General features: G+C 34.1%; 6 protein-coding genes across 10 annotated transcripts; 2 read left to right on the forward strand and 4 right to left on the reverse strand.

The window, feature by feature from the left end:
* Positions 1 to 3,094: 3,094 nt before the first annotated feature.
* LOC117919861 (GTP-binding protein YPTM2) lies at positions 3,095 to 7,534 on the forward strand. Its single transcript, XM_034837139.1, has 8 exons — positions 3,095 to 3,108; positions 4,863 to 4,935; positions 5,740 to 5,787; positions 5,885 to 5,932; positions 6,370 to 6,441; positions 6,539 to 6,694; positions 6,806 to 6,909; positions 7,149 to 7,534. The coding sequence occupies exons 1-8, from the start codon at positions 3,095 to 3,097 to the stop codon at positions 7,243 to 7,245; spliced, it is 612 nt and encodes a 203-aa protein (XP_034693030.1). The 3' UTR covers positions 7,246 to 7,534.
* Positions 7,535 to 9,010: 1,476 nt separating this feature from the next.
* Positions 9,011 to 11,630, reverse strand: LOC117919850 (pentatricopeptide repeat-containing protein At4g16835, mitochondrial). The gene has a single exon (XM_034837130.1). It carries the CDS (start codon positions 11,512 to 11,514, stop codon positions 9,520 to 9,522), a length of 1,995 nt encoding a protein of 664 aa, XP_034693021.1. The 5' UTR covers positions 11,515 to 11,630; the 3' UTR covers positions 9,011 to 9,519.
* A 2,584-nt stretch (positions 11,631 to 14,214) lies between these two features.
* Positions 14,215 to 20,255, reverse strand: LOC117916125 (RGG repeats nuclear RNA binding protein A-like). The gene is made up of 7 exons (XM_034831988.1): positions 19,877 to 20,255; positions 17,920 to 18,238; positions 17,715 to 17,780; positions 17,450 to 17,582; positions 15,517 to 15,672; positions 15,363 to 15,419; positions 14,215 to 14,718 (listed from the first exon to the last, which is right to left on the reverse strand). Exons 1-7 carry the CDS (start codon positions 20,061 to 20,063, stop codon positions 14,545 to 14,547), a joined length of 1,092 nt encoding a protein of 363 aa, XP_034687879.1. The 5' UTR covers positions 20,064 to 20,255; the 3' UTR covers positions 14,215 to 14,544.
* Positions 20,256 to 24,750: 4,495 nt separating this feature from the next.
* Positions 24,751 to 26,601, reverse strand: LOC117916973 (phospholipase A1-Ibeta2, chloroplastic). Its single transcript, XM_034833234.1, has one exon. It carries the CDS (start codon positions 26,492 to 26,494, stop codon positions 24,908 to 24,910), a length of 1,587 nt encoding a protein of 528 aa, XP_034689125.1. The 5' UTR covers positions 26,495 to 26,601; the 3' UTR covers positions 24,751 to 24,907.
* A 20,449-nt stretch (positions 26,602 to 47,050) lies between these two features.
* On the reverse strand, positions 47,051 to 48,350 carry LOC117915336 (gibberellin 20 oxidase 1-like). Its single transcript, XM_034830888.1, has 3 exons — positions 47,860 to 48,350; positions 47,387 to 47,714; positions 47,051 to 47,305 (listed from the first exon to the last, which is right to left on the reverse strand). The coding sequence occupies exons 1-3, from the start codon at positions 48,348 to 48,350 to the stop codon at positions 47,051 to 47,053; spliced, it is 1,074 nt and encodes a 357-aa protein (XP_034686779.1).
* Positions 48,351 to 51,287: 2,937 nt separating this feature from the next.
* Positions 51,288 to 107,935, forward strand: LOC117923700 (polycomb group protein EMBRYONIC FLOWER 2-like). 5 transcript variants are annotated; one of them, XM_034843913.1, is made up of 21 exons: positions 51,292 to 51,427; positions 55,320 to 55,471; positions 56,342 to 56,397; positions 69,237 to 69,354; positions 69,444 to 69,603; positions 69,692 to 69,718; positions 72,237 to 72,376; positions 79,470 to 79,532; positions 79,639 to 79,757; positions 87,443 to 87,507; positions 92,693 to 92,745; positions 94,654 to 94,707; positions 94,789 to 94,848; positions 95,321 to 95,367; positions 95,457 to 95,590; positions 99,286 to 99,574; positions 103,143 to 103,191; positions 104,885 to 104,968; positions 106,286 to 106,365; positions 106,563 to 106,652; positions 107,515 to 107,935. In XM_034843913.1, the coding sequence occupies exons 2-21, from the start codon at positions 55,346 to 55,348 to the stop codon at positions 107,636 to 107,638; spliced, it is 1,938 nt and encodes a 645-aa protein (XP_034699804.1). In that variant the 5' UTR covers positions 51,292 to 51,427; positions 55,320 to 55,345; the 3' UTR covers positions 107,639 to 107,935. The 5 variants fall into 5 exon arrangements, with proteins under 5 accessions (XP_034701171.1, XP_034699804.1, XP_034698375.1 ...); XM_034842484.1 differs by having other exon boundaries at positions 51,294 to 51,427; positions 69,438 to 69,603; XM_034843212.1 differs by having other exon boundaries at positions 51,294 to 51,427; positions 69,438 to 69,603; positions 95,321 to 95,364.
* Positions 107,936 to 113,837: the final 5,902 nt, after the last annotated feature.

The raw sequence follows: 113,837 nt of genomic DNA on the forward strand, positions 1-113,837 counted from the left end.
ACACAAAAGCCCCTTAGATGAAAAAGTCTGCATTTGTTTGGTTCAAACCAATTTCTATTTTTAAAAACAGATAATAATAATAATAGTTTTATATAAAATATATTTTTTTTAAAGACTCATTAAAAATATAAGAATTATTTGGTCATATGATTTAAAAACGGTTTTTTATTTTTAAAAACAAAAAATTATTTTTTAAATTTTCTAATACTATCTAGTTGTTATTCCCTCTAAACAATTTTTTAAAATAAAGTAAAATAGAGAAAAAAATTTAGAGAATAAGAGTTGTTTTTACTAGTTTTTAAAAATAAAAGGAAAATATAAGTCCATTTAATCGTGTTTTTCTAAAATTTGTTTTTAAAAATTGTTTTGAAGTTATAAAATTCAGAAAATATGACATCTAATATTTTAAAAAATTGGTCAAATTTTTTGAGATATTAGGGTTATGTTTGATTCCCGGAAAGTACAAAGGAAAGAAAAAAAATGATAAGGAAAATTATTTTTTCATGTTTGGTTGTCCTATGAAAAATATTAAAGAAAATCAAATATAATCAAAACTAATTAAAAACTTATGTATTTTTAAATTATTTAATTTTTATATTGATGAGTTAAAATAAATAAAATGAGTTTGAAGTAACAAAAAAAATAATTTATTAACTTTTAATCTATTTTTTTTATTTTCCTTCACTTTTTCTTTTTTTCTATTTTTCCTTTGTATTTTCTTTCCCTCATATTTTCCTTCAAATTTTCCGGAAACCAAACATAGCCTAGAAATCCTTTATTTTTAAAAGCAAGGACTAGTTTGAATACGTTTTCTGAATTTAAAAATAATAATAATAATTTTAAGTTAAAAAATAAAAAACAGTTTTGAAAAAAGTTTTAAAAAACATATTCAAATATATTATTGTTGTCCTTTTATTTTTAAAAATTGATGAAAATAATTTCTCCTTATTTTTTAAATATTATTTTTTATTTTATTTTATTTTTAAAAATAGTTTTCAAATAATAACTATTAAACAGTGTTAAAAAATTTTAAAATAATTTTATATTTTAAAAATAGAAAAATATTTTTAAATCATAAGACTAAACAAAATCATATTTTTAAAAACAAAAAAGTGTTAAAACGTAAATGAGATAATTTATTTTATATTTTGAAATTATCTACAACATCTGAAACTTTTAATTTGAATTTAAGAATGAAAATAACATTTAAAAATTATGCATAATGCAAAATAAAATAATTATGAAAACATGGGGATAATTGATATGTGTAAAATTGTAATTAAAAATATTAAAATAAAAAATATATAGCTTAAATTGCTTTTCCACGTAAGCACAATAAATAGTAGGTCTAATTTTTCTTCTTCATTGAAATCACGTCCATAAATGCGAATCAACATTTTTCCTTTTAATATATAAAAATAAAATAAAAGCTCCCATAATATTAAGAGAATTTTGATTTCTATAAGGGGGTGTTTGGTATGTCGGAATAGGGAATGGAAATAATATTTTGTTTCTTTTCCTATTTCTTAGTGGAATGGAATGAATTTGATGATTCCATTTCTAGCATTTGGATGAACTTAGGAATGCAAGATTGGAATGATTATTTGTTTCCATTCCAATGTTTGATATTAATAGGAATGTAAATGAAAAAGAAATAAATTTACAATAATATCCTTACATATAATTTAAAATATTTTTTTATTTTTACTTTTATTTTAAAAAAATAAAATTTGAGAGGTTTTTTGTTATTAAATAATAAGACTAAAATATATATATATACTCAATAAATAAAAAATTAACCATAAAAAATCGTATAACCCTAATGCACAAATATTCAATTATTATTTTTATTAAAATTTTGAATAATTTGTCATGCTTAAGTAGTTATAAAATTATATTTTTCAAAAAAAAATTATTTATTATAATATTTAAATTCTCAAAGCTAGCAAATGTTTTTCCTATTTTCAAAAGAGGAAATAAAAGAATTCAAATTTATTCTAATTTTCAACAAGTATCATATCCGATAAAATCCATAACCTTAAAAAATTTTAAATATTCGTTTTTTTTTTATCAAAATTTTAAATAATTTGTCATGCAAAAAAAGAAACATCAAAGATTCCAAACATAAATTAATAAAAAAAAAATTAATCAATTTATAGAGAAGAAGAAACACATATAAAGAAGTAGAAGACGAAAGAAAAAATAAAGTAAACCTGATCGAAGATGTAGAAGGGAGTTTTCAGAACCTAGTTGCAGCAAACAATGACGAATCCTAGATCCAACAATCAAAATGAACATCCAAAACCCTATAAATTAGAAATTGATTTTTTTTTTAAATATCATGGAAGGTTTAATTGATTCAATTTGGAAGAATCACTTGTTGCATAGAATTGGATGATGAGTGGGTCTCTAGCTTTGCAAAGAAGATAAGAAGTGGATGATGAATGGATCTCTACCTTTACAAAGAAGATAAACATCGGGTTTGAAGAACAAGATAAGAGGGTAAAATAGTAATTTAGGTTATTTTATATTATCAAATAGGTTTAATGAATCAGAATACCACCTACTTTTAATGAATGCAAATCCGACTCATAAGTTGAATTTGATTTCTGACGGAATAATTTTTTATTTCATTTCCGCCTTCTTAACATTTATCCAAACATAGGAATAAGGGAGAAAATGAATGAGATGTCCATTCCCACTCCCTATTCCCGTGTACCAAACACCCCCTAAGAGAAGAAAAATCTTCAAGGAAGAAAAGGCAGGGTAAATTGTAAATTCGGAAGGAGAAAGGCCAATATGGTAATTGCAGAAGAGTGGGCAACACGTGGCAAGCATGAATTCCTTGTGGCTACGTCACCTCTCTCCCCACCTCTTTTTCTATTAATGAGTCCGACATTTTCGGGTCATTTTAGAATTCGGACTTTCGCTTCAAATCTCTCTCTTTCTCTTAGCCCTCTCCTGCTCTCGTCTCTCATCCCTCTCTCACACGTCACGATCCAGATTCCGGCCACGTCCTTGCCGGAAAACCAAAAATCTCCGGCATCCCCAACCTTACCTATATCCTTATAATCGGTTTCACCGCCACTTAGCCATGAATCCCGAGTAGTAAGTCCGGTTTATCCCCAAATAGGGAGCCCTTTGAAATCGGTTGTTTTTCTTTGAATTATGTTTATTTGTCATGGAACTTGTATGGATCTGCTATGATTTTTTGCGTTGAGATCGTGAATTTGTTCGCTTCGTGCTTGTTTTTTGGTTTTTGTTGTTGGCTTTGATGATTGTTGGTGTTATGTAATTTGGTTTGGCTTGGTCGACCAGATCTAGGGGCCTTGGTTGCAGATCCATTGACCCGTTTAGGTCAATTGTGTTTGGGGAAATCGGGAAAGTGCTTTTTTATGAATTGATTCGTGTCTAAAATCGTGTTCTTTTTGGGACTTATTGTGAATCTCTTATCTGATTGCTGGCGAAGTTGGGTAGGAAGATTTTTCATCTAAATTCATGAAACTTTTTTGACTTGGTTAAGAATTTTGATCGATTAATTCAAAGGTATCGAAGGAAATAAAAAATAAAATAAAATTCAGGGGTTGATATTGATAGTGGATTGACAATTTGGGGAAAGCTGGTTTTTTATTTGTTGGGGGGACCGGTGGTGTTCATCAGTTTTGAAAATGAAAACATTGAATGTAACACAGGGTGTTTATGCATATAAATTTGAAGGTGCAGGCTAAGCCAGAGTTATTGGTGCATGCATGTAATTGCATTGAGGAGATGCACCTTGTTAAGAAAATTAAGATTTAAATATATGGTGGAATTGGGATTTGTTCTAGGTTAACTATGGATACCTTTGTCATGTAGCCATATGGGGGATATTTACGAGATCTTGGTTTTGTTTTTTCTGTTGTTTATTCACCACAAAAAGTATAATATCATACATTCTAGCTATTTGGTTGTATTTGTACTAGTTATTTATGTCTTTATGAATGAATAGGATGTAGGCTTCTGTAGCAAGTTTTCTGGTCTGTCATAGTTGGGAGTTCTTTCTGCAATGCAATTGCAGGGATTTTATTGTTGGAGTTTTTTTAGAATTGCTGAAGAGACCTGGTTGGCCTTGCTTGGTTACACATGTTTAGCTGAGTGTCTTTTGAACATGTTATAGGTGATCCATCAAATCATTTCTAGAAGGCATAGGCAGGTGGGGCACATGGCAGGGTTCTAGCCCTTAATTTGTTGTATCTCATTTAGTTTTATGGGTAGAAAATGATATGATGGTTTGAATAATTGATGATTTCAGAATTCAATTTCAATTTAATCCCTGGTTGGTCTTAAAATTCATTAAGTATATATATATGTAGTTTACAATAATAATACACTAATTTGGCATCTGTGGATGAGTTCCATTCCTTTTACCTGTTATACGGAATTGGCATATAAGTTGTTCAGACAGTTTTTCCATGGAATGCAATAAATTCAAACAAATAAGTAGGACGACTTAAAATGTGCATATCAGTTGTTACTAAAGTTTTGGAGTACAATTTTTAAAAAAGGTTTTTTAATTTTTTTAGTTTTTGAAATAAAATCTATTGAGGCTTCACCTCTTATAGATTCATATGAGGGTATGCGCATGTACACACATGCATATATAAAGTGAGAACAACATGAAAAAGGAGGAAGAAGATGAAGAATAAGATAGAAAACAGATAATATGATAGGTTTTACTTGTTTTTTTTCTTTTTGTCTTTTGATTTGATTTCATTTCTGGTTGAAATTTGACCTATTTATACAAGGAAGATTTTTTTCTTTTGGATCCTTTTTCCATTTTACTTGAGATCATAAATAAACATCCTCTTTGCGCCTTTTTGCAGTGATTACCTTTTCAAGCTTTTGCTCATTGGAGATTCTGGTGTTGGCAAATCATGTCTCCTCCTGAGGTTTGCTGTAAGTTTTTGGAATATCTTTTAGTTCTTTTCCTTTTCTTTTTCTTTTTTCTATCCATTTTTTTAATAATATGGTTTGTAATGGCTTTTGCAAATTGGGTATGAGTTTTCCTCTGGTCTGATTTTATATAATTCCTTTAATTATCGGTTTTGTTTTACTATTAAGGAAATACGATTTTATATAATTCCTTTAATTATCAGTTTTTGTTTTACTATTAAGGAAATACGATTATGTCTTCTAAAAAGCTTATTAAAAAAAAGATCATGTCTTCTGAAAAGTTGTAATGGTGTCCATTTGAGGTGGTTATGATGTAGTTTTAGCTCATATTAGCATCTTCGTTAAAATTAGCTTTCTAACATATTTTATTCAAGGGTTATTATCAGAAACTTAATTATGGAAATCTAACCCTTCATCCTTTTTTTGGCCTCATTTTAACAAAAATGCCCTTGTTGTTTTCTTGTAAAAATAACCTTTTTCTTTTAAAACATATTGTAAATACTTGAAATAGTTAAGGGCATTTATGTCAAAAATGAGTTACTCTTCAAACAAAAATATGGAAAAGGTTAATTTCACAGTTATGAGGATTATTTCATCCCTTTTAACCAATTAATTCTCTATTCAATATGACCAACTCAGTCTACATGTAGAAGTTTGCCAAATGAAAACAATTCTTTTAGGCCATTTCTGATTAAGCGTGCTTCAATTGTTTGTGTTGTATTCATGTGATTGCTTCATTGGTTTGGGGTTTCCTCAGGTGAATTCTTCTCTTTCCTAACCATTCTTTTTTTTTATTTTCTAATCCAGGATGATTCATATCTCGAGAGTTACATAAGCACCATTGGGGTTGACTTTGTAAGAAATCATTTTCCCCCCCTTTGGTTTTGATTTCAATTTTTTATTTTTTGGTAATTGTATAGAACTAATCTTATGCTTATTTTCTGTGATATAGAAAATTCGCACTGTGGAACAGGATGGAAAGACCATCAAACTGCAAATTGTAAGTTTTTGAATTGCCTATAATTTGCTTTGTCTATTGAGGTTATAGATTGCATTTCCAGTGTTAATGTTGCTTTCAATCATAAGCAAACTGAAATATCAAGATGTGTATGTATAAGCTATTTCTGGGGCATTTTGAAAGTTTTCTATGAAAAAAGGTCGAAATTGGTAGGAGTCTTTATTCTTCTTCTTTTTTTATATATACTACATGCACACATGCATAGCTATTTATTTATTTATGTAATTTTTTTGGTCAGTTGCATCTTTTAGCAATGTCACGTCTCTTTTTCTGTTTAATTTTTTTTTTCCTAGAATATCGTAATTTACACATTGTGGACGTTGAAAATGTTAGGCAGTTCTGGAATCAGTGTCAACTGCTTTAAAACATTGTTCTGTTAACAAATTTGATAAGCCTTCTGCTTTTCTCTGGACATACAGTGGGACACTGCTGGGCAAGAACGTTTTAGGACGATCACTAGCAGCTACTATCGTGGAGCACATGGAATTATTGTGGTTAATCATTTGAGTTCTTTCTTTGCATTTATTGTTCCATTTCTGAGTTTCCTTTGTGCAAGCAAGTAGTTTCATATGGTTGCTTTTCTGGTAGGTGGTTTATGATGTGACGGATCAAGAAAGCTTCAACAATGTCAAGCAATGGTTGAATGAAATTGACCGCTATGCGAGTGAGAATGTAAACAAGCTTCTGGTCGGAAACAAGTGTGACCTCACAGCAAACAAGGTTGTGTCTTATGAGACAGCCAAGGTAATAATGACAATCAAAAGTTTCTTCTTTTTCTGTTTTTCCATGGATGAAAATTCTCTACTAATTAGAGTGCTAGTCTCATCACAAAAGCCTTTGTTTTCCCATTTTCAGGCATTTGCTGATGAAATTGGAATTCCTTTCATGGAAACAAGTGCCAAAAATGCCACCAATGTAGAACAGGCTTTCATGGCCATGGCTGCTGAGATCAAGAACAGGTACTGTATTGGCACAACTTCACTATTATTACAACTATGTCATACTAGGGAATAAATTAGTCGAACACAAAACATGCTTTTGCTTAGAATTACACTTATTTATGAAATTACTCATTTTTTTTATCCATTTAATTTGATTTTTACAATATAAAATCTGCTGTAAGTTCTGGTTAAGTTTGGTTTATGCTTTCTCAATGATTATTAACTGAATTTGCATAACTTTTGCTGTGAATCTGCAGGATGGCTAGCCAACCAGCCATGAACACTGCCAGGCCTCCAACGGTGCAGATCCGAGGACAGCCCGTCAACCAGAAGTCTGGTTGCTGCTCTTCTTGAATGGAAAAAAGTATTGGTTGGGATGTGATGCCTGTGTTTGATCTCCGTGGCATGTAAAATTAGTTGTTTTTAATGCTCTGATATGAAGAAGACTCTTCCTCATGATTTCTGTTTCTTATCAGTTTCAGCACTTTGTTAAAACTTCCATTCTTTTCAATGTAATTTGATTTTAAAGAACTGTCTGTACAAATTAGGAATGCCGGTGAATAGCAGTCATTGCCTTTATTCTGTTAACGCTTTCTGCAACAGTGATCACAGTCTAAATAACCAGGCACCTATGATTCTATTATTCGATTTATGAGGTGAGAGTCTATCCATCAGTGGATTATTATCCAACTAGAAAGGATTATAATTTCTCAAATTTTCTGGTTTGAGGGTGATATCGTTTTTGATGTGGGTCAAAATGGAAATTGTAGGTTGCCACGGCCTGGGATTATTTGATTGGATGCTCTTTATGCGTCAGTGGGAATGTTGAATCTCATTCCCATGCGCATATGCCTAATTAAGTTAGGCATTTTGGTGTGGCCAAGGGCTGTACGCATTTCTTAAATAAATCAATAAATGTGCTCTGGCATAAAATACGTAGATTCTTCTACCATTTATTTGAATGGGGAATTGCTCGGCACACGATCACGGTTGAGGCAGTAGGAGTTGAAATATGCCACTACTTCCGTGTATGATCACTATCCTCCTTATAATCAGATGAAACTGGTTGGAGCTAACTGCATTACGCAAATCCTACCAGTACCAGTAATCAACCCTCCCTGGAACGATGAAACCCTTGTGGTATCTCTCACAATGAGACAATCCCCCGGAAATCCCTGGTAATAGGGGTGTTGATTTCCCGACTGGCCTACCTCATTTCTACCAGCAGTCAAATCTACAGAAGATGAGACGGTACTTTGAATGGGATTACGCGGCATTTGTTGAAATGGGAAAGTTTAAGAAGGTGGGCGCCTTCGTGACCGGTTCAGACTTGGACAGCCTCCTTGTTTTCTATATTCATTTTCGTCCTTTTCAAGCTGGCCCATCCCTGCAAAAAATCCAAGACTCAGAAAACCCCGCCAAATTCTTGTCTTCTTATTTGTCTCAACAAGGGTCCCTACAACTTAGGTCCACTGAGAAGTCCTCGAACTCCCAACTCCCTTATATATATATATATGGTTTAGAAAGTAGCACACATAAACCAATTATAATGCATATAAATCAACCATTCCAAGTTTGCCCACAGAAGGTACAACAAAACATTATCCCAATCCTTCGAGAAACACAATTCTGCCTCAGATTCAACCAAGCAAAAATATCTATGAGTTTATATGAAATCCTTGATTTAGCATGCCCCCTTGTGGCATACTCATGCTTCTGCTTATTATTGGCTTTCACAAACATGTATCTGTATGATTGATATATTCAACAAACTAACAGAGACCCCAATTTGCTAGGTTGCATCTCAAATTATATAGAATAAGAATGCTTCTCAAGACCAAACCCAGTGTAGGTTGTTAATTAACAAAAAAAAAAAAAAAGTTGAAGGCAAAGATGGTAAATAAGATTAGGTACTGCCATGCCATATGTTTATCACAACTTTCATATGAATAAACATTGGACGAACCAGTGGACTGGTGGAATTCTCAAGAAATTTTGAGTGTCTATAAGGATAAGCATAAGAACTGGACTAAAACTATAGCAGGTGAACATTTGCAGCAGTGGTATGGAAGAAGTCGAAGAGGTTAAATAGTCGTTCAATGATATTGAAAAAGGAAAATTTAAACCCAAATTTAAGTAATACTCCATTCCAGAAGATGGCTAAGGAAAAGTTTCAATGTAATATTCTATATAATGTCATTTGGACTGAATCATCCTTTATGTACCAATAACAGAGCTTCTGGACATCCAGTGAAAAAGAAACCATTCCATTGATACTGGAAGGAGATTATTTCTTTTTGCATAGCATTTGTGAGTTCATTCTAAGGATTTCATGAGATTATTGCCTGATAGCTTCATACTCAGAAATACTCCATTCTGCAGCCTGGATTAGAGCCTTCAAATGCTATGGGAACACAAATAAATGCGATTCTTTGTGTGACATCCAAATGCACCTTTATAGTTTCTCAATTGGCAGTTTGTTCAACTTGGGACTGAAAAGTGATTGCCTTCTTGTCAAGGAAAGAGTCCTCAAGAGAGATTCTTCACAGCCAGGGTATACTTCTATAGTTTTACAACCATTTGAAACTTGTTGGAGAAAACTTCTCAAGGTACTTACATTATGCAAGCCTACCAGTAATCACCACAAGAGCACTCCCCCTGCCTGAAATGATGAAACCTTGTAGTATCTCTCACTATGATTACCCTCCCTTCTATCGCTGATATGTACTTTGTTGCAGAGTGGCAATCTCCACATACTCTCAAGTTCTTGAACACCCGAATTGGAGTCCCTAATGGCATTCGGATTAGCCCATAAGCAATTGCCAGTTTCTCACTGTGCCTCAACAGTATCTGTTTTTTCTGCTCTTCACCCACATCATGCAATGCATATTCAAGATCTGGAACATACCCTGCCAATCTCATCTTCCTCTCCAATTCATTTAGTTTCTCATGTATAAAAGCCAATTCTGGGTGAATCCTATCACCTGATCTGAACTCATGAACCACACTCTTTACCTCGATCCAACTATACCCAGGTGTTTTAATCACCTTGTTGTCCTTCATTGATCGCCGAACCATAGCAACATGGTCCCATCTGTTCATTGCTGCATAAACATTAGCAAGTTGAACGTAACCAGCTGCACTCTCCGGATCAAGATTCAGCAAATTCTTGGCAGCAAACTCAGCAAGCTCCAAGTTCTTGTGGATCCTACAGGCACCCAAAAGGGTGCCAAATATGGCAGAATGTGGTTTAAAAGGCATTTTCTTTATCAAATCTACAGCTTCAACTAGCTTCCCAGCTCGACCAAGGAGGTCAACCACACAGGTATAGTGGTCTGGCTTAGCTTCAACTCCATAATCCCTCACCATTGAATTGAAATACTCAATACCAAGATCTACAAATCCTGCATGGTTGCAGGCTGATAAAACTGCAACAAAAGTGATCCAATCTGGTTTCATCCCCTCATCTCTCATCTTATCAAACAAATAAAGAGCCTTTTCACCTGCCCCATGTTGAGCATAACCAGAAATCATTGCATTCCAGGTCACGACATCTTTTTGCGGCATCACAAGAAACAATTTCCATGCATCCTCTAAATCTCCGCACTTACAATACATGCTAAGCAATGAAGTCCCTGCAGTTATGTTCGACGAGACTGGAGATTTACATATGAGCTGGTGAACCTGTTTGCCCAACTTCAATGCAGATAAATTACTACAACCCAGTAGAACACTGCTCAAGCTCGATGGATTTGGCCTAAACCCAGATTCCACCATCCGTTTGAAAAGCTTCAAGCCATTTTCCGCTTGACAATTCTCAGTGTACCCTGCAATCATAGCATTCCATGTCACCAAATTTTTCATGGGCATCTCCTCGAAATATTTTTCTGCCAATTCAATCTTTCCAAACTTCATAAACCCAGTAATCATTGCAGTCCATGCGACCACACTCCTCACCGGAGCTACCTCAAACAGTTGTTTTGCCAAATCCAGATCCCCTGACTCAACATAACCCGATATCATGGCATTCCAAGAAACACTATTTCTCACTGGCATTACCAAAAATAACTCGCGTGCTTGGTCCATCATACCATTCTGTGAAAAACCCGATATCATGGTGTTCCAGGATGCCGTGTCCTTAACTGGCATTTGATCAAAGAAAAGCCTTGCGGATTCTACATCCGCGTTGTGTAAATAACAAGCTAACATGATATTGTATGAGAAAATGTCTGGTTCTGGAATTCTATCAAACAGTTGGCGAGCTACTTTAATTTTCCCTCGCCTGTTTGAATACCCAGCCAACATTGAATTCCATGTAACGGTTGTCTTAACGGTCATGCTCTCGAAAACTCTCAGAGCAGAATTCAAATCCCCGGATCGAATGTGGTTGGTGATCACTCTATTTGAAGAAATCACGTTACTGGATTTCTGTTGACCGAACGGTGTAGAGGGAATTGAATCCGGTTTTGGCAGAGGATGGGGAAGAAATGGTTCTCTGTTTGGGTTGACATGTGGGTTTTGGATAGCGAAGAAAGAGAGAGAACGGTTTTGGTGTTTGGATTGCGAGAAAATTGCAAGGAAGAGCAAGGAACGTTGGTTTCCAGGGGTCCGAAGACAAAGCATCAGTCATGATATGGTGGAAAAGGAAGAGACCTTTGGGTTTTTATAATTGTTTGGCCGCTAATCATGAATACCCAAAAATCCTATGCATTCACTAAAAAATGATTGAGTGATGTTATAGTTTGTTATTAGAAAATGCTAAGGTAGTGTATTTGTACCTACAAAGTCATTAACAGTATAAACAAATAAGATGAAGGTATAAAATATAAATTAACATAATTAAAGTACAAATAATAAGACTTAAAAATAAAATTTTAAATTTAAGTTAGGGATACAAACAAACGAGATCAAGGAATAAAAGTACAAATAAATAAGATTCGAGTAAAAATAATGAAACTGGATAATAAATAAATGGTTTGCTCACTTGCTACCTTCTTTGGATGTGGCAGCTGTTTCTCAAGCTCCCTCTCCAAAATCGAACCCTAATTCTCTATCAACTGTCAATATCATAGTAGGCCTTTATCCTACCATCGAAAGTTGATAGGGCAAAAATTTGAATGATGCGTCATTGGCACGATGGTTGTACAATATGTCAAGTTATCATGAATCATCAAAGCAATGGTTGTACAATATGTCAAGTTATCATGAATCATCAAAGCAATTGGCACGACGGTTGTACAATATGTCAAGTTATCATAAATCATCAAAGCAACGGGCAAAGCTTGCATCAGCCTTTTATCTAATAAATGCATCCCTTCCAAAAGTCAAGGTTTGTTGCACTTGATTGATGGTGATTTTTCAATAAATACCCAAAAATGTACCATTAAATACTTTTAACCGAAGCATTTGTTATTATAATTAAAAGTGTTTAGAAAGTATCTTCTTGTGATTAGCCTGCTTAAGTTTTGAGTTACAAAATAATTTAGTCAATGATTATATCACCAACTCTAGTGAGAACCTTTTCTTTACAAATACAGTTACAGAACCATTGTTTCAAGGTTCACTTTCTTTTCATGGAGCTAACACTGGCTTTCGTCCAATTGCCCCAGTGGTGGCTATGCTTGCCAATCTAGAATCTGTCTATGATTCGAATTAATATCTTGACTCCAGGGCAACGAATCATGTGACTCCAGATATGAGTAACTTGGGGACAAAGTCTAAATTCACATGACAAGATAGACTCTTCATCGGGAACTGGAGTAGATTTCCATATTCAACACGTTGGGCACTTTTCTTTTCCATAACAATTCAATTCTAAATTTCTTCTTTGAAAAATTTGTTGCATGTTCCTTCAATAACTAAAAATCTCTTTAAATGCCTCTAAATTTGCTCAGGAAAATAATGTATTCTTTGAATTCTATACTGATTTTTGTTTTATCAAAGATCAGGTTTCCAAGGATGTTCAAGGAGAAAAAGGAGACTTAAGCATGGTTTGTATGTGTTTGATGCTTCCCAAGTCAGTATTCCTTCAAAGTAGCCATTGTCTCATCCCCCGGAAGTTCTTTCAATTGTATTGAATCCAACTTGTTTGTAAACACTGGTCAAGTAGTCAACTCGGTTTCAAATTCTTGTAGTTTTCTCACTTGTGGCTCTAGTTCTTCTGATTTTAGTCTTTGGCTTCTATAGATTATTTTTCCCTTAGAATTTTTGTTTGTTCTTGTTTTCATAATTTTCGACCCTAATACGCTCCAATTGATCATTTGAGAGTTGTGTAAAATGTTAAATTTTTGGCTTTTCAAGCTTCAAATCCATATGTGGCTTGTCCCATAAAATTCACAGGTTACTTCTCATAATTCAATTCAGAGTTGATATTAATTTCTTCCAATTTTAATCATCTTCCTTTCCCACATGAACTTTGTTGACTTATCTTTCACACGATTGCATTCTCTTCAACCATTGTCATAGCTTGTTTAGGCTCTTTCATGCCCATGCCACGTTTTGGCTTTGCCCGACTCTTATCATCCCCCACAAATCTCAAATCCATGTTAGTAGATTTTATGGGTTAAAAGTGCTTTAATAGGTTCAGGTTCGACAGGTCGGGATCATGTCAATGAATTGTCCATATCAATTTGACCTAAACCATTTATTAAGATCATCTTAATATACGATTATTAATGTGGTTCGTTGAATAAATTTAAAATATTTCTGAACGGCCAAATTTAACCGATCAGATTCATCCAAGAAATTTATATTTCCATATTTGAAATTTATCAAATATTACATCTTCATCTCTTCCATTTCCAACTTCTCCTTGGGAATCATTTGTTGTTACTGGGCATCGAAATAGTTATTAGGTAACCACTCAGTCCAGTATATCAAAAGAGTTCCTAAATTAACACTAGTAGGCCTAGACCGTTTGTAGAACTTAAAATCATCACCCTAATTAATCGATGAGAAAATATTTTCTGTAATGCAAAAATAACAATAATCTGGCAAGATAAAAAAGCTCCAATGGGTAAACAAAAAAGGACCGGAAGAACCTAAAGCTAACATCCATCCCCAACTTCCAAATGCAATAAGAAATACAGGTTCAGTGCTGCAATAACTCCACAGATTGAAACCACATACCTCCTGTAATTATGTCAAGACTCGGGGGGGAATGAGTCTTGGTCTTGATCAAAATCCCAATCATTTTTATTTCAAAACATGAGAAATTTTTTTGCCCAAATGAACGATCTTGATTTGCATCAAGGTAGGCAAAACCAAGTTCAGACATCCCACAGGCAAAAATCAGATGAAGGAAACAAAAATTTGTTCCAAATCTAACTCCAAAATCAAAACTGATGCCATTAATTCCAAGATATGAAAACAGCCCATATGCCCTAATTTTAAAGGGAAAAAGAAAAGGAAAAAAGGAAAAGATGTAAGCATGCATGTCAAAAGTCAAGGAAACCATAGGCAGTAAGCCTATGGAGAAACATCTAAAATTTACACTCAAAAGACATAACGGTTAAAATGGTTTTAAATTTTAATACAGGAAATGCCTTTATTCCTGTTGAAATCCTGCCACTCCCGATCACAAGAACGAATTCTCAAACAAGCAGAAACCTAAGAGACATCGAGCAGGAGCAGCAGGCTGCAAGAGCTGACATCTCACTTGCCACCCAATGTAGGGAACTGCCCAGGATCTTCAATGGATGGAGCAGCCACATTGTTGTAGGTGTTGCCTGCAAATCCTCCTCTTGTACCACGGCCACGACCCCTACCACGACCACCATGGTACCTCTCCCCTTCAGCTGGCTTCAGGAACTCATTTATGCTGACAGACTACAACCAAACAAGCAATCAAACATATCATCAACAAAATTGGAATGAAATATATTGCTTCAGCATCTACACCAGGTCATTTTTTTTGTTTTTTTTTTTATAGGTGACCATCTACACCAGGTCATTGCCCCACAAATCAAGGTTTCAGTTCAATGAAAGAGCATAAAGTAAAATTTTAGTGACACAAAATGACCTATTATCAAATTCCCATAAAACACAAAAATGATAATAATAAAATTCATTCATTTGAAGGGTAGGTATAGAAATCAATGCTTTAAAGCCAAACTTCAATGCAAGATTCAATTCAAGTGCAGATCACAAATTTAAATGGATTTGCGTCGCCACATGGCACACAAATGCGTATTTAAAATGAAATGAGAACAAGAAAATCCACCATGCAGGCAAACATAAAATCCCCATGGAAGAAAATGTTTCCCAGTTCCATTGTATCAGAGCAGTAATCTTGCAGGCCCAGCATATAAAATCAACACATGTAAGCTCATCAAAGTCCAGTACAAGTGCCATTACTATTGGACAAACATGCCAGCAAATAAAAAAGAACAATATGAAAGAGAGAAAGTAAATGAGAGGAAATGATTCCATCAACCAATCACATTTATTATCCTTTTTAATCAACCACAAACCTTTTTGGCTCTCTCTTCTTTGTCAGCAAGCTCTTTGCGTTTATCCTTTTCAGAACCCTGAGACGGAGCCAAGTACTTAACACAGTCAATATGCTTGCATTGAGCATCATTAACTGAAATTAGGATACATTCAACGAGAGATATAGAGTTTCACCAGCTTAATGAAGACATCATCATTATCCTTCTTGCTTGAAAGCTGTTGCATGGCTTCAAAGTCTTTGACGTCAACCTTCCTCTCCTCAGTCTTCAGTGCAAGTAGAGCCTTCCTCTTCTCCTCAAGTACTTTCTCATACTCTTCAAGAGTCATCTCCTTATCATTAGAAGGATCAAGGATAGTGCGTCCAATTAGGATCATATGGATGATGAATATGCCAGAAGGTTTTCTGATTCTTAAAAATGCAGATTAATACTGTACAAGGCATGCACCCAGATATCTAAAGTCACACCACTAACAGGCCAATTTTAACAGTTAGTGGTAGTAGGCCAACTTTCTTCCAAGCATAGCTTGGAACCCATATTGCCCAAGACAAAGGCAATATATTATATACCTGAATCATGGGCAGTATATGATCCTGCATGTTGCACACATAGCCATTCAAATATTTATTTTACTATGTTCTTCTAGATGAATAACCCAGTCCTTTTTCCCTGCTAAGGAGAAGCCCCATGTTAAGTTCATTGTAATTTGTTTTTAGTACAAGGACCAATATAATATCATCTTCATTAAATCAATTAGTACACTAATACCACTTTCAGTAAAAAGTTACATGTTATAGATGTACTCTACTTGCATCACACAGGCTAAGGTGGGCACCTCATTGAAGGTAACTTGCATTGAGCCATCAACATAAATAAGGCCCTTCTAAGACTTATGAGTCAAACTCCAGTCTCAAGAAAATAATAATAGGCCCTTTGATTTACAATACCAAAGAGAAAAAGCCCAGGCTACCAAATTGGGTAAGTTTTGTATAAAGATGCCTTCAAAGATCATCTTAGGCTGCTCTAGATTCTGTCACATCTTTATCCAGATATTCAAAAAACATAAGTTGTAGATCATCTCTTTGACTAGAGGCATGAATGTTGGTTCCCATTCTTAACTTCTTATTGAAAATAAGGTTATGTTAAATACAACACAAAATCCGCAACAGATGAATATTTTTGTCTGAAGTTCTAGCTAGAAGAAGCATCTTTCCTTCCACTACTATATTCTATAGTAACAATATGATGGCAAAGATAGTTCACACCAAACTGTTCCATGCCCAGACAAAAGTCATTGAAATTACTGAAGTCTCTGTCTTTGCAATTATAACAAGTTGGACCCAGCCTCTTGTTGTCAGAGTTTTTAAATCTAGAAGAATTCCTAGGCCTCTTGCTGTCAGAGTTTTTAAATCTAGAAGAATTCCCAAGCCTCTTGCTGCCAGAGTTTTTAAATCTAGAAGAATTCCCATTTATTCACACGCTGATGATCAAACATTTTATTTCAGTACCCAATATTTTCAACTATTCAAACATTTTTCTTTTGACATGCTTTAACATACATAATTTCTTGCTGCATAGTTTTATGCCGGCACCAAGGACTGAGGATTGAACCACCATATTAGACACTTGTAGGAAAAAAAAAAAAAAAAGAAGCATTTTATTGTTGTCGGGCATTTTTCAAAGCATTCAAGCCCTGATTATCATCACATACTTTGGCTGTATAATTGATAACCTAGATGACACTGAACTCTTGGCATCACACACGTCTCTGCCAAATTAGAAAATCAGACCAAATGGCATAAATGGTTATAGTAAGTTAAGACTACTCTGTATCCTACTTTAGTTTTCCTTTCATTTACAAACTCCACCTTTATTTTTATTTTTATTTTTGATAACCGTGGATGTCCGGGCCAACAAACTCCACCTTTATTGATTAAATAAACCGATCATCCCTGGTGGGTTTGCTAAGCAAATAAAGGCTGGAAGGAAATTTCAGATAGCTTCTACCAATCATAGGCCTAAGTAGGTCTCAGGTGATTGTAACTCAACTTTTTGTAACAAAGATTTTTTGAAGTGGAACATGCAAAATACTCAAGGAAGACATTTACCTTATCCTCAGGCTCCTTCTCCTCTGATTCATTAACAGGATTCTCCTTGTTGGCATCTGCAGCAATTTCCTCTCCCAACTGCTTCTCAGCACTTGTATTCTTCTCAGTTTCATTGATAGGTTCTTCATTCTCCCTTAATTTAGGAAAGGAGCAAATAAATTCAAGTTAATACATAAATATAGAGCTAACCTCACATGAAGGAACATGATAAAGTTCTTAATTGCTAAAACTACTTTAAGTTGCAGTTGGCAAAATAGGTACTCACGGAGCAATCTCATCAGCAGGAGTTCCCCAGTTCCCTCGACCAGCTCCATCACGCTTAATCTCATTTCTATATAAGAAGGGCACAAAATAGCAGCAAGTATATTAGAAATAAAAAATCAACTATTCAAATCATGACAATGAGTAGCAAAAGTCATCATAATATAATTATAGATATAAAAATGAGCATCATAATTAGAAAAACTAACCCACGCCCAGTTCCACTTCGGCGTTCATATGCCCTACGGGGACGTTCCCCCTCCCCAACCTCTCCATTGCTAAAACCACCACGACGACCACCACCACGGTAAGGAGAACGAGGTCCACCAGAACCACGCCTTTCAGAGGATTTGCCTGTATCGCCCTCTTCAGATGGTCTGTACCCTCCAGAGAATCCATCACTGTTGTTAAGTGTACTTTCATTATTGAATGAGTCTCTGTTCAATCCAGCTCCACCACGTCCACGTCCATAACCACGTCCACCGCCACGGCCGCCTCCACGCCCAACTTCATTCTTTGTTTCCCTCACTGTTCAAAAGAAAACAAACATACATTTTGAAACTTGAGTCAAATGCATATGCTAGTTTTAGATTCCTCTAACACCATAGATTAAAAAAGGGGGTGCCTCATTATTTAAGAAAGCATTTAAGAAAAAGCACCAATAATTAATATAACAGCATATATTCAAAGAAAACTACCAGAACCCAATGATGTCATGCCTCCACCACAAGCCAATTCATATTATAACACACAAATGAATATTTCAAGTAAAACCTAAAATACCAAAAATGAAGTTTAACTTTCTGATATATGTTGTTCACACAAAAAAAAAAAGGAAAAAAAAGTAAAGACAGATGAAAAACCCCATATGAATATGAAATATCCTCAGAGCAACAGTAGTGCAATCACCGACAAAACACAAAGCAGAAACTAAATTAACAATAGAGAGAAGGAAGTGATGAGAATAACTATTACTTCAATGCTAGAATGATATGCTGAAGCTCCATAATTTAGGATGTCAAATGGCTTTGCTTTTGGTTACAAGGAAAACAGGAAAACAAAAGAAAGTAGAACTCCGCCCCTCATTTAAGTTGAAAACAAAACACAATCAAGCTGAGCTTCCTTTTCCTTGAAAAGTAAAATAGAGGAAAACATAAGGACCCTTATCTTTTCCTCAAGAGTTTCTAAACAGTCAAATTCCAAAACTGGGTGTAGTGGAGGGCTCTTTTCAGCATGCAATAGATAAAAGACAAGCTAAACAAACAGGAAGGGAATTAAAAACTAACAAAAGGCAGCTAATTGAAGATGTCTAACAGAAATGAAAGGTTCCAATGTAAGCATTTGGGTTCACAAATTTCACTTTGTTCAAGGACTCCATTAACAAAAGAAAAGCCATATTCAAGTAACTGTATGAAATGGTCTAAATCAGCATCCAAAATTGTCTATACAAAACCAATTGCGCCGATGCCATTACTCGAAAGTAAATGGGATTAGGATAAGGAGTTTATACATCAAATACAGATGATCAAGGCTAGCATAGTTTGAGATATTAATGGGTTGATGGTTTCTTTGCTATGAAATGAAACCATAACAACACGAGTTCAAAAAATATTTTAGTACACCCTTTTTCCTGTTTGTTCGTATAGAATTAACTTTTCCATAAATAAGCCCATTTTTTACTATAGGCTTGTTCCATCAAATAGTATGCAAAACAAAACGTCCACATCAAATACCAAGCATCAACAAATCAATACACAGCCGGAACAGTTCTAAGTTCAGCCCAAATATTCAAGTTTCAAGCACAACAAATTCCAAACCCAAACACAATAGAGCACGCCGTTAAATGATCGGAAGATAAGCTCCAATGCTACAATTCTTAGTGGCAAACATATAGTGCTTAACCGACACCAAGTCTGAACAAAAACACATGCAAACAAAAGCAACCGATAGTCCAGCCACAATACAAATCCCAGAACCATAAAATACAAAGAATCCACACATCATCAGCACTTATCAACCCTTCTTTGGAAACCAAACCTACAACAACCACAAGATTCAAAATCATCCCCTTTCCTTCATTTCCCCCAATTCCGCAACAATCAAATAGATCTATTCACAAAAAGAAAACAAAAACCAGGAAAACTAAACGAATTAAGAAAAGCTCACCAGCCTGAGCCGGGGGAAGAGGCTTAGAGGGCAACTTAGCCGGCTTAGCCTGCTGCGCAGGAGCGGCCTGAGGAGGAGGCGCTGAGGATTTCTTAGCAGGCGCGAGCTTGAGCAGATGAGAAGCAAGCTGAGAGGGGTCGTCGTTGTCGTCATCGCCCAAGAGATCGAAAGGGTTTGTGGTTGCCATTACTTGTTGTTGTAGCTACAACAACTCTCAGACAAAACCCTACGTTTACGACCGTAACAGCAACCACGAAACCCTACAAATTGCTAAACTCCATGGATGGATGGATAGATCTCACAGAACACTGCAACGATGATGACTACGGGAAGAAAAATGATAGTGAAAACCCTAGCCGATGCGGCAGAGCGTCGATAGTGAGCACAACCTAATCTTAAAAACCCTAATGGGTAATGTTACGCTGCGGACAGGTACATTGTCTGTCCTGCTTTCTCATTTGTTCGGGCTTTGATTGCTGGGGTCGGATTTGCGTGGGCCGATAGCAAAGTGCAGTTGTTTGAGAATTTGGGCCTGGTATGGCCCAACAACCAGCCCAAAGCTTTTAGGCCTAAAAGTACACATATTTTGATTAACGTTCAAATTTGAACTTGAGAGGTACTTCACCCGCTTCGCAGATTGAGTTTACTAAGGGCTCATTTGGTTGGGGGGGCAAAACACGATTTGCCAACACTATACTACCAAAGTTTTTTGCTGGTTTGAGTTGAATATAAATGAGTTTTGATCAAATTCATATCGACTTGTATAACCCATTTAATACATAAGTAATTTTTAAGTTAACCCACATAACACGAATTTTACCTAAATTTACCCATTTAATAATCTCGCTATTAACCTAATTATATTTTTAAACCATTTAATTCATATATATATATATATAACTCATTTAAATTTGTTTTTAAATAAATGGATTAATTGAGTTATAAACATATTTAGTTGAGATATTAATTATAAATATATATAATGTCTAATTCAACTTTATTATTAAATACAATGATTTTATTATTAAATTGATTAAATGGGTTACACGAAGTGTAACATATTTAATAATTATATAGTATTTGTATTTGGGTTTATGTTTTTTATATGATTATAATTCATTTTGGGTTTGAATTTATCTATATAGTAGAATATCTGGACTTAGACATAATATGAACACGACTCACCAACACAAATAGTCACCCCTATCTTTTGGAATAACCTATAGTCATAAAATCAAACAAATATTTAGTTAAAAAAATTATTGACATCCAATTATTGCATTATCACTCAGTAGTGTTGTAAAAGTGGTGATGCAATTAACATTCATTTTTCTAATTATATTTTAATTTTGTTGTTTCAATAAACAATTAAATTCGCTTTTCTAATTTTCAATAATTATGCAAAATCTTTCAAATTGTATACCTTCTTTCTACATCCATCATTTTCTTTGTTATTAGAATATGGTTTTATTCTTTGCATTTAAGTCTCGAATCATTATATCTTTATATTATTTTTGTGTACTTTAATATGATTTATTTATACTTTAATATTTTTTTTTATAGTATTTGACAATCAAAATTTAATCATACACATGAAGAACTTAATTAAAAGTTCAAATATGGTTTTGAAAAGTATTATACAATTTTTCTTACATAAATTCTACATCATAAATAAAAATTTTATTGCCCATAACAATATTTAATCATCCAAATACTTAAACCATGGTTAAAATTTTTTATTGCATGTCTAGTATGACATTTACCATTGATAATTTAATTTGTGAATTAATTAATAAAAATAAATGAAATGATTTGAAATTTGTAAATCTAATATATGACACGTTTGAACTTGAAAAATAATTTATTTTTTACATAAATGCCGTAAGACAAAAGCATGAAAAGAAAATTTTAGGCTTTTGTTTTGAAAGTGTTGTTCAAAATAGTTTTAAAAAATAATTTATGAGAATAGTATTTAAAAATTGTTTTACATTGTTTTATAAAATAAAAGTTACTTGAAAATGGAAACATTTTTAAGCTGATTTCTACATTTTTAAACATGTCTTAGAAATAGCTCTTATATGTAATATTTTATTTTAAATAATTTTTCATATTTGTATAATCATTTTTTAAAATATCATTCAAAAACACAATTAAAAGATACTATTTAAAATATCCTATTTCTATTTCTAATAACAAAAAATTGTTTTTTATTTTCTAATTGTCAAACATATATTTTCTTTTATTTATAAAAACAAAAACCTATTTTAAAATATAATTACCAAACAGGCCTTACCCTTCCCCTTCTATTTGCACTTGCTTCTCCTCCAAGCCTCAAACTCTTCCATAAGCCTAAACATATTAGGAAGAAAATTGTTGTTTTAAAACAATAAACAAACAATTATAATAATAATAAAAGTGAAGAGGTAAGGAATTTCTTGTTCAACAAGGGAGAGCTAGACATAAGACAAATTTTTACCATTATCTTTTATGTTATATTTTTTTTAGGTTCCATCACTAATTTCAAATTTCATTGATTAGTAACTTTGAGACATATTTTATATATAATATTTATTTTTTAGAGAATAAATTTAAATTTATAGAGAATTGTTAAACATAAATTTTATAAATAAAAATAAATTTATAGGAATGTTAACCGATAAAATTTGAAACCAATAATAATTACATGTTTTTATACCAAAACGCACAAGATTTGAATGAAATTATTTTTTCTATTTCCAATCATTTTCTTCACAAATTTCATCCAAATGCATTATATTCGAGCTTTTAAACACACGAATATATCAAATCTTTGTTGAAAAAGAAACCCATATCATTGAGAGCAATAATAATGCATTTAACATTAAAAAATGGTTGGCAATGGTAGTTGAGGAACCCAAATGCTGTCACAATGAAAAGGATTCCCTTCTAGTTGAAATTTGAGTAAACACCACAAAAATTTCTTTTATGTTGGATCACAATAGAATATTTTTATCTCCACGAGTAGATGATTGTAATATATTTAAATGTTCAAAATTATTTATGGGCAAATAAGAGATTTAGCTCAAAATGACTCGTATATTTATGAAAAATATGGTTGAAGAAAGTAATTTCAAATCTCAATATCAATGGTTGAAGAACTTTATAAGCATTTCGTAAGCTTAAAAAAAATGTGGGTTTAGATAGTAGTTCATATGAGTGTAAGCTTAAGCATATGAATGTGAATTTGAACTTAATTTAGATCCATATGTTTATAGAGGTTAACTATAAAACCCAACAATAAAAAAATAGTGTATTCCACATATACCCTTTTTTGCAAGGGGCACATCCCATCCACCAATCATCGTTTTCCTTTTTTTTGTCTTTCTTTTTTTTAAGTCATTCATAATTCCAATAACCATTTCGTACATTTATGAAGATTAACCAAAAATAATGTTTTCCACAAACACTTACATTCAAATATCACATTCTATCCATTAATTATCATTATCGCCTTTTTTTCCAAGTCATTCCCAATTTTCATAACTTTTTCATAGGGGCACATCTCATCCACTAAGCATCATTCTCTTATTTCTTTTTAAGTCATTCCCAAGTCCAATAACCATTTCATACATTTATGAAGGTTAGCCAAAAGTAATGTTTTCTACAAACACTTGACGTTCAAATACCACATTTTATCCATTAATTATCATTATCGCCTTTTTTTCCAAGTCATTTTCAATTTCCATAACTTTTTCATAGGGGCACATCTCATCCACTAAGCATCATTCTCTTATTTATTTTTAAGTCATTTACAAGTCCAATGACCATTTCATACGTTTATGAAGGTTAACCAAAACTAATGTTTTCCACAAATACTTGACATTCAAAGACCACATTCTATCACTAATTATCATTATCGCCTTTTTTTCCAAGTCATTTTCAATTTCCATAACTTTTTCACAGGGGCACATCTCATCCAATAATCATCATTCTCTTATTTCTTTTTAAGTCATTCCCAAGTCCAATAACCATTTCGTATGTTTATGAAGGTTAACGAAAAATAACGTATTTCACAAACATCTAACGTTCAAAGACCAGATTCTATCCACCAATTATCATTATCGCCTTCTTTTTTAAGTCATTCCCAATTTCCATAATCATTTCACCAAAAAATTGATTGTTATATCTTGAAAGATAATTATTGTTAATCATAAATGCTCGAATGAAGCAAATTCTAAACCATAAACATCTAAATCATAAATACTTGAATGAGACAAACTTGTTTTAAGGACAGAATGAAACTTTAATTTCAATCAATCTTATTTATAAGTTTCAATTTCTATTTACTTTACTAATATTAAATATATTTTAAATAATTTGGATAAGTGTATTGGGAAACGAGGATACGCAGAATTGGAATACGAAACAAGGTGAGAGCTATGCACTGAACTCATTTTCCCAAAAATTAAAAGCAAATATGATTAAAACCTAGACCAAGCGACAACCCACCACAAATCTCTTAACACCTGTCTCAGATGTGGATGGGGGTGGTTGACAATTGACAGATTCTTGCAACCACCATTCACTGGGTCTTTGTGTTGTGTTTCCCGGAAGAAATGCCATAAAGAAGGCAATGGGCAAAGGTGGGAGAAAGGTCAATTAGATGTGTCCTTATCAGTACAGACCAGGTCCATAACGTTTGCTTAGGTTAGGTGGCCCATTTAATAAAGTAAATTTTGTGCTTTTTCTCCATTTAAAAATCAGTGTTAAGTGTCAACACAGATAAAGTAATGGAAAGGTAAAAGTTGCAACATGAATCCCATGGTGGCTCGATTAAATGTTTTACGTGTCTGATTGTAAACCGTAAAAAATGAGGTCACTAATTAAGGCAAAAATATCAAATAATAGTAGGCTTTATTAAAAAGATGAGGCCAAGTACTATAATCCCATCATGTTTGGATTAGAATTTTGTAAGTTGGTAATGAAATTTGAATAAATAATTGGAGAAGGGGTGGTGGGTTGTACAGGTAATTTGTGGTAAGTTTCCAAGTTTCAGGATGGGCTGGGCAAACAGGGAGACATGGGCATTCTATCCCTTTCAAGATTCAAATTCAAGGCCGGGGCCTTCCTTGTGTACAGTTTTTTCATATTAGAGCCCTGCTCGTGTACCAGCTTTAGTAAACTCCTCTTCGCATTTGGTCTAAATGGACTGTTGGAAGCCAAGAATCCATCCACTAAGTGCAGGTAGGCCTCCAAGTCATGACAACATGCTACGTCGGCATTGGGCTTCAGATAAGGCGATTGTTTGGTGTCCACTCTGAGCTCTGTCCCTACGTGCGAATATGCCCATGGCATCTTGTCCAGCACATTGAGGACTCCGCCCATTTTTGTGTTTCTCAACTTCTGGTCAAGTTCTTCACTTACAAACATTCCTGGGACTCTGGTTATCACGTCCTGAGAATTTACTATACGTAGAGCTTTGACGTTGTTTTGTTTAATGCGATTGGCGAAGCCTCTGTTGCCCACTCGAGGCCCTCCAAAGGAGAAAACCGCTAGTGGGGGCACCTCGAAGTCACAGGTACTCAACTCGTCGGCTACTAACACGGCTAGGGCCGCACCAAGGCTGTGCCCCGTCACTGTGATGCTGAGGGTCTCGCCCTTGTATACCTCCATCAGCCGCTGTATCTCTTGGACCACGGACTCTGCTAGGCTCGGAACGTGAGCTCCACGAGTCTTGTACAGGCTCAAGAACCCGCACTCCACCTTGGGTTGCCCCTGGCCCTGGACTGAGTCATCTTCACCCGGGATTTGGACCAGTAAGTCCCTCATGTTCTCCGCCCATTCTAGACACGTGGCGGTTCCACGGAGGGCGATGACTATGTCTCTACGCCCCATCCTTGCGATCTCCCTTCGGTCCTCGCAGACCGCCACGTAGCCCATCCAACTCGACCGCTGGGTCATCCACCCGAGATCGGGAGCCACGTCGTCAACCCAGTCCGGCAACCCTACTGATGAAGTGGCGTAGAGGCTCTTCGTTACTCTATAGGCCCTATCCGGAAGCGTTACATGGCGAGGAAGGGGAGGTTCCTCCGCTGACATGGCGGGGTTGGAGTGGAATGAATGGTACGCGGCTTGCACGAACTCGCCGTATCGCACCACCTCTCGCCGGAGATTCTCGTCGAGAGGGTCGAGCATGCCGGACCAGTCTTTGCTGCCATGGTACTCGCGCCACCGCCCGCCGAGAGTATTTCTTGGAGAATACTCCTGCGATTTCGATAGAAGCCGCTGGAGGCGGTTCATATGGCGCGGCGACATTTCCTCTGTCGCCTTCATCTCCGGCCAGAGTCTGGCCAAGCTCAGGCCTTCTAACAGACCTCTTCCCTTGTTCTCTGGCAACCCATCACTGGAAATTTTCTCAACTGGTTGGGACAGAGGAGGCTGTTCTTGCTTCTGAAGCAGTTTTTCAAGGTTGGAGAGGTGAAGCCGAGTCAATTCGGTGTTTGCGACCCTTTGCAGAGGCTTTGCAGAAGGAGGACGCTTGGTTAAAGGGTTCAAGGGCGATCCACTACATTTAAAGCTGGCACGCCTCGCCTGAAAGAGGTGGAGGTTCTGAGCCGGGAGCGTAGCACCAATCTGCATGGAGAGAGGGGTTTACTGGAGAAGACAGAAACGGCGTCCTTCGCCCCAGAATTGGAGAGTCAATGGGATATTGGGAGGAGATCCAGCTACCAGTTTAAACAATTTGGATTCAAATGACTCCCGAAATGGATATATAAAGGAGATTTTAGGGGAATGCCATTGAACTTGTATTAAATTACAACAAATACCACAGTGGTCCAATCCGTGGAAATCCGGAAGCTGCCTGAAGGCGGGGGGAAGGGTACGTGTGGAATTGAACTAAGAACTGACCCCTTCTCTCTATCACATGAAATTGAATTCGCTGATTCATACTTCAGAAAAGTCTGCTACATGGCACAGAACCGCTACCTAATTTCATACTTCAATTTGACTGGAGGGCCCTCTCACTTCTCCATCCTTTTCGCCCCAAAAATTACAACTCTACCCTTCCTTGCGTTGAAAGCGTTACTTGACGGCTCGACGCTCACTCTCCTACATTTCTGGGGTCCTTCTCTTTCATGCATCATGACCCCCACAATGGAATTTCATTTATTCACGACTATTCAATAATCCCCAAAATTATTTCATATACTTTTAAGAGTTTTCAAAGTAGGTTTTGGTTAGAGAAGACTAGAGAATAGTAGTTTGAAAGTTAAGTAGTCGATGTGGATTCTGAGTGGTCCAAGGAAGATAATGTGGGTAGCCACAAAACCTAACATATGTTCACAATTTGCCTTCAAACATCTCCCCTCCAGTCACCAACTGAACAGTCTGGACAATCCCTTTTGTCATGCTATTTACGTATACGCTTACCCAAACATATGTTGTCGTCTTTGGACAAAATTCAGACGGTTAATATTTCTGACAATCTCATGAACATAGAAGTAAATAAATTCATGTTTGACCAACATAAACTCAACTATCTATAATCGATATTTAATTTGGCAGGTGGCGTGTGACACTATTTGTTTATTTCGTGCATGTCCATGTCCATGTCCTCATTAAATAAACATAACAAATCATGGGCGGTGGTTAACCGCGTAAATGGCCCGAGTCACTGAAACACGGGCGCCCTTCTCTATTATAATCCCACTAGTTGCATTAATTTATGGAAGTAAGTAAGTATGATTAGGTAATTCCGAGTAAGGTTTTGGATGGTTTTCCAAAAAGTATTCGATATTTAGAAAGATATTGATAACTTAAGATCGTCAAATATATCGACAATGAAAGCTCCCGATTTTTAATTGAGTTGAAGTCATTGGAAAATGAATACAATATTAAGAAATATCCGTCAAAAGATTCAATCAATCATACCGCGTTTCGTGTATATTTAGTTTGTAGTATCTTGTATTCGTTGTTTTGTATCTTAGTTTTATTCATTTGTGTTTCATTTCATTTTTTTGTTCTTTGATGATTTACATTTCTTTTATACTTTCAACGATGAATGAAGATTAAGAGTCCAATAAATATCGATTCAGTATCTTAGTTTTTTTCCCCCTTAAAATTTTATGTTAACATAATTAGAAAAATGGTTTTAAGAAAATGATTTAAAATCATTTTATAGGTGAAATTGAGTTCAAATTTCATTCACATTCCTTAGAGGTTTTGATTAAATACATCTAAGCTTCATAAGTTTTTGTCATGCACCTTTCTTATTTTGAGTAAGTGAAAATAAAAAATGAGGTATTTACTAAAATTTTAAACATATAGGGATTATTTGTATTTAACCAAAATTTAAGGGAAGATGAATGAAATTAACCTTTTAAAAAAGCATGTTCTTTCTAAAAAAAACGTCTCATATCATACATGATCTTTTTAATAAATATATTCAACGTCTTAGAAACACAAGGATTTCAATAACCACCACCTATAAATATGAACATGAGATCTCTCTACAGCTTTTCACTCGTTCCAATAATCATATGTTTCTTCTTTTTCATCAAATTATTCATAAGTGTGAAATTTTATTTTAAGGCAAGTGTGAGATGCAAGTATAATTTTGTAGCATAAGCTTGTAAAGAATACAAAACATTATTCAATTTGTCATTACTTATAATTTGAAGTATTTTCTAAAAATTTCCAGGAAAAATATGAGAGAAAGAAAATAAAGAAGAAAAATGAAATAAAATAAAAATAGATTTAAAATCAATAAATTATTTTTACATGTTTCTTTAAACTCATTTATTTTATTTTCCTCTATTATATAAAAGTTAAATAATTTTATAATATATAAATTTCTAATTAATTTAAATTATATTTGATTTTCTTTCATATTTTTCATAGTAAAACTAAATATGAAAAAAAAATTCTTTAATATTTTTTTCCTTTTTTAAATAATTTTTGAGAAGCAAACATAATCTAAAGTGATCATTTTATTTTAGGAAATAATTGTTACTAAATTACAAACACCCGAGAAAAGTAAATTCATCTTAAGGACATGAATCAAAATTTAACCTCAATAAACCTTATTTATGAATTTAATTTATATTTACTTTATTAATTACACATGTATTAATGCTTATCGTCAATCATTAATTTGCACAACAAACACATTCAAAATATTTTATTATTTTTTAAAAAGTATGCATATTGCACTACTAATATAATAAGGTTATGAACTATTTATTTTCTTCATTAGATATATAAGCACCACTCATAATTTTACTAACACGTGAAAAGTACATCAACTTAAGAATTAATTAATTATTATTTTTATTAATTTGGTGTATCTCCATTCATCTTTTTGTTGATCTCCCTTTATAATGTGCCTAATCACAAGCCGAGATGGCTTATTCTTTAATTGTAAACTAATCGGCATGATCTTTGTGTGATAATCACTGCTTAATGAGAGCTTTGGCACTATGTAGGTGGGGTTTTTTGCTTTGTTTTAGATAGTTGGGAGTATAAAATCACGTTAGAAATGGGAGAACCGTGGAGTGTGGGTTGCAACTTGAAAAGAGGAATAGTTAGAATTTAGAGAAGGGGTAGTGGAGAAGAACCAGACCCATTAATTTTGTACCCACTGGTATGCTATCACTAGTTTAATTTATATTCACTACCTCGAGAACAAAATTATAGTGAACAATTTATGTTACATTTATATCTTGGTCACATTTTTTTCTATGCTTTGATTTTATACATTTGTATCATTGTTCAATCACATAAATTTTATCATATATTTTAATGGGTTGGGATTGCAAGTTTAATTATTAAATTAATTTACAATATTAAATATTATCCATTGTTAAATATACTAAGGGATGGATAGACAAAATAGAAGGTTACGTTATTTCTAATGGGTGTAAATAAAGTCCGATTAAGATAGGATTGATAACTAAATAAGTAAAATTTAAATTCTTTTTTAAAAATTAAATGAGTAAGATAAATTTAAATACACTTAACTTTTATATAAAAAATAAATATTTTTATATAAATAATATAAATTTATCATATATTATTAAAATATGTTATTAAGAATTATGCTTTTTAATGTTTACTTTTTAAAATAATCTTTTGAAACCTTTATCTTGTATTAGGCTTTTTTTTTTATTTGTTTATTTTTGTTTTTTGGTGGAAAAAAGAAAGGAAAGCGTAGCCAAATACCATCTCACTTTCAAATTGATTGCATTTTATTATTTTCATTTTTTTTATAAAGGAAAAATAAACATTAAGAAAAATATTTTCTCTCATTTAGTTTATTATAAAAAAAATAAAAGAAAATTCAATATAATTAAAATTAATTAGAAATTTATATTTTTATATTAAAGAGAGAAATAAGTATAATAAGTTTAGAGAAATAAATAAAAATAATTTATCAACATCATTTTTTTTTTTTAATTTCCTTCGCTTGTCTTTTTTTTTTTTCATTTTTTTTTTCTTTCCTCCTTATTATAGATGATATTGATATCGGTATCTTCATATCAATTAATAATTTTTCTTGACGATGTACTTGAGGTTAAAGCTTCCTTATTTTTGTTTTTGGTTATTAGACCTATTAGAAACCTTATGATGCATGAATATTGTGTTGTGGAAACTCGATTTTGCCTCTTTGTCATATAAATAGACAAAGTAATGGTCGAGGTCGAGTTCTATTTTTGGTCTTCCTCATATTTTCTTTCATTTTTTTTTAAAACCGAACACAATATCAATTTTTTTAATAGTGAAGTACAAGACAATCGGTCACGAATATTTGTTCATATAATATAAATTATCAAGGAAGAAATTGAAAACATTTGTCTTGTAGCACTTGAGAAAACAAGAAATAAAATATATTGAGATAGAATTAACACACTGAGGTCTGTCCAAGTTAATTAAAAAGCATGGGACAAGCATTGGCTTGGATTAAGGAAGTTGAAAGGGTAGCAAATGTCATGGGAGCCGAGTGAATGGGAAAGCGAGGAGCACAGTTGTTTATGCGACCAAGTACTAACAACTAAAAGAGAGGGCAGACACGCAGTAAGACATGTGATTGGCGAAAGAAGGGCGTAGGTGGGCGGAATACTGGAGACAGGAGAGTGGTGTGGTGCTTGACCTGCAGCATGTGCCACATTTGCATCACAACCTAAGCTTGTTGGTTGGTTTGGTTCCCACCCAACAACCAAGACTCCCCCAGTAATCTCCTTCCAAGTTCTAACTCTTCACTTCTGCGAAAATCTCCTTCTTGACTGTTTCTTCATTCCTAGTTTTTATTAAAGTGCTTTTGTATTTTACTTTTATATAAAATTTCATTTCACAATGTTTTTATAAAACATTTTTTAAAGAAAAATTAGGCATCAACTAAATTTCAAAAACACTTTTAAGAATTTAAAAATCACTTATCGTATTTCATGGATAAATACTTTATAGATGGTTCAATCAAAAATAATTTTGAAAAAATTAACAATGTATTTGAGAGTAATTTTAAAAAACGTTTTTAATATTTAAATGATAAAAAATTTTAAGTATTAAAAAGATTAAAAATACTTCATAAAATCACTATCAAATAGATTTTAACTCTATAAAACAACTCTTCAAATAAAAACACTATACAATGCATTCTTATGTTCATATCATTAAATTTGACAATATGTTTTTTTTTTCTTCAATTTTGATTTTATTTAATTTTTCATTTTAAATTTTAAGTAAAATCAGGAATTTCTATATAAAAATAAAATATTTATAAAAAAATTATAAATTTACCTCGCACCTTTTAAAATCAATTTTTTTTAAAATTTAATAACTTATAGGATATTGCAATTTTTTTAAACAATTTTAAAAATAATTACTTTTTCAATATAAACTTATGTGATTTAATGGGGTTTTAGAATTTGACTAAATTATTATTTTTAATTTTAATATTTGCTTCTTGAAAGTGCTTCTTGGCATATACACTCTCATCTCTAAGAAGACAGATCCAAAAAACTAAGATGGTGACAGAAGAAGTGATTTGATTCACATGTTAGCAATTAGGCAATTACTATGAATGCCCGCTTGCTTCTTGTTGGTCCAACATCAGCATTGAAGATGCCACCACCTTTCCCATCCTCCCGTTGAAATATTTTCACGTTTTAAGTTTATCACCACTTCCACATTGTAATCTGCGCTTCCCCTCGACATCACATCCTAATCATAACATTCATGAATACTACCAACACTTTTCCTCAATTTTTTCATGCCTTAAATTATTTGACTTTTGATCATTTTGGTTTACTTTTCACTTTTTTTGTTGCCAGTTCCACATCGATATATCACTACACCCCAGTTTGGGTGGTCGAACACCGTCCACCTCCACCACACCTCCACTACTACCACTTTCCATCTTCCCAAACACCACCTCACGAAGAACACAATCATAGGACCCGACCACATGGAAACTTTCTTGTTGGATAATTTCTAGGAAGGGTGCGTAGGTCTAAGTCACGAGGCATGTAATGGCCAAAAAGAAGGATCTCCACTGCCAAATATAGGTTAAAGTGGATGCAAAGGTCAAGTTTGTGGATCATGTGATGAAAAAGTGATTTTTTGTTTACTTTTAGGGGAGAATCATGGATTAAAATAATCCCTTAAATACGCATTACAAATGTCAACTAAATAATGTATTGTTGCCCAGCTTAATCGGAAGATATCGAATTGATTATGGAGATCTTGGGTCATTAGGGTTTGTGTAGAAAGAAAAGATAGAAATGGGTTAATGGGTTGAGGATTCTTTCATTTTGATTTCTCTTTTAATAAACTTGATAAGTTAAAGATGGTTGAGTTTCAAATTGAAAATCAATGAAGTCTATATAAAAAAAAAATAATAAATAAAAATTCATAATTCAACATTCAATGAGTTATAACTTTTATTTTTCTTGATTCAACTCTTTTTTGAAATTAAATTGAAAATCAATGAAGTTTATAAAAAAATAGTAAATAGAAATTCATAATTTAATATTTAGTAACTTTTTATAACTTTTATTTTTCTTAATTCAACTCTTTCTCCGAAACTATCATATATTTGAAACCCTTTTATTTTCTAATATATTAAGTTTAGACCCTACATCTCTTCTTTTTAGTAGTTTTTCTATTTTCTTCAATTAATAATTTTCATTTTTTAGAATATCTTACGGTCCATTTGGCAGTGTTTTTAAAATAGAGAACAAAATATATATATATTTTTTTTAAATAAGGGTGTTTAGAAAGATGTTTTAAAAAATGGTTTTTTAAAACAAAAAACAAAAAACTTGTTTTTATTAGAAAGAATTGTATTGTTTTTAAAACAATATCTTACTTTTATTTTATAAAAATTTTATAAGCTTAATTTATAATAATATGAAATCAAATTCAAGTTAAGTTTTTTAAAAAATAGAAATTAAATATACGATTATTTATGATTTATATATATATATATATATATATATATATATATATATATATATATATATATATATATATATATTTTAAATTATGAAACAATTTTTTTATTCTAGTGAAACAAAAATCATTGTAAAATAAAAATAATTTTAATATTCATTTTTAATACAAGTCAAATAAATAAATTAATTAATTTTTTTTAATTTTTGGTTTAACCATGATTTCTTATGCTTGCTTTTAAAAATTGAAGTCTTATTGAAATAAAAATAATTTTTTAATCACAAATAAATTAAAAAATATATAGTAAAACATAAATAGTAATATTATAATAAAATCATTAATTATATTTTTAGTAGAAAATATACTATTTTATTCTATATTAGAAACATAAGGATATTAACATCTTTTCATTTTTTTTTTTGTTAAAAATGAATAATACTAATTGTCAATTATATATTTATATTAAAATGAATAATAATTAAAATTTTACTTTTTTAACATATAAATGAGTCAAGATTTTTTTATTACAAATGCATACATTTAGTACTCAATTTTAAACATAATATTATAGAATTTTTTGATTTAATTTATAATTAATTGGATCGATTTTTTATTACTAATTATTCATAAAAATTAAAAAATTTAAAGTATTAATTATGTTTAACTTAATTTATAATCTATTTACTTAGTGATTTTTTTTAAATAGTTATTTGTATAGGATAAATAGTAAAGTCGTGACTCATGATATAGTGGTTTTCCTTTCTTATTTTTTTTTTCAATGATTAGATTTATTTTTGAGTTCCAAGTTATTTAAAAAAAATATTAAACTCATTAATAAATTCAATAAAAAGTGTCATTTGATTTGAAGTTTATTTTTCTAGTGAAAAAAATTTATAAAAGTTTAATTATATGCAAAAAAGAAATAATAGAGTCATCATAAACCAATTTTTATATATAAATTTATGGTATTAATAAATTTATTATTTAAGTTTTAAATTATTCTTAAAAATTATTAGACTTGTTAATAAATCCAACACATTAACTCTTATTTATTTTGGAGTTCATTTGTCTAGTGAAAAAAAAAAATTTAGATAGAAAAGAAATAATAGAATTGTTTTAAACCAATTTTTGTTCATAATTTTTCTTTTGTGATAATGAGATTATTATTTAAGTTTTCAATTATTTTTAAAAATTAATAGATTTGTTAACAAATCCAACACATTAAGTCTTATTTAATTTTGAGCTAATTTGCATAATGAAAAAAAAATAAATTAATTATTATATGTAGAAGAGAAATAATAAAGTATGTGTATGTTTATATTGTTTTTAAAAATTGAAGAAAACATTTTTTACTTGTTCTCTACTTCATTTTGTTTTTAAAAATTGAAAACAAAGAGCAATAATCAATCAATATTATGAGTTTTTAAAAATGAGAAACAATTTTTTAAAAACTCCGCCAAATAGGCTTTTCGTATATTAATTTTTTATCACATTTATTGTTTTTGGATTTATAGGTTACGTATACAAAAATACTGTATAATAGAAATATAACATGTTCTTTAAATTAATAAATATCAATTAATTGGTAAATTAATAAATTATTCAATTATCAATAAATCAATAATTTTGTTAAGATAATATATATATATATATATATATATATTTTTATCCCAAAATATTATTTTATTGGGATTCTACTCTAATTTCTTTTGGTTAAAAATATCAAACAATAATATTTTAATCAATTTCTTATATCAAGCACTTTTTGGAAAAAAGGAATTCAACCATAAATATGAAACGAATAATCATGTGGACAATTTTCAATTCATGCAGGTTGTTTTTTCAATCATGGATACTAAGTCATCCCTTTTAATAAAATATTTTCTCTTTTTTCACTTGAGATTTTTTTCTTCCTTTTTGAAATTTCAGTCTGTCTGTAGATTGGGTGGCATGCTTACATGGCATGATGACATGGCATTGGCTTACTTGGTAATCATCTGTTGGCTCCCGTGCCTTTGCTTACCTAGTTGAAAGATTTTTAAAAATAGGAAATTTTAGAATTTTCATTTGGTTAATATTTAAGTACATGTTTTGGAAATTTTATTTTATTTATTTTATTTTTGTCTAAGATAAGAATGAGTTAAAGTTTTTACTTCTTTTATATATTTTTTTTAAATGGGTGTAGATAATAAGGTTATATTTGGTTTCTTGGGAAAGAAAAAAAATATTAATGTTACGTTCGACTTCTGAAAATTTTGAGAAAAAATATAAGAGAAAGAAAATATAAAAGTAGAAGGAAAGAAGAAAAAAAAATTAAAACTCAATAAATTATTTTTATTTACTACTTTAAACTTATTTTATTTATTTTAATTGATCGATATAATTATTAAATAATTTTAAAATATATATGTTTCTAACAAGTTTTAATTATATTTTATTTTCTTTAATACTTTTGATAGGACAATCATATATGAGAAAATTATTTTTCTTAATTTTTTTTTCCTTGATATTTTTCAGAAATCAAACATAACATAAGAAAAATAGTTTTCTTATATTTGGTTTCATGGAAAGTACAATATTTAATCTTTATATATCGAAAGAAAATAAATAAAATGAATTTAAAGATTCTATTATTTATTTTTCTTTTCTTAGAGTTTTTTTCTCTATTTTTTTTTCTTACATTTTTCGTCAAATTTTCTAAAACTCCCAAGTGGACTAAATCTCACTAAATAACAACCGACTACTTTGATTTAAACGAAGAAAATTACTTATTCACCTAACTGACCAAATCTTTTTCTTCTCCTTGTACTCTTTCCATCTTCCTTTTTCTATTCCATGTACTAGTATTAGGTAGGGGGAGCTTTCACCTTTACCATAACCCCCGACAAAAACAAAGATTTGGTATTTTTCAAATTTCATGTTTGGAATTATGTCCCAAAAGACTTAGACAAACTGCTTGTCATCATGTTTCTTTTCCATGGACTGAGCCCATTTCATCCCTCAAAATTTCCAAACCAAATCTTAAGGTAAATAGTAAATACAGACAAATTTAGTCAAAACACATGAAGAAGAAAAATATTCAACATTGCAGAAACTACTATCAAACAAACCTTTAAAATATAGCCTTTTTGATTCTTTATTCTCCATGGGAAAGGGAACCCTTACTTTCATGCCTCACCTAACTTGAAAGGGAATTCTGGTTTAGTTTATTTTTGATGGGTTAAGACTCCTACAATCTCCCTCACTCATGACTCACCTACCAAATTTGGTCTATTCACTTCCTTTACCCAAACAACATCATGATTCATGACACATCTATATTAATTCACTACTACCCTCTGTTAATTTTGGGACTTTTGACTTCCAAATGTAAAACTAGACAGGTCAATGTTGTACTAAGCTTAAAAATTTAAATCATATTTGACTTGATTTGAGTTCAACTATGACAAACTCTACGTTCACATTCCTTTGGATTTTTTCTCCTTCTAAAAAAATATTATTCAAAGGTAAGGGAATGGTTGATTTTTTTGTGAGTACGTAGAAGGATAAGGCATGTTAGGAATGCATTTTTTTAATATCATTTTGATCTATAACAATAGGTTTAAAAATAAGCTCGTAATTTTTTTTCATTTTTGATACGTGGGTGTCAAGATTTGTAGTAGTTTGACTATGATCAAATGTTTTCTTATAATTTATTTTATATCAACCCTACAATTACTTCGGTTTGAATTTTTTCTCTTTCACTAAAAAAATGTTATTCAAAGGTACAAAGGTGGAAATTTAGTTGATTTTGGAATGCTAACATAATATTTCAATATAAGAATGTTACTATATATAAAAAAAAATTGAAATACATGGTATCGGATAAGGATAAGTTGTGTTATGAATATATTTTTGTAATATCATTTTGGTGATAACAAAAGGTTTAAAAATAAGCTTGTAATTTTTATTTTCATTTCTAATATGTGGGATCGGATAAGGATAACCCGTGTTAGGAATATATTTTTTTAATATCATTTTGATCTATAACAATAGGTTTAAAAATAAGCTCGTAATTTTTTTTTAATTTTTGATACGTGGGCGTCAAGATTTGTAGTAGTTTGACTATGATCAAATGTTTTCTTATAATTTATTTTATATCAACCCTACAATTACTTCGGTTTGAATTTTTTCTCTTTCACTAAAAAATGTTATTCAAAGGAACAAAGGTGGAAAATTAGTTGATTTTGGAATGCTAATGTAATATTTCAATATAAGAATGTTACTATATATATAAAAAATTGAAATACACGGTATTGGATAAGGATAAATTGTGTTATGAATATATTTTTTTAATATCATTTTGGTCTATAACCAAAGATTTAAAAATAAGCTTGTAACTTTTTTTTTCATTTATGATACGTGGGATTGGATAAGAATAATCCGTGTTAGGAATATATTTTTTTAATATCATTTTGGTCTATAACCAAAGATTTAAAAATAAGCTTGTAACTTTTTTTTTCATTTATGATACGCGGGATTGGATAAGAATAACCCTGTTAGAAATATATTTTTTTAATATCATTTTGGTCTATAACAAAAAGTTTAAAAATAAACTCATAATTTTTTTTCATTATTGTTACGCGGGAGTCGAGATTTGACAGTTTAGCGGTTTAATTATAATCTAACGAATTTAGTACTTTGACCATGATTGAATGTTTGCTTATAATTTATTTTATGTTAATGTCAAATGGTCTAAACTTTTTTAAGAGAATTATTCAAACATTGAAGGAAAGGCAAAAGTCAAGGGAGAGTTGTGTTGTGATGGGAAGACAAATGTTGAACGCGGCATAATTTATTTTCCAATGTCCACATCTGTGGAGATTTCTTGTCTGACCATCTCGTTATGGTCTTCTAACACATCCTAGACGACGCTCTCCGGAGGAAATGGAATTCCAAAGACAAAATGACTAAGGAATATAAAAGCATACCAGGGCAACTTGTATATTACTATGTAAATTATATTTTTAGAATTAATTGCTTTGAAAATTAAAACATATGAAATAAATTTTTGAAAAATGCGGTGGACTTTGAAAATTAGAAAGGCCATTTAATTGAAAAAGTCATTGATTTATAATCCAATGGACCGATGTCATAAATATATAATTTATATTATAAAAATTAAAAATAATTATAAAAATAAAAATAATAAATCCCATCAAAATTTTGACATCTCTTTTATTTGTTGAGTTTTTTCACAACATTTTTTTTTTTGTGTAAAAATGATCATATATAATATTTTATAGCACAATAGATGATGTTATGGCTTCGTCGATATAAATCAACATTATATTTATGAAAATAAGTATATAATATGTCCACATAGAAGTAATAATGACCAAATTTGTATGCAATTCTTAATTGGTTTGTTTTAAAATCTTAAATATTTAGATTCTATTTGAGAATTGTTTTTTTTTTTAAATAGTTTTCTATTTTCCACAACAAAAAACATAGAAAACATGTTTGATAATTAAAAACTATTTTTTATTTTATGTTCTTAATTTTAGTTGTTTTATGAAATAATTATACAAATATATAGAATGATTAAAAATAAAACATTATATATATAAATTATTTTTAAAACATATTTAAAAATATTAAAAATAGGTTAAAAACATTTTAGGTTTCTAAACAGACTTTTGTTTTACAAAAATTAAATAACAATTTTTAAAAATTATTTTTCAGAATTATTTTTGAAAACAATTTCCAAATAGCCTCTTACTCACTAAAGGTATTTTCATTTTCCAATATAGAATAAATTAAATATCTCAAACTTACCTTTATTGGGTATTTAAAAAGGGGATCTAATGTTGAACTGTTTGATTTCATTAAGAACCATCCAATTTAGATGGATTATCGATTTAACCATTGGATTAGATAATTCGAAGCCGATTGAGCCTTAAAACTATTTAAATGATCCAACTGAACCAAAGAGCCAATTGGTTAATGGTTGGACCGACCATTCTGATCCAAAATTTTAAAACATTAGAGAAAACTAGAATATATTCGATAAGAGCACAATATACTCAAAAACTAAATTATATTTAAATTAAATACTTTATTACATGATTTGTTCCATAATCCCACAATTATATATTTGCCTCCTCTTTCATGGGAAACCTTTACCGTCATCAAGCCGTAACCAATACCTAAGCACATTAATTTAATTAATAGTTAATTTCTTTAAGTTTAAAGCAGGGAATCTTGCTCGTCTTCCTTGACGGGCCATATGATTATTCAATTCCCTCAACCCACAGCATGATTTGGACACATCTAGACGAATTCACTAAAAGCATTTAAATTAACATAACATGTTTGTTAGCTGTACAGAAAATAGGCTTACAAAGTGCTTCCAAATGCTCTAGCTAATTAATATAATTGCATTGCTTTAATATTGTAATTTGAGTTGACGAGGGGTGGGACTTTTGGCCTCGGCTTTGTCGACAAAAGTTGTGCCCATTTCTCCAAATTGTGCTTTGAATTTGATTCAGAGAGGGAAATATTATAGTACAATTATGTCATTGTATGACCAATAAAATACCAGGGTATCAAGTACATTACAAGGATAAAGTTTTAAATAATATAATGTGGATCGAAAGTCAGAAGAGATTGTGTAAATACAATGTACTTTTGTAATAAGATAGTATCTTATTAGTCCATCCGATGTGGATATCTAAATTTGAAAATAAATATATTTTTAAGTAATATTTAGTTCTTGAAAATACTAAGGAAAAGAAAAAACATTAAGAAAAATTATTTCCTCGTATTTGATTTTCCTATAGAAAATATAAAATAAAATAAAATATGATTAAAAATAATTAAAAATTTATATATATTTAAAATATTAAATATTAAATATTAAATCTTTATGTATGTATATGTTGAAAATGCATAAAGTAGATGAGGGAATCAAAGAAGGAAACAAAGAGGATTTTTCTTACTCAAGATATCACTTATACAAGGTATGAGGATATATTTGACACATATTTTATGAAGATCACCTAGACAGATCATATAGATTTATTTATATTAAGAAAATATTAATTTATGCAATAAGTGAGTCTTGTATAACACTACACAAATTTTTGTATAATGTAGTACTTGTAGTATCTTATAAATTTATTGAATTATTAGTTTAGCACGTTAGCCATAAGTTGAATGCGGTGAAAAACATTACTTAATTAAGGTTATATTGTATCTCATATCAATAAGTTTATCCAATCGATATGAATATATAGTACGGAAAAGAAGTGATTTAAAGAATTTAAAAAGGAAGAGTTGGATAGAGAGCTTGGTTTATTAATAAAAGGAGAATTAAGGAAAAGTTTAAGGTACTAAAAAAGTACCCATTGAACTTTTTATCTTGATTGTTAAAAATTTATGATAAAATCTTGATTATTGGATGACAATACAAATGATCGGACCAAGGTATAGAAGAACAGAATCATGTGCAAACTATGAAACTAAGATAGAAAAGAATGAGATTCAGACACAAAGTAAGGGGAATGGATTTGATACAAAGTAACAGAAACAAATTTGGTCCAAAATAATGAGACTTAAATGTATATATGACGTGACTGATTAATCGTGCACTTCAACGCCACATGAGAAGCAACCAAAAAATTGGTCATCATTTTTAAATTGTGAGATATGATTATTGAGAATAATCGCCTCCTTAGTTTTCATCGAACTTTTCATGGAAAGAATTTAACGTTTTTTTAATAATTTTGAAACTCTGAGTTTTCTAAAATTTAAAAAACAAAATTCAAAGTTTTGCTTAGAAGAACTATGACTTTTTTCAATAATTTTGAAGCATAGAGTCCTTTAAATTTTAAAAAACTAAATCTAATTTTTAAAAAAATTTAAAAGATACAATTTTATTATACACATATAATAATGGTAAGCCAAAATGTATCTATTTTTCTACATTTATAAAAAAATAATTAAATACTTCAATTGGCTGGTTTATTTCATAATACAAAGAGAGTTATTATTCACTCAATAATTCACTCAACCGGTGTCTTTCAAGCCAATTAAGGATTGATTTTTTATTATGAATACTGATTTGTTAGCGTAATCCCATGATTATATGTTGCCTCCTCTTTTGTACCATGGAACCCTTTTTCATCATCAAGCCCTAACTAACACTAAACACTCAATAATTCTCTTATAAGATTTGAGAAAATTTTAGTGTATCAATTTCATATCTTATCATTTGTCAATTAAGTAAAACGTGAGATTTCAACCATGTCTTTTGAGCCAATTAATGATCGATCTTTTATGATTAATATTGATTTATTACCGTAATCCCATGATTATATGTTGCCTCCTCTTTCGTACCAAGGAAACCTTTTTCATCATCAAGCCCTAACTAATACTAAACACTAAATAATTCCCTTATAAGATTTGAGGAAATTTTAGTGTATCAATTTCATATCTTATTATTTGTCAATTAAGTAAAACGTGAGATTTCAACCATGTCTTTTGAGCCAATTAATGATCGATATTTTATGATTAATATTGATTTATTACTGTAATCCCATGATTATATGTTGCCTCCTCTTTCGTACCAAGGAAACCTTTTTCATCATCAAGCCCTAACTAACACTAAACACTAAATAATTCTCTTATAAGATTTGAAGAAATTTTAGTGTATCAATTTCATATCTTATCATTTGTCAATTAAGTAAAACGCGAGATTTCAACCATGTCTTTTGAGCCAATTAATGATCGATCTTATATGATTTTATTGATTTATTACCGTAATCCGATGATTATATGTTGCCTCCTCTTTCGTACCAAGGAAACCTTTTTTATCATCAAGCCTAACACCCACCTAAACACATTAATTTAATTGATTGTTAAATTTTGTTTATGTTTAAAGCAAGGAATCTTGCTCATCATCCTTGACTGACCATATGATTATTCAATTCCCTCAACCCACAGCATGATTTGGACACATCTAGATGAATTCACTAACAGCATTTAAATTAACATAACATATTTGTTAGCTGTAAGGAAAATGGACTTACAAAAATAATTCCAAAAGGTCCTAGCTCATTAATATAGTTGCATTGGTTTAATATTGTAATTTGAGTTGACGAGGGGTGGGACGTTTGGCCTCAGCTTTGTTGACAACAATTGTGCCTATTTCTCCAAATTGTGCTTTGAATTTGATTCAGCTTATGTACAAGATTCAAGAGGGGAATGAATTGGTGATCATATATTTCCAAGATGAAATGTCTTGGTGCAGAGAAGGAAATATTATAGTACAACTATGTCATTGTATGACTAATAAAATACTAGGATACCTACGAACATTACAAGGATAAAGTTTTAAATAACATAGTGTGGATTGGAAGTTAGAAAGGATGGGGTAAATACAATGTACTCTTGTATCACGATATTATTTTATGAGTCCATCTGTGTGGACACCAGGATTTGGAAATAGATATATCTTTAGGTAATACTTAGTTCTTGGAAATACTAAGGAAAGGAAAAAACATTAAGAAAAATGATTTCCTTGTATTTGATTTCCCTGTAACAAATATAAAAGAAAATAAAATATGATTAAAATTAATTAAAAATTTATATATTTTTAAAATATTAAATCTTTATATATATATATATATATATTATAAATGTATAATGAAGATGAGGGAATCTGAGAATGGAGTAAAGAGAATTTTTCTTACTAAGTATATCACTTATACAAGGTATGCAAATATATTTTACACATATTTTTTAAGGTCACCTAGACAGATCATATAGATTTAATTATATATCAGGAAATTATTAATTTATGTAATAAGTAAGTTTTATATAAAACTACACAATTTTTTGTACAATGTAGTATCTTATAAATTTATTAAATTATTAATTTAGCGCGTTGGCCACAAGTAGGAGGTGGCAAAAAACATTGTTTAATCAAGGTTATACTGTATCTCATATCAACAAGTTTCTCCGGTCGGTATGAATATATCGTACGAAAAAGAAGTGATTTAAAGAATTTAAAAATAAGAGTCGAATAAAGAGCTTACTTATTAATAAAAGGAGAATTAAGGAAAAGTTTAAGATAATAAAAAAGTACCCATTGTACTTTTTATCTCAATTGTTAATAATACATGATAAAATTTTGATCATTGAATGAAAGTACAATTGATGGAGGAAGGTATGGAAGAATAAAATCAAATACAAACTATGAAACTAAAATAAAAAATAATGAGATTAATAGGAATGGGTTTGGTACAAAGTAATAGGAACAAGTTTGGTACAAAGCAATGGGAGTGGATTTGGTATAAAGTAATGAGAGTTAAATGCACATATGATGTGACATACGAGAAGCAACTAAAAAATTGGTCATCATTTTCTAAGGTGAGATATGACTATTGAAAATAATCACCTCTTTGGCCTTCAACAAATTGTTTATTAGAAGAATCTTAACTTTTTTTAATAATTTTAACACTCCGGTCTTTTAAAATTTAGAAGTCAAAATTCAAACTCTTTCTTAGAAGAATTATAGTTTTTCTTTTAATAATTTTGAAGCTTAGAGTCTCTTAATTATTTAAAAAACAAAATCTAAATTTTTAAAAAATTTAAAAGATAGAAATTTGTCGTCCACATATTATAATTCTAAGCCAAATGCATCTGTTATGCTACATTTAGAAACTAATAATTAAATACTTAAATTAACTAATTTATTTTATAATACAAAAAGAGTTAATATTCACTCGATAATTCTCCTCTAAGATTTGAGGAAATTCTAGTGTATCAATTTTATATCTTATCATTTGTCAATTAAAGTAAGATAAAATGCGAGATATCAAAGGATGTCTTTCGAATCAATAAATGGTCGATCTTTTATGATTAATACTAATTTGTTACCATAATCCTAAGATTATATATTACCTCTCCTTTCATACCAAGGAAACTTTTTTCATCATCGAGCCTTAACTAACACCTAAGCACATTAATTTAATTTAATTGATTGTTAATTTTATTTATGTTTAAAGCAAGGAATCTTGCTCATCACCCTCCTTGACTGACCATATGATTATTCAATTCCTTCAACCCGCGACATGATTTGGACACATCTAGATGAATTCAGCAAACAACATTTAAATTAACATAACATATTTGTTAGTCTAAGGAAAAACGACATACAAAGTGCTTCCAACTGCTCCAAGCTAATTAATGTAACTGCATTGGTTGACGACGGGTGAGACTTTTGGGCTCAGCTTTGTTGACAAGAAATGTGCCCATTTCTCCAACTTGTGCTTTGAATTTGTTTCAGCTTATGTGGATTGGATGTTGGACAAGATAGTGTTAATACAATGTACCCTTGTATTATGGTGGTATTTTATTAGTCCATCCGTGTGGACATCTAGATTTGGAATTGGATATTCGTTCAGAATTTTGACTTTGTATATATTATAGCACTTAAGCGATGGTTTATTTACGCTGTTATTTGGTATATGAAAACGATATGACCACAAAAGTCATCTTCAAGAAGAGTGGGATTTGAGCTATGTGCATCTGAAAGATGTACACATTGGTAGCATTATTTGACTCTTACATAGTTACTTTTGTGTTTAAATCTTGCTATTTTTTAATTGGGTCTAGTTATAATATAGAGATGTATTTTTTTTGATATTTATAAAAAAAATACCGTCAATCAAATGATGTCATATATATATTTTTAGGTCTTATTGTTTATATCTTAATCTTATTTATTTTATATTCTTGTTTGACGGTCTAAATCTCACTATACGTATTTATCGGATCTTTTATTTGATAGGTATTGTCATGGTATCTTAACATTTTCTTTATTAGTTATATAGTTTAAAGATTTGCAAAAATGTGTTACATTTGATTTGTGCAAAAACCAATAGGAGAATTTTTTACCTGTGGAGTTACAATAAACATGTCCAAGCGTTGGGAAGTAGCAATGGAATGGCAAATTTCTTGGAGGATGAAATTTGAAGCTGGGGGATTGCATTACGAAAATAGAATTAGCTTATATTTTTTATTGAAGGCATGAGTATAACCCATCTGCACTATCATTCGACAGGGAACATTAACTCCATTCTTGGATCTTGACACTCCCTGGTAGCCCTAGTTTTGTAGGATGGTATCGTAATGGTATAAATAAGTTAAGTAATTCATGGATGATTCTACAAAATACTCTTTACAATACCCTAGGACAAAATGTGATTAGACACGTCTTCATCATAATTTTAATTAAAACGAGTTCATATATATATATATATATATATATATAATAACAAAAACTTTTTCTCTAAAAGGCTTTCACAATATTAAAATGCATCATCATGATTAAAAAAAATTTATATATATATATATATAAATAAAAAACTTTTTCTTATCTGACATGGGTAGTAAAGTCATTGTAACTTTGTAGATAGTTTTAATACTTTGAGTGTCATTTGAACCCACAACGTACAATATCTACATATTTGAAAGTAGATAATTACAAATGATATCATAATTGATCCACAACCCTAATATTGGTGTGAGAATTTATTTAGTCCTGAAAAAGACTTTTGTCTATTTTGCCCTCTAATCTTATGAGACACGATATAAATATTGTATCTGTAATGAAAGTGATTGTGATATTCCATATTTGATAGAGGAAAAAAGCTTTTGATATTATAAATCGCTCTTAACCTTGTAAGTACATTTTCAAGTCGTGAGGATCCTTTGAACTTAGAGTGGACGATATCTATGTGAGAGAAAGTAGATCATTATAATTTTCGTTGTTTTTATTTTATTATGTTCTTGTTATTTTGTACCTAAATCTCATTTCTTTATATTTTGTTTTCATATCTTTTACCTTAAGTCCCATGTGTCATCAGTACTTGAACAACCCCACGGCATGTTGGATATGGTATTGAATTGGTGTGGCGTTCTTTTCCACAACTTCTGTATGTATCAACAAAACTTTGGAAAGGGCATTGCTTTCCAATGAGCAGTGCAACATTCTGGCACACGATGAAGCTATGGGTCATTCATCAGAGAAATGATTATGTATTTCAAAGAGATGGATATTTGTTGAAGACATTTTACCTATAAGCCTCTTTTTGACAGTATTGTGCCACAAGCTTCACCTAATGGAAATTGCCTAGCCCTACCTCACCTAGTCTAAGATGGGGAATGAGAGTATACTCACCAACGGGACCTTCCCCAACCATGCTCCACACGGTTTACATCCCTTTAACATCCCTCCAATCCATGCCTTCAAAAGCACATAACAAATAGCTTTAACTGTATGTGTATCTAAAGATTCTAAACACAAACAATTGAGTTGGAAGTGCCCTTGCATAGATGTATGGCCTGGACATTCTTTCTATCCGTCGTCTGCCTTCTTTCATTCATAAACCAAAGGTCAAAACTCAACCAAGAAAAGCAATGGAGTTAATAGAGACAATAATGCTCTGAATTTTTCCTAGTCTGGATGATCATTTAATCTTTGTTTTTTCTTTCTTCTTTTCCTGCAATTAGGAACTATTGAAACTGTGTATCTCCTTAATGATCTCATTTTTCTAAACACAGCACTTGGAAGACATAAATTCATGTTTTAAAATCACCAAACCAAATTAACAAGCATAAAAAGCAAGTTGTAAGCAATAATAATTGTCACATATGTTGAAGGTTTTGACCATTTTCAATTCAAATGCTGTCTGAGCTTCAAGGAGATATGAGATATCTGTTGAGGGCAGTTTTACCCACAACCCTCTTTTGTGTCAAAAGCTCCTTTCTGAATTCTCCCCAAGTGAAACTCACATACTTTCTGAGGTTGGTGCTTGACTCTATCAGCTGAGGAGGGCAATCTATGATGGCAGAGGTTGCGGGGCTGAGGAAATATGCCACTGATAGCCTGTGCTTCTCCTTATTCACCACTGCTCTATGCACTACACTCCTTAGTCTCCCATTAGTCCATGCCTGCAAAGTAGATAGCTGATTTACACTCCAATACTCAAAAGTATATATAAGTTGTTTTGGTATGAAAAAAAGAGGGGTTACTTCGAGGGTGTCGCCAATGTTGATGACAAATGAATTTGGGACAGGACGAATTCCGATCCATTGGTTGTCACTTTTCAAAACCTGAAGACCGCCCACGTCGTCTTGTAGCAATATTGTTAGGGTATGGGGGTCTGAATGACTCCCAACCCCTAGACATTTCTCAGGCAGGGGACAAGGAGGGTATCTGTTCACCCTGATCATGGTGGCCTCTTTCTCTTCAAAATTCTTTGTAAAGAAGTCATCAGGAAGCCCCATTCCATGTGCCAACATTTCAAAAATCTTCATTCCTAATTTGTCCAATGCTTGCATGTACTTCACCATTGCATTGCTGCAACGTAAGAAACCATAAATATTAGTCGAACAGGCACAAATACCTGTTAACTCCCTTCCTAGCTCTGGATTCAATCATTCAAATGAGTGGCTTGGAATATTAAGAAAAGAAAAAGAACAGAATCAGAATTCATTTTCATTACCTAAATGGCTGATGTTGATCACCAAACACCTTTCTTGCAAAGGCAACAACCTGTTGTGGTGATTGAAGCAATTGTAAGATCTCTGCCCAAGGTAGATTTTGTCCATACTCAGGATTTGAGGCACAATACCCCAATGGCAAGCTTGTGGATCGAGCCCCTTTCAGCTTCTGATCCATTGGAAGATCAAAAAGCTCATTCAACTGAACTTTCACATTTTCCACAGTTTCTATAGCAACCCCATGATCCACCAACTTGAAGAACCCCCACTTCTCACAAGCAGTCACCATGACTTGGCACACTTTGTCATAGTCTTGGCATGGCTTCCCACTCAAATTCCCCTCCAAACTTATTGTTGGAATATCGTCTCCATCAGCAAAGTCATCGTGATTTATCAATGGCCATTCGTCTTCTGACCAAACAAAATTTTTAACACATAGCTTGGGGCCCGAGGAGAGTGACTCAACAGGATGTTCTTCAATCTCAAGTGCCATGAGAGAGCTTGTTTGAGAAGTACAAGGCCAACCTCACTGCAATGAGGCCCCTCCAAAGCTAGAGACACCCTTTATATGCATAACCATTTGCCTTGTTAATCACAATTGTACTATTATAATCGGAATTCCCAAGAAAATGTAAATTTTTATGGTGGGATTTTCATGGATTTTAGAATCATGGTTTCAAGTAATGACAATTGGGAAGGGAAGATACCTAAGATTCTTAATTTGGATGGTAGTAATCGGATATAATATTGATTAGTGGGAGAAGGATGGATGGATTAGAGGAGTATTTTTCATCAATCATTCGGACAACCATGTCAATTAGTGGGTTGCATCTATACCAATGTTTCTAAAAATTTTTAAATTAATATTAGTAATAATTTATTAAGAGGGAAATAGTGGTATCATCTATACTCTTTATTTTTAAAATTAATGGTCAAGTAAATATTGATTGTATTAAGAAGTATTATATGCATATTGAGTTTAAATTCTATAAGCTTAAACTTTTAAGAAAATTAGTAATCCAACATGCTATCCGAACTTGGTTAGATGAAAGGATGTGGGTTTGAGTCATGTATCTGTAATTTGCATATTTGTTTCCTCAAGTATGAGACCGCATGTGAGGTAGGAAAATTGGTAGTTCAACAGATACGATAAAATATATAATCATGTCCAAATGACATCTAATATTATATTTTCTAAAATATTTTATGTTTTTACCTTATAATTTATCTAATTCTTAAATCAATAAAATTCATAAATTTCCAAAGGTTCATCCTTCAAAAATAAAAATAAGAAGACTAAATTCATAAAATTTAGATTAAAAACTAATTTAATACAATTTTTCATAAATTTCTATGGGCTGATCATTCAAAAATGAAAATAAGGACACTAAAATCATAAAATTTAGATTAAAACTAATTAGAACTCTAAAACATAATTCATTCCCGACAATTCCAACAAATTTGAAAAATAAACAAGTAAGAATCCGATCATTCTATTCAAATTGAAAATTCAAAAACTAATGTACTAATCTCAACTATGGAACACATGTTTCCATTACAAATCTATAATCCAAATACATATTAGATAAAAATCAATAAGTGATTGGTAAAACTTAATTGGAAACTTTTCTAATGTTTGGAAAATTTTCTAATGTTTCCCTAATAACCAAATATAATTAGAAACTCTAATTATTGTCCAATTACCAATTTTCTAACTAATTATATAATTAATTTTATATAATTTTTATTATAATAAATTATGGCTTTTTAGGATATTTAGAAATATGTTAAATTACTTTTTTTAGAAAAAATTATTAATTTGAATTATTGTTATCTTAATTATATGAAATAAAAATAAAAATAGTAATTATTTGTATAAATTTTTTTTACATATAAAAATAAATAGATTTAGTATTTAAACATTAATAAAACAAACAACATGACACCTAACTACATCTAAATTTCAATGAAAAACAAATAACCTAATTACTTACTTCATGTTTGACTTTTGAAATATTTGAGGAAAAATATGAAGGAGAAAAAATAAAAAATAAAATAGAAGATAAAAATGGAAAAAGAAAATAAATTTTAATTTAATAAATAATTTTAAATGCATATTTAAACTCATTTTACTTCTAGTGAAAAAAATAAAAAAGAATAGATTTAAATTTAATAAATAATTTTAAATGTATAAGGAATTATGATTTTTTTTCTTATTAGCATGAGAATACAAATTTAAATTTAACAAATAAATTTCAATATATTTTCAAACTCATTTTACTTATCTTTTTGTGTAAATATCAAATAATTTAAATATTCATAATTTTTTTTAATTATATAGATTTTTTTTTCAGAGTTTACATGATAAATCAATGATGAGAAAATCATTTTTCTTAATGTTTTTTTTCTTTTACTTTTTTAAAACCAAATATAATATTAATGATATTTAACTCTATCCAATTCCACCTTTTGGTACATATGTATTTTAAAAAAATTATTTATAGCAAGGAAATTTTGATATTTTTGAACTTTTTTATTAAATAAAAAATATTATCCCATCATATTTGAGTAAAACATGGGTCTCAATTCCATTTTTTTTTAAATCGTAATAAATTAAATTAAGAAATGTGAGACCTATAGTTAATAGGACCATTTAAATACTATTAAAATTTGTTTTTCAGCTACAAAAGCTATTTATAGCATTGAACAAGCCGTCACAAACTAAAATGCATTTCTTTTGGTTTGATTCAATGTCTTATTTATTTATTAATTTTGAATTAATAAACTTTCTTAAATTCGACATTTCTTAAACCCTTTTTGTTTTATGAATAAAATCGCGATAAAAATACCTTTTATGCCATGCATTTTTTATTAACTAAAATAACTTTATTTTGATTAATATAATGTGTTGGATACTTTTTAATCCTTATATTATAATTTCTAAAAATTACCCATTCACCCTTTTAGGTATTATTTTATTGAACAAATGAGATTTTATAATAGACACGGAAAGATCTCAAAGGCATTTAATTGGTTTCTATTAAGCTCGGAATGTCTAGATAAGATGAAATTAAAATACAAATAAATAAGACTAAATACAAACATGGGTTCAAAACTTTGACTTGATATAAATCAAATTTAAAACATTTAAGAAAATTAATGTTCTTTAATTTGATATGGAATTGCTTTTCCCGGGCAAGGATATTTTCAAACACCAACCCTCCAACAAATGGAAGGAAGCTTCCACCCCACATCTTCTACAACATCAATTTAACTTTCAAAGATAAAAATATAATAAGTCATCATTTATGAATCATGCATAGGGTTTGAGAGCATTTTCCCTCTCATCATTCCAGCGATCCGATTTTGATATGAAAACATTTGAAAAGTTCGAGCCTTAGGTGGGGCCCACCCATGTACAAAAAAGGAAAACAAAAAATTGAAAAATAATGGAAAGGACCAAAGGGCAATTCGACTGTCTTTAGGTTTGTTCTTCTTGCAGCGGACAAAACGTCTCTCGCCTGCGATTCCGACCTCTTCCGTCAGCTTTCCGTCGAATTCCCCGATCTGGTACGCCTGAAGCTCTTCGTCAGCCTCCGTTTCTTCTTATCGCTCGTTTTTTCTTCTGATGCAGTGTGATTATTATCATATACTAGTCTTCTCAAAATTTTAAATTCATTATCAAGATTGGAATGATACTGTTTGATGCTAAATAGTTGCATTTTTGGATTTATGGTAAAATTGCGTATCCAGAAGGCATCATTTACTGGTATTTGTATATACCTGAAAAAATTTTGGTCTTCAGGGTTGCGTAAAGTTTAGAAAGGAGTTTTATTTTTTAGATGTTCGTAGCGAGTGTTGAGAATTTCATGAAGAGAAAAGAAGTTTGTTTTACGCAATTCAGTACAGATTCCACAGAAAGTTGAAATTTTTGGCATTAGCTGGTATTTGACAGCATGTTCCAGTAATGACTGCAATTTTTGTTGTCACTGAAATGAATGAGTCTATAAAACTGAGCTGTAGCATTCTAATTTATTGCTGAATGCGGAATATTGAACTATTGCATTGGAGATATGAGTTTATCCTCATTTTATTAACCTAATCAGGGGTTTAGGGTTGATGTCCTTTGGAGCAACAAATTCAGTATTACTGGTTTTCTTAATTTTAATATGGAACGGTACCTATGTGGTCCAAGTCATAGAGTGGTGAAACTGTTGAAGAAGTCAAGGCTTTGTTTGGAAAGTGTTTTAAGAAGCAATTCTAAAAAAAGAAATTGTTTTTGAGAACATCTGATATATTTTTTTTTTTTTTGAGAATTGTTTTATGATGTTTTGTAAAATAAAACTTCGTTTGGGAACTTGAAATGTTCTCAACCTGTTTTATATATTTTTAGATATTCTTTAAAAGTAACTTTTATCTGTAGTGTTTTATTTTTAATCATTCTTCATATTCGTATAATTATTTTTTAAGAATAGAAAATTGTTTTTTGTTTTTTGGTTGTGAAACATATTTTCGTATTTTTTGGTTTTTAAACATATCCCAAGGAATTACGTACCTTGAATTCAAGAAATACATTCCTTTGAAGTTAGGGAAATACATCCCCTAAAATTGCTAGAACCTCTAAGCCAACAAAGTAATTATCTTGAATTAGGAAAATTTTGAGAGAAAGAATGACAGAGAAAATGAGGGGGAAAAATGAAAGGAAAGGAACATTAAATGCAATTAAAAATGATTAAGTTTAAGCTCAATAATTTTTTCCTACAACGTTTCTCCAATTTTTTTTTCCTTTTTTATATAGAGGATGAAAAATTTAAAAGTGTATGCATTTTAAATAATTTTTATTATATTATATATATTTTTCATGCATGTAGTCAAGTAAAGAGAGATAGGCCTCCACTCTTTTCTCGTGTTTCTCTTAATAGATTTACCATGTTGGCTTTTAGCTCTTTCATAGTCCATGGCAGCTGTCATTTAATATAAAAGAATAAGAAGATAATAGTCCATAAATTCTCACATGACTCGGTATCATTGACTCCTCATTCCTCGTGCACAAATAGCACTACTTGACCTAGCTTTAAGATCTCAACATTAGGTTGTCCATAGCCAATGTTTTCTCCCAAACTTTTGCCCATTCAAAGGAAGGCATTGTAGAAGTAGATTTCTGTATTTCTTGTGCTTGGAATTTAGATCCTTCACTTGGCAATGACAGAAGAAAGAAAAAAACTTCAACTAAAACTCCTTCTAAGGTCCAACTGTTAGCACCTTAGCCATTAGAGGGCACGACATAGGCATGCATGGCGGCACCTTGTGTGCATATACCTAAGGCATGTTAATGGTGGTGTGCCTAAACTTAAGCAAACTTGTGGTAGAGGTTGCATCTTCTAAAGATGCACATAGTTAGGAACTTGGCTGAGGTAGGCTCAAGGGGATTAGAGTAGAGTCTGAGTGGCATGAGCAGAGCCTGTGTGTAATGGGTAGCATTTAGTTAGATAAGTGTACACAACATTGCCAACACACGTTGCACAACTTGGGGGCTTGGTGTGCGACAATGGCAAAATGTGGTGGCACACTCATGTGGGCTTGACACAACAAGTGTTCGATGTTGGTGCTTTGATAGGTTCCTTATGTTGCTGGAAGCCTAAGAAGAATTTTCTAAGTGATCGGATATTTTTTTGGATTTTCTATAATTAATGAAAATCCATTATTCTTGTGAATGCATCCTTGATACCTCCTCCTTCAAGGGTAGGGGTGGTATTCTCTCTTGGGGTAACCCAAGGGTGTTGGCTATGATATGGCATGGCCACATCCTAGGCACACTAAGTCTCTCCTAGGAATGAGTGTAAGGCACCATTAAGGCTTGCACACACTCAAGTGCACAAAATGAATTGGTCAAAGCATGGGAGTGTGGATACAGAGCCATGAGCGGAGCATAACACATACTAGATGTGGGCTATGTGGTTGAGACGAGGTGGGATGTGGGCAACTTGGTGCATGAGTTGCACATGAGGAAGGCTATGTGCATGATCACGAGACATTGTAGCACGCTGTGAGAGGCTCCAATGCTAAGCAAGTGTTAACTTGGAAAGACACACATGAGCATGTGACTGCATGCATGTAAGACATGTGGGCTGGTTTGCTGAAGCATGCAGACTCAAGGAAATGAAGCATGTAAACATATGGGGCTATTAGATTGAGGTATAAGACATGGACTTGTAATTGACATGTGTGGGCAACTAAGGTGATTGGTGCATGGTGATATAGCCTTTACTCATCAGCAGACATGGAGTTGTGCAGCAAAGATGCATGGACCACTTGGCACCATTTGAAGCAAGACCAAAGTGTGTGGGACACTTGACAACATTTGAGGAGAAGTTGCAGGCTTGGAGAAACTGCCAAGATGGGTGGCAGAGCATGGGTTGGGTCTCCAAAATGTGGGCAGTTATTTGGCTGCTTATAAGTACCCTATTACACATTGCAAAAGGCAGAGAGTTTCTGCATAGGCTTAAGTGTTTGTATATATATGTATACATATATGTATTTTTCAATCGCATGTTCTATAGTCTATGACTTATGTGATCGGTAGTTAACTTTGTTTAGATGGTCTTATGAAGTAAATTTCTTGCTCAGATTTCTATGGGGATGGACTTTTTATGTTTCTCAAATAATCCCAATCTAATTGCTTGTTTAAAAAATGGATATCCTACCCCATTCTTGATCAGATTTTTGTGCAGATGGATTTCATTATTATTCATAAACCAGATGGGTTTTAAAGGGGGCTTTTTGCAGAAACATTAGTTTATGAGAATGTTCCCTTTTTTCTTTTTTTAATATTTAATTTTAGTAGACCTCTAGAACATCCTTACTGCAATAATATGTGACCACTTAAAAATAATGGTAATGCTATAAGTTGTTTTTGGAATGAGTTAGATGACCCATTTAATTTTAGTAGACCTCTAGAACATCCTTACCACAATAATACGTGACTACTTAAAAATAATGGTAATGCTATAACTTGTTTTTGGAATGAGTTAGATGACCCATTGACATTCCCTTTGGAGTACATTCATTGCCTTTTTTTTCTTCTTTCACCTAACCTGGTTGATTTTTCAATCATCACAATGTCATCCAAGTGACCGATTCTCACTGTATCACCTAATGTCTTATGTATGGGAAACAAAAAGTTTTTTTGGTTCTTTTAAATTTATTATTGAATCTCAATATATCTCAGTAGAAATTTTTGGAGTTTAGCAGGACTTTCAAATTTATAATCAAATCATGGTTGATTACCATTTTTGACACTATATGAGGAGATTACTCATTGAGGAATATGTTTACTCTGTTACATTATTTTCTTGGATCTTGGTCAAATCTTGATTCTGTTACCAGAGAGACAAAGATCACATACAATGTGATGATTCTGTTTAGATACAAGTACTGATATCTTATTCCATTAATGACACAGGAATCATAATTGCACTCACATATCAGATGTGCCATCAAAATTCGTGTGTGCATTTCTCTGCTGAAGAGGCAGTTGCAGCTGAGGAGAGTCTGTTAATATATTGCAAGCCAGTTGAACTATATAATATTCTTCAGTGTCGTGCTCTGCAAAATGTAATATTTTGTATTGCTTGAAATTTTGTTGTCTGTCATTTTGCTCTTTATATTCTATAGGAGTAATCTGATTCTTGAATTTGAATATTTTTGCATACACGATTTTCTTTATTAAGCAAAACTTTTCTTTGGGGAGGGAGAAAACGGTAGACCAAGTGGTTGAGCTCATTTGATCATATTTAGTTAGCAATTGTCTTTGGTGATTTGAAATTAAGTGTTGGTCATTTAGCTATACAAAAACTCAAAAATTCTTTTGCATGTAGTTTGTGGAGTTGGGCTAGGGTGTATATGGGAGAGGAGTCCTCTTCACTTTTAGGCTTTTGGGAGTGGTTAGCGGCTCCTTAAGGGCTGGTGAGGTTGATTGTTCATGTGTTTTTTGTTTTTAGGCTGCGATGTATACTACTTGTATGCTTTGTGGCTTTTCGCCCTTTAATATATTTTGTGCTCATTTATCAAAAAAAAAAAAATTAAGTGTTGGTCATATGGATGTCAATGTTGATCAAGGCTAATTATCCATTAAGGAGCCGTGATACCTCCAGAACCAAATTGATTAGTATTGATTTCCCTGAGCATGAGAGTTAATCTGGTTGGTAAACCTAAGTGACTAGTACAAAAGTTTGGCATATCCTAAAATAAAGTGTTTCACTGCCTTTTAGGAACCAATGCAAAGTTAAATTCTTTTTTACCAGTTAGCCTGAGGCTTACCAACCTGACCTTCCACACTTCATGAAATTCCCAGAACTCCCCGTGTTGAACCCTAATCCCCTAGATACGCGACAAGTTATTCTTGTGAACTGTGTGTCCTGAATGGTATTGGAAAGCATTCAGTCTATGTTTGCTTTTTCTAATTGAGAACTTCTGTTGTCGCAGCCTTCGTTTCTCCAAAGATGTTTGCGTTACAAAATACAAGCAAGGCGCAAGCAAAGGTATGAGTTTTCCTACTTACTAGTTTGTGTCCAGAGAAAAGGAAGTAGGATTCTTACAATACTGGCATTATTTGCTTTTATGCTTAAACTGCTCATCTTTTGAGTTCTCATCCTTATATTGGAGTTTTTCACTGTGAAGCTCTTGATGTTAAAATTAAGTATATCAACTGGTTGGTTGAAATGCATTTTTCTTCATTGTCGGCTTTCAATAACCAAACTGCTTCTGCTTCCATAAAAGAAAAAAAAGGAAGAGTGAAAGAAGAAAACATTGAAATTGGAAGGAGAGAGCTTACGTTCCTTTATTAAAATCATCCGAAAAGGTACATAGTTTAAGTAGTGTATTGAAAGGTTAAAGGCAGTCTTCAGTCATTTTACTCAAATAAAGTGAGATGTAGGCCTTAAGATGGAATGAAGTGTAATCCTTAAAAAAATTAAAAATAAAAACCTCAAGATTTTAAAAAAATTTAATAGGATCGCATAACAATAGAGTAATAAGAAGGGCAACTCTAGATGCTATGTTTATGGTTCTTATTTTGAAGAAAAGTGGGGGATGACAATATTAGAAGTTTAGACTAATCGGTCTAGTAGGCAACCTTTACTAACTTCTAGCGCAAGTTTTGGCACATAAAGGTAATAGGAAATGTGGTGTTCGAATATCAAAATGCTTTTGTGGGAGGGGGACAAATCCTAGACATTGCTTTCATAGCCAATAAGGCCATTGGGTTAAGGAAAAGAAGCTTAAGATTAGGACTAGTTTGCAAGTTGGATATAGAAAAAACATATGATCATGTAAATTGGAAATTCCTCTTCTTTGTTATGAAAAAGAAGAGTTTTGTTCATCAATGGAGAAGATGAATTCATTTATGCATTTCTACTATGAGATTGTCAATCGTTGTTAATGATACCCTTATAGATTTTTTTCAAAGCTTTGGAGGGTTGATATAGGGGTGATCCTCTTTCCTCTTATCTATTTGTGCTAATCATGGTAGCCCTTAGTTGCCTCTTTGCCAAAGTAGAGCAAGGTGGGTTCATAAGAGCTTTTAAGGTAGAGGGCAAAGGGGGAGAAAGTGGGGGCATATAACACTCTTCTATTTGAACTTAAAGAGTGGAGACCTAGAGTTAATGCTATGAATTTTAAAATTCTAAGGGTTCAAGAAGTAGAAAAGTTGAAGGAGCTGTTTTCAAAGGAGGTTTCAGTGCTTTGTCGGAGTTAAATGGGGATAAGGCTTTAGGACCGGACGGGCTTTCCTTGGCAATTTAGTTGGGATTTTGTGAAGGATGTGGTGATAGGGTTTTTCAAAGAGTTTTATAACCATGGGAGGTTTGAGAAAAGTCTTAATGCCACTTTTCTAGTGTTAATCTCAAAGAAAGGGGGTGCATAGGATCTAAAGAACTTTAAGTCTATTAGCTTGGTAGGCAGTTTGTATAAAGTTCTAGCTCAAGTCTTGGCTTAGAGACTCAAGATGTTAGCAAGGTGATTTCCAAGTCACAAAATGCTTTTGTTGAGGGTAGACAGATTCTTGATGTAGTACTAATCGCAAATGAGGCTATAGACTCTATGTTGAAGAGAATGATTGTAGAGTTTTGTGTAATTTAGACATTGAAAAGGTGTATGATCATGTAAATTAGAATTTCTCGTGAGCATTGGTGAAAATATTAGTAATTATAGATATATCGATATTTCGATTTTATGGATTATTGGTGAATATTTTGGGAAAAAATTTCAGTAGGCCTAAAACTGTTCAAAACTTATGAAAATATTGAGAAAAACTCTAAAAATGATATAATAAACAATAATAGACATTTTAAAGTTGTTTTATAAAAAAATGATATATGTATCTGATATGATTAATCATATTTGATAATAATATCATATGCATCGATAAAAAAAATATGAATTTTATAAATATATATTTATTATTTTTTTTTGATAAGTAAGGATATGCATTAAAAAGGCAAAACGCCGCAAAGCATACAGGAAGTATACAAGGCAACTTATGCCTCAAAAAAACAAAAACAAAAAATGACCTCCCTCTAAGTGGAAGCTATCCACTCTAAGAAGCCTATAAGGGAGAACGCCTCCTCTCCTACATACAATTTGGCCCAACTCCACAAATTACAAACAAAAAAATTCTTTAACTTTTGAACATTCAATATCCCCCCCCTAAAAGCTAATCTATTCCTCTCATTCCACACCGTTCAAAAAATACACAGCGGAATGGCATCCCATATCTTTTTCCTTTTCTTTCCCGCAAATGATCCCCTCCAACTAGCTAAAACCTCCTTTACAGTTTCTGGAAAAACCCATTTCACATCAACTAAACCAAAAACAATATCCCATAAGGCTCTAACCACTGTACAATGTATAAGGATATGATTTACACTTTCTTCCTCACAGCCACACAAGAAGCAACGGTTTGGCAGTTGAAATCCTCTTCTTTGAAGACTATCCAAAGTTAACACCTTCCCCCAAGTCGCCTCCCAGGCAAAAAAAGCAACCTTAGTTGGCACCCTTGTCACCCAAATACTTCTTGAAGGAAAACCTATATCATCAGACTTTGCCAGCAAACTATAAGCTTCCTTGACCCTGAATTGATCACTCTTTCCTTTCCTCCACAGAACTGAGTCTTCCTCCAAGGAGGGTTTGAAACCCCTCAAAATGTGGAGAAAGTCCCCAACCACCTCCAGCTCCCAATCATTGAAATCCCTCACAAAGTGGAGGTTCCAATTCCCTTGGCCCAAATTCTGGTCCCACATTTCCTCAACCGTTGAATTCCTTTGCGCAGCCATACCAAAGAGGTGAGGGAAACACTGAGACAATGAAGCTTCTGAACACCACACATCTGTCCAAAATCTGATCCTGTTGCCTTTCCCTACTCGGAATGTCATGTTATCCCAACACCACTCTGATTCTTTCCAGATCTCCTTCCAAACCCCTACTCCAACCGCCCCATTTGCCTTTTTGGGCCTCCAATCAAGACCCTCCTGCCCATACTTCACCTTGATCACTTGTCTCCACAGATTATCTTTGTCACAGGCATACCTCCATATCCACTTGCCAAGCAAAGCTTTGTTCAACAAAGCTAGCTTCCTAAGTCCTAGCCCACCTTTATCCTTGTCTGTACAAACCACCTCCCACTTAACCAGATGAACTTTTCCCTCCATATGTCCCCCTCCCCACAAAAAATCCCTTTGTAGTTTCTCAATCCTTCTAACCACTATCTTAGGCATTCTGAAAAGGGACATTTGATAGATTGGCATGCTAGCCAAAGTACTTTTTATTAAGGTGACTCTTCCTCCTTTAGAAATATATTGCCGTTTCCAAAGAGCTAGTCTCCTCCTTACTCTCTCCTCCACCCCATCCCATATATAAGGCACTCTGTTTGGAGCCCCTAAAGGGAGACCCAAGTACTGAGAAGGTAAAGCCCCCACCCTGCATCCTAGCTCAACCGCCAACTCCTCCATCTCCATCACCTCTGCAACTGGAATGATTTCACTCTTGGCTAAATTAATCCTTAGCCCTGAAGCCGCCTCAAACCAGAATAAAATCCAACTCAAGTGAGTTAGATGATCCTTTCTAGCCTCACAAAATATAATTGTGTCGTCAGCAAAAAACAAGTGAGAAATGTTCATTGGAGGACCACTTCCACCCCTGATGTTGCAACCTGATAAAAACCCCCCCTCCACAGCTCTCCTGATAAGAACATCTAGCACTTCCATCCCCATAATGAAAAGGTAAGGAGACAAAGGATCCCCTTGTCTAAGTCCTTTAGTGCTAGGGAAGAAACCTGCAGGCACTCCATTGACCAACACTGAGAATTTAGCTGAGGATATATAACTCCACATCCACCCCACCCACTTAGACCCAAAGCCCATCTTTTGTAACACCTTCAACAAGAACTTCCAGTTGATGCTGTCATAGGCTTTCTCTATATCCAATTTGCATATAATACCCCTTCCTTTTTGTTTCTGCCACGTGTCTATCACTTCATTTGCAATTAAAGAGGCATAAAGTATTTGTCTTTCCCTCACAAAGGCATTCTGAGAAATGGAAACCACCTTGCCTACTACTTTCTTCAGTCTATTAGCTAGCACTTTAGCCAACAACTTGTAAAGCCCCCCCAAGAGACTGATAGGTCTGAAATCTCTAAGATCCTCAGCCCCACATTTCTTGGGAATCAATACCAAGAAAGTATTGTTGAGACTCTTAAGGAAAGAGCTGTGATCATAGAAGTCTTTGAACATTTCTAAAAGCTCCTCTTTAATGAACTCCCAACAACTTTGCCAAAATGCCATAGTAAAGCCATTCGGGCCGGGGGCTTTATCCCCATTCATCTCCATCAAAGCCACATGGATTTCATCTTCTGTAAAGGGCCTCTCCAGGTTCTCAGCCTCTTGTAGGCTGATCTGGTTAAACTGAAGATTCCCTATGTCCGCCTTCCACCCCGTATCTTCTGAAAGCAAACTTTGAAACTCATTAGCAATTCCTTCCCTGATTTCCTTCTCCTCCATCAGCCACACTCCATTGATCTTTATTCTCTCCAAAGAGTTATATCTACGGTGAGCGCTTGCCATGCGATGAAAGAACCCCGTGTTTCTATCCCCCTCCTTCAGCCATATTTCCCTAGAGAGCTGTCTCCAATGCGTTTCCTCCATTATCACCCATTTTCTATAATTATCCTTTGCCTCTTTCTTGAGCTCAGTTTCCTCCACAGTCAGAATTCTTTCACTTTCCTCCCTATCCCAGAATTCCACCTGCTGCAAGGCTAAGGATTTGTTGCTCTCCAGCTGTCCAAAGACTTCTCTATTCCAGACTTTCAATTTCTGTTTGATTTCCTTCATCTTAGTAGCCAATCTGTAGCTAGCACTGCCCCTAACCTCAATTCCTTGCCACCGGCTGTGAACTAGATCATTGAAGCCTTCTAACTTCAGCCACATATTTTCAAATCTGAAAGGAATCGGGCCCCGTCTTATCCTCCCCCCCCACTAACGTAATTGGAAAATGATCGGATACCGGACGGGGCAGCCTACACTGATTAATCCCATTGAATTGGTCTATCCAACTAGGGGATACTAGGAACCTGTCCAATCTTGCCCATGCCTGATTGTTTTGTCCCCCATTCCAAGTGAATTCACCCCCCTGAAGGGGGAGGTCCACCAACCCCAGCTCATCAACAATTTCAGCAAATTTCCTCATTGCTGAATTTATTCCCCTCTAACTACTCCTTTCCCGTGGAAACAGAGTAATATTAAAATCCCCCCCTATACACTAGGGGTCTTCCCACAGCCCTCTGATCGCCCCAAGCTCATCCCATAATGCATCCCTTTCCACTTTGGAGAACAATCCATACACTCCCGTAAAAATCCATATAGCCCCATTCTCTACATTCCGAAATCTGCAAGATAGCGTGAACTGACCCTCTTCCCAATCTAGAATATCCAAAGTCCTTGTATCCCAGCATATCAGAATTCCTCCCGAAGCCCCTTCCGCATTCACAGCTTTCCAGGCTAGGAATCTCCCGGATCCTAAACTTCTCGCAATGCTGTCCGACATAGCTTGAATTTTTGTCTCCTGAATACAGATTACGTCCACCCTCTGGTTCCTTATGAACGTCTTAATAACTTTTCTTTTAGAGCTATCATTTGCTCTCCTCACATTCCAGCTCAGAATTTTTATCTTCATTGGGCAATCACAATCTGTCGCCCTTTGCCCTGTACCGAGCCTTTCTGTTTAATTCCTCCCTCATAATTAATGGAGCATTCCAATCTTTTTAACTCCCTTTCAAACTTAGATTTTTCCAGTAGCTCTTTACTATGGATTTTCTCTCTTCTTTTCTTGATTTTGGTCAGGAAATTCAGAATCTCCTTCTCCAAACCCTCCGTGGAGAAGCCCAGGAATTGGCTGAATTTCGCCAAACCACTCTCCTCCCATTTGCCCTCCTGCTCACCTCTCTCTGTTTGGGCATCACAAATATCTCCTATCCCAAAAATCCCCTTGCCCTTATCACTGTGACTTATCTTTGCTCCCAGATCCTTACCTCCATTTCTTCCTTCATTACAGCCTTCATACACCGTTAACCACATTGTATTATCATCCCGATCCTCCTCATTCCAGTCCCCAGAATGATCGAAAAACTCCCCCCCTGGAGTCCGATCAAAAGTAAAAGAATTGAGAAGAGAAGTCCCCAGAACCCTTTTCCCCCAAGAACACAATCCCATTCCATACCTCATTGCCTCCTCTTTAAGCGCCTTATCCGTCTCTGATATCCCAGCCACTCCATATAATTTCCTCAAATCCTCAGTCTCCCGTGCAACAAAAGGCTCTGGCACATGAGGATTACCTGGAGCTGTTCCCGTCGGCAGAGAATCCTTCTTCTGGGGGTTATTTTGGTCTTGGGCTGCTGAGGAGGTTGGGCCTTCCCTTTGCTTTATAACTAACTCAGAGCCTTTGATTGGTAACTGGGCTTTTGGCGACACTGGGCCTACAGAAGAGCAGCCCACTTCATCACGCCTGTGGGACGGGCCTGCTTCTGGGCTAACAGCCACACCTTTCAGCTTAAGGCCCATAATTCCTCTCTTTAGACCAGGCCCACCATCCCCTCTTGATTGCTTTGGGTTGACAGATGGGCTTAAGGGTTGCGATGCACTAGTTAGAGCCCAAGATCTGGACGTCGGGCTTTGAGAAACCCGACCCGAACCAATCCTCTGCTCACCCGTCCCATCATCTGACGGGTGCAGGGTCTCGAGACCCACCCTCACCCACCCCTTCCTCACTCGCTTCTCCGCGCGTGAGATCTCCTTACCCCTGTCCTCACTGCTGTGACGACCTTCGCTTTGTCTGCAACTCCTCCTTATCACCGGACGACATTCCCACCATAACGATACAGCATAGACCTCCTCCTCCACTTCAACTTCCAGGACACTCGGTCTAGCTTCACCTCTCCCTTTCACCAATATTCTAGCCCATTGGAGCTCGCCCATCGTTCTCGTTTGGTCGTCGACTGTGATAAAGCCTCCACATTCGTCCCCCACCTTCTTCAAGATCTCTGGGCTCCAAAGCGAGACAGGAAGTCCAAATAATCTCACCCAAATTTCCTCTGTCTCTTCCTCCTCTGTCCAACATCCACTCCTTGGACTCCAAAAATCCAGCCCTAACTAAATCCCATCCATCCTGCGATCTCCTGAGGATACCACACGACGGGCCTCTTCCAAGTCTTCAAAGTCCAGCAAAACCCTTCCCTTATCCAACCTAGCCAACCCTAAGCTACCCTTAAGCTCCCACGATTTTGCCCAACGCTGTCCTACCTTCTCAAGGTCATCATCTTCCCCTGAGTTGTCTATTCTGCTCGCCACCACACAATGTTCCAATTTCTTTAGCAGTTCTATTGATTCCTCCCTTTTCACCTTCACTGCGATTGCGTTTGGATTATTCGACCGTGCTCGTTTCACTATTGATGCATACGATCTCCCCCCAACAATCTTACCCATGTCCTTTTCTTCCTAGGTTTCTGGTCTGCTACCAAAAGAGCCTACCATCTGGTTAAGCTTCTCCGCCATGATCATCCATCCCCTTTTGTCCCTTCTTCCTCTCGGGATGAAGACGCAGAACCATTTCTTTTCTAAATCAGAAACCCCTAGCTGAATAAATCCCCCCGCTTCGTTTTTTCCTCGCGACATGGAGTACATTCGGCCCTGCTCCTTCCATTCCCTTCCCCATCTTGCTTCTTTCTCATCCTTTATGCAGAGATTCAGGCCTTCCAGGAAAAACCCTAGGCTGTACGCTCCCAAACGCACCCATGACGAAACCCCTCCCTTCTTCTCCACAATGATAACCTGGATTTTTCCTTTTCTATCTTCCCCGATAATCTCAAACGCCTTGGATTCCACTATGAAGCTGCACTCCTTCCGTCTGCTTCGCGGCGCCGGCCCCTCCTCCCCCTCCTCACCATCGCACTCTCCTACGCACTCTCTCACGCCTTCTCTCGTTCTCTCTCTCTCACCCATTTTTTATTATCATACACTATTTGTTATTTAGGGTTACACAAATTTGACACCTCCTGCCTGACATCTGTACCTTAAATATATATTTATTATTAAATTACATCAAATGTTATTCACAATAATATTGTGATATTTGATTATAATATATCTCACCTTAATATTAGAATCTATTTAATTTCAATTGTATTAAATGATATAAAATAAATGATGATATATATAGTTTTTAAAAATATTTATATGTTTTATATTTAATTAATATATAAATGATATGAAAAACTGTTAAGAAAATTATAATGATAGGTTTTATATTTTTAGTGATCAATTAAATGAAATTTAAAAATAAAATAATTAGAATTAATTTGTTTATCAAAATATTCTTTTAATATTTTGTTTTATGATGGTTTTACTATATATTTATCTGGTGCCTTTTATTTAACAAATGAGCAAGTTAGCCCAGTGGTCGACTAGGGTCCAGGGCTGTGTTTGTTTTGGGTTCGAGTTCCAGTGCCCACGCCACAATTTCACATTTTTTAGGGTTGGACCGTGCATTGACTAGTTTGACTGTGTGTTGATCAGACCAAAAAATTGGGCAAAATCGTTGATAAATTCGTAAAAATCCAATATTTCGGTGAAACTCGCTTATATTTTTCAAAAAATCGCCTCGTTGATTTTTCATTTGCCCGTTTTGTTTTGTTAGTCGCTGATACGTGAAATTTCGTCAAAATTATCCGAAATTTTCATCCATGCTCGTGAGTTCTAATATGAATTATCTTTTTGACTTGGTTAAAAAACAAATATGCCAAATCAAACTAAAATAAATTCTATTTAAGACATTTAGACATTGTAGTTAAAAAATCTAGTGAGCAACAAAATTAAGAAACTCGGGGTTTCTAGTTTTACTTTCAACCACTTTTGCTTATTAACTTGTTCGGGTCTTGCATAAGCTATTAACAAAGATTTTGGATAAGGATTGAAAGAGTCACTCGTAAAGTGGTGTTGGACTTTTATAATGTTTTTGTGTAAGTGATGTAGATTCTTCTTGCAATGCTAATTAGGCTTTTGGTTCTAGATTAAATGGTTATGTAGTTGGTTTTGCTTGCAAGTTAGATGTTGAAAAAACTTATGATCATGTTAATTAGAACATTTTGTGGGTTATACTTGAACAATGTATTGGTAAAAACGGATTAGGTAGCATTTAGGGTTGAGAAAAATCGCAAAGGAATTTTCTTTGTTTAGGAATATGGGAGAGAATGAGAGGCAAGCATGCTAGCCTAAGGAGGGGATGGGTTGGGCGAAGAGAAGATTTCTTTGTGGAATAAAGCCTTTTAGGAAGGTAGCAATAAATGTTTTCTAGGGAAAGTAATACTTTATGGCATAAGGTTATTATGAGCATTTTTGAGTCATACTCCAATGTTTGGGATGTAACATTCTAGTCAGGTGGTCGTTATTATCCCTAGAAGGCCATTGAAAAGTTTTCTTGGATTTTTCAAATCATAAGGATTTTCTTTAAAAAATTTGTTTATTAAAAAAGACTTGTGGTAGGGCGATCAACCACTTTGTGCTCTATTCCAAATCTTTTCAAGATTTCAAGAAATTTCTAACTCCTTTATCTCTTGTATTGTCATTTTTTCCTATTCCTCTATGTTAGTATCAATTAATTGCTACAAATGAGGAGGGCTTTCAAAACGCCCTTGCCTTAGACCATTGTGTTATGTGTTTGTATGAGCTGGTTGATCATCTTCTTCTAAACTTCCCATTGACTTTTGGGATAGGTTGGATTCTCAAGTAGTGTGGCTTTTATGATTATCTCTTTTAGGGTATCTAGGTTATCACAAAAGTAGGATACTTTGACATGTGGCTAGTCTTACATTGGTTTGGATGATCTGGCTTGAGAGAAATGTGAAGTCTTTTTGGCATAAATGGAGGAATTTGGAGGCTATTTTGAACTTCATATACTTTATTCCTCTTCTCAAGCCTTATCTTTTGTAGTTTCTAAGGGCACTCTCTTTAGTGTCTTATAACTTGATTGGTACTTGGTTTGCAACTCAAAGAGGGTCGGTGGGGAGTTGTTTCTATTATGCTTTCCATCTCTGGTGGGTTCATTTAAGTTCATTTTCAATGAGGATGAGTGTGCTTTGAGTAAGTAAAAGTTGATTGGGATTGGTGGTGTGCGGTGTTTGCCCCACCTTTAGGCAAGTAAGGCAACCACCCAAGGCCCTTACTCCATAAAAGGCCACAATTTTTTTTACTACTTTATTTATTTTTCTAGTTTTAGTTAGATATTTTTAAATGATATTTGATAATTTTTTTATTTTAATTAAATGATAAACTAAAAGAGAAAAAAGGGCCTGAATTTTCATAATTATCTAAATATTTGTTACATTGAGATATTAACAAATATTAATAGGAAAAAGTTTACCAAATATAAATGATTTGTTTTATATGATTCAACTACCCATTGTAGCCATTTGTATTTATTATTCTTATTGTATTGTTAAGAAAAAAAATCTATTGATTTTATTTTAGAAACTTAAACTTTTAATAAGTCTTTTTGTCTTCAACTTCCTTGTTTTTATCTCATACTATCAAATTTCCATTTCTTTTTTCTCATGTCTTTTCTAATTCTTTTTTCTCTCACTTCTCTTTTAATTCTTCCTCTTTACTTGCTTATACCAATTATTTCAAAGTTGAAATAATCAGGTTACATTGTTTTGTACTAAATCTAAGGAGTCAATTTTTCTTAAGTTCATATTACATCAAAAGTACAAGTACAACAACACATTTGTCTAAATTAGGTTATATTGTTCTAAACTTTATATTTTGATTTATGATTTATTTAATATTTCAATTTTGTTTATTATTCATTTTAATGTGTGTTGCTAGGATTTTTTGATTGTTTGCTTCATTGTGTTCTATTGTTGTGCCGTTCTATTGTATCTTTTATTTTATATTCTTTATTTCTTCTATTTTTTGACATGTCTATTAGAAAATATGAATATGATTAAGAAAAATTTTAAAAAAAGAGAAAAATAGATAAATAAATTGAATCTAAAAAAGGAGCACTAGATAAATATGTTAGCAATAATAAACAAGGTTGGTTAAAGATTTAATAGACCATTAAATATGATGAGTTATTTAATATTGATGGTTTAGCTTTAATGGAGGGTTTAAAAATAGAAACAAACAATATAATTGAAATACTAAATCATATAAAAAAAAAATTAAATTCTTTTCCAAATGCATGTATTGCTTATAGAATAGTATTAACTAAACCAGTGAAGGTTGCTTCAACAGAAAGAAAAATTTCAAACTATAACTAATAAAATCTCATTTACGATTTACCATGTCACAAGAAAGATTTAGTAGATTAGCTATATTATCTATTGAAAAAGATATTTTAATAAAACTTGATTACAGAATATTGATTGATAAGTTTGTATCTTGAAAAGCAATTTTTTTTTTTTTTTTTTTAATAAAACTGTATATTATATAAATAGATAGATGATATTATCGTATATAATATAAAACAAGCTTAATTGAAATTTTTAGTCTAGGCCTCATTTCATGTTGAGCCACCCCTGGAGGTGTGACCCAAGACCTTTGTAGTATTGTGTTAGGCATCTTTTCAAAGTTGGTGGGAGAGGGCTCCACTGTTGAGGCAGAGGCAAAAATTCTACTAGAGGGCATGCTTTGTGTCTTTCTAATGAATGGGTGGAAAAGGTTTCTGTAATTTTGATCTCTTAGGTTCCCAACTCAGAGAGTGGTTCCTGGGAAGTATATTGTTGGATTTGCCAAATTTTAGGTGCTGGTTGTAACTTGAATTGGTCTTTTTCTCAGACTCTGTGGTTTGCTTATTTTGCAGCATGTTAGCAAAAAGAGGATCCAGACACTGGCTTCATTTGGAAGAGATTTTTTACCAGCTTGGGTTGTGTGGAGTTTCTTTGAATTGTGCATGTTTGTATTCTGTTTGAGTTGTATAGCCATTTCTTGCTCTTTTCAAGAAAAAACTTTCTTCTTTTTCTTTTTGATCAACTTCAATATATTTTGAAAGGACTTCTCATCCTTTGCTTGTAAGTAAAAATGTCAAATGGATTAGTTTGTTTTTAATTAAAAAAAGGTTCCCTGTGTGTTAATCAATTTTAAGCTTGTGGGGTTTGAAGTGGGGGACAATTTCTCACTTGAAAAAAGGAGAAGAAGAAGTTACAGCAGTTTCTGCCAGATAGCAACTTCTTTTTGGGAAAAAGAAGAGGCTGAAAAGTGCTAATGGGTCATAGGTTTCTGGGCCCATGATACTTTCTACTGCATGACCTTATTATTTCTCTTCTCATACTCATGTGCATTTTCCTTTTTGTAGGATTTCTCTTCATTTGTCCTTTATACAAGTTCTTCCTCTTATCTAATAAAATACAAGTATGATTTCCTGTTTAAAAGAGAGGAGCTGAATAATAAGGATGGTAATAATGATAGTAATGATTTGGTTAAGGTTTGATTAAATTAGAAGAAATTTGATGAGTACCTCAGGATAGTGTTGGTCTCTTTGTTTAGGTTTGCAATCTATTTAGCCCTTGATTGACTAATGAAACTGTAAGCCCATATTTTTTTTCCAACAGTTTTTTCTTTCTATTAATTTGTTCAATAATTTAATTTATAAACTTGCATGCATGGGTAGGTATATATTTTCATTTGCTACAGCATTAGCATGGGAGAAACCGGCTATCTCAATTTTATCTGATTTTGATTCCTACATATTTTCTACAAGTGAAGTTATTAATTGCATTTTTTTGGCATCCTTAATGATCATGAATACTGATTGGGCTGCTGTTGGATGAAAATTTCAGATTGCAAATGACTATCTCCCTATCTGGGACAGTTAAAGATGGGATGCAAGCAAAAGATCTGTTACCTGTATACGTCTTGATGGCAAAACCTGTTTCTGATACTGAAGTTGCAGCAGGGGTATGGTAGTGTTATAATTGTAGATTTACTTTTCTGTACTGATTGTTAATTAATACTTTGCTCCTGTTATCTTATGTTATTAGAAACAGCATTCTGAAGTTTATCGCCTCAGTCGAGCTTGTAAACTGTCTTCTTTCACTGAATTTGAGGGATGGAGAAGAGCTGAAGCAAATTTTATTCTCCCTGAAATGAATAAGTTATCACTTGATGTCAAAGCTGGCAAACTAACCATCTTGCTTGTCAGCTGTGGTACTATCTTATCCATATCACACCAGTTCATTCAAAGGGTCTGATTCACTTATCAAATGACTTGGATTCTTTTCCCCTCATTTTGCAGGTGAAGCAAGAAATTCTTTCTGTGAAGGTGATTTATTTAATGTCCATTTGTATATATGACATCTTGATTTACTGCTTAGTTCTAGAATTCCTTTGGTATTTGCTTCTCTTACAACTTGCGGTTAGTATACATGGATTTTTCTCTTGCAAGTAATTCCTCAAGCTAGATGTTTTGTGGAAAAAAAACAAAAAACTTTGAAGCTAGGGTCCTAGTCCCAGGAGCAGCCTGGCCAAGTAAATTTCTGAATGGTGTGCTCCAAAAATTGAATATCTTTTGGTGCTCAAGACTCGAGAGTTGGATTAGTTTTAATCTATACTAACATCGAAAATTAAAAAAGGAAAAAGAATTCTTCTTGGTTGTGACAATTGGATTGCCCATTCTACCTCAACTGTTGATCATATTGTCAATTTTGCCCATATATCACCTGCCTGGCTGCCCTATTTTTCACATATGACCTATTTGTTTGAATGAATTTCTGATTTTGGAGCATTTGTGCAAGGCTTTTGCAACTTAAAGCTGTGTATTATTTTCTTTTGGAACTTTGCTTTAGGCTTGGTTTTCTTGACAATGCATGTTGGTAAAGAAATTGCCCAGTAGGTTTTAGCTGTATGAATGACACGTGGCTTAGATGATTATGAAGAGGCAATAATGTTCTTATTTTTGGTTCTTAATGGTTTTAAGAGTGGAATTTAAATCTTGATATATAGTAATATGGGTTAGAAAGAATTGGTATATCTCTTCTTGTTTTTGGGGTTTCAGAAAGCCTTTCATATTGGATTGTGTGTAGAATGAGATCAAATCCATAAGACGGACAAGACCTAGGACTAATCCAAATGTTTTAAGGGTAAGCTTGAGGTTAGATATAGCTTCTACCTCAGCCTTGGAGAAGAAGATGGTATCATTGATGAGTTGCAGGTGCGACATTCTTAACATAGTCCCTCTCAACCTTAAAGCCTTGAACAAGACTAGGATCCTCAGTCCTCTGAATGATCCTATTCATGACATTGACAAGAATTCTAAAGAGAAGATGAAAGACGATCACTTTGCATAAAACCTTGCAAGCCTCAACCATTCCTTTAGTTTTCCCATTAAAGAGTGATAAAAAATGTGGATGCACATCATTGGATCATTTTCTCCATTTACACCCTGAATCCTTTTTTCTGATAATAGAGAAACCCACTATCCCTAGTTTTTAGGATTGAAAAGAATCTGGGAGCATGACCCCTTACCAAGAACTGTGTATTTGGCTTGCCCAACTTTGAATTTGGGACCTTCCGCTCTTGAGTGCACTGTCCAACCAACCCAATTAACCCTGGTCATGTGTCTTCTTAAAAGCCTCCTTGGATACCAATTCCCTCCTTCCTTGGGGACAAATTCTCATCCACAATTTTGTTAGCAATCAAAATAGCATCAAGAATTTGTTTTTTTCCTCCTGTATATGTTTGGAAAGGCCCTTGTTTAGTAGTAGGATTTTGTTTATGGGAAAAGATCTCTACCTTCTTGGTTGGACATTTTTGTGTTGTGTAGACTATCTTGTATCCCATGTAGCATAGACATATTCACAAAATTTTGGATGCTCAGAGCCCAATCCCATGTTGAAGTTTGAGGTATGGCCATATATGTACTGTCAGTAAGCCAAACTGTTAAGCTCTAGGAAAACTATTAAATTCTAGGAAAAATGTTCACATGAGTATTTGGGCTCTGATTTTTTTTCTAGCTTCTCTTTTGCACATGCAGCAGCAGCAGCAGCAACAGGAACATGAATCCTATCAAAAAACAAACAAATAGGGCCTTTTATGTTGACCACTATGTGAATTATTTTCTACAGTTCAGGCTTATCTAGGGCACTGTGCTCTGTTAAATATAAGGGACGACTCATTGTGTATTTAATCAGGATTCATACACTAAGTGGCCTGTCAAAAGTTGTATGTTGGCTGTCAACTTCCTTATGTAACCTTCCTTTCTCTAAACTGGTGGTATGAAAGATACAGCAGCAGCATGCAGGACACAGGCATAGCTAGGTTTAGCTTCTTCACTGTAAGCACACATTTCAAGGGCTCATAAAACTCATCTTACATAAGCTTATAGAGCCCCTTTTGGCAAATTGCTGATGCTGAAAGTAGCCATAATTATAATGATTTTGGTTCATGGGATATTTCTTTTCTTTGGTATTTTAAATCCTTCCTTAACTATCTAAACAACATAGTAAACTGAGTTCCCAAATTCATTTGATCTTCCAGATTCTTTGCAATGTGAATATCTAAGGTGGGACTCTCTTATAGTTGGGTTTCCATATTTAATTTGGAAGACAAGCTTATGAACTATGAGGTTGCTTATAAAGGTTCTGGCTCCTTGATTCAAAATATTCCACTTAAATAATGGTTATTCATTTAGTATTCCACTTATAATTCATATTTCCATATCCTTTTCACCTTTTCACCATTTTTTGGGCATAGTTCCTTGTAAGAAACTCAATTAAAAATCATTTATTTCTCATCATGAAAATCATCTAAACTCTTGCTTTTAATACATTGTTTCTTTGCAGCTAATGTTGGAGGATATTGTCTATGGGGCAAGTTACCAATGGAATCACTCTATTCGTCATTGGAGAGGTCTGCGAGCTTGACCTTGGGGAATAGGGCTGAAATGCTCTCAAATGTTGATATGCAATCATGCTTTTTGGAGGTATATCATCATTAAAATGCTACTAATGTTTCTTGTTTTTCTCATGACACTAGACCATTTTTTTTTTTTTAAATGTTAGTGGTTGGTAGCTTTAAGAAGAGGAACAATGAATAAAAATTGTAGTTGTAGGAAAAAATAATATAAAAGATAGGAAGGAAAAGGAAAAAGAAAAAAAAAACTTAGGGCTTATTAAGGAATTGTTCTTGAAAATGGTTTTTTGTTGTTTATAAAAACAGCACTTTTTTGTGCTTTATAATAAAAAAAACAGTTTTCTGTTCTTTATAATAAAAACAGTTTTTGAAAAAAAAAACATGTTTGACAGATTTTGTATTGAAAACAATTTTTGGAAAATTTGTTCTAAAGCCATTTTTTTTTAAAACAAATTGAATATTTGAAGTGTATTTAAATATTGGGAACTTTTGCATCATACATAAATGCATGGTAGCTTCACATAGAATAAGTGGAGAAAACCGTTTTCCATATTTGCGTTCACAAATAGAATTTTGTTCTTGAAAACAATTGTTTTAAGAATGAAAATGTTGCCCTTCGATATGCAGTTTAAAAGAGTATAACATGAGGATTTGAAAGTAACGAGAAGGAGTGTTGAAGTCTCTCTCTAATGAGAGGGGGTAGTTGTTGGTTTGCGGTGGAATCATAGTCCTTTGAAGTCTTAGTGGAGGAAGTTCGTGGGAAGTTAAGAGGAATCATTGTGGAGAGAAGTAGAGGATTTTCATCTTGGATTTAATTTGGGGATGGGAGCCTAAGGAGGCTGCTGGAAGGTATTGAAGAATGTTGCAAGGAGGAAAAGGAAGGAAGATTTGTAAAAGTTTGGGAGGATGAGGGGAGAAAGTTCAGGTTGGAGAGGCACATCAATGGGGCGGGGAGGTTCGTCCTGTGCTTAGTACTTGATCTTGAGGCAAAGAGATTTTGTTTAGTGTTCCCTGAAGGAAAGCGTCTGATTGGGGGCTTGGCCACTTTGGTTGAGAAACTTAGATCCCTTGGGATAATATCTTTTGCTGAAACAAGGCATGCACCTATGCTTACAGCCGGAAGGGCCGATAGAAGCTTTGGCAATTTGGGGGAGTGTGAGAAGAGGGCTTTTGTGGAGGTGGCTAGAGCGTCGGCTGGAAGGATAGGTGATGCTTTATGGCTTCAGCTTGGTGGAAGGGAGAAGAGGAGTAGGGAGGAATAGTTGGGTTGTTTTTTGGTTGGTAGGTGGGGAGAAGACTCGATTTTGGAGTCGGAAATGATCTCGTTAAGGAGATGGGGGGAGCGCCTGTGGAACCTTAAGAGAGGAGTGAGGTTCTCGAAGCTGGGAGGTGCTTTCTTTCTTTTGGAGTTTGAAGATGGGGAGGATGCAAAGAGAGTGTGGAAGAAGGGGGTGCGATGTTTCAAGGATAAGCTGTTGATTTTGGAGAAATGGAGTGCGGAGGCCGGTTGTCTGCATTTAGGATCTCATGTCAAAGAAGTATGGGTGAGGGTGGTGGGTCTTTCACTGAACTTTTGGAATGGGGAGGTTTTCAGAAAAATTGGAGATTGTTGTGTGGTTCATTGGGGTTGATGAGAATACAAGGAGGTTCTCTCAGCTCCAGTGGGCCAGGATTTTGGTTAAGTCAGAGGGGAAAGAGCTTTCGGGGACACTGCAATTGGTCGTGGATGCTGCATGCTTTGCCATCCAGCTGTGGTGGGAGGTGCTGCCATGGGTGTTTGTAGTGGTGCCAATGAGCAGAAGTCGGGGGAGCGTGGGAATGAAGTTTAGGGCTGATGGTGCTAATGTCTCACTCGCGGGGAGTAGCGTGGGGAGGGAGTGGAAGCTTTTGCATGATGAAGGGGATGGATCGGATTGCACAATTAGAAAAGCAAGGGATGTAGACAACGGTGACAATGATGGTGATGAGTTGGAAAAAGGAGGTGGGGCCTCTGACAGTGTTGTAGGCTTTAGGGTGGACAGAAAAGGGAAGGGGACTGCAGGAGGAGAGGCTTTTTGTGATAAGGGGCTCACAGGCGGAAAGGGCCCTGAGCCTGTTAAGGTGGGTGGTTGGGCCAAAGGGGTACCGAGTTTTTCAACTTAAGAGGGTTTTTTAAAGTCTTTAAAGATTGGGCTGACCCAGTCTTTGTTGGAGGAAGAGTGTTGCGGGCCAACTTCAGTTTGGGAGTTGGGCCAACCCAGTTGTGGTGTAGATTGGACTGTGGGCTAGGATCGGGTCAGCTTAAGGGGGTTTTTAAAAGAGGGTAGAGCTTTTGGGATATGCCTCTCTGTTGAGTCGTGGGAAGCCGAAGAAATCTTGTTTGGCGTAGGGCTCGTAGAGGCAAAATGGGTTTGTCGGATGACCGAGAGCAATGCCTCATGGAGGAAGCTTCCAGGTACTCTTACCTTGCGCCTTCTTCTTGCTGGCTTTTTGGGGGGATAGGTCTTTTCTTCTTCTTCTTTTGTCTTTGGGTTGGAGGGGGCGATGGTTGCGGTAGGGGAGGGTCATGGTGTGGGTGGTGATAGGGGGAAATTTTGAAGCTTCTCAAGAGAATGAATGAGAGAAGATCACAATTTGAGAAGTTGATCGGGAAAAAAAGGAAAGGGCAGAAACCCTCAAGATCTAATTGGGAGCTTAAGAAGTTGGAGTGTTCGATGAATTACAGTTGAATAGGAGGGGCTTGTGGGGGAATCGGCTTGTGTTGGATGAAGCTTCCAATCTTATCGTGGAACGTTAGAGGGGCAAATGATGGAGATAAGAGAAAGATGATAAAGGCTTTTATTAAATCTCAGAAGGTGGATTTAGTTTGTCTGCAGGAAACCAAAATGCAGGAAATGACCATGGGGGTGGGAAGGTGTTTAGAATGGGGGGCTATGAATTCGAGGGGGGTAGCCCGACCCGGGGAGGGGTTGGGTTGTTGTGTTATGGGACAACAGAGTGTTACAATTGCCGGAGATGGAGGTGGGGCTTTTCTCAGTGTCTTATCGCTTCAAGAATTGTGAGGATGGTTTTTGTTGGAGCTTTACTAGGGTTTATGGACCCACGTTGAAGATGGATAGGGAAGTGTTTTAGAGTGAGCTAGGGGCGGTTAGAGGATTGTGGGGTGACCCTTGGTGCGTGGCAGGTGATTTTAACATGATTAGATTCCCTTCAAAGCGTAGTAGAGGAGGCATATTGTCCTTAGCTATGAGGATATTTTCAGAGGTGATTGAGGACTTAGAATTGAGGGAGCTGCCCTTTTAGGGTGACCTTTTCACTTAGAGTGGTGGCTTAAGTAACCAATCTAAATCGAGAATTGATTGATTCCTCATTTTTGAGGAATGGGAAGACCATTTTTCGAGGGTTGTTCAAAATGTCCTTGTTAGGCTGCTATCAAATCATTTCTCGGTCCTTCTAGATGGAGGAGAGGCCCTACTCCATTTAGATTTGAAAACATATGAATGTTCTGAGGACTTGGAGGGAAGGGCTTAATTTCAATGGGTCTGCTAGTTTCATACTGGCCGAAAAGTTGAAAGCTTTAAAACCTCTCCTGAGATGTTAGAATAAGGAATTTTTTGGTTTGTATGTGGTTTAGAAGGAGTTAGCTCTAAATCAAGTGGATTTTTGGGATAATAAGGAGAATGTTTGCACTCTGTCTTTGGAAGAGTAGGAATTTTGGATGGAAGCTATAGGGATTTATAAAAAGTGGGCTCTTCTTGAAGAAACGCCATGGAGATAGAAATCAAAGGAAATCTGGTTGAAGAAGGGGGATAGAAACACGAGCTTCTTTCATAGAATGACCAATCCCTATAGAAAGAGAAACCAGATGGCTAGAGTCCAAATTGATGGGGTGTGGATCATTGAGGATAGAGAATTAAGAGTGGTAGTGAGTAGAGCTGTCCAACTCCTGCTCTCTACTAACGATGATTATAGGCCCAACTTAAGTGAGCTGTCTTTTGAGGGGCTAGAAGACTTTGAGGTGACATGATCGGGGAAGCCTTTTATAGAAGAGAAGGTGTTTGAGGCACTGTCAAGTTTTAGCGGGGATAAAGCTCTAGGCCTAGATGGGTTCTCCATGGCATTTTGGCAGATCTCGTGGGAATTTGTGAAGATTGAGATGATGAATTTTTTCAAGGATTTCTATGATTTTGCTTGTTTTGTGTGAAGTTTGAATTCAACCTTTCTGGTGTTGATCCCGAAGAAAGGGGGGACGGAGGACTTAAGGGATTTCAAGCCAATAAGCCTGGTGGTGGGGGGGGGGGGGGGGGGGGGTTGGGGTTGTACAAATGGTTAGCTAAGGTTTTGACCAATAGGCTGAAAGGGGTGTTAGATAAGGTGATTTCTAAGGCCCAAAATGCGTTTGTGGAGGGTAGGCAAATTATGGATGTAGTGCTCATTGTCAATGAAGCCATAGACTCGATTTTTAAGAGCAACGAGGGGGCGATTCTATGCAAACTGGACATTGAGAAAGCTTATGACCATGTTGAGTGGTCATTTTTACTTTCAGTCATGGAGAAGAAGGGATTGGGGCAAAGTGGTTAAGGTTGATCAAATGGTGTTTATCCATAGTTAGGTTTTCTGTTTTGGTTAATGGAACCTCCTCTGGTTTCTTTCAAAGCTCTAGAGGCCTAAGACAGGGTGATCCACTTTCGCCTTACCTATTTGTGATAGCAATGGAAGCCCTTAGTTGTCTTCTAAAGAGGGCAGTTTGTGGAGGCTTCTTATCAGCCTACTAGGTGCAGGGTAGAGGGGGTGAAGGGGCCAAGGTTTCTCATCTGCTGTTTGCGGATGATACACTGATTTTCTGAGGCGTGGGAGGAGCATATGATGTTTTTATGGTGGTTGCTAATGTGGTTTGAGGCAATCTCTGGATTGAGAGTTAATATGGATAAAAACGAGCTGATTTCGGTGGGAAGGGTGGAGAATGTGGAAGATTTGGTTGCAAAACTTAGTTGTAAGGTGGGAAGCCTACCGTCTACTTATTTGGGAATGCTGTTGGATGCTTGTTTTAATTTTGTGGCAACTTAGGATGGAATTGAGGAAAGGTTCCGTAAGATATTGGCTATGTGGAAGTATCAATATATCGCTAAGGGTGGAAGAATCACCTTGATATGAAGCACTTTAGTCAATGTGCTAATTTATTTTATGTCTATCCTCCTTTTGCCTAGAGTGGTTAGGATGAGATTGGAGTAGATTCAGAGGGATTTTCTGTGGGAAGGTGGGGCCCTAAAGAGAACTTCATTTAGGAAGGTGGACGACAGTTTGTCTAGATAAGAGAAAAGGGGGTCTGGGGATGAAGGGCCTTGCCACACTCCATAAGGCTTTCCTTGGCAAATGGAGTTGGCGTTATGCAAATGAAAAAGAGGTTTTTTGGAATTAAGTAATAAGGGGGAAATATGGGGAGGAACATGGTGGGTGGTGTTCTCAAGAAGTTAGGAAGGGGTATGGTGTAGGCTTGTGGAAAACAATTAGGAAGTTGGGGCACCTTGTTAGCACTAGTTTTTCTTTTGTGGTGGGAAATGGGTAGGGGGTGAGTTTTTGGAAAGATAAGTGATGTGGAGTTACACCTTTATGCGAGTCTTTTCTTGCCTTATTTGTGCCATAGCTACTTCGAAAGAGGCCTGGGTGAAAGATGTTTGGATCGCTTCAGAAAGTGAGGAAAAAAGGGGAGAGGGGGGAGGGGAGTTTGAGTCCTTGCTTCTCTAGGCCTTTTAATGATTGAGAGATGGATGAGGTGGAAAATTTGTTGTTATGTTTGAGTGGGAAGAGAGTGATTGTGGACGTGAAGGATAGGGTGAGGTGGGTGGAATCAAAGGATGGCAGTTTTTTGGTAAAGGTTCTTTATAAAGCCTTAGAGCCGGACTCGATAGGGTGTTTCCCAATGAAGATTATATGGAACTGTAGTGTGCAACCAAAAGTAAATTTCTTTGCTTGGGAAGTTCTAACTTTGGACCAAGTTCATAAGAGGGGCTTTAGCAAATAAATGTTAGTTGTGCCAAGTGCATTTGGAGTCCATTGACCATCTTCTTCTCCATTGCGAAAAGACAAGGAAAGTGTGGAAACTGTTCTTTACTCTGTTTGGAGTGTATTGAGTGTTTCCTTCCTCGGTTAAGGAAACCCTCTTGGGGTGGAAAAGGACTTTTTGTGGGTAAGAAGCGTAGGGCAGTTTGGAATGCGGGCCCTTTATGCTTGTTTTGGTCATTTTGGAAGGCAAGGAACATGATTGCCTTTGAAGATGGTGTGCTGTCCTTGCAAAAGCTGAAAGCGTTTTTTGTATATTTACTTTGGTCGAAGTCTAAATTGTTTATAAAAGATTGTCCTTCAACACTAATTGATTTCATTGATTGGATGGCTTCCCGTTGACGGAGTGGTTGTTTTTTGCACATCTTGTTTGGAAAATTTTTTGTTTCAGCTGTAAGGGGGTGAGTCTATCTTTCTTGTACATCTTAAGTCGCTATTTTAATGCTTTTCCCTAATACAATACTCTCACTTATCAAAAAAAAAAAAAAAATGTTGCCCTTCAATTCTTATTAAAGCCTTATAGGAGTTTTACTTGGAAAAAAGTAATGAATCTCACCATTGAAAATCAGACAATATGTAAAAAACTTAATATTATTCATTATCAATGCAACTAGGCCTTTTTACAGGCTTTGGAAAACCCTAAAATTTAAAAAAAGAAAAAAAAAAGATATTTAACCTATGTAATAACTTATTAGGATTCTTATCTTTTCTTGAAACTTCTGATCCTTTAAATTAAAAGATTAAAGGAAAATAGAAAATCTTTTTTTAGAATTAGAAACTTAACTATAACAGCTTTTTGTCATAATAATTTTTAATTAAAAATTACTTATACATCCTAAAAAGGACTTAAATGAGTTTTTTTTTTTTTTTTTTTTGTAGAAAATATTTAGAGATATAGGAACTTTTTTTAAGGAGAAATTCTAGTAAAATGAAACTTTCCAAATTCTAAATTAAACTCAAATATTAATAATTAGCTAATTATGATTCTAAAGACCCTACAAAACTGTTAAACTACCTAAATACCCTTTAGAGTAATTTATGATTTCTTTATTTCCTTTCTTGATTATATCTTATAATTTTATAGCCATCTCATTAACTTAGTGATTCCTTTTCCTCTTTTGCAGCCATGTTTTTTGGAGGAAGGCAGTTGTATAACATTTCATTCTCCTCATGATTTGGGAACTATGGTGTGTTTTTACCCCTGCTTATTGATGTTTCCACAAAGAAATTGTAAATTTCTTTAATTCATTAACTGATCTTCTCTAATGATCCCTTTTCTTTGGCTCCCTAAAGGGTTCACAAAAAGTTCAAGTTAATATTGTTGCACAAAAGGTTGGGGCAAAAGAAAAGTCTCCGTATGCCTCATACACATATAGGAACATCCCAACTTCATCATTTTCTAACATTATCCGGTAAGTAATTTTTTCAACTCCCTTTTCTAATTTGTTCCTGTATCAATAATTCTTCTAATATCAAAATTTGATATTTTCTGCAAATTTCTTTTGGATATCTATCATATCACACATCATTCTGGAATCATTTTATGTTGCAATATCAACCATTTCTTTTGGATATCTATCATCTGCGCACATCATCCAGGAATCATTTGATGTTGAATATCAACCAGTCTACATTTATCTTTCTAAAATTGAATCAGGATTTCCTATCAGCTAATTTAAGGCTTTGTCTACCATTTTTTTTCCTTTAGAAGTAGAGATTATTGCTGAGATATGCATATTGCTAGATTATATTTAAGTGTAAGCTATATTTCTATGTATGATTTGATACTTGGATTGTATCTATCATTTCCCATGAAAGGTGTGATCTTGCCTTTTTTAATTTGAGACCAAGATGAGAAAATAATATTTTTAAGATTGACATGATTGGATTAAATTAATAATAGACAACCTTAAGATGGTTATCTACAATCAAATAAGGACGGTTAGATTTTCAATCTTTTGGGATTTAAGGAGAGGATTTAGGTGTAAACTTAGGGCAATAAAGAAAGAAAATAAAAGATAGAAAAAAGAAAAAAAAAAAAGAAGATAGGAAACCTTAGAGTCTCCCTAAAGTCTTCTAGTACTCTTACCTAGAAGAAAAACATTAGGAAAAAAATGGAGTCTCACTATTGGAAATTCCACTGGTTGCAAACAATTTGATATTACTTATGATGCATAAATTAATCTCATTTTACAACAATTAGCCTTATTTTTAGGCTTCAAAAAAACCTTAAAAAACTCAACAAACCCATTAAAAAAAGCATACTCTATAAACATATCAAGTCTCTTAAGTTTTTCATAAAAATTTTAAATGTTGTAAATAATAGGATTAAAAATGAAAAGGAGACTTTCTTTTTGGAATTAGAAACCAAAACTTTATCGGGACTTCTTGTAATAAAAGTTCTAATAAAGAAAATTTCTAAATTCTAAAAAAAAGGACTTAAATAAGAAGATTGGAAAAAAAGTTTATATATATATATATATATATATAGAAACTTCTTTTGAGAAGTTTACAATAAAAAAAACCTCCCAAGTTTTAATGAGACTTCAGTATCAACTATTTATCTATTATGAGTCTAAAGGAGCTAAAATGATTAAAAAAAATCCTTTTCTTCCTTTTATAGGATAGACCTTGGAGATCATCTCCATCAATTTCCCCTCGACTTGGAGGAAACTCGATCTCAAGATTTAGTGACTCACAACAATCTTTCAAGTTCCTATGATAACTTCCAACTGTTTTTCAAATTTATGTTTTGCTATCAAATTTTCTTTGAATGAAACATGATTTTGGAACTTGAGAAAAGTTTTTCTCAAATGAAATAATTGTAACTAGAGGACTCTTTTGTTTTTTTGTTTCTTTTTATTTATTATTATTTTGCAAGAGATAATTCTTTGCTAAGCCAGATATTGAGGAGAAAGGGTCAGCTGTAGGTTCAGCTGTGTATAGTTGTGGGTACAACTGATTGTGTTGTTGTTGATTAGTTATGATTTATTCTGTATCATTGTCTATTATTTTGTATAGTTGGCAATCCTAAAATAGCCTTATGTACTTTGTATAAATACCCTTGAGATATATGAGAATATTCATTCAATAATTTATCAAGTTGGTATATTAGAGTGAAAGTAAAGAATTTCCGCTACTGCCTAGCTGACACTCCTTCCATTCTTTTTCACCCTCTTCATTATCATGTCATGTCTACAAAAATAGATATGAATATTTCTGATAGCAAAAAGTCATTCATGGTGACCATTCATGAGACCATCTCTCTAACAATTTCTATTAAGTTAGATGGTGCTAATTATCATATTTGGTCTCAAATTTTGGAAATTCATATCGCTGCCAGAAAGAAGAAGGGATATATCATAGGAAGGAAGGTTGCACTTGTAGAGGATGATCCAAATTATGATGAATGTGAGGCTAAAGACGCTCTAGTCAAGTCTTGGCTCATTAATTCCATGATTGACTGGCTGATGTCACACTTTATGTAGTGTGAACGGCTAAGGAGGTGTTGGATGTAGTCAAGAGGAGCTATCTTGATGTCTCTTACTCTTCTCAAGTATATGAATTGATGAAGAAATCATTTCAATCACGCCAAGGTGGTCGCCCTCTTGTAGAATACTACAATGAGTTAAACTCAATATTCATGGAGCTTGATTATTGAAGACCCAATGATATGACGTGTGTAGCTAATATTAAGAAACAAAGGAAGCGTATTGCTGAGGATCGGGTTTATGTATTTCCTGCAGGTCTTGATCACAGTTTGGATCAAGCTAGTGGTCATGTTTGGCCATTGCTCCTTTACCAAGTCTAGAGGAAGCCTATTCACTAGTTTGTTGTGAAGTACAGAGGTAGGTCACCATGGGAACAAAAGATCACTCTAAGGCTTTCACAATGGCTGTCCATAAGAATAACACAATAATGAATATCTTTTTGCTTCAGTGTCTCTTTTTTTTGTTCTTTTATTACTTTATCTTATTTATTTTGTCATTTTTGTGACAAAAAAGTGGGAGAAAATTCATTGTTGATTGTGTGGATACCCATTGCATTCATTACTCACATCCATTCCCTTTACCTTGATTGGATAGAATTTATGAGTATTTTTTCCCACACATTGCATTACTTGTGTATTTGGTTGGTTGGTGTCTGCAAGTCACATGTATTAGGGGATTGCTTGCTTTTTGATGTGGTTTGATTGCCATTAGCATATTAGAGAATGATTTAGTTTTGACAAGAGTAATTGAGAGATGTGTAAATTTTGTTTGAGATTAAGGTGTTTGTGTAATTTGTAGTCTATCATAAAATTGCCAAAGATGGAGATTATTGGTACTTTAGGTCATATAGTTTAAGATTATCAATTTTGTTCCTTTCGTTTTAGCTCAAGATCTTTTTACATTCTGTCTTACTTTCCATTGAAGACTTAAGGTTGCAACGTGATCAACTAGGATGACACATGTAAATATGGAAAAGCCTAAGAAAGGCAAATTGGATTTAATTAAAATCATGGTGTGGACCACATGTTTTTAAACCAAGCAAAAATATTTTCAAAAATGTTTTTGAAAAATGTTTAAAAAATCCTCGAGTGCTCAAGCGTTGGAGAGTGCTCAAGCGCTCGTATAGATATCCAAATCTCCACAAATATCCTATTTTACATATTTTAATTGATTTTATTTTGGAAATCGTAATTTGAGTCCACTAGGTATTTGTATCCTATGAATACCATGATGAAAACGGTTTTGAGCTTTTGATACTGAGTATTGAGAAAATCTAATTTGCCTTCCCATTCTCGAAACTCTCAAATATGTTTGACTTTCCATTTGTTTGGTTTGGGGAGAGATGGATAAAGTGGATAGATTGGTGCATTTCCACTGTGAAATTCTCTGTTTTAATTAATGGTTCTCCATTCGGTTTTTTTCAAAGCTCAAGCGGGTTGAGACAAGGAGATCCCCTCTCCCCTTACCTGTTTGTGATAGCCATGGAAGTGTTTAGTAGTATGTTGAGAAGGCCTATTAGTGGGGGCTTCTTATCTGGGTGGAGGGTGAGTGGTAGGAGTGGTGAGGGGTTTCAAATCTCACATTTGTTATTCGCGAATGACACGTTGGTTTTTTGTGAGGAGTCTTTAGATCAGATGACTTATCTAAGTTGGCTTCTCATGTGGTTTGAGGTGTGTTCAAGGTTGAAGATCAACTTAGAGAAGAGTGAGCTGATCCCGGTGGGGAGGGTGCATGATATAGAGGGATTGGCCTTGGAGTTGGGTTGTAAAGTGGGTGGGCTCCCTTCTTGTTATTTGGGATTGCCTTTAGGGGCACCTTTCAATTCATTGGCTGTGTGGGATGGGGTTGAAGAGTGTTTTCGCAAAAGGCTTGCTATGTGGAAGAGGTAGTATATATCTAAAGGGGGGAGACTCACCCTAATCAGAAGCACTCTTTCTAGCATGCCTATTTACTTTATGTCTCTCTTCTACTTGTCAAGAAAAGTGAGGTTGAGATTGGAGAAGATCCAGAGGGATTTTCTGTGGGGTGGGAGAGCTCTCGTCCAAAAACCTCACCTTGTCAGATGGAACTTGGTTTGCTTGGAAAAAAAGAAAGGTGGGCTAGGTAGCTTTGATGAATAGTGCTTTTTGTGCAAGTGGAATTGGAGGTATGCTAATGAAAGAGAGGCGTTGTGGAGGCATGTAATTAGCCTCAAGTATGGAGAAGAGGAGGGGAGATGGCGTACTTGGGATGTAATTGGGAGAAACGGTGTTGGGCTTTGGAAAGCAATTAGGAAGAAGTGGTGACTATTAGATGGCAGGTTAGCTTACCATGTGGGTAATAGGCAAAGAGTGAGATTCTGGAAAGACAAGTGGTGCGGAGATGGGCCACTTTGTGAGTCCTTCTCCTCTCTTTTCTCCATTTCCATGTCTAAAAATGCTTGGGTTTCGGAGGTTTGGAACCCCGTTGGAGATGGGGATGACTGGACTCCTCTTTTTGCAAGGGCATTTAATGATTGGGAGATCGATTTGGTGGAGCGTTTGTTGCAGAAGATCCATGCCTTTTGGGTTCAAAGGGAGGAGGAAGATAGAGTGATCTGGACAACTTCAAATGATGGTGCTTTCTTAGTTAAGTCTCTTTATTCTATGTTGGAGCGGGGAGGTTCTTCTATGTTCCCTAGCGAAAGAATTTGGAGGGTAAGAGTGCCTCCAAAGGTAGTTTTCTTTGCTTGGGAGGCTTCTTGGGGTAAAGTCTTAACTTTGGAGAAACTTCAAAGAAGGGGGTTCTCTTTGGCAAACAGGTGCTTTCTTTGTCTTTCTGAAGCAGAAACGGTGAATCATCTCTTACTTCATTGTGTTAAGACGCGGGTCCTGTGGAACCTTCTTTTCTCCCTTTTTGGAGTATCTTGGACTCTTTCGTGTACAGTGAAGGCAACCCTTCTTGGATGGAATGGAGTGTTTGTGGGGAAAAGATGCAAGAGGGCTTGACAAATGGCTCCTTTATGTATATTTTGGTTAGTCTGGAATGAGAGAAATAGACTAGCTTTTGGGAATGAGGAACTCTCGCTTCAAAGATTGAAATATTCTTTTGTATGTAATCTTTAGTCTTGGGTCAGGGTTTCCTTAGTAGTGAGCCCTTCTTCTCTTGTAAGTTTTTTAGACTGGATAGGCTTCTAGTAAGGGAAGGCGGTATGTATACTCCCTGTATACTTCGAGGGCACCGGTTTTTTGGTGTTTCCTCTTTTTGATTAATATACTTACTTTTTACTTATCAAAAAAAAAAAAAACATCCCCTTAGGTGCTAAGGTTAGATTCACTAGAAACACATGTGGTGCTGTGTCGCAGATGTGAAGTGCAATGTAGGTGTTGGATAGTAAGACTTAGGGATAACATTTGTCTATTAAAATTGTGTATTGTACTTTTGAATAGTGAATTAGTGATTAGAGGTCTTTGACCCCATGGTTTTTTACATTCACACGTTGTGTGAGTGGTTTTCCATGTAATAAATCCTGTGTTCTTGTGTTGATTGTCTTTAGGCTTTCCTAAATTGAAAAGTGGTTATTACAGGATTAAAATATTTAATTATTTAGCCCAAAAGGGTTTAAACATCTATTCACCTCCCTCTAGGTGTTACCTTCAGGTTGGATGGAATTCTGATGTGCTTCTCTTTCTCTCTCCCTCCAAATTGATATTCTTGTAAGGCTCACACTTCAGGCATGATTCAGTAAATATTCCTGTCAATACTGTAGAAAAGTGCTGAGTTTTTAATGAAAGCAAAAATTTATATATAGGGTTATTATTTATTTATTTATTTTTGAGGTTCTAGCACTTGGATAAGGGCAATATGGAAGCTCTCTTTCTCAAATAAGATAACTTGATTTCACAATAAGAATTGACCATAGAGAAAACCCTAAAATGCTGTATGCAATTCTATGCAGGGTTTCACATGACTTTCATATATCTTTTCTTTTGATTTTATTTTACATCGTGGTGTGGGAGATCTTCCTTTTCCATCATTGAGACTGGATCTTAAGGTGTGTAATACTGTTCTTGGCCAGTTCATCTCCCTTTGCATGACAAAAAGTTGTGAAGTATAATGAGTCACTTCTGCCTTTTCATCTTCCCATCTCAGATTGCTGAGGAATTAAAAATTCTCATTCAAAATAGCCACAAAAAGAAACTCCAGGTCAAACTTTTATCACTCAAGTAATGGGATAAGCCTGTCAACTCAACTTAGATTAATGAACCCTTATATCCCTGATTCTCTGCTGCCTGTTGTGTTCCACACGAATCATTTTTCACCTTTCAGCTCTATCTAAGGGCCCTCTCTTCTGTCAAGCCATAGGCCATCTTGTTCATTTGATTGCCTGTATGAATTGCTTCTTGACCTTTTGTTTGTGATTGCAGCATCTTCAACTTGAATCAAGTTTATTTCCTTATGGTTGCAGTTATTTGCTGTGCATGAAAAAACTAACTTGATGACTTCCTCTCATCTTTTGTTTTCTCATTTCTTTTTGATGTATTTGTTCTTCAAAGTTCCTATCCCATGTCTCTCTATATAATTGGTATCTTTTGTTCCCACAAAACCTCTGTGGCATTTATTCCCTGACTGATAAGGTGATACGTTACAAGGATTTTGTCATAGTTACAGGTGATAATTTTTGCAATTTTCCACACTAACAAGTGGGCCCCAAAAAGGTTGTGGAGACCAAAATGAATCTAATGGCTTCATTTTCTAGAATTCCTCAACAAGCCAGAAAATTTACTTTACTCTCTAGATCATTCAAATTCCCTTAAAAGGATAGAGCTGCATTATTTTATCTGTGATGATCAGTTAGGCATTGATCACCTCTTAGTTGCAATTAACTGCTACGGAGCATATAAAGGAGGATGTCTGTATTTTGAGATAGTGCTGTAACCACAAATCATCACTCCAGATGGATGATTGGGGTTGAATTCCTAGAACTGCTTCTGCAGCCTCCTTTGTGAACACTAACATGGTCACTTTGTAATGCATACTTTTTCATTTTTTATCATTCGTTCTTGCTCCTACACTTGCTAATTGCAAATTTTTCCATAGCTTTTGGCTACTTCAGCAATCCACTAAGCCATTCTCATACAAAGCTTTGTTCAGTTTTGAGATGCAAAAGTTGTTTGGAAAGTCTACCTTTCTGAAGTTAGGTCCTTGATTTTTACAAAGCCAAGACAGGACTTGAAAAAAATTCTTTCCTGCTTTTTATTTTATTTTATTTTGCAAAATTGTTAGCAGATGCAGTTAGGTCTAGCAGCAGGTAGCCATTTTAAAATCTAAGGCTATCGCCATTCTCGTTCTGCCTTGTAGAATGTTATTGTATGTATTGGTTAACTTAATGCTTTGCTGTTCAATAATCATGTAACTCAGGCTTTCAAATACAATGTGGTTTCTTTGCCTTTTTTATGATTGTGCTGGCTGGTTTCTTTAATCGTATTTAAAGTTTTCCCTTTTATTTTAAAACCAAATAAACATAAAACCAAGGATATGAGCCTATCTTGACTGTGTGAGTTATTTCCCTCTGCTCTTCTAGTTAGTCTATATGTTTGTTGGCCAATTGAGGTGTTTTATAATTTTTGCTTCCATTTACTGTCTAGGTTGAGGGCTGGAAATGTCATTTTCAACTATAGGGATCGCAGTGACATGCCACAAAAGATTGAAGGTAACATGAATTTCTTTGTCCTGGTGAAATTTTTGGTTTTTTTTTTTTTTTCACCTTGGAAAGAGTGAAATAGCAGTACTTAGTGCTGTCAGCAAAGAATTTGAAGAACCTATTCCTTTGATCTCCCTTTGTTTGGTCAAATGAGTCATTAAGAGAAGGGAGACTGTCTTTTATGGTCTGTGGATAGATTAGAATGGATTGTGCTTTGTGCAGGACCTATTTTGGGCCTTTGTTCACGTTTCTTTATTTTCTTAGGTGTTCCCTGTATAAATCCTGTGTACTAAGGTTGCACCTCCTCTTTTTGGTATCCTTAATTTCTATCTGCCTATCGAAATAAATAAATGAATAAAACTCTACCAGTAGCCTCATGTTTGTCAATGCTAATGGGCCTCCATTGCTTCTTTTGGTTTTTTGTGAAATTCTTTCAAGAATATATCAAGAAGTGTCTTAATCACAATAAAGAGCAGATGGATATCACTTTCCGCAACTCTTTCTTGGAGTTATCCTCTTTACCACTTCACAAGATATCTTCAAAACTGCTTCAATACTTTAATAACAGACAGGACGGTGAACTGAATGTTCACAGGAATTGCCTAGGTGGGTTATTTCAATGATAGGTTAAAGAAATAAAGAGTTATTTCAATGATAAATATATTCTTCAACATAAGCTCAACTTCTTTCCAGGCTTTCTTACATTGCCTAGGTGGGTTTGTTGTGGTCAGGAATGTAGGTTCAGCACTTTGTAAATGGATTGCTATACAAAAGGACTTTGATTGTCTTGCAATACATCTATAAACTTTGTGATCACTATGAAATATTTTAGAAGATCTCTACTGCCAATCCATAATTATGAGATCACTGTAGAAGTGTATTTCATCTGCAGGGAAACAACATTAAAAGCACCTTTTGAATACTTACAAAAGAAGATGAAAGAATATTTCAGCATAGGCTGTTAGTAATTTCCATATGGTTGGTGTGGAGTAGACTAGCAGCCCATGCCCTTAGTTGGAGTTTTTGTTTTTTCAAATAATTTTATCCAGGTTGGATAATATGTGTGTGTGTGTGTCAAATTTTCTTTTTGTTTTTAATATTATGACTCCTAATAGGAAAAGGAGTCGTATTCCTATTAGGTGATAGGCTTTCACTCTTACTAGAATACAGAATTCTATGAGTCTATATAAACCTATGTAGTTTTTCAAATTTATTAATAGACCTTATTGGAAGTTGTAGTAGCTATGTAGCTTCTTTGAAAGCTATAACTGTCTGCTCTTAAGTGAGATTGCTTAGGACCCTAGGTGTGATTACAAAGGAACCTTAGTGCCATTGCCAAGGATTTTATTTGTTTTTTTTGCTTCCTTGGCCTCTTTCATCTCATTCCACAGCTAAAGAAACTTCCATAATGCTGGTAATTTAATGATAATGCATCATTATGTAGCTAAAAATTGATGTCATAATCTTTTTGGATAGGGAAAGGTCATGGCTGAATAGTGGGAGTAAGAGTTCTTTTCTTATTGTCTGTTTTTAAGGAGTAAGGTTTGTTTTGATTGTCATCTTTTGGGGTTGGGGAAGTGGTAAATGAATGGAGAGGGATTGTGGGAGTTTCCAGGTTCAAGTCCGAATGGGGATAAAAAATTACCTATTAAATTTTTGTTTTATTTATTTAATTATTTTTCGGGGTGGGGTTTGGTCTACATCCCAGGTAGGAGACTGGTGTTGCTGAGTGAGGATGGTTCCTCCATGAGTTAGTGTTTTGAAGCTCAACTTTAATGAATAGATTAACTGGCTTTAGAGGACTCATTTAAGACCATACGGGTGAGATTACTCTTTTTTTTTTCCCCAATAGAACAATTCTGGGCTAGCTATGGTAGAGAAAATGTTTATTTACTTGAGGATCTGAAAATTGCAGGAGAATTCAGAGATACTAACCTACTAATGGAGGAGGATTCAACAACATTTTTGTTTTGGATGGTCATAGAGGGTCTTGAAGGTATGACCATCTGATGTGGAGGATTGTACTCCTTGATGGTGGATTAGGTTGCTCTTTTGCTCATGGATGTTGATTGGCTGATCTGGAAACCAATAGGCTTGCCAAGAGAGGAGCCTCTTCTTTAGTTTGTTTGGGATTTTATGCTCCTTGGAGTTTTGCTTCTCAATTGCACTAAGCTTGGAAAAATCCATGGCAAGAATAGGTGTTATAGAATTTAATGATTCTAATTCTTGCATTTGGATGGATATGCCAGGTTTTAGAAGGAGGAAAATATATCTATTTTTGAAATAATGAGATAATGAAATAATGATTAATTTATAATTCAATCTATTAAATGTATTTTTAAAATATAAATATATAATATATATGCATTTTAAAATATAAAAGCTTTTAAAATAGTGGAACTTATTATGTATTATTTTGTTATTCTTGAAATGAACATAATGCATCAAATATTTTGTTATTCTGAAATACATGATTTTTCTTGAAGTACATTAATAATATTTTATGTTTTCTTTTAATCTTCTAAGTATGCTTTATCTTTATTAGATCATCTATAATACATAGGTTATCATATTTTTATCGAAAGATATATAATGATTGAATTGGACTCACAAGCTTTATTAAACTATAATATTATAAATCATTGTTTGAAAATATAAATAATGACTAAACTGAAATAAATGGTTTATTAAATTACTATGTGTAGACATTTGTTGGAGAGTATAAGGTACATTGTGGATCCAAATCCTACAAGTTTAAGTTTTAGGAAAATTGGTAGTTTAACATGGTATCAGAGCCTCATTGGTGGAAGGTCAAGTGTTCGAACCTCACCACTTTATGTTTATTTCCCCAATCTATTAAGTCCATGTGTGAGCCTAAAAATGGAGCTAAGACTTGAGGAAGGGTGTTGAAGAGCACGATATGCATTATTTAGCCAAATCCTACAAGCTTAAGCTTTTAGGAAAATTGGTATTTCAACCTTATTATGTTTTGAAAAGAAGATTAAGATAAAGGTTTCTCCACAATAGGAATGTTGCAATGTGGTAAAAGTGGGTTTATTGAAAATGTTTTGTGGAGTTTGACAATAGTGGGATAATCAATTAGAGCACCAATGCTACCTTCATCGCTCTTGTGCTAAAACGAAGTCAAACCAACAAAATATTAGATTTTAAACCTATTAGCTTGGTCACAAGCTTGTATGAATTCATGGCTAAAGTTCTTTCAAGTTGCATGAAAAGTCTTTAATGAAACCATCCACATTTTACAGGGAGCTTTTGTAGAGGGGAAATAAATTTTATATGCAATTTTGATAACTAATGAAATGTATGGATGTGAAAAGGAAATTAGGAGAGGAGGGAGTAGTCTTCAAAATTGATTTTGAAAAGGCCTATGACCATGCAAATTGAGGTTTTTGGGACCATGCACTAGATAGAAAGGGGTTTAGTACTAGATGGAAATCATGGATGAGGGGATGTTTATCCTTAACAAATCTTGCACTCTTAGTGAATGGAAATGCCAAGGGATGGTTTAAAGCAACCCGAGGATTAAGGTAAGGAGATCCTCTTTCTCATTTCCTTTTCGCCATTGCAACGAATGTTTTAAGTAGGATGCTGATAAAAGCATAGGAAAGTGGTATTCTAGAAGGGTTCCTAGTAAGGAGGAGGAGACAGGTTGCAAACAACACTATCATACTTTTTAATGCCAGTATGGAAGAGTTCCAAAATTTTAGGCTGTTCTTGTTGATTTTTGTACACATTTAAGGACTTAAGATCAATTAGGCAAGAGAATGTTGTCAGGGATCAATACAAGTCCGAACCAGATTTTTAGATTGGCTCCATTGTTAGAATGTAAAGTTTCTAAGTGGCCTTTAACCTATTTGGGTCTACCCTCGAGGGGAATCCAAAGCCAATCTTTCAATATGGGAAACAATTGAAAGCCAAACGTGTTTTCCTTGAATTTTGGATTAAACCTATTTTGGGAACAATTGTTAGCCAAATGTGTTTTTCTATTTTTTTATTCTTAAAAAACAAAAAACTGTTCTTGAGAAAAGTTCCCAAACATAGTCTTTGGCTTCCTACCCTTGAGGATTTTGTTTAAAAAAAAAATATACATGTACCTTTTTTATCCTAAATAAAAGCACATACACAAAAGTTAATACACGTTTCTCTTCTTCTTCTATACATCTGCCTTTTTTGTCCTAAATAAAAGTCCATACATAAAAGTGAATACACGTTTCTTCTTCTTCTTCTTCTTCTTCTTCTTCTTCTTCTATATATGTGCCTTTTTTGTCCTAAATAAAAGTGCATACACAAAAGTGAATACATGTTTCTCTTCTTCTATACATATGCCTTTTTTGTCCTAAGTAAAAGTCCATACACAAAAGTGAATTCTCGTTTCTTCTTCTGTTTATTTTATTTTATTTTATTTATTATCAGAAACAACAATTTCTCTTCTTTTTCTTCTTCTATTTCTTTTTTCATATATATATATATATATATATATATATATATATATATATATATTATCAGAAACAACAATGTCTTGCATTGAAATAGTCCCCAAAAAGGAAAACAGATACATACTAGTCCAAAAGGCGATCTTCACAGGTCAAAATGGTTATGATAGTGCATACAATTTACTATCTTCTCTTGGTTACATATGGAGTTTTCTTTCATGGAAAGGAACATAGATAAAGGTGTCCTCACAATTAGAAAATTGTAATAAAGCCTCCATGGTTTAGAACATCTAATGCCTCGATGCTGAAGATTTCAAATCTAACTTCTTTGGGGTCTTTATTATGTCAAGCAAGAAGGCTTCCCTGCAAAAGAGGTCATTGACAAGTCTGAATTCTTTTATTTCTTCCCCAGTTAGAATAAATGATTTATTCTGTTAATAAATTAGAAACTTTGGTTGATGACTTAATTGTAAACTTTATTCAGATAGTTAGCCTTGGGCTCCTTGGTGCCTGTTAATTACTGGCACAAGGTAATTTTGAACCTTCTCTTTTCATTAAGTTAGTTCTCCTTTAATATTTTTTATGCTCGACTTATATCACTTGGAAATCATTCTCAATGTGATTTTGGAGCTTCCATCTTCATTAAGTTAGTTCTTTAGTATTGTTCATGCGTTATGGCTATCTCTCATTTGAAAGTTATTTCTCTGAGTTACTGATCAATATATTTTATCAATGTGCAGTAACTGAAAATTTCTCTTGCCCATTTTGCTTGATGCAATGTGCGAGCTTTAAGGTTGGTTTTCGTCCGACACACTCTTTTCTTGCTGTTCCCTCAATATAGTGAAGGTTTAGGAAACTTCCAGTTTCACCAGGAACTTAGTGGGGAAAAGGTAGCTTTTAGATGTTGAAAATCTACACAACAAATAAATTTTACATATCTTTTTCAAAAAGTTTGCCGGTTTTCCAAAGCATGTGCAAAGTATTGGATCATACTATATATATATTTGGAAACATCTCATGAAAAAGCATGAACTGCTTCAAAATGTCATTAACACCTATATCAAACCTCAATTTTTTTTTTCTTTTATTACTCTTTAATTTGATCGATTTTGTAATCTTCCTTATATTTGTGATAAGAGAGTGAAACAACAATCTTTTAATCATTAACCTTTTTTCATTCAGAATTCTTTTAATCATAAATTTACAAATGCTATCACAGCCAAAATCTAGCCCTTCTTCAACTTTAGAAAACTCGGAACCTAATACTGGACGGGGTATGGTGATGCTTATCTCATGGGTTTCTATGAGGAACATAGGTGTCTGACAATACATCAAGATAAGGGGAATTTTCCATATTTATTATCATGTGGTACTCTTGTGGAGACCTAGATCCACTAATTGGTTCAAAGATTCCTTTGCAACTGGAGCTGGCTTTTTGCAACAGAGAGAGACTTTCTGGAAGCAAATTATAAGTAAAACATACAGGGAAGCTGAAGGGGATTGGTGTTATTAGGAAGTGAGAGATAGGTACAGAGTTGGGTTATGGAAAGCCATAAGGAAATCAATTGTAGAGTCTCTTTTGCTGTGGGCAATAGGAGGACGGTAAAGTTTTAGAAGGATACATGGTGAATGGAGATGAACCTTTGTGTGTATCTTTTTTCTTCTTATTTGCCATAGCTAGTTCGAAAGAAAAGTGAGTGATGGATTTGTGGAATGAGTCCAATGAAAGGGGTGATTGGACTCCTAGCTTCTTTAGGCATCTAAATGATTGGGAGATCAAGATTGTGGGGCGTTTCTTTTCAAGGCTTCAAGAAAAGGCAGTGATTAGGAGAGACACCCTATCAGGATGGCATGACTCCTTTGTTGGAGGAAACGAAAAAGGGTGTGGGGAGCAACTCCTTTGTACCTATTTTTGATAATTTTGAAGGAAAGAAATAAAAGATTGTTTGAAAACAAGGAGCTTTCTGACCAAAAACTGAAATGTTGCTTCTTTGTAACTTGTTGTTTTTGACCAAGTTGTATATAATTGAAGGTCCAATGTTCTTATTTGGTTTCATTGATTGGTTAGGTTATTTTTGAGGGAGTGAGTGGTTTTTTGTTGTCCCCTCTTACTTTTCCTTTTCCATTTTTTTTTTTAGCTTTTTGGTGATGTGTTCTTTTTGATGATTTTTATTTAACACTATCTTTATTTACCTATCAAAAATGATTCCTTTGCAAAAAGGGGAACTATAGACAGTGCATATTCTGAGGAGGGGGTGGTGGTGGTGGTGATTCACAGCCCAATGATCTTAAGAGAAAGGATTTTGTATACTGAAGCTTTGTTTTGGATGTTTCTTCTTTTTCTTTTATGGAGCATCTTCTCATCCCACTTTAGGATCCCTCTTGCTTTACTTTTATTTGCAGTATTACTTCTTCATTGTTAATTAAAAAAGAGTTGATGATTTTATGCCCTTATCCACAATCTATTACTTCATTACCATAATAGACTTGTTTGCCTACTGTTTTAACCTAAATTTCAGTGAATTCAACCAATCAAAGTCTCCCATATTATTCCTCCCCTTTCCAATATCAGATCTTGTCCTGAAGGTCATATTTTATCTTTGTTCTCATCATGGTGTAAATGAACTTAAATTATCTCATTTATATAATTTTTTTGTTATGGGCTCTGATACTGGAATGAAATTCCTAATTTTGTTTGCAGGGCCTGCGTTATCACTTATGCTCCTCACATGATCTATTCAACTTTGATTTCTGGGTTGGTAGCTTTGGATATCAACTCAAATGATGCGTCATTGGATTTTCTGGAGAACTAAGTTAAAGGACATTTATTTTTTAGGTGACAGAAGAATACCAAGCTGTGAATGTCTCTGTGAAAGTTGATATCTTAAGATCTGAGGTCAGAACTTCATTTCACACTCAAAATGTTTTGGAGGATATATTTACATGATGCTGAAATTTTGGTTGCCTTCTACTGATTTATCATATTAAATTAAGGAAACTCAATGAAGTGGAGCCATCTTTTTTAATTTAATTTTATCAAAAAGATTCCATCCACTCAGGGACCAAGGTTTGTGCTGAGGGATTCATTGGGTGGTGGTTGCAACACAACCTAATGATTTGCATTAAGGGAAATTGAAATAGGGAGAGTTGCATCCTCTCTAGAATAAATGTTGCCCTCATGTTAATTTGATTTTTATGAATAATAAATATGCCAATTAGCTCAGAGTGCGACCATAGCCATGCAATACCACTGCACAGAGTTGCATCTTCTCCAGAATATATGTTGTCCTCGTGTTAATTTGGTTGTTGTGAATAATAAATATGACTATTTATTAGTTCATGTGCTGTCAATATGTTTTCTTGTACAGATCATGGCAGATGGAGTAGACCCACGATTGCAAACATTCTTCTGGTGGTAAATTTGAATCTCTTGGTACAAGTGGCAGTCTGGTTAATGTTCTGTTTGTTTATTAATAAGAAAGGTGAGATAAATTGTATGTGCAGCTCAAAGCCACACAAACGTAGAAGACTGAAGAACCAAGTTCAAAATGCAAACCATGTTTTCCTGCATTTCTTGGAGTCGGGCTCACCTAATTTTTTCAGTGAAGCACACAAGGGATTTCTGGAAAAGGATGATGGTACTGATTCTTTTCTGATTGCCCACCATAACAATTTCAGTAGGATCCTTAATGACTGCCCATCGTGAAACAGTAACAGTTTGTAAAGGTTAAATTTGTAATAAAGCAATACTTTTTGGATAACTGCTTCCATTAATTCTAAGCACCCACTTTAGGAGGGCCACTAATATGTCTAACTGCCCATGCTAGACATTAGGAACTTACCTGGGACACTTTTTTCTATAGGGAGCCATAATAGAATCGAAAGGGACCAAATTTTTTTAGAATCATTTTTTTCCCCATTTTTTTTATTATTGCAGAATGAAGAAAGATTTTGGAAATGTGTTTTTTTTTTTTAAAAGAATTTTGTTTTTTTATATGTACAAAATCATTCTTCATGAAATTAATAAAACACAAAATGCTCTCCTTTCCTTTGAGAAGGGTGGATTGTTTGGATTTGTGTTGGGATCTTCCTGAATTTTTCTTACATTTCCATTCTAAAGTATTTCAGAATGCAGAGAGGTTTGGGAAATATTTTTTTCCCTAAAAAGATAGTGTTTTCTTTTGAATGTACAAACTGGTTCTCTCTGAAATTAATGAAACACAGATGTTTACCTTTTCCCTTTTCTTTTTTGTTTCCCTAGGAGGAGGACAATCATAGAATCCAAAGGTCTACAGTTGAAAAAAACATAAAAAAGAAGAATTTATTATATGATGGTCATCCAATGGTGGAGGACCTATTCCTCATTCAATACAATTGAGAACCATTGAGTTTGAATTCTCCAGGAACTCTTTGGCCTTCTGTTTTATTCTTGATACTTTCTAATTATGTCTAAAATTTTCTTTTAATTTTCATCATTTTTGGTAGGACCAGTGGTGATTTTATATATTTGCAGTTTATTTTAGTGAGTCTTGTTATTTAAAGTAATCTTAGGATGCATTTGGTCTGCCAAATATGGGAACTGAAAAGGATATGAACATCCATGCTGAGTGTCGCCCTGGATTACAAATCATCCCAAGCCTTTGCTTTCTTACAAAGGATCTTTTGTTACTCTCTCTTCATTGCTGTCACTGGCTTGTCATTGCTTGCTCACGGGCAAGCCACCAGCCATTTAATCAGTAGTAACCTCTTCTACTCCTTCCTCTAATATAATTGTTTTTAATCTTTTTCATGTTTAAAAACAAATAATAAAAATATTTAGTAATATTATGCAACTGTTTCTACTAATACTCTTTCAGACATTGTTGTCGCCCCCTTGGGTCAAATATCCTATCTAGTCATAGGTGGCATTGCATCACTAAACTAAATTGTAGACAAGATTTATTTATTTATTTATTGATAGATAAAGAGAACAATATTAAACAGAAAGAGGAAACACCAATCTAGTGCCCTCTAGGTATACAGGGAGTATACAAAAGCAGCCCAAAGGCTCGAAACCAAGGGAGGAGGAAATAAACAACAACCTACCCTTACTTAGAGCCTAGCCACTCAAAAAAGCTAACAAGAGAAGAAGGGCTCAAAATTATAAACACCCTAACCCAAGACCAAAAATTACATACAAAATAATATTTCAGCCTTTGAAGCGAAAGCTTCTCATTCCCAAAAGCTAGCAAATTTCTTTCCTTCCAGACTGACCAAAAGCTAGCAAATTTCTTTCCCAAAAGCTAGCAAATTGTAGACAAGATTTATTATCTGGTTCATGATGCAATTTTGTCCTTGATTCAATCAACAGAACTGACTATCCTGTTCCTGTCCTATCCCAAATAAACATATCATTTTTTTTTATAGGCGACCAAGAATATATTAAAGATGCCAAACAAAGAGAGGAGGGGTGCACCTCTAGTACATGGGAGGTATACAAAGGATGCCCAAAAAAGGAAAAAAGAAAAAAACAGTAACACCTCAGAATGGCACACATAACACCCTCTTATTAACTAACACAACAACCAGTCAAAAGAATCCAACAAGGAACTGGGACCATCTTGAATATGTTGGCCAGTCCAGTGGAAAAGGGTACAAATAAGAGTGCCCTTTAGTGCTCGATCTGAGTGTTGAATTCCATCAAAGTATTTTTTATTCCTCTCTTGCCAAAGAATCCAAAACAAGCAAAGAGTGGCTGTCCTCCAAATCTTTTTTCTATTTTTGCTAACAAAACTCCCATGCCATTCCTATTGCAAAATTTTCACAGAAAAAGGGAGGACCTAAGAAAAGTCAAAGAGATAAAACAACAAATTCCAAAGACCCCTTACCTTTCCACAATAGATTAGCAAGTGATTAAATGATTCTTCTGAATTCATACATAAACAAGAATAGTTAGCTAACATTCATCCTCTTCTATTTAAGTTGATCTAAGGTCTGGAACCTTTCCCAAACAGCCTCCCAAATGAAAAAACCCACTTTTAAAGGCGCCTAAGAGCCTCACACTAGCTTCAAGAGAAAAGAAATACCTTCATCCGACTCTAAGGAAGAATAGAAAGATTTCACCAAGAACTTTCCACTCTTGCTAATCTTCTAAATCAGCTTATCATCATCCTTGCTCCACTTCCCAAGAACTTGAAGCCTCCTAAGTAATTCCTCAAAGTTGTGTAGCTCCCAATCTTGAAACTGCCTTGTGAAACCCAAGTTCCACAACCTTCCTGCTAACAACCTCCCAAGCCACTCAAGCCCCTTTATTAGAGGCAAAAGAAAAAAGAGATGGAAAAGAGTCCTTTAAAGGAGTATCCCTACACCAAAAAACATCAAGCCAAAATTTTGTTCTTCTTCCATTGCCAACTGTCACACTTGTTCTAACCGTAAAGGCTTCCCAACCTCCTCTTATCACCTTCCACAAGCCAATACTATAAACCCCCTGCCAGTATGAATGTACATATCATATGTCATATCATGTTGTGTTCCCTGATCCAGTGGGTCAAATACTGCCTTGTTGAGTATCTTCAAATTAATGATTATATCCAGAGGTTTTTTGGGAAATTTTTGGGGCCTTGTTCCCATGTAGATCCCCTGTTGATTGAGGGATGGTTGATTAAAATTGTATCATTCTGGTTCTGCCGGCTACTGAAACTAGATTGGATGGTTGATGTCGAATTGATTGAGTCAATTTTGAATTTATAATTATTGGAAGAAAATCTGATCTAATTTTGATTTGATTTGATGCACACAGTACCAGTTATAGCCATGTCTACAGATTTCCTAGTTATATTTTTGTGTGATTTTCAGTGGATTATCCATAATATGTAGTTTGATCTTAACTCAAACATTTACTAACTATATTTTTTATGTAACTTTTAGTGGATTATCCATAACACATGCTTTGCTCTTAACTCTTAAACAGTCCCAATTCATGTTTTGTTCTTTAAATTGACTTTTTCATCATTTGATAGTAAAACTTTTGAAAAATCTTATGAGTGACTTCTGAATATTTAACGATATCCAAACCTTAGATTCAGAAAATCAGTTACACTTTAATCAAAAGTTGGCTTCTCAGTATTTTAATTGGTCAAAATTTGAATCCTGCTAAACCAAAAGTAAGTTCAGTGAACAGACAGTCTGCTTGGTAGGAAGGTTGAAGTATCAAATTATGGATTGCAATTTTCTTTGTGTCTTACATATTAACAAGACAGATGAAGATGAGGATTTCACTTTTCCTTCTGTGTTTTTGTAAATGGTAATCTTTCCTTATATCTCTTGTTACTGAAATTTTATCTTCATCACTTAGATGCTCTTTCCTGTGAAGGTGAAAAGTCTTCCATGTCATTACCCTGTCAGAAAGATTTGCAGAATGCAAGGCCTGTTGCAGAAAGCTATGCTATTGGTAAACCTAGTGCTGTTGAATGTATTGAACATGTTGCATCAAACCTCAATGAGACAGGTGTTCCAATTGCCATGGCTCAATCTTCTGTGGACATGGAATGTGTTCAATCAATATCTGGAAGTCCTACGCCCCCGGCCGTGCTACAGTTTCCAAAAACAAGGAAGTTATCCTTTGAACGGTCAGAACCTAGAAAGTATGTTTACTCTTAAAGGTGGTTGTTGTTTGTTTTTTTTTTTTTTCCTCTCTTTTCCCTTCCTTTTTAATTCTGTTCTGTTGCAGTTTTGGTTTCTTCTCTATACCTACTTGTATCTGTATATGCTAGTATATTCAATTTTATAAGTATAAATATGTAATTAAGGAAGGGACACAATATCCCCTAAGAGGAAGAAGAATGTATTAGGAATCATAGGATGCCAACTTTGTAGTCAGGACTTTATGTTGGTGTCCTTGGAAATCCATAGCCTTGGGTTACCAGGATTTCATCTATCATATCAAATGTTGGTAATGGTACTTCGATTCGCTTCTAGAAAGATCTGTGATGGGGGATCCATCCTTATGCCACCTAATTCCTCATCTTGACCTACCCCATAGATTAAGGACTTCTCTAGTGGAGATTTGGTTCATCATCTTACAATTTTTCTTCTTCAAACTTTGAATTATGTTCTTTGAAGAGATCAAGAAGTGGTTAACTTCTCAACCTTTCTAGCATTTGTATTGTGTTTCTCTTCCTCAATTCCAAATAGGAGGTATTGGATCTTGGGAACAAGTGGTTTTTTTCCCTTGAAATCTTTCTTTGGTGCCCTCAAAAGTCTTTCATGTTTTCCTTAAGCCAAGTTGATTTGGAAGTAAGGCTCCTCCAAATGTCAGTCTTTGCTTACTTGGTAGCTAATAGAAGGTTATTACCAAAGGCATACTTTAGTTTAGGAGGCCTTATGGGTTAGTCCTAGTTATTCTATACCATATTTAAGGAATGGTGAGTCTGTTGACCACCTTTTCTCTCCCTTTTGCCACAAAACTATGAAAGAGATTGTTTTCCACAATTGGTGTGGTCTGCATCACTCCTAAAGGTACTTCATATATGTTGGTTATCTCTCTTATGGGCATTGGAAGAATTCATTAAATTTCACTGAAATCTTCAAAACTTTGGATGAGATCTCAGATATCCGTAGAGATTGATATGGAAATCAGCCACACTTACCTCTTTCAAAAAAAGAATAGGTCTTGCCAACAAGTTGATTGTTCACTTTGTACATAATGTTTTAGTATACATCATATATATTATATTATATATATATATACATGCACATTGCATATCATTACACGTTTCCTCCACAACTACTTTCCTAAAACATCCTAGTGAAGCCCCATTTTTTTTCATTTTCCATGCATATCATTCTTATGTTGGGTCATGAGCCACCTATAAAAAAATGTCGGGCCACATGTGTTGTGATTATGTTCAAGTGAAGTATTAACTTGTAAACAAAGTTACATACATTTTTAAAAACTAAGTAAATTATCAGCTTTTTTTGTCCCCCAAGTAATTTCAGACCCCATAGATCATCATTTTGACATAAACAAAACATAATATGCTTCTAAGTATTTAAATTCAATGAAATACAATTTTTATCTCCATATTAATATTCAGTATTCACTTCTGTATTCATATTTTTTATTAGCATATTTTCTATCATTAACTAATATCATGAATTTTATCATACATATATAATTTTCTGAAAAAAAGAAAAAAAAAACTAGTTTAGATATGCATCATTGATTATTGTATCATTTCTTAAAGTTCTACTCAAAGTTTTCATGTCTTTTGGTTAATTTATGCTATTTTTCAAACCTTTACAGAAATTTCCATTAATATTGAAATTTCTGTCGATATTTCTTGAAATCCACCTACCAATATTCCTGTCGATACCAATATTAGACTTGAGAAGTTTGTGAAGGAGTACAAAGTGATGTTTAATCTGCAGAGGGATAAGGCCCTTTGTCTCTGTTGTGTTTAGCATTAGAATCGAGAGGCTATTAAAAACACCTTAGGGTTCTTGATGGAGTTTCAAATGTTTAAGGAAAGCTTAAATGATAACCTTGTAGTTTTGGTCTCCAAAAAGATGGTGGAGGGGGATATTGAGGAGTTTAGGTGAGTCAACATGTTGGGTGGTTTAAAATGTTGCTGGCTAAGATTCTTGTTAACAGACTATGAGTACAGTTGAAAAATGGTTTCAAAATTTCAAAATAATTCATGGAAGGTAAGCTGATCCCTAAAGTTGTTTGTATTGCCAATGAAACCATTTATTCCAGACTTCAATACTCCAAAGTAAGATTGTGTGTAAAGTGGACATTAGAAATGTCTATGATCATGTTAATCAGGATTTCTTTGTTCTTATTTCTTATAATGGAGAGCATGTATTGGTTCTCAGTGTTGGCGAATTGAATGCCTGCAGTTTCTTTATCAAGTTTCAGGGGTCTCAGCAATGGGAGCCCAGAATCCCCTTATCTATTTGTTTAGTGATTGAAGTTCTCAGCTACTTCTTTTTGAGGACTACAGGGAACTCTTATTAAGGGGTTTTGGATAAGAAGAGGCCTGGGAATGCACGTTTCACCTATCATTTGCTAATAACAAATGATTTCTTAATGCATTGTCTGAGCAATTGCTGTATCTTAGGTGCATTCTACTTTGTGCTTAAAGGTTAACTTGCATAAAAGCCTGACTATCCTGATTATGTGTGTGTGTGTGTTGTGGGTACCAGAGTATGTGTGTCAATAAAAGCTTTCATGGTTGGCAATCAGAGGTGGTATCTTCTTGTGTTGCTTACTTCCAGTTAGGAAGGAAAAGGTCCTTTCCAATGGAAGTTGACTAAAAGGGAATCTTTTTCGGTTCTCTCTTAGAAATCTCCCTCCTTTCTCATCAAGTTGACTAAATTTTGTTTCTTCATTTGGGAGGCAATCTGGGGAAGGATCCTTTCCTTTGATCAGCTGATCAGAAAATGGAGTCTCCTGGTTAATTTGTACTATTTATGTTTCTGCTTCATTGTTTAGTGATACAAGTGTTTTTGGTGCCCTAAGAATTTTCTGGTTTTGTCTCATCCAGTAAAGGATTCTCCTGTTAGTTGGTGAGGTGGCTTTTTTAGGAAGAGGAAGTGGAAAGTATGGAAAGCTTCTTTTGGCTCACTTGGTTAGCACATAATTTAAGAATATCTGGAGGATTGGAGTTGCCTCTGTTAATGCTGAGCTCTCTTTCTATGTTAATTGTTTCAGTGATCTAGGGATTACTTTCGAAAAAGGAGGGGAATTTGTCTTTCTTTTGGATTCATCGGATAGCCTGCTGTTAGCTTGAGTCCATACCTGAAGCTGTGTGTCACTCTGGTCTTCTCATTAAACTCCCATGCTTTTAGTTACTCCTAATACCTCTCAAGTACTAGGATTCAACCCCTTTGGCATTCTTTATACATACATAATGCTACAAACATTTTTGCTATTGTGTCATGTATGATTTTTCATTTTTCATTTTTTTTCCCTTTTTTTGCAATACTTTTGGTATTGTTTGCTATGCAATTAATACCTTGGGGTCTAAAAAATTGATCAATATCTACATTTGAAGTGTTGAATTGATCAACTTGTGGAATGTGCATTTACAGTACTAAGGGACAAAACCTCATGTCATTACAATGCTAGCATTAGTGAGATTTTTTCTATTTGAGAATGTCCAATTTTGTGATACTGATTCACTTTTTCTAATTTACTATTTTTTGTAGTCGTGCACTCCTGCAGAAGCGTCAGTTCTTTCACTCTCATAGAGCTCAGGTATTAATGATTATTAAACCTTTTTTATCATTGTAGGTATTTGTTGTTATTGTTGTTGGTGGTGTTGTTGGTTAGTTTTATGATGCTATTGATGTTGTTGCTGCTAAAATATCACCCTTATTTTTTGAGCTTGGTAAAATCTAGGTAAGAATGGAGGTGTTGGCCCCTACCCAGTTCTAAACTATTTTTGTTGCCTTTATTTAGTGCTTTCTTTCTATTCTAGGGGATTCTTCTATTTACTCCATGTGCACTTAGCTTTTGTGCTGCTTTGTGCCATTGGTAATGCTTCTGTTGTTTGCTTCTTGTCAGAAATTATATCTATTTTTACAGGGAGATAAGGTATCAAATAATATAGAGGGCATGTGATTCGCAATAACTTTTCTTCAATGAGATCAATTTGTTAGTAGTCCTAGTTTGGTCTCCTCTTTACATTCTCAAATTATTTTATAGTTAATGTGTTGATGGTAGAATCACTAGCATAAGAAAAACACATCTCCTCTCCTATGTTCATATGTTATTTGTGTTTGCACATGATTCAATGAAAGGAAGGTGATGGGGTATTGTTTGGCATTTTCTACACAAATTATTGGAATTGGAGGCCATTCTAATAGGTGTTTCTCATATAGCATTTTTAGAAAATTGATGTTTCCCTTGAAATGGGCTGTGAAGTGGAGACATCACAAGAACAAGGCACACATGGTAAAGTGTTTGGAATGTCATTTTTAGAATAGGCATTTTCATCTGCTTTCCTTTGCGATCTCCACTTAGTTCACATGTTTTTATTTTATTTTTTAATTTTTATTTGTATGATGCTTTGCTTCCCTTTGTCATATGCCTTTTGAAGTTTAGAAGCTGCTCCCTACACTAACTTCTCAGACCTTTGTCCAGCCTGCATATCTGTTTCTATGATTTGTTTTCCGCACTAATGGTCTATGGTGGTTGCAAAATATTTAATTGGTTTCCTATCATAAGCTCATGGTTTCGAGCATGCTCAAAGCTCAAAATTGGAAGCTTTATTAAACTCATCTAAAACCCTGTTCTGCCTGGCTTTTGCACTTACTTGGAATAATAGATTCACGAATTAGGATGTTAATGAAAGGAAGCAAAAGATAAAGAAGGATAAATCAATGGACAATAAGGTTCTCAGTCCCATTTTTCATCCATACCCGCTGGCCTATTGTACACATGATCTTGCCAGGATTTTGGATTTTGGATTTTGGATTTTGGTGGAGACCTGACATGAAAAAGACCCTTCCCTCCTTGCCATGATCTCAACTGTGTTTTCCCTGACTAGCAAGATCCTAATATTAGTTCTTTTAACCCCTTGTGTATTTCCTGCTTTTTTTGTTTCCAATAAAAAAAAAAATTACTATGGCTAATCAAAACCAATATCCAATGAGATCTTGCCATGCTCACCAAGATTTAATACAATGACATGAACATGTTAGTTGAAGATTGTCTTGATACATGTTAAATTGTTATTGTTACACATCTTTCTGATCACATTTTTCATTATTTAGGTTTGCTACATTGTGGTGGCTAGCAAAAGGTTTTTTTTTTAGATTTGTATTCTATAATGACATCCTTCTACTCTTCTTTTTAGTTGTCTGAATTTGAAATTTGTATCTGTTATTTTGAACTAAGCATAATCTTGATTGTAAATGCAATTCTTTTACCTTCTTGGTACTTAAAGCCGATGGCTTTAGATCAAGTATTGTCAGATCGGGATAGTGAGGATGAGGTTGATGATGACATTGCAGATTTTGAAGATCGAAGGGTATGTTTGGTGATTCTGTCAGATATACTTTGATTTTGTTCCTAAATTAAATGTTTAGTTATGAAAACAGAACTTGCTGTCCAGCCTTAAATATTTCTGGACTTCCTTGGGTTACTTAACAGTTACATAATCTACGTCAAGATGATCTTATTTGTTTTACAGTATTGTTATTCTTTGTGATTCTGTCAGATATACTTTGATTTTCTTCCTAAATTAAATGTTTTGTTATGAAAATAGAACTTCCTGTCCAGCCTTAAATATTTCTGGACTTCCTTGGGTTACTAAACAGTTACATAATCTAAGTCAGGATGATCTTATTTGTTTTACGGTATTGTTATTCTTCAGAGGTAAATATATTCCTCACCAAACCCTACCAGGAGAATGAATTGGGTATCTTACACAATGAAATCCAAGTACAACCAGAAACATTCCAATAATCAACTAAACTTGAAATCCATCATGTCAAACACAAAAGAGCCCAAAAGCATGATCTAACACTACAATCCATACCACTAAATGAAACCAATAGCTGACACGAAGTGGTTGAATAATAGGTCTCGAAAAAAAACACAAAAAAAATAATAATAATAATAACAAAAACATAACCAACACACGTAACAACCAAAATGAGGTGGTATTGCCAACAAATCTGGTCTAGAATGACTCTTGTAGACTGAATCTACCTTATAAGAGGCCTCTATTCTCCAATCATCTGGAAAGGAAGGCTCCTTATTTTCTTTTATTTTATTTTGTTATATATATATATATATATTAATTTTGCCCTTAGAGGCCCTTGTTACCCTTATCTACAACCTTGAAAAAATAGGGAAAAGTCATGCTATGAAACCTCCAAGGCATGAAATCAATGTTCCCATACCAGATGCTTGTTGGGGAAAAAATAGAAGGAAGAATGTAAAGAGAAGAAAGAGTGTAAGCATTTAGCATACCATTTTGATGACTGAAAAGTTCTGTTTGATTTTTTGGAGATCTTTCCAGGGTGTTTGGTTGTATACCAAGCATATTAAGCAGAAAGGGTTTTATGCTGTAAAAATAAAGTTAGGTGTGAGTTGCTTTTGCAAAAGAGCTTTCAGAACAGGTCTTAAAATTTGAAAATTTTTACCCATGAAATGGAAATCTCTTCTTTACTCGGATCTTTTCAGAGAAACACTCGGCTAAAAGCTATAGCGGCACCAAATGGGGCATTAATGCAGCCGAATTAACTGTCAGTCTACTATGAGAGGGAAGAAATAAAAGAATATATGTGCCTTTCCCTTTTATTTAATTACATAATACACTGCTGCAATTATGATGCTGCAGATGCTTGATGATTTCGTTGATGTTACCAAAGACGAGAAGCAGTTTATGCATCTTTGGAACTCATTTGTGAGGAAACAGAGGTATTTTTTACTTGTCACCTCAAGTTCTCCCATCTTCTTCACTTCTTATAGTCCTTTTCTGTTCTTTTCTTTTCTGCCAATCTTCCATCAGTCCTTACTCTAGTCTTTTTATCAGTACCTGAAGTGCCTCACGTAATGATGTGTTTAAGTTACCTTTGCATTTTATCTTGAAGAAGGATTTATTGTCACTGTTACAGGGTGCTGGCTGATGGTCACATTCCTTGGGCTTGTGAGGCATTTTCAAAACTTCATGGGCAGGAGCTGGTCCAGGCTCCAGCTATCTTTTGGTATTGTTCTTTCATATTTAGTTATTTTTGCTGTAATTTCTTTCAGAGTTGCTTCTATCCAGGCTTCACTATTTTTCACTCTGTTAAATATACAGACATTTGAATTAATTAATCCACTGTACTTAGCCTATCTTTTTAAGCTGGAAGGGTTTTTTTCCCCTTCTCCAGGAGGAAGATCTTCTGAAAACAATGGATTGGAAATGGCAACATGAATCCTCTTTTTTTATCCTCATTGGTGCCATACTCATAAAGATAAATTTCTTCTGTGAACAATGATTTTGGATTTGTTCAGGAAATTTTAGTAAAATCATTCCTCAACTGGTCAGTTCTTAAGATAAAGGGAGAATTTTTTGCATTTTACTGGGGCCATCAGCAATGATATTGTGTTATTTATTTTGATTGCAGAAATCACATGCTAGTGTTGTAAGAATTCCCGCATGCATACTTGGGTTGTGCCTCATCTGGCACTTTTAATGGATTATTTGCTCATCCAGGGGCAAAGGAGGACCAAATTCAATAGTGTATACCAAGTTTGTTAATATGAATCCCTCAAAAAAGGGCCTTGGAGTGCTGATGTGATTAAATTACTTTTATATGCTCTTGGTTTTATTTTACTTGAAAGCAGCCTCACTTGTGACTCCACTATCTCCACCTCAAGATAGTCATGTTAGGGAAAAGAACCATCATTTGGGGCACATTGACTTTGAACCTTGTTTCTACCCTGCTGCATTGTGCCTGTGACTGTTCTAGTGCATTGAAACCCATTTTCCTGCTATGGAAATTGCTTCATTTTGTATCTTTTCTTTTCTTTTCTTTTCTCAGATATCCTTATTTCTTGTGTTCAAATGCTTATTTGGTCCAGGTGTTGGAGGTTATTCATGATCAAACTCTGGAATCATGGTCTTCTTGATGCTCGCACAATGAATAGCTGTAACTTAATTCTCGAAGGATACCGAAATGAGGTTTCAGATACTATGAAAAGCTGAGCAGAAGATTGTTTGCTGTATGGCATTTGAAGTAAACATAGATGGTGCAATGTGTCATAATTTTTCATTTCAGGGTTTCCATTCCATTCTTTTAATTATTGAGCCAAAAATGGGTTTAATATTCTTTCATGTACAACAAAGGGAAAAATGAGGGTTCCTTTTTAAGCTTGTAATCTTATGACATTGTGGATCCCCTCCTGTTCCATGCTGTTCAGATTAAGTTTATACTAAACACTACTGATGCCAATAGCTCTCTTAGTGTCTTATATATATTGAGGAGCACATATTGCTACTAAACAGTTTCTTTTCTTTCTTTTTTTATATATATAATTAAAATTAATTTATTTATTAATTTTTATTTTTTATTTTTTTTTTATCTAAACATGAACATAATATTATGTTAACATTGACCTGCTCCTGGATTTACTTTCTTGTCCTAGGTCAATGAATTGAAAAGGCTCCTGTTGTGATTTGGGAGAGACTTCCATCCTCCTATTTTTATCCAACTAGAGGATGAGATTCAATTTCTTGTTTCTTAATTTCCGCAATAAAAGTAAATAATCATATTAATTCTGTTCTCAAACAGAATTGTTTTCGAATACACTTTCAAAACAGAGCTTATATATCAGAGTTGGAGAAGATTGCATTTTAGCCGGGCACAAATGCCAAGACAAGATTAATTTATTAACAAAAAGCACACTAGCGTCAGCAGAAGCATAAGAAAGATTCCAAAAAGACACATGGATGGTATACTGTTACAGTCATTACTGAATATGAGAGAAAACCCTACCAAAAAGCATTTGTCATACTCTCTCAATCAAGCCCTTTAACCAGCATGCCAGTTTCCTCCCTTTTCTTCCTTTCATTTCCTGTTTCTGTGAGTTGAGGCTTTCTTGCAGGAGGGTTTTGGCTGTGTAGGAAGGTTATGGCTTTGATTGATGGAATGTGTCACAAAATTACCTTGAAGATACATAAACTACTGGAACCATTAGCGAGAACACATCACTGCAGGCTCAAAGACTCAGGTTTAAGTCAAATGAGCCCATGTCAGTGGATCCATCGTCGGAACCCGACTCATGTGCCTTGTCAGCATTGCCTGCATCTGCCGAAGAAGGAAAACAAGGTGTCAGGCCATGTGCAGGTGTCGAAGTGATGAAGATGAAAGTTAAAAAGGGGGAGGAAGAGGTACCTCCATTGCCAACTTCATTGGCTGCTGTCTCATGTACTAACAGTGGTTTCTGCAGTCTGATGGCACAATGAAACATAAGAGATTTAACCTTGATTAATTCCCCCATTACTTTGTTTTCTATGGCCTGAAAACCATAGCTTTCTTCCCACCTCCTCACTCTCTGCTCTATTGAAGGAATCACCAAATACTGCACCTGAAGGAAGCACAAAGTCTGAAACCAAACAAACATTAGAACTTGCCCAGGTCCAAGAAGAAAAGAAATAGATGGAAGTTGAGTAGGAGTACTTAAAGGTTACTAAATTTTTCTTCAGGAAAATGAGGTACAGAAGATTGGAAATGGGGAAATCAATACAAGTTAAACTAAATGAAGAGGGGAAAATAAGTACAAAACAAACAGTTTCTCCACTATATTTCCAGTGGTGGGAGATGCCATCAAGCTCCATCATTACTCGCCTAATAGGTTAAGCAGATAGGCAATCCAACACCATCTTTTCGTTTCTTTTCAACTTTAAACTGAGTAGATCCTCGTTAGAAGGTTAACCAGTTTTGTATTGTACTTCTACTATGAGAACCCAAGCTGACAATCCCATGTCTTGTTTTATAGGTGATTATACTAAAGAATCCAAGTCGTTAGCTTGAATGACTGGAAAATATTTTTATTTGAATATATTTATGTGCAAGCAACTTACAGACTCAATTGCCACCAGCAGTTTATGGCACATTCCTTGGCGCCTGTAGCTTGGGCGGGTTGCAATAAAAGGCATCTCGGCAAGCTTATTCCCATGAATCCTAAGAAACCATGAATTAAATAACCCAAGTTATATAATACATTCTCTGCCCACAAGAACATATTACGTATAAACAGATGATGAAGCACATACCTCATGGATGCCACCGATATCGTTTCGTCGCCTTTCTCAAGAATAGCTGTGTAAAATCCCTCGAAACTTATTCGTGGGAAATTTGCCCTGAAAGAAAATGGGGGTAGAAGTGATTGGATTTGTTTATAAACATTGGAATCAGAATACAACATGTTGAAAGGAGACCGTAGGTTCCACATTCATGAAGAAAAATGGCAAAAACTGCTCTTTGAAGGCGAGCTGAAAGAGATGATCAGTTGTGCTTACCCGCAGTTGTAAATCACACTTCGAACCACATTGATTTGTGTGTGTCTGTCAATGACTGGTTCGAAGCACTCTTCCATCACAGCCACAGCTACTGCAATCTTGGAGTTGCATAGGGTTCTGTCATATGATTCCTCCAAGTATACTCCCGATTCTGGATCCATGCGTCGGAGAAGTGTCCATGTAAGCCCTTCATCTAACTCGTTCCTTACTCCAACCAGCCTCTCCAATTTCTCGTAGATCTTTTTAACAAAAACAAAAGTTAGTTACTCTTACAGACCGTTGTCCCACGAAAAACAAAAGTTCGTTGATCTCAAAAATAATTCCTGAATTACCTGACTACATATGCTGCTACAAAATGGAGTTGAAGTGCTTGGTCCATCCATGTTTAGGTCAATCAGCATTCCTTCATTTTCGCGGAAACATTCCCAGTGATCTACCAACAGAAATTTATCATTTTACATAGAAACGTATAAATGGGATGGAAAAAAAATCTAGTGAGACTTAGAATTGAGAAAACTTACATTTTTTGTCACATTGACTGCATGTGAATACAGAGATATCAAAGGCGTGGGTGTGGCAGAACTTGCAGGCGCAGGCAGGACAACGCCATTCACCTTGGGGCTCATCCTGCAGTTGAAAACAGAACTTGTTATTATAATGAAAAGCTTCTGATGAAAAACAAAAAAAAAAAAAATTTGAAACTGAAAGAAAATGTCTTTACCTCCATTTGTAGACAAGAAATGTGGTATGTAGATGGGCATTTGTCGCAGCAAATAAGATTTCCCCCATCTGCACAAACTACACAAGCATCATCGTACTTGTCCGAGACATCTTCCCTAGGCTCAATCAAATGGTACCCCTGCAGTTCTGGTATGCCCTGTTGATTCCAGGCTTCAGCCTGGCATGTCAAGAGTGAAAGCCCGGTCTCGGAAATAAAAATCCGTTGGTATGGTCTATTGGGTTCATCTCCAGCATGAAGCTGGAACTCTGAGACAGTGATGACAGTGTTGCAACAGGAACACCAGATGCCGTCTCCAGTGAGCACACCCTGAAGAATCTGTTCCCCTGCATCATTCTTGTATACAATTTTAGCATTGTTTTCAACCACTCTGCTGTCGATTAACCATGACAGGATGGTCCTCTTCTGGGAAGGAGATTCAGAGTCGACCTTGGAGGAGCTCCTTGTAGAGTAATGAGTTCTTTGTCTCCTCCTCCTTGTTCTCTCAGGGAGGGATCCACTTGGCCCTCTTCCTCCTCCTCCTCTTCTCATATTGGCCCTCCTCCCTCTGGGTCTTTGCTCTCTTTGGGTGGTGACTTCTGTACCAGCACTGCAACCAACCTCAGTGGGTGGAACCCCATCTTCCCTAATATTTATACCATTACCGAAAGTCGGCCTCAATGTTCGCCTGGGTCTAGGCTCAGGATAACTAGGATCATATTCATACCTAGATTTTCTTCTTTGTGGTCTGCCCAACCCAAACCTTGGGTCTGAGTTGTTGGAGTCAACTTTGCGGTCGTCTGAACTGTCAGAAGACGAGGAGGAGGAGGGAGGGGAGTAGAAGACCCTCCTTTTATTCTTACCCTTCACTGAATTGTCAGCCATTATTCTTCAGCTGCAACCACCAAAAAAAGCTGAATGTGCACCTGAAACAGAGAAAACAGATGTGAATGGCCATTGCAGACACATAAGGCATCAAAATCAGGTATCTACATGAATAAAAACATTTTGATTTATTTCTATTCTCATTTTGATTTTGTTTTTCTTTTCAATCAGATTCTTAAGTGTTGATGTATAAGACTGGGATCACAATTGAAGCATAAGAGGAAGAAGACAGCTAGCTTTTCCACTTTGTAACGGATATAACTGCCATCAAGAATTTTTTTTTTTAAAACCATTAATCATGTATTATGATGTGATTCTCTCCTTAATCACCCATCATTTAAGAATAACACTTAAACATTTAAAAATAAAATAATAATAATAATAATAATAATAATAATAATAAATTGTTTTTTACACTAATTTTTTTTTTTGTGTGTGTGTTTGAACTTTCTTCCTACATCCCTTTCTAATTCTACCCTCTAGATGTTTTTTTTTTTTTATTAATATAAATACCTATCCTTAATATTTTCTATTTTTCTTTTATTTTTTAAAATACTAGCACATGACATGCACATGAGGTAAATACTCTATTACAAGATAAAATATAATTTAATCAAATGTGAAATTGTTAAAAATATATATTTAGCTATATCGACTTAGCAAAAGAGTGTATTTAAAATATTTATTTATAAATAATAAGGAAATTATTTTTAATATAAATATGAAATATTTATATAAATATATTTGAGTTATAGTGACTTAAGAAAAGAGCACATTTGAAAACATATATCTATAAACGATAAAAATCTCTATTTTATGTAAAATATAAAAATGTATATAAAATTATTCACATACTCTCATTTCTTTCTTATGTGCAACCCCAAAATCCTAACCCTAAACCTCATCTATTTCCCCCTTCATCTCCCTTATCTTGATTTCCTTTCCCCACTTATTCATTTTCCTTTCACTTTCATATTCTCCATTATTTTAGATAGTGTGTACAATAGAATTCCTTGAATAAAAAATAAAAACCTACTCTACATTAAATAGTATAATATTTCATAATCTTCTTTTGAATTTTTTTTCCCCTCCTAAGAAATATATTTTTAGATAAAGAATAAATCATGCATTAGGGTTTCAAATGGAAACCTTCTGAATACTATGTCAAATGGGAAATAGATAAATATTTAGAACTAATACCCAAAAAAAAAAGTCTATGCCATCAAATGTTAAATTTAAAATTTTGATAGATCCAAGTAAATAAATTACTAAAAGATAATAAAAATTCAAATTTTTTCTCAAATCATAAAAATTACAAGAAAAAATTTTGATTTCTAAAGGGATTTGATTTCAAAACCCTTGATATATAAGTAAAGCAACTAAACATTTTGCTAGTTTAATAAGTCAATGTGAACTTGAAGTAAGAAAGAGAAATCCTTACCAAAGGCTTTTCTTAAAAGATCAACCTCTTTAATCTTACACTATGTGGGTTCTCCTTGTCAAATCAAAGCTCTGTGCACGCTTGAAGCTTATGGAAGAAATTTGTGTATCGGCATTTAAAAAGATAAGTTGCACGATTATAAAGTTGATTGATCGATGTTTACGAGGCAAAAGATGCAGGGAAGGAAAAAAAAGGCGGTGGAAAAACAAATAAATTTTTCCAATGGTAGAGGAACAACAATGGTGGTATTGAGACTGAAAAATGACCTAGAGAAGTCTTAAGATGGTGTCTTGATGCGTATCGGCGAAGAAAAAAATGTTATAAACGGCGGGCACCACTATTTGAATATCTTATAGAAAATACCTATCTCTAAAGATGTAAAAGGAAATTATTAAAAACAATGTGCATGCACCGGGCATTTAATTGTCTTGATGTTATTGCTAGCTCTAGGGAATTAGAGATATCTGTAGCCAATCACCCATGAAACCATTAGCCTTTTAATTCATATTTGGTTAGCCTAGAACCAAGATTAATTCATTTAAAGTTAACTTGAAACCAAAGTGGTATTTTGTTGATTAGCCTATATTTTAAATAATTTTATAGAAGAGTAAGAATAATCTTTACAAGTAGTTTTCTCCTATCCAATATTGACTTTGACAATATTATGTATTTATTTTTGTATAAACCAATGAAGATACATCAAAATTTTCAATTAGAAATCACTTTATTTTCTATATAAATCACCATCAATTAGGTTTAATATTATTTTAATTCATTATATACCAAAAAAAAAAAAACAGTGAAAAATTTTCTTTTATTTTCATCAAAGCATCCAATGA

Source organism: Vitis riparia, chromosome 1 (assembly GCF_004353265.1).
Source record: "Vitis riparia cultivar Riparia Gloire de Montpellier isolate 1030 chromosome 1, EGFV_Vit.rip_1.0, whole genome shotgun sequence".
Classification (NCBI taxonomy): Eukaryota; Viridiplantae; Streptophyta; class Magnoliopsida; order Vitales; family Vitaceae; genus Vitis; species Vitis riparia.

Excerpts from the sequence above, each read along its gene's own strand:
- LOC117916973 (XM_034833234.1), bottom strand. The coding sequence starts at position 26,494 with ATGCAGATTGGTGCTACGCTCCCGGCTCAGAACCTCCACCTCTTTCAG.
- LOC117915336 (XM_034830888.1), bottom strand. The coding sequence starts at position 48,350 with ATGGCACTTGAGATTGAAGAACATCCTGTTGAGTCACTCTCCTCGGGC. Across the intron at positions 47,715-47,859 it reads GATCAACATCAGCCATTTAG|CAATGCAATGGTGAAGTACA; the intron begins GTAATGAAAATG and ends CTTACGTTGCAG. Across the intron at positions 47,306-47,386 it reads ACATTGGCGACACCCTCGAA|GCATGGACTAATGGGAGACT; the intron begins GTAACCCCTCTT and ends TCTACTTTGCAG.
- LOC117919850 (XM_034837130.1), bottom strand. The coding sequence starts at position 11,514 with ATGCTTTGTCTTCGGACCCCTGGAAACCAACGTTCCTTGCTCTTCCTT.
- LOC117916125 (XM_034831988.1), bottom strand. The coding sequence starts at position 20,063 with ATGGCAACCACAAACCCTTTCGATCTCTTGGGCGATGACGACAACGAC. Across the intron at positions 17,781-17,919 it reads CGAAGTGGAACTGGGCGTGG|AAATGAGATTAAGCGTGATG; the intron begins GTTAGTTTTTCT and ends CTTCTTATATAG. Across the intron at positions 14,719-15,362 it reads AAGAAGAGAGAGCCAAAAAG|TCTGTCAGCATAAATGAGTT; the intron begins GTTTGTGGTTGA and ends GTTTGGTTGTAG.
- LOC117923700 (XM_034842484.1), top strand. The coding sequence starts at position 55,346 with ATGTGCCATCAAAATTCGTGTGTGCATTTCTCTGCTGAAGAGGCAGTT. Across the intron at positions 69,604-69,691 it reads CATCTTGCTTGTCAGCTGTG|GTGAAGCAAGAAATTCTTTC; the intron begins GTACTATCTTAT and ends CTCATTTTGCAG. Across the intron at positions 69,719-72,236 it reads AAGAAATTCTTTCTGTGAAG|CTAATGTTGGAGGATATTGT; the intron begins GTGATTTATTTA and ends GTTTCTTTGCAG.
- LOC117919861 (XM_034837139.1), top strand. Across the intron at positions 6,695-6,805 it reads TGTCTTATGAGACAGCCAAG|GCATTTGCTGATGAAATTGG; the intron begins GTAATAATGACA and ends TCCCATTTTCAG. Across the intron at positions 6,910-7,148 it reads GCTGCTGAGATCAAGAACAG|GATGGCTAGCCAACCAGCCA; the intron begins GTACTGTATTGG and ends GTGAATCTGCAG.